Source organism: Mycena indigotica, assembly GCF_014461135.1.
Source record: "Mycena indigotica strain 171206Taipei chromosome Unknown Mind.scaff0002, whole genome shotgun sequence".
NCBI lineage: Eukaryota > Fungi > Basidiomycota > Agaricomycetes > Agaricales > Mycenaceae > Mycena > Mycena indigotica.
Window position 1 is genome coordinate 5778231 of NW_023503001.1, and position 136444 is coordinate 5914674.

At 49.9% G+C, this 136444-nt stretch overlaps 32 protein-coding genes across 32 annotated transcripts; 16 read left to right on the forward strand and 16 right to left on the reverse strand.

Annotated features, from left to right (window-relative positions):
* Positions 1–5716: 5716 nt before the first annotated feature.
* Positions 5717–7332, forward strand: MIND_00283000 (uncharacterized protein; the record flags this gene model as incomplete). Its single annotated transcript, XM_037359699.1, has 2 exons — positions 5717–5733; positions 5787–7332. Exons 1-2 carry the CDS (start codon positions 5726–5728, stop codon positions 7330–7332), a joined length of 1554 nt encoding a protein of 517 aa, XP_037224794.1. The 5' UTR covers positions 5717–5725.
* A 318-nt stretch (positions 7333–7650) lies between these two features.
* MIND_00283100 (Indoleamine 2,3-dioxygenase) lies at positions 7651–9076 on the forward strand (the record flags this gene model as incomplete). The annotated part of the gene is made up of 3 exons (XM_037359700.1): positions 7651–7974; positions 8023–8526; positions 8573–9076. Exons 1-3 carry the CDS (start codon positions 7669–7671, stop codon positions 9074–9076), a joined length of 1314 nt encoding a protein of 437 aa, XP_037224795.1. The 5' UTR covers positions 7651–7668.
* Positions 9077–9118: 42 nt separating this feature from the next.
* MIND_00283200 (uncharacterized protein) lies at positions 9119–10150 on the reverse strand (the record flags this gene model as incomplete). The annotated part of the gene is made up of 1 exon (XM_037359701.1): positions 9119–10150. One exon carries the CDS (start codon positions 10148–10150, stop codon positions 9119–9121), a length of 1032 nt encoding a protein of 343 aa, XP_037224796.1.
* A 2560-nt stretch (positions 10151–12710) lies between these two features.
* On the forward strand, positions 12711–14063 carry MIND_00283400 (F-box domain-containing protein; the record flags this gene model as incomplete). The annotated part of the gene is made up of 2 exons (XM_037359702.1): positions 12711–12718; positions 12767–14063. 2 exons carry the CDS (start codon positions 12711–12713, stop codon positions 14061–14063), a joined length of 1305 nt encoding a protein of 434 aa, XP_037224797.1.
* Positions 14064–16212: 2149 nt separating this feature from the next.
* MIND_00283500 (uncharacterized protein) lies at positions 16213–17408 on the forward strand (the record flags this gene model as incomplete). The annotated part of the gene is made up of 3 exons (XM_037359703.1): positions 16213–16507; positions 16554–17075; positions 17122–17408. 3 exons carry the CDS (start codon positions 16213–16215, stop codon positions 17406–17408), a joined length of 1104 nt encoding a protein of 367 aa, XP_037224798.1.
* A 112-nt stretch (positions 17409–17520) lies between these two features.
* MIND_00283600 (FAD/NAD(P)-binding domain-containing protein) lies at positions 17521–19084 on the reverse strand (the record flags this gene model as incomplete). The annotated part of the gene is made up of 7 exons (XM_037359704.1): positions 17521–17618; positions 17666–18055; positions 18114–18363; positions 18411–18608; positions 18661–18744; positions 18799–18924; positions 18980–19084. 7 exons carry the CDS (start codon positions 19082–19084, stop codon positions 17521–17523), a joined length of 1251 nt encoding a protein of 416 aa, XP_037224799.1.
* A 942-nt stretch (positions 19085–20026) lies between these two features.
* On the reverse strand, positions 20027–21507 carry MIND_00283700 (FAD-binding-3 domain-containing protein; the record flags this gene model as incomplete). Its single annotated transcript, XM_037359705.1, has 6 exons — positions 20027–20514; positions 20564–20813; positions 20862–21059; positions 21104–21187; positions 21234–21359; positions 21403–21507. The coding sequence occupies 6 exons, from the start codon at positions 21505–21507 to the stop codon at positions 20027–20029; spliced, it is 1251 nt and encodes a 416-aa protein (XP_037224800.1).
* A 7298-nt stretch (positions 21508–28805) lies between these two features.
* On the reverse strand, positions 28806–30331 carry MIND_00283900 (FAD/NAD(P)-binding domain-containing protein; the record flags this gene model as incomplete). Its single annotated transcript, XM_037359706.1, has 7 exons — positions 28806–28900; positions 28949–29338; positions 29388–29637; positions 29686–29883; positions 29928–30011; positions 30058–30183; positions 30227–30331. The coding sequence occupies 7 exons, from the start codon at positions 30329–30331 to the stop codon at positions 28806–28808; spliced, it is 1248 nt and encodes a 415-aa protein (XP_037224801.1).
* A 7067-nt stretch (positions 30332–37398) lies between these two features.
* MIND_00284000 (FAD-binding-3 domain-containing protein) lies at positions 37399–38976 on the reverse strand (the record flags this gene model as incomplete). Its single annotated transcript, XM_037359707.1, has 7 exons — positions 37399–37538; positions 37594–37983; positions 38033–38282; positions 38331–38528; positions 38573–38656; positions 38703–38828; positions 38872–38976. The coding sequence occupies 7 exons, from the start codon at positions 38974–38976 to the stop codon at positions 37399–37401; spliced, it is 1293 nt and encodes a 430-aa protein (XP_037224802.1).
* Positions 38977–46044: 7068 nt separating this feature from the next.
* MIND_00284100 (FAD-binding-3 domain-containing protein) lies at positions 46045–47623 on the reverse strand (the record flags this gene model as incomplete). Its single annotated transcript, XM_037359708.1, has 8 exons — positions 46045–46184; positions 46240–46356; positions 46397–46630; positions 46680–46929; positions 46978–47175; positions 47220–47303; positions 47350–47475; positions 47519–47623. The coding sequence occupies 8 exons, from the start codon at positions 47621–47623 to the stop codon at positions 46045–46047; spliced, it is 1254 nt and encodes a 417-aa protein (XP_037224803.1).
* A 6931-nt stretch (positions 47624–54554) lies between these two features.
* MIND_00284200 (FAD-binding-3 domain-containing protein) lies at positions 54555–56129 on the reverse strand (the record flags this gene model as incomplete). The annotated part of the gene is made up of 7 exons (XM_037359709.1): positions 54555–54694; positions 54750–55139; positions 55186–55435; positions 55484–55681; positions 55726–55809; positions 55856–55981; positions 56025–56129. The coding sequence occupies 7 exons, from the start codon at positions 56127–56129 to the stop codon at positions 54555–54557; spliced, it is 1293 nt and encodes a 430-aa protein (XP_037224804.1).
* A 6582-nt stretch (positions 56130–62711) lies between these two features.
* On the reverse strand, positions 62712–64288 carry MIND_00284400 (FAD-binding-3 domain-containing protein; the record flags this gene model as incomplete). The annotated part of the gene is made up of 7 exons (XM_037359710.1): positions 62712–62851; positions 62907–63296; positions 63343–63592; positions 63641–63838; positions 63883–63966; positions 64015–64140; positions 64184–64288. The coding sequence occupies 7 exons, from the start codon at positions 64286–64288 to the stop codon at positions 62712–62714; spliced, it is 1293 nt and encodes a 430-aa protein (XP_037224805.1).
* A 668-nt stretch (positions 64289–64956) lies between these two features.
* On the reverse strand, positions 64957–68334 carry MIND_00284500 (Amine oxidase catalytic domain-containing protein; the record flags this gene model as incomplete). The annotated part of the gene is made up of 17 exons (XM_037359711.1): positions 67910–68334; positions 67764–67863; positions 67594–67715; positions 67153–67548; positions 66810–67108; positions 66530–66765; positions 66287–66473; positions 66212–66236; positions 65928–66166; positions 65837–65880; positions 65658–65787; positions 65584–65611; positions 65458–65534; positions 65377–65407; positions 65170–65329; positions 65047–65122; positions 64957–64997 (listed from the first exon to the last, which is right to left on the reverse strand). The coding sequence occupies exons 1-17, from the start codon at positions 68254–68256 to the stop codon at positions 64957–64959; spliced, it is 2538 nt and encodes an 845-aa protein (XP_037224806.1). The 5' UTR covers positions 68257–68334.
* Positions 68335–68501: 167 nt separating this feature from the next.
* On the forward strand, positions 68502–69500 carry MIND_00284600 (F-box domain-containing protein; the record flags this gene model as incomplete). Its single annotated transcript, XM_037359712.1, has 1 exon — positions 68502–69500. The coding sequence occupies exon 1, from the start codon at positions 68514–68516 to the stop codon at positions 69498–69500; it is 987 nt and encodes a 328-aa protein (XP_037224807.1). The 5' UTR covers positions 68502–68513.
* A 768-nt stretch (positions 69501–70268) lies between these two features.
* Positions 70269–73317, forward strand: MIND_00284700 (uncharacterized protein; the record flags this gene model as incomplete). Its single annotated transcript, XM_037359713.1, has 15 exons — positions 70269–70464; positions 70508–70548; positions 70595–70786; positions 70839–71172; positions 71226–71279; positions 71329–71382; positions 71427–71690; positions 71736–72239; positions 72291–72498; positions 72554–72565; positions 72616–72717; positions 72765–72963; positions 73010–73056; positions 73107–73235; positions 73287–73317. The coding sequence occupies exons 1-15, from the start codon at positions 70359–70361 to the stop codon at positions 73315–73317; spliced, it is 2277 nt and encodes a 758-aa protein (XP_037224808.1). The 5' UTR covers positions 70269–70358.
* A 151-nt stretch (positions 73318–73468) lies between these two features.
* On the forward strand, positions 73469–75015 carry MIND_00284800 (DUF2415 domain-containing protein; the record flags this gene model as incomplete). The annotated part of the gene is made up of 3 exons (XM_037359714.1): positions 73469–73617; positions 73662–74125; positions 74171–75015. 3 exons carry the CDS (start codon positions 73469–73471, stop codon positions 75013–75015), a joined length of 1458 nt encoding a protein of 485 aa, XP_037224809.1.
* Positions 75016–76627: 1612 nt separating this feature from the next.
* Positions 76628–80552, forward strand: MIND_00284900 (uncharacterized protein; the record flags this gene model as incomplete). The annotated part of the gene is made up of 19 exons (XM_037359715.1): positions 76628–76733; positions 76784–76818; positions 76871–77062; positions 77114–77459; positions 77513–77533; positions 77584–77931; positions 77980–78489; positions 78544–78745; positions 78793–78864; positions 78916–78960; positions 79008–79058; positions 79110–79136; positions 79187–79695; positions 79746–79926; positions 79973–79993; positions 80045–80201; positions 80252–80283; positions 80329–80469; positions 80522–80552. 19 exons carry the CDS (start codon positions 76628–76630, stop codon positions 80550–80552), a joined length of 3027 nt encoding a protein of 1008 aa, XP_037224810.1.
* Positions 80553–81008: 456 nt separating this feature from the next.
* MIND_00285000 (Zn(2)-C6 fungal-type domain-containing protein) lies at positions 81009–81598 on the reverse strand (the record flags this gene model as incomplete). The annotated part of the gene is made up of 2 exons (XM_037359716.1): positions 81009–81485; positions 81539–81598. 2 exons carry the CDS (start codon positions 81596–81598, stop codon positions 81009–81011), a joined length of 537 nt encoding a protein of 178 aa, XP_037224811.1.
* A 2317-nt stretch (positions 81599–83915) lies between these two features.
* On the reverse strand, positions 83916–85038 carry MIND_00285100 (Proline racemase; the record flags this gene model as incomplete). The annotated part of the gene is made up of 4 exons (XM_037359717.1): positions 83916–83956; positions 84010–84137; positions 84189–84313; positions 84364–85038. 4 exons carry the CDS (start codon positions 85036–85038, stop codon positions 83916–83918), a joined length of 969 nt encoding a protein of 322 aa, XP_037224812.1.
* A 146-nt stretch (positions 85039–85184) lies between these two features.
* Positions 85185–86220, forward strand: MIND_00285200 (Ubiquinone biosynthesis protein COQ4, mitochondrial; the record flags this gene model as incomplete). Its single annotated transcript, XM_037359718.1, has 3 exons — positions 85185–85461; positions 85512–85738; positions 85786–86220. Exons 1-3 carry the CDS (start codon positions 85248–85250, stop codon positions 86218–86220), a joined length of 876 nt encoding a protein of 291 aa, XP_037224813.1. The 5' UTR covers positions 85185–85247.
* Positions 86221–88203: 1983 nt separating this feature from the next.
* MIND_00285300 (CDP-diacylglycerol--glycerol-3-phosphate 3-phosphatidyltransferase) lies at positions 88204–90011 on the forward strand (the record flags this gene model as incomplete). The annotated part of the gene is made up of 7 exons (XM_037359719.1): positions 88204–88416; positions 88466–88537; positions 88582–88856; positions 88909–89180; positions 89230–89477; positions 89527–89686; positions 89740–90011. Exons 1-7 carry the CDS (start codon positions 88216–88218, stop codon positions 90009–90011), a joined length of 1500 nt encoding a protein of 499 aa, XP_037224814.1. The 5' UTR covers positions 88204–88215.
* A 227-nt stretch (positions 90012–90238) lies between these two features.
* On the reverse strand, positions 90239–91233 carry MIND_00285400 (uncharacterized protein; the record flags this gene model as incomplete). Its single annotated transcript, XM_037359720.1, has 5 exons — positions 90239–90371; positions 90422–90770; positions 90817–91003; positions 91051–91131; positions 91183–91233. The coding sequence occupies 5 exons, from the start codon at positions 91231–91233 to the stop codon at positions 90239–90241; spliced, it is 801 nt and encodes a 266-aa protein (XP_037224815.1).
* Positions 91234–91405: 172 nt separating this feature from the next.
* Positions 91406–92444, reverse strand: MIND_00285500 (DUF1768 domain-containing protein; the record flags this gene model as incomplete). Its single annotated transcript, XM_037359721.1, has 4 exons — positions 91406–91510; positions 91557–91643; positions 91690–91821; positions 91869–92444. The coding sequence occupies 4 exons, from the start codon at positions 92442–92444 to the stop codon at positions 91406–91408; spliced, it is 900 nt and encodes a 299-aa protein (XP_037224816.1).
* Positions 92445–93850: 1406 nt separating this feature from the next.
* Positions 93851–95061, reverse strand: MIND_00285700 (uncharacterized protein; the record flags this gene model as incomplete). Its single annotated transcript, XM_037359722.1, has 6 exons — positions 93851–94052; positions 94097–94267; positions 94328–94442; positions 94492–94640; positions 94686–94861; positions 94915–95061. The coding sequence occupies 6 exons, from the start codon at positions 95059–95061 to the stop codon at positions 93851–93853; spliced, it is 960 nt and encodes a 319-aa protein (XP_037224817.1).
* A 134-nt stretch (positions 95062–95195) lies between these two features.
* Positions 95196–96999, forward strand: MIND_00285800 (PARP catalytic domain-containing protein; the record flags this gene model as incomplete). The annotated part of the gene is made up of 9 exons (XM_037359723.1): positions 95196–95528; positions 95575–95712; positions 95764–95878; positions 95927–96014; positions 96060–96205; positions 96258–96372; positions 96426–96671; positions 96717–96852; positions 96901–96999. 9 exons carry the CDS (start codon positions 95196–95198, stop codon positions 96997–96999), a joined length of 1416 nt encoding a protein of 471 aa, XP_037224818.1.
* Positions 97000–97475: 476 nt separating this feature from the next.
* Positions 97476–98870, reverse strand: MIND_00285900 (uncharacterized protein; the record flags this gene model as incomplete). The annotated part of the gene is made up of 4 exons (XM_037359724.1): positions 97476–97769; positions 97824–97839; positions 97885–98293; positions 98348–98870. The coding sequence occupies 4 exons, from the start codon at positions 98868–98870 to the stop codon at positions 97476–97478; spliced, it is 1242 nt and encodes a 413-aa protein (XP_037224819.1).
* A 23-nt stretch (positions 98871–98893) lies between these two features.
* Positions 98894–100530, forward strand: MIND_00286000 (uncharacterized protein; the record flags this gene model as incomplete). Its single annotated transcript, XM_037359725.1, has 3 exons — positions 98894–98901; positions 98951–99435; positions 99470–100530. 3 exons carry the CDS (start codon positions 98894–98896, stop codon positions 100528–100530), a joined length of 1554 nt encoding a protein of 517 aa, XP_037224820.1.
* Positions 100531–101326: 796 nt separating this feature from the next.
* MIND_00286100 (FAD/NAD(P)-binding domain-containing protein) lies at positions 101327–102855 on the forward strand (the record flags this gene model as incomplete). The annotated part of the gene is made up of 7 exons (XM_037359726.1): positions 101327–101428; positions 101480–101605; positions 101651–101734; positions 101785–101982; positions 102030–102279; positions 102326–102715; positions 102761–102855. 7 exons carry the CDS (start codon positions 101327–101329, stop codon positions 102853–102855), a joined length of 1245 nt encoding a protein of 414 aa, XP_037224821.1.
* Positions 102856–103266: 411 nt separating this feature from the next.
* On the forward strand, positions 103267–107017 carry MIND_00286200 (FAD/NAD(P)-binding domain-containing protein; the record flags this gene model as incomplete). The annotated part of the gene is made up of 10 exons (XM_037359727.1): positions 103267–103362; positions 103416–103541; positions 103595–103678; positions 103733–103930; positions 103982–104231; positions 104281–104670; positions 104725–104840; positions 105084–106391; positions 106453–106567; positions 106617–107017. The coding sequence occupies 10 exons, from the start codon at positions 103267–103269 to the stop codon at positions 107015–107017; spliced, it is 3084 nt and encodes a 1027-aa protein (XP_037224822.1).
* Positions 107018–107285: 268 nt separating this feature from the next.
* MIND_00286300 (uncharacterized protein) lies at positions 107286–108087 on the reverse strand (the record flags this gene model as incomplete). The annotated part of the gene is made up of 2 exons (XM_037359728.1): positions 107286–108009; positions 108068–108087. 2 exons carry the CDS (start codon positions 108085–108087, stop codon positions 107286–107288), a joined length of 744 nt encoding a protein of 247 aa, XP_037224823.1.
* A 642-nt stretch (positions 108088–108729) lies between these two features.
* MIND_00286400 (uncharacterized protein) lies at positions 108730–111506 on the forward strand (the record flags this gene model as incomplete). The annotated part of the gene is made up of 4 exons (XM_037359729.1): positions 108730–108732; positions 108780–109379; positions 109432–109962; positions 110016–111506. 4 exons carry the CDS (start codon positions 108730–108732, stop codon positions 111504–111506), a joined length of 2625 nt encoding a protein of 874 aa, XP_037224824.1.
* A 16312-nt stretch (positions 111507–127818) lies between these two features.
* Positions 127819–131008, forward strand: MIND_00286500 (CxC2 domain-containing protein; the record flags this gene model as incomplete). Its single annotated transcript, XM_037359730.1, has 7 exons — positions 127819–129032; positions 129089–129251; positions 129298–129446; positions 129491–129888; positions 129934–130107; positions 130152–130284; positions 130330–131008. Exons 1-7 carry the CDS (start codon positions 128857–128859, stop codon positions 131006–131008), a joined length of 1872 nt encoding a protein of 623 aa, XP_037224825.1. The 5' UTR covers positions 127819–128856.
* Between the last annotated feature and the right edge of the window lie 5436 nt (positions 131009–136444).

Below are 136444 nucleotides of genomic sequence, written 5' to 3' on the forward strand. Positions count from 1 at the left end.
ATGTCAATCGTCATATCCACAAGCCTTCTTGCCGCTGTCGCATACGCTACTGCGGAGATGCACTCGCGCTATTCTTCAAGGAAGGTGTACTTGGACCAATCAAACCTGTCATCGATCTGAGCACTGTTCGTCAAGCCATACACGAGTAGGTCACCATATACCTCTATACCTAACTTACGAGTAATAGTTGCTCGACGCCTATCTCGCGTTTCCCAAGGGTCACGACTTTGCCAGTTGCTGGTCGGTATTGAGTTGTACTATTTACGGCCCGAATTACCCCTCTCGCTACTTTTCATGTACATATGCACAGCTTGTTACACCTATTCTTTCTATAACCTCATCATGCCCCCCACCATCGACCAGATTATATCTTCTCGCGATTTTTTCTTGGGTCCTGCAGAACCCACCCATACTGGGTCTGAATATAGGCCTTACATGCATCAGGATCAAGGTGGAGAATGTGTCTTACAGGCGACGTTAGTGGGCGTTGTGCGTGATATTTTCCTTACCCCAACTGCTACTGTGAGTCATCATGTATTACTAATATCATCGTCTCGTGATCATTGCTTTTCGCTTAGAAACTTGTCCTCGAACGGCCAGCAACTTCATCTCCCCGCTTGCGAGAGCTCTACGCAGGCACGATAGATGGCCTGATGCATTTGTCGGGAAACGAAGATCGATGCGAAAGGGTATGTCGCACCTAGCTTTGTTTGTTTTGTTTTGTTTTTTTTTTTTTTTCATTGGGGTGCTAGATCGTCGATTCTGCAATCAACTGGGCACAAGACGAGGCAGGCAGTGACGCACGAAGGCCGCATATTCGTAACTCTTGACGTTCAGACTCAACAGGTGAGCATCGATCGCACAAAACCTACAAATGAATAACCTCTTCAATACAGGCTGCACTTGATGTATACGGGGTCTCACATCCTATTGATTCAACTATAGCATCCGAATTGCCTGTTATCAGCGAGCAGCCAGCTGTGTTGCAACCTGGGGCGATCGTGTCTTGTGACGTGTTCCTGGGTCGGGACGAAACCAAAGTGGTCAGTGGCGTTGTGGGTACTGCTCTGTGGCGCGTCGTGAGTGGTTTCGCGACCTATCGATTGAGCTAATCTATATCTCTTACAGGAATGGATGATACTTGCTACTCATGTAACTCGCCTATACCGCTCAGCAACGTAGGATCGTCAGGACATAGCGATCAAGCTAACTGCCCTTGTATTCAATTTCAAATTCATGATCTATTGTTTTACTTCAGGCTAAGTTTTTTTAAGATTCGAGTCGGTATCGCTCTGGCACTTTGCCTGCCATGTCCGTTTCGCGCGAGTCTCTACTGGCATCGCCTGATTATATGGCGACGCCCAATTTCATTCAATCACACTACTGGTCTCGTAAACCGGGCATCAATAGTTGGATTCGTCGAAGTGAAGAACTGAACCGTACCTTGAAGGTAGTGGGTATGGTGAGCGACGACCGACTGGCCATGACGGGGATTGGTAGCTGGGTCTCTGACTGGGGAGGATTGGAGAAGGCTAGATTTCAACTTACTTTGGAGGAACCCGGTATGTCTATATGTTTCTTTTCATGTTGCGCTGATTTCAAGTAGAAGGATCGATTTATGTTCAAGATTGGCTTACGAGCAAAGACGTCGCTCGTGAAGTTCAGCGCTTGAAAACTCCTGACACCTCGAAACACGCTCACTGGACTGTGGTTGAAAAAAAGAGGGTAATCGATTCACTTTACGCTTCAGTCGCCACCTTTTCCCTAAGAAGAAGATTTCGTCTCAAGGTAAGAGTATTGCTGAAGCTCTTCACATTGTTCATGTATTACAGATAGCAACGATGCAGCCAAATGGCCGGTGCCACTGCATCACGAAGCGGCGTTCAAGAAAGGCGCTGAAGTATATGGTTTCCATTGTCCAGTCGTAAAGGACGCTGAAGGCAACATTCTGCGGGACGAATCACTCCTCGATGCAATCAACAGCCTACCTGGATGCACCGTTCTGGTGGAATTCCATCTCGTGCATCGTGTGATGAAGGGCGAAAAAGAAGGAGTCAGTTCATTCAACGGTAAATGATTCTAAACAAACAGGAATACTCTAATATGTTGTAGCCCTCATCCAAAGCGTACAAGTTCTCCATGAACCTGGACAAGCACCTTCAGCACCAAGCTCTCAAACCGCTCCGATAATCACTGCTTCTCATATGGCACCCTTTACTGTTGTGCCAGCCGCATTGACCGCTCCTCCCATGCCATCGACATCAAATTCCAGTTCTATGATCCCAGATGTCACTAATCGCCTACAACGACCCAGCGATGAGGCGATAGCGTCACCGACCACATCGCGCACAATGTCTACGCCGCCGACCAATATTGTTCCTCCATCGTTGACGTCTCGTCAGCCACTTGCGGATATGCCGCCTCCGATGGTGTACAAACCAAATCCACGTTTGGCGACGCAGAGCTATTTGGAGAGACCTTCTTCTCCTATAACTCCGAGGCAACCCGAGCGCAAGACCATACCGTCGTTTATGGCGTTGAACGATTCCACGACTCCCATCCGGTCACCTTTCCTCTTCACTCCGCCAACAGGTCCTGCTAGAACTGCAACACCATTCCAGATCTCAACCTCTTTTTATACTGGCTCTGACACAACGCTTAACCCTTCCTGGTTATCCCCTAGCCCTGTCGCCAATGCTCGACCTGTTCGACAAGAGGGACAATTCACGCCAACGGAACATTTCTCGAGTGATTATGGTCCTAGCGGATACTCTTATGGCGAGTAATTTGTCTATTGAACTGCATTAGGTTAATGTATCATAGGAAACTTTGCACCTGTAACAGACGATGGGACGAGACGGCCCCGTTTTATCTGAAAAAGGTTGGGTACTATTGCGTAAACGAACTATCGCTCAACTTTTCTCAGCAAAAGGAAAACGTCGCGCACATAGCCCATTGGAGGGCGCTTCTGGCAGCAAGAACCAGAAAACTTGATTTATGGTCCTTTCTCTTGGTCGTTACTGGCGCTATCCCCCGTGCGACTGTACTGATTTTACATTTCGTGTAATTGTACTTGTACAAATTGTGTTGAAATACTGTCCAGAATACTATTCGATGTCCTCGAACCATTCAGCTAGGTTGAGCGAACCACTTGCAATAGTTTTTGCAAAACGGCGTTCAATGCCCCCAATCCTGTACTGGTTGACATTGCCGTGAGCTACTGCCGATATCTGGTTGAACACGCTCCGAAACGCGAGCAATATGGATCGAATCCTATTGTGGTAGTGAGTAGTTACTTTGACAAACAATGTCATGACCACCTTTTGACTTCGGCAGAATGTGGAGCCCACTCGAAGCGGAGGGGCATCATATAGAAAACCAGGCAAGGGGCAGAATCATGAGAATCACTGGGATACGGACCCAATTCAGTCGTGGGCTTCAAAATTACATCCTCGATGCCGATGGCCCTTGTAGCTCGCGTGAGGATACGGCGTGCGTGAAGGAAAAACGACCAAGGGAGAATCATAGGGATGCAGAGGGGGTGTTCGGGATTTGCAATGACTATCCCCATATCCCGCGAAACAAGTACATGCCGTGGTGCAAATTGCACACCATATGAAGAACCACTGTCGAAAAAAGGGAATGGGCGGAGGGTTGTTTCAAATGTACGACGGTGATATGTCGCCCGATCGATACGCGCTACTTGTGGTGCTGGGCGATAGAACAGATGGTAGTTCATGATCTAGCGGGACGTTGACCTTGCTGTATAATTGGACGAGCACTACTCACACCATCGGGATGTCGTTCGACTGCATATAACCTGCAAGATATATTACGGACATTGTGGGTAAAAACTCAGCACGTACCGTTGTTCGGCCTTGATGACCGCTGATAAAAAACAACTGTACTTGACGATCATGTAGGCCGAGTCCAAGTAGGACACCGCGAGGAAAGGTGGTTCGAAGAGGTACCAGCTATTGATGCGTAGTGTTTGATCCTGTTGCCGATTTAAAACTTCCGCAAATTTCGCTCGCGTGTGCGATAGCATTGAGCCCAGATAATGTCTGAATTTGACCCTATTACTCGCGGTATTCTGGCTACCGCGAAAGAACTGGGACAACTGCTGGTCGGTGAAATATAACCCCAGACCCTTTTAATGATAAGTAGATATATGCTGTTGGGTGTCATAATTACCTGGATGGCCAACGACACGAGCGGGGTTTCAAACTCATCGGTTGTAAAACTCTCGCGAGATCGCCGAACCATGTTCTCGTTAAATCGATTAGCAGATACTAAAACAATTAGTTGATCATTCCTAGATAGCGTCAAGACTAACATTCAATTGCTCTGGCGGTACGAGGAAGCATGATAAAAGTCGAGTTGTTCCAAGCCAATGCTAGCGCGTCGATTTCTTGCTTGAATATCCAATGCATGACGGTTGGAAATGGATGAAGAATAATGTCAACACGAGGATACGATTCGCTGACGAGGGACATGTAGTGTATTCCCCTCCAAACCCAAGTTTCGAATACATTGCTCTTGTAGCATCGATAAACCCGCTCGATACGTTCTTCAATCGACTGTGCGTGGTGGTAGACAAGGATGAGAGTGATTCTATCTTCGCTCCACTCAGAAACCCAACGCGGTCCCGGTATATCAGTCCCGACGAGAGCTTGAAAGACTGCTGAACCGACGGCCCATAGTCCACTCCAATTGAGACCTTCGAGAACACCTTGGGTGACAGACTTGAAAGTTTTTGCGAAATACGGGACTCGTTCTTGGAATGCGGCGCGACTTCGGACGGAAATCATCCAGAATCATGTAGGAGGCAGGGAGGTTCGTAGTAACAAAACTGACATAGTCTGTGTCGTCGTTACGCTGTGGCCAAATGTCGACAAAATCTTTGAATGAGAGCAGGCACAATTGCAACACAGTATACCCGGCTTTTGCGATAAGTGATTCGTTTGCTACAATCCTGTAATAGGTTTAGCAATAATGTACATAGACTACTGCACCGACGCACCAGTCATCCAATGCTTCTGGGCAACAGCGACGAACAGTGGAGTATTTAGCCCATATTCGTAAATGCACAGGGAGTGTGTCCCATAGCGCCAATTCTTGAGAAAGAGAAACTCGTTGCCACGCTAGCTGAACGAGTGTCGGTACAGGATCGTCAAGACTGGGATCTGCTTCCTCTTGTACTGCATTGACAGCATCAAAGGATTGCTGCTGTGTAGCGTTGCCCAATCTGCATACAATGAGGCAAAAGAAAGTAATAACCAACACACGTACCAAGGTAGCGCCAGGCATATCGCCGAATGTTGTCTGAGTCGTTGGACATGAAGTGGAAAATAACAGTAAAGGTCGTCGTTTGGAACAAATATCGATAATGTAGGATGTCTGAGTGCGCGCCTTGTCTTTCCATGGTCTTTGGTCATGACAAACATGTCGTTTGATCATTTATGGCACGTGCCTACGTATGAGGGCGTACGCTTACTAACCTAATTACCAAAGCAAGGTTGAGGCGCCGCGCAGCCGGCGACACCTAGTACTTATACGTGGCTATTGTTGCTCCATATAATTTTTTCAGAATGTATTTAGTGGGAATTTCAAATGCCATGCTTGTGACTAAATATGTACTACTTTGGATTGAATTTTTGTCGGAAACTGGCGTTTGATCCGATCAGTCCGTTTGTTTTTGTTCTTGTCCTAAACTTCCACGACGATGATCAAGTGAGTGGAAAATCACTTGAACTCCGTTGATTTCTCTTATTTTTTGCTTCAAGATGTTCGGGAAACTGCCCCTCTCACTGTGTCGCGTCGATATCCTATGAAAATCCGGCCATTCCACACCCTAACCTTGTCCATGATAACGACGCGGTACCCACCGATGCTCAAGTGGATGAGATACGGAGCGCAATAGCACTTGCCACTCAGACACTCGCTTCAATCGATCAGGCAATTTCAACCCTTCTGCGAGAGGTCGCTGAACTACATGACAAACGCCGCGAGACCGAGTTATTCATTGCTTCGCAGAGTGCAGTTATCGCAGGCGTCCGGCGTTTGTCCAACGAGCTGCTACTAGAGATCTTCTCATACTGCGCCAACCCAGTTTATCCTCCCTTCCACAAGTATAACCCCATCTCCAAAATCCTGCAAGTGTCGGGTCGTTGGCGAGCTGTCGCTCTCGGATTCCCTTGTTTATGGCAAAACATCAACTTAACCGGTGGACTTCGTCTTCGGGAAGAGCATCTACTTCGGCACATCTCTCTTCAGATCGAGCGCACCGGTCAGACACCGCTTTCTGTCCTCCTTCGAGCCTCCCAAACGACCAGTCTCGACTTACTCGGCGTGGTGATGGCTGAGGCTGCTCGCTGGCGGCAAGCGGACATCCATCTATATCCATTCCACCTACAGCATATATTTTCCGACCCGATACCAGTGTTTGGCATGCTCACCAAACTCTTGCTCGTTATCAACAGAGATCTTGAAGGTTTCTTGGGCATGGAGCCGGAAGGGTTTTTGGGTCGGTTCCCTGCGCTGGTAGAGCTATCACTCAAACTGGGGTTTCGCACAGTACCACCCGCATTTCACGGTGTATGGGGGCGGCTCCTCCAATGCAAACTGGAGGAGTGTCGCAGCAGAGACGTTTTGCACATTTTGCCGCTATTTTCGCAAGGTTGCCGACTCATCATGAAGGCTTGCGGGGAGGCAGACTTTACGGGAGGAGACCGGGACGAACCTTCTGGGCTTATTTGTCGCATCTCTGCACTGTCAATCGTCGCACCTCATTCTAAAGATGTGTTCTTCGGGGAATTGTTGAATTTGATCTTGGTGGCGCCGCACCTTCGGGAACTTTGTCTGCCTGCGACACAGAATCTGGTGCCATCGACTATTTCGTTTCTCGCACGTTCGGGCTGCGCTCTCTCCCACCTCCGCCTCCAAACACCTGACCAGCACGTTCCGAGTGCTGCCATCCTAATAAACTTCCTCAAGTGTTCAGAACTGCAAGACTTGCTGTACATTGACCTCGTTTTGCACAAAGAGCGGGATGCGGACTCGATATTCGACTTGTTCCTCCAGCCAGAGGTCCTCGCCCGACTGGAGACATTGACAATTCGCGAAACGGACGTTGGTTTTGTCTGGATAACGGAGCTCCATCAAGCGCGACAATCGGTTTTGCGCAAACTTGGTGTGCCGTATGGGACGATGGTTCCGAAGCCCCCTTTAGCCGGACTCGACGTCCATGTCTATCGCCAGCTAGGTTCGGATGAGAACCTCATTCCAGTAGCCCATGCTCCGCCTCGTGTTCTCATGCGGGGCGAAACCTGATGAATAAGTAAAGGTTTACTTTTCGTTACACAGGTAGTCACTTCGATCCCTTGTTTATACAGGTAATGGTCGGTGATTGTGAATTTGGATGGATTTGGATGTTGAAATTCAAAAGAAAACGACAATACGCTGTGCAGTAATAGCAGCCATCGAGATGCTCGGGGAGGCCAAACCAAACGGATAAAATATAGGATCGAATATGATCGGAACCAGCCGAGTAACGACACTGCCTTCGGGTCTCGGCCCGGATGGGTTTCCGTCTCACAAATCATATTGCACCATCCAAAACATGTAAAAATCGATTGAGTTGCCCGACACTGTTCTCTCTTCTCCCCCATGGACGCTACCTTCCCGGAAATTCCGCCCGACCATTTCTTATCCCTTTCCCGGCTTGATGGGCTGCTGGGCATCGCGGAGAGTACTTACGACACTTCCACCCTTGCTGCCCATGATTTCGATGTCGATAACCGGACGGGGTTTATGCCACCACAACCTCCACCCGCACGATTACCGGAGGCGTTTGAACATTGGGAGGAGGTGCTCGACGAGGCCATCAAGAGTGGCTTGCAGCTTGGCGACAAGCCAGGAATAACCCTAGCAGAAACAGAGTGCTCTGAGAAATGGCGGAGGAGTGTCCGACACGTATGACTATCCAAACCTCCCATCATACCCGGCTGACGGGCTTTCGAGCTCCCCATCCTACCCATAGCCGACCTCATTCGCTCGGAAACGAATCTTCGCCGGGCCCACCTCGTTCTCGCATGGGTCATGCACTTTTACATCCATTCGCTGCCCAGCGACATGCCAATCATTGTACCCGCGGCAATAACCGTCCCCCTCTTCAAAATATGCACTCAGTTGCAGCTCCCGCCTGTCCTGACCTACTCAGACACGGTCCTGTATAACTGGCGACTGAAAACTCCGTCAAACAGGGTCACACCCGCTCTAGACAACCTCGTCAGCAACACCCTCTTTACGGGCACAAATGACGAGCAGGAGTTTTACCTCACTTCAGCTCGGATGGAGCTACGCGGGGTCGAAGCATTGGACTTGATGCGGTCGACCATGGACGAGGCTTTTATTGGCGACACGATTGCCATTCGCCGTATAACGGCTTACCTTCAGCGCCTTGCTGTTGTCATTGACGAAATAAAGGCACTCTTCGCTGGAGTCCGCGACGGCTGCGACCCCTGGGTATTCTACAATGTCATTCGACCCTGGTTTCGCGGCGCTGACTCAGATCCTGGCAAGCGACGATGGGAGTTTGAAGGGCTCGACAGCGACCCAAACTGGGTTTATCCGACAGAACTCTCTGGCCCCAGCGCGGGCCAGAGCTCCCCTTATCCATGCATTAGACGTGTTTCTTGGTGTGCACGAGTTTTCGCATGCGCCAGATGGTGGCTCGCGACAGCCATTCCTCGAGCGAATGCAACTCTACATGCCCCGTCACCATCGCAACTTCCTTGACCACCTCACCGTCAATCCGCGGCCGTTGCGCGCCATCGTTATGGGTGCTGAGAGCAACGAGGAGCTGGTTACCGCCTACAACCTTGCTGTGCAGGCGCTCAAGCGATTCCGCGACTACCACATCACAATAGTCACGGCGTATATCATCCAACCCGCCAGGAAAGCATTGGTGCGTCCCGAGCCGTCGCAGGAGCCATTGAAGGGGACTGGTGGGACAGATTTGGCTAGATTTCTGAAGTCCGTTAGGGATCAAACGGCGGCAGCTAAGATCGAATAGAGTTCTAAGGGTTTATAAACACAGAATGTATCTTATCACTTATTAGATGATTTCCAGGTTCTTACTCCATTCACCGAGGAATTGCGTGTCCCAAAACTGGACATCGAATCCCGGAATCGGTGGTTGTGGGATGGTTGTGTTAATTGGGACGAGGAGTTTCTGCAATTGCGGCGCTCGTGCTTTATGGACAGCGAGAATCCAAGCGAGGTTGACACCCGCACCACGGATGGCGAGCGAGTTGAGACGTGGTAGAGCCTTGGAATCTGCTCGCTTCAAGGCGTCAAGAAGACGAGTCGAATTTCGGTCCTTGTGCAACCACAGTTCCAAACGGCGGATATTGCCAAGCTCTGGCCAGTCGACCAGCTCGGCCAGCGTCTGGGAGTGCGGATCGGTTTGGTCAGAAATGTGGAGGTGAAGATGAGATAATGTAGGAGATCGGTTTAAGAAACCCGGGATGGACAAGAGAGAGCGGTGTGAGACTGGTAGCCACAGCTTCCTGGCATTCGGAAGCTGGAGAATGGTTGACAGCAGTGAAAGGAAGTGTGCCTGACGCGAACCAATCGTCACAATTGACACAACAGAGGCGCGGCAGACCGTGACGATGGACGACAAGGTGTCGGCCTGGCAGTCTTGCCCACAGGACGTTAGGCCAACCCTGCAGTTGCTTGACAGAAGAGCTAAGACCTTCAGAACATCACGGCTGCGACATTGTGTTAGGTTGCATTCTTCCAACCGTGGCCAGAGCAGGTCGAATGCTGAAGGCACCTGCGTTTCGTCCGTCTGTAGGGTAAATGCAACTAGCAACGGAAACGCCTGCACTACTTCTTCCGGCGCGACGTGTCTGAATAGGCTCGTTCGCCGATCGTCAATGGAGAGCTCGAGTCGTGCCAGCATGTCGCAGCGAGGAAGTGGGCTAGGAAACAAATTTTGTGCAAGATCCCCCATAAAGTTTATGTCGATTTCAGCCTGGCGCCATCGGCCAGCAGCTGCGGCGACTTGAGTGAGTAAAGCCGGGCTGAGCGCGCCAGAATGCTTCAGTAAAATCGATAGCGGGGCCTGGCGAGATCGCTCCATCTGCAGAGTTAATAGCTGCTCCAGTCCCTGCCCCCCGCCGCAAACCTAGACCACTTCTCAGTATTATATTGGACCACAAACACGGGTCGGCGATCGCCACAGCACGCCAACGGGAAGAAACCTGCAGGATCTTGGATAGCAGGTTGTATCGGTGAAAGGGAGGGTAGACTTTGCTGATACAATGAGAGAACACTTCGGCCAGCAGTTCGTTCGAGAGAAATCGGACCCCAGAGATGATCGTCTTTTGTGAAGCGACGGACGACTCCAGTTCTGAGCGTTGTACCCGTAAAGATTCTATCCTTTCGTAAAGCGAGCGTATTTCCTCATCGACGGCGGCAATAGCGGTTGTAGCATCCGCAATGCACCTCTTGATTTCGCGTGTTTGGACTTCATTTGGAATGGTGTCATTATTTTGGAGAAATTCGGGGTGCGGAATTGGGACGACATGGGACGGAGAGGAGGGACAATGAACAGTACACTGAATGGAGCATGTGCTATGCATTGAAGAAGAGTCGTTATTCCACAAGCGAACATACGGCTATGTAGGCATGCTCACTTCAACATTGTTGCGGTTTGGACCAAAAACGGTTTTGACACCTGTCATTGTATTTAGTTGTGTTTGTAGCGGCACATGCGTCAATGCTCGAATATTTCGCTCCGACTCAGGCTCTCCACCTCCAATTCCCTTTGTCTCTCGCATCGAGCCATCTGACATACGCAACACAACAACCAGCAGCAAGGAGCAACACGCCGTCATATACTACGACTTTCTCGAATCTTGCCTTCAACGCTGGCGTCGCGGCATGCATTCTGCTCCCATTTCCACGGCTATGGGTGCCTAGTATCAGTCCCGCGATTGGCGCACCAAGCAGCGAGCCCAATCCTCGAATGAAATAAATGGCGCCGTTGACCCGCGCGTAATTTTCGACACCGTAGATTTCGGTTATGGTCGTGGGGATGAGGGCGTTGTAGCCTCCAGCGTAAATGCCATAAATGACAACGAAGGCGATGAACCTGGGACGAGCGGCATCGTACCAGAGCGCGAATACTGCAAGAGAAGAGAGGAATGCCTGGAAAAAAAGAATTAGCGATAGCTGGAGCCAACGTGTTATTTGACTTGCGCTTGAGACGAGTGTGTTTTGGCGTCCAACTTTGTCCGCAAGGATGCCCATCGCAATACGAGAGACGCTGTTGACAGCGCTGTTTACTGCCACCAGCAAACTGCCCGTCGAACGAGAAGAGGAAAGGACGGATATGGAGTATAGTGGCAGATAGTACACGGGGATGACATTTCCCGCCGCTTGAAGGAGCGCTCCGAGAGCCTGTCATGGTTGAGAAAAGAAGGGGGTCTATTCAAGAAGATTACCTGATAAACGAATGTCCCCCGTCCAACAAGCGCCATGTTTAACCTGGTTCGCGTGTTGGAAGTGCGTTCAAATGAACCTCGTCGACGGACAACGGCGGCAACAGGCAAGCCGATGGCCATGTTCAATCCAGCAAGAATGCGCAGGGTGATATGGATACCGTATCTCTGCAGCAACAACTGGATGACCGGTGCAAGAACAAGCCCACCGACACCAGAACCAGCCAAAACGACCCCCATCGCGAAGCCGCGGTGACGGTCGAAGTATGTTGGTGCCACGCTGATGATGGTGAAATAGTAGAACGAAGAGCCTACACCATAGAGAATGGATTGCGTCAGAAAAAGCTGCCACAGGGTGGAGCTGTAACTGGAGAGCAAGAGGCCGAGACTCATCACAGCTACCCCCATCGCCGAGATAATGTTCAGGTTCTTGGTCCGTCCCATGATTGGGTTGACGAAAATGCCTCCACTCCAAGTTAATCCACTCCCGATTGTCCCGACGAGAGAAACAATGGCATCGTTCCCTCGTGCCGATGAGATGTTGGTTTCTTCAGAAGTGTAAAAGTCCTTTAGGTAAAGCACTTATTCCATTTGAAGGCCTCGATTAACTTAACAATGCTTACCTGGAAGATACCAAAACATGTGTTGATTCCGATAACTTGGAATGTCATGAAGAAGCCTGCAAGGAGGAGAAGAGCTTGGTAGCGGCGCGTTGGCGGTGATTCCTCCGGTTCAGGTCGAATTTGAGGAGGAGGGGGATACAACGACATGAGGGCAATTCGGAAGTATTCGGAGTCGGCGGACCAAGGTCAACGCGACTGGTCAGGTGTCGTATCAATTGCGCAAGAGTGTAAAGTGATGCATTCTTTCCCAACAGGAGCAGGAGGGCAGTAAGAGCGACTTTAAGGCGGGTTTGGGTCAGTGGTTGAAGGGAAAATGGCCAAAGGTCACGTGCCGAAAGCCAGTTGTCTCTGGAACCACACCAAAGTTTAAATTTGGTACAGACATGGAGAACCGCGACTCTACCAATGCTTTCAGTCAACCCACTTTCGACATCCAACGAGTATGAATGCATACAACAACTCGGTACGGTCGAACTCTGCCCAAACTGGACACCACAATAAAAATGCCGATTGCGGTCTTCTTGTGAAGTCAGATAGTAGAGAGGAGTAAATCTGAGCTTGTCTTTGGGACACCATGAAGAGGTAAGTGGCATCTACATATCCTTATTCACGCGTTGAAGCCACCCTCAGCGACTCCTGCGCTAATGCTCTGAAAAAGATACCGGCGGAGCTGCTCTATGACTCGGAAATCTTCGCTTACGCCTGCGAGGATTATACGTGGAGCATTTATCGGACCGCCAACGGTATAACTGAGTTGGCTGCGGTGTGCAAACGATGGAGGGCAGTTCTACTTGACGCGCCACTGCTTTGGAGCAAAATTGACATGAACATGAGATTTCGAAAGCCCGAAATCGAACAATTGGTTGACCTACACCTCCAACGGTCTCAGGAGGCCCCTATTCAAGCAAATCTGTCTTTTTCTTCGGACGAGCCTTGGTCATACCGCGTTCTACACTCCTTTCTGGCCCAAGCACGCCGTCTGCGGGTTTTAGCCATACATGACCACTCCATAAGCAATCCACGCTATATCCAGACTCTGCTCAGTTTCCGAAACGGATTCCCGATGCTCAGAAGACTCGGGATACATTACCACCGGCTTACGCGCGTTAAAGATGCGGAGATTGATTCTTTCTTTGACAAACTTCCGGTCCTGAAGGACTTGACACTGAATCTGTACTCCAACCGCATGCTCTTGTCTGCCACTCGTGTGTTCAGACAACTTGATCGGTGCGAGCTGGCGGAATGTTGGCTGCGCGATATTCTCCTCGTCCTCCCTTATTTCAATGTGCAAACCCATTTGAAGCTGTCATCCTGTCGCAGACGCAGAGACGACATCCATCCAACAGGGATCGTAACTTCCGTTTCGGAGCTTTGGGTGACGGAATGCACCTACACCTTCACCGACTTGCTGTTGGAGAATATAATCACTCCCAATCTGCAACATCTCAAATTATCATCGCACTCCCATCCACGTCATTTTCTCGCGGTCGAACACCTCCTGCAACGCTCGTCATGCTGCCTCACCCACCTCACCGTCGCAGCTGAGCTTTTCCCACCAAAAGATGCAGTATCAGACTTCGGCGCGAACATCCTCTACCTTTTGGGATCAAGTATGTGCACGTCTATAACTGACCTTGACGTCGACGTAGGGAGTCATGGAGACGCATTGGAGAGCTTGCTCGCGAAGCTGGGTGATAACTCGGAATATATTCCCAGGCTTCACACCTTAACACTTAGGTCGGCTTGGAGCGTCCCGATGAAATTGCTTGAAGCTACGATTCTGAAGGCCCATTGTCAGCGCAAGGGGCGTTGGATGCGACTTGTGGTGAATAATTTGAGCATACTCTCGAAGCAAATGGACAACATCCAGAACTTAAAGGATAATGGCTTAAAGATTAGCACTATATCTCGCTCAAGTACCTGCTAGCATGTTATTATCTGACTTGTAAGAGTGGAGCATAACTGCATAAGTACTTAGCACTGACTCGTCAAAACATTCTTGTCTCTCTACACAGGCCCTGCGTCACACAAGTACTTAAGAAGCAAGCTAACTTTTCGCAAGAGCGCCCAGTTTCCGCTCTTTGCGGGTAATGGCAATCTGAAATTAGACGACGCAATTCTGGAGAAGCTGAATAATTACGTCATATCATTCATTTCTCAACCACAACCATCGACTTGAACGAGACCTTTCAGTTTGTCCCAGTCATGCTCAGCCGGTCTTTTCCATGTTTCAAGTCGCTTCCGCAAATGCGCAGCTTCACAAGCAGTTACTTAAGTCTGTGCGTCAACTGTTATGTAAATGCCAGCGAATGGTGGTACTGCGGTCCTTGAGGCAGAAATAGTGCCAGTGCTCAACAACGTATACCCGCTCCGCAACTCCCAGGAGTATGGCAAGTCTTCTGATACACTCCCGTCCTTAATTGCTCACCTGAATGTCAGCCTTTATGACCTTACTTGGCGCCCACTATGGCGAAGTCGACAGACTCTGTGGCCATGAGCATCATCATCGACGATGTGAATATCAAGTCAAGCAACTTTCATCAGGGAATTTGCGCGATCATGGTCAACGTTGACCAGCGCTTACCAACATCACCAGCGCGGCCATGCTGGTGACCCACTTGGCCAACGCCAAGTGAGTGCTTACCAGGGCGACTCACTTTCGCCATCGTTGGCCAAGTTGTCACCAGCTGGCGGATTTTGAGCCAAACTGCACTGGTTACACAGTATTCAATTGCCTCGGAAACAATGCAATATAATGAAGATGGAGGAGACAATGGATAAATTGAATAAAAAAGTACAGAATGAGATAATGCAACTGTAATCATGGCGCAGGATGCGAACCCCATCCAATGGTAGCACCCATAAGATTCATGTAGTAGTGATCCATACACAATTCTGGGCAGCAGCATTAGGAACGGAAAGTAAGGAACAGCCTGACACCCACCGATACACAACCAATGTCAATCCCTTCCGGAATTCCCCCTCCCAATCACCCTCCGCGCCAACTCGCAAGCATCAATCGTACTCGGATGAGGCGATGATAGAGCTTGTGGCATGTTGATGAGTAACCCTTGACCTGTTTGCGAGGTTTGAGCGCTAGCTTGCGGGTGGTTTGAAGGAGTCAGGGCAGATTGAGGCCTGTAGGGGGGTACTTGAGAGCTTGAAGACGACGCTTGAGCTTGTGAGAGGCTTGAGCTTGAGGGAGGCTTGGCATGTAGTCTTGATGAAGGTCCGGGGCGTTCGCTCAAAGAGAGGGGGGTTGGGGGGGAAGAGGGGAAGAGGGCGAAGAGGATGAAGGCAGGAAACAACCCATGACGCGTGTGACGACCCGATCAGATTGTCAACAGATCAGTAATCATCACGCCATCGATGCACGTGCTGATACTTTGGACTTAGAATTTGCCGTTCCTCACGTTGAAAGCAACGGCGGATGTAACCCGACTTGACCCCGACTCAAGATTGTTCAAGTGCAGTATACTTGTAAGTGGATGAAGGCGACACATGTTACAGAGCAGTAATAGCTGATATTATTAATAGTGTGGGCCCCGCTCTGGGCAGCCTGGCGGGATCCTTGACCAGTGCCGGCCAGCAGTCGACCAGGCTTTTGCCAGCATGGCACCGAGTTCATGAGACAGACGGCGTATGATCAGCGATTGCCAAGCCGTCGCCGAGCTGATCTCAGCTGATCAGCGGCACCAACGGACATCAGGGTCGTGCAAATTTCCTGATGTTCCAGGCGGGTTCCACACGCAGCCTTCATCCTTTCCGTCTCGATATAATAACACCTTGCTGGCTATTGCGTATATGCACAACAATGGACCCAACCGAGATCCTCGTACTTAGTGCATTTTGCAGGAACCTCAATTTCCCTGTATGGCGTAACACCTCCGACGCTTCCTTATTTGAACGGGACAAACTTCAATCAAACGATCTTGCTAGGCGACTCGACTCGTTCTGGCTCGGACACCAGTAATGTCAAAACCTATACGCCTTACACATACCCCTCTCCTGCGACATTGGGCCTGATAGTCGCCTCCGGAAACGCGACGACATCAGGTCCGGTCTCTCTTGGACTGATGAATTTTCTGGGCTTGGCGATAGACTACATTGTCGTTCAAGTTGGAGAGTTCACCAACATCGAAGGAGAGACGGCTTTAGTTGATGATACGAGCGGGGAGATTCAATGGAGTGGAGGGTGGGCTGTCAAGCGCGATTACCAGCTTCGAGGCAACTGCTCCCTCCCTACATTCCCTTACTCCCCCAACAACACAAGACCCGATACTCCGAAATTTCTGACGACATTTTTTCCCCATGGCAACTCCACGCACTCAAGTGCCAAAGCTGGAGATTCATTCCAGTTTCTCTTCTCTGGTTTGTTGTGCAACTTTATGAGGATGCTCACTAAATCCCTCTCCAGGCACCTCCGTTGCTGTCTATGGTGTGTCTCCCGGCAGTACCGCCACGGACGACTGGGAGCTGAACATGACGTTCGATATTGATGGCAACAAGGCCAACCAATCGTACACTGCGAGCTTGCAAAATGGTGTTGTCGCTCCGCATTTTGAGTACTTCTCGGCTACTCTCTCGCAAGGGAGCCACACATTGACTGCGACCATTGTCAATGCTGCAGGGAATGTCCTGCCGTCTGCCCAAATTGACTACATCACCTATGCTCCGGATTTTGGGACCCCTCATGACCGACCAATGTTCCCCGTCCCTTCCTCCAGCTTCTCCGCATCATCGACGGCATCAAATGTACCGTCATCTTCTTCAACAATGAGTGGAAAGAAGGTCGCGGGAGGTGTAATTGGAGGTGGCGTTGTGGCTGGGATCATTGGACTGGTCGGTCTTGTAGCTGTTGCCTGGTTATTGCGGTCAAGGATGAACAAGAAACACGCGGCGCAACAAGAACAAATCGAAAGAGAGGCCCGTTTGGTTGGTGAGACCCAATGCGATGTGCCTTTATGATACTGACTGTGTCCTAGCCCCCGAGCCGTTCTTGGCTCCGAGTAGCCCGATGAGCAGAAGAGAAAAAACCCTGTCTTCGAATCCGCCGCTATCTGGTGCCGGTGGTATCTCTGTCGCGGGTTCATCGGCATCTCAAGCTCCAACAATGCGCGAGGGGTTTGGGGAGGCCTCTGGCTCTGTGGATGAACGAGTGAGACAGCTGCAGATCGAGATGGAAGGTCTTCGACATCAAGTACATAGCCGCGGCTCGTTTCCCTCGACAGCACCACCAGCTTACACAGATAGCGGACCAGTAGAAGATTAAGTTGCACAGTTGAAACCATCGAGAACAAGTTTCGGTAGCCATACAATATACATTAACCATTTTTTTGAAGAAGCATACACTACAGAACCAGGTTTTAATTGTGCCCAAGATACTAAACTGGACTGGCTCTGGGACCAAAATGTGTATCGAAGTAGTCCTGACTCGCCTTGATCGCGTCAAAGTCGGTCAAATATGCCCGGAAGTCTGCGTCTAGAAGAATGAGTTTCAAGCAGCCTAAGAAATCATCCATAACTTACTTTTTGTGAACTGGACACGGTTCTCCGGGTCAGCCTGCGCGACAGACTGTTGGTTGACCCAGTCGCCGCGCTCTTTACGAAGGGTTTCGAATGCGGCCAGTCTTTCTGGCACTTGCGCTGGAGTTGTACCCGAGGGGAAGAGGATGCCGAGGCAGCCGGCTTCTTCGATGGCCATAGCGGCGCCCTGCGCAAGCAAAGGCAATGTAGCATGTGCAGCATCTCCCATGATGACTGTGCGTCCTTTGACCCAGGTCTGAAGAAGCGGCATGGCCCGAAGTTGCCATCGGATGATTGGAGTAGTGAGCGGAAGGTCAAATAAGCGAAGGAATTTTGCGTGGAATGCAGGGTATCGCTCTAAAACAGCTTCCTTCGACACGGGTTGAGCTATGGCTGTGGCATCATTAGCAAACCGTCGTTTTAACCGAAGACCAGGAAGAAAGCGGCGCACGTGACTTTGGGTCCCGTTCTGGATCAGTGTGGAATGCGACAAAGTTCACGAGCGTCTTGTCCCGAACACCGTAGATTATATACTCCGAAAGTTGAGAGCCCTCTAATCGGACATTATTCAGATTATTGATGGCCCAGTTATCTTCCGGATGCTCCTCGATTTTTGACGCATCGAATAGGCAGCGATAACACGCCCACCCAGTCGGTACTGCCTGGACGTCTTGACCTATCACACTTGTTCGGACAATTGACTATCAAAACCCTTAAGAACATGATAAACAAACCACAGCAGACTCACATGGACGCCGTCAGCCCCGATGACAACATCTGAGGCCACTGTTTGACCACCTGAAAGAGTGATACTTGCGGCGTTTGCATCACAGCTGACGACCTTATTCCCGAGATGCAGTCTCGCAGGAGGGCCATTCAAACGACCTTCCTCGGTGGCAAGTCGACGAAGCTCGGCATGAAGGTCGCTTCGATGACAAGATAAGTTCTTGGCAAGCATCAACTAATGTGGAACGTGATGTAATGGATTATAAGCATACCTCGATGCCTTCGTTCTTGAGGGCTTCCCAGTTTCGTGTTGGGTGTTGATTGGACTCCGCTGTCTCAGCATTGTGAATCGTCATCTACGTTGAAACCGCTGGATCAATCAGGATTGGAGGTCTGGTCAAACCACAAACCCAATCGAAAACGCTGCCTTTGAGATTCTCCCGCTTGAAACCGAGAAACTTGAGAACACGGACAGCGTTTGTTTGCATTCCAACTCCGGCACCGATTTCAGTCTTGATTTCGGACGACTCATAGACCTTGTTTGGGTATTTAATTCGAGAATAACTGCCTGGGCCGCGTATGAACACTCACATCAACAATGTGGCCAGCTTTTCTCAGCGCCGCCGCGACTGCCAGACCTCCAATCCCGGCACCGACGACGATGACATTCAAAGGTCGGACTTCGGTGCTTGCCATTGATGCGAGGGAAGGAGCTCACAGACACCACATGTTTGCGTGCTTTTATACGGTTACCGAATAATTCGAAGTTGCGATCGTGAGAGAGGCGACCAAAAGTCAATGATGAGTTTGGTGTTTTTCTCCTTCCCCGCTTCCAATTGCTGTTAGACAAACTCAGAGCAATATAGCAGCACGCACCATAGAGTCGGCCATAGCTTTCCGCGAGCGGTAACTGCGCATATCACTGGTATATCGCGTCGACTTCTTCTATCGGGATTGATGAAGGGCGGTCTAACCAAGCAGCTTCGAACTTGGTAAGCAGCGACAGCTTGTGTGAATAACATGTAACTCGCTCCAAGTAGCACAAAGTATGCAGCTCAGACTGGCACTGGTGCGCTAGAGGGGGGAGATGCTGAGCCATTGGCTGCCGGTTGAGTGCCAGGCCGCCTCAAGGCTGCTTGCATTGGGGAGAGTAATTGTGGTTGGATGAGATACTTGGGAGAGGCCATTCTACCGAGGATAATCGGTTAATTGACGCATATGCGCTTTGCTGAAGCCTGAGAGTCTGGCTGAGACCGTTTTTCCATTTCTAATGATCTCTCTGTCAACATGCTACTCATTAGACATGCACAGAGCAAGGGCTAGCGCATTTACAATGATACCAGTTGACGATAGCAGTCACTGGCAAGACCTTGCTCGTTGCTGTCAACATTTTCGTTTGCTCGAGGTGGTTGATGTGACAGGATGTGACCAACGTCGGCAACTATTCCCTGTCAAACCATAGGATTCCAATCCTCGAGCTCTAGTCGACACAACTACTAGTACCACACGTATATTCTGGAAAAGCCTCCAGGGCTCTACATTTCGATCTATTTCGATTGACTCATCCTCGGGAAATCTTTTTCGAAAGCGGCGCACTACCGAACCTGGCCAGCTCCAAAATGCTTCGTGAAATATTCCTCACTTGTCTTCATCGTGTCGTAGTCCCACAAATACGCCCGGAAGTCCGAGTCTAGGAGCATAAATCAAAACCGCATCAGGGAACCGTCGCAACTTACTTTTCGTGAACTTGACGCGGTACTCCGGGTCTGCCTGGGCAACGGACTGCACATTGACAAACTCGCCGCGTTCTTTGCGCAGGTCTTGGAATGCGGCGAGTCGGGCGGGTACTTGGTCTGGAGTTGTGCCCGCGGGGAAGAGAACCCGCAGACAACCAGCTTCTTCAAGCGCCAACCCAGCCCCTTGTCCCAGCAGCGGCAGCGTCGCGTGAGCTGCATCACCGATGATGGCAGCCCGGCCCTTGATCCAAGTGGGGAGGAGCGGCAAGGCGCGAAGCTCCCATCGAAGAACGGGAGTCGCAAGAGGAAGGTCGAATAGATGGCGGAATTTCTCGTGGAACGTCGGGTATCTTGCCCAAATCTCTTCCTTGGTTGCAGGTTGCGCGATAGCTAAGTTTATCAGTGAAGAAACAAAAATAATAGATGAAAAAAACCTCACGTCTTTTGGTATCCCGCCCCTCGTGGCTATCGAACGCAACAAAGTTGATCAGCGTGCTGCCACGAACGCCGTAGACGATGTGCTCGGCGAGCTGAGAGCCTTCTTGTCGGATGGTATTCATATTCTTAAGAACCCAGTCGAATTCCGGGTGATCATTGATGTTGGATGCATCGAACATGCAGCGGTAACACGCCCATCCAGTCGGTTCTGCTTGGACCTCTTTCCCCAAGACGCTTGTCCGGACGATGGACTGGCGCAATTGTGAGAAGACGATGACTTAGTAAACACACACACTCACATGGATACCATCGGCCCCGATGACAAGATCTGAGGTCACCGTTTCACCGTTGGCAAGGGTGATAGTTGCAGCCTCTGGGTCACAACTGACGACTTTGTTACCGAAGTGCAATTTTGCAGGCGGCCCATCGGCAGCATCTTTCTCGGTAGCAAGTCGAAGAAGCTCGGCATGAAGGTCGCCGCGATGACATGAGAAATTCTGCCCGAGCGTCGATCACTAGAAAACGACAACAAACACCATACCTCGAGGCCCTCTTTTCTAAGGGAATCCCAGTTGCGCGTTGGGAATTTCTTGAACTTTGCTGTTTCGGCATTATGGATTGTCATCTACTGAGGTTATTGCGTGGCTCGAGAGACGGGAAGGGCAACTGACCCCATCGAAAATCCCGCCTTTCAGATTTTCTCGTTTGTAACCCAGAGATTTGAGCACACGGACGGCATTGCTTTGCATTCCAACTCCGGCGCCGATTTCTGTTTTGACTTCGAAGCTTTCGTATACCTTGTTTGCGTGAGTAAGGACTCAGGAATTCAATAACGCTCACGTTGATAACATGTCCACACTTTCTCAGCGCGGCTGCGACCGCCAGTCCACCGATACCAGCGCCAACGACGGTTACGTTCAAAGGTCTTGCTCCTGTGCCTGTCATAGAAAATAAGAGCTAGTTGGCCAGGTTGCCAGATGTTGGCGCGTCTTTATACGAGAATTCGAAGACGCGAGTCGGATGAGAGAGACCAAGGATGAGTGGTGCGTGCGGCGGAGGTGGACGTGGACGTGGACATGGAGGAGGAGGAGGAGGAGCTGGAGCCGGCGAAGGCAGACGCGGACGTGGACGTGGAGGCGAAGGTGTCCTTCGACGGCTTGGAGGTGGAGCTTCGGTCTTGGCGCCACGTCGCCGGATGACAAGTCCACGCGGTCACGTGTTTTTACTTTTAATTTGGACTTGCGCGATTTTATACATTTTGGCATGGTTTTGGCTGGAGTGAGTTTGAGATGTACCTGAAAACGCGTCAATTAAGCTTAACAAACGCGTGCTCCAGGAAGAGAACACCATTCTGCACTTTCTACAGTGCTGGGCCAGGGTTTCCCCTCCCGAAGGTAAGGGCAGTAGCGGCAACAAAAAAAAAAGTGATGGGGGGAATGACAGCTGGACACTCACTTCTGGAGGAAGAGCCAAAGTAGTCTCTGGTGTGCATATTGGGTGAACCAACACTGTGAGCTGAAGCCGCAACAGCCTGGGTCTGTTACAGTCAAGAGCAACATTTGGCCATGGGTCAACCAACAGTAGACAAAAGCTTTGGGGTAGTCAGACAAAGGCTAGACAGGCCAGGAAGCATTAGCACTCACCAATGGCCATAGTGACGACGAGGGAAAAGAGGAAGAGACAGAATATGTGTGACCACTTGGCGTCACCTCCTCTCGGAATATTTGATCGGACCTTGCACATTACGGCCTAGACTGTTTCATCTCAGTCGTGAGTTCAACTCCCGCATCTGCATTTTCTTGTCCTGGCAGAGAGTTATATATTATACTCTAGTTCTCAAGTCCATGCTTGCTGTGACTTCTGCAATGTTATGAAAAGTGGGTAAAATTGATATCTATGACAATTCTAAGTCAAAGTCTGGTGTTTGGAGTGGGATGAGATATCTGTTAGAATAGCAATTGTCAAGAATATGAAAAGTTGGTAAAAAATGAATTATTGATTATAGAACTGAGGTTTTGACTCTATATGTGAAGATCAATACCCAAATCAGGAGTGGCTGTGTTTTGATTAAGACGGCGGCATTACATGACATGTCCAACAAAGTCATGGTTTAGCTTGCGACCTTATCCTCTCCTATTATTGAAATTATAGTATAGGTCAATTCAGTGGAGATCTGAAATTGGTCACCAATAAAAAGTGGGTAAAAATGAATTCATATCCCAAAAGAGTAACTTTTGATCCAATGAGCAAGGTTTGGCTAGGAATACTTCCCAGAAAGGTAATTTTTGAAAAATAAAAAGTGTATAAAATCAATTGTCATTGGAAAATAGATCAAATCAAGATTTTGGCAAGGATCACTTTCCAGAATAGTAATTTTTAGAAAATAAAAAGTGTGTAAATTTGTTCATGCTGACAAATATAGCTCGATGTGCTAGTCAAATGCAGACTTGGCTATAAGTAAAAAGAATCAATTTCTTGATATGTAGAGCAGAATTTGGCTTAGGTTGCTTCAAATCAGAAGTGACTATGTTTTGATTGGGATGGCGGCATCACATGACATGTCCAACAAGGTCACAGTCTAGCTTCACAGCCTTATCCTCTCTTATTGTTGACATCATAATTCAGCTCAGATCTAGAATTGGTCAATGAAAAGTGGGTAAAAATCAATTCTCATCCAAAAATAGTAACTTTTAATCCAATGAGTCAGATTTGGTAATTTTTGGAAAATAAAAAGTGCATAAAGATCAATTCTCATCATAAAATAGATCAGATCAAGATTTCGGCTGGGATCACTTCCCAGAATAGTAATTTTCTCAAAACAAGAAGTGGGTAAATTTACTATGTGGCTGCTAGCCAATAAATAAAAGTAGGTGAAAATCAATTCCTTAACATTTCCTGATGAGCAGAACTACTTCCCAGAACGGTAATTTTTGGAAAAATAAAAAGTGCCCAAAAATCAATTCTCACCGCAAAATACATCAAATCAAGATTTTGGTTAGGATCACTTCCCAGAATGGTAAAGTAAAAAGTGTGTAAATTTGTTCAGGCTGACAAATATGGCTTCAAGTTCATGCGCTAACAGTAGGTCAAAAATCAATTTCTTGATATGATAAGCAGAATTTGGCTTGGGTTAGAAGCAGACTTGGCTATTAATAAAAAGTGGGTAGAATCAAATAAAGTTTTCAACTAGCCAAAAGTAGAATAAGCCCAATAAAAAGTAGGCAAAAATCAAATAAAAAAGTCTGTTGGTCAAAGTCTGAGGCTGGGAAATCTAAATTTACTCTCAAAACCGATTCATGGGTAAAAACAACTTATAAGGTTTTGTTCAGGCAGACAAATATGGCTTGATATGCTAGCCAAGCCAAAGGCAGACTTGGCTACAAATAAAAGTAGGTAAAAATCAATTCCTTGACATTTCTGGAACTGGCACTGGTAATTGTCAGCAAAAAGTGAGTAAAATCACATTTGCACTGCTGAAAGTAGACTTGGAGCCCAATAAAAATAGGTAAAAAATCAAATCAAATGGTTTGGTGGGGTGTAAGATGGAAGGTCGCAGGCTATTGCAAAATAAGAGGCAGCGTGCTAGGCATGTCAGACTACCTAGCTGCCTCTCATTATTAAAACAGCTTTCAGTGAATTTCCCTTCCCTTTAGTAGATCTCATATCGCTCCATCATAATATGCTGAGTCATAGCTAATGCATCATCCATTAGCTCCTTGTGAAGATTGACTTTTTAAGCGCAACTGCCTGGCCAAGGTGCAGCACAGCCAGTGCCTACTAGTAGCTAGGGACTTTTTAATACTTTTTATCCAGAAAATCATGTCCAGAGGTATTGTGCAAGGGTTTGAGGTCTGGAAAAACTGGAAATCAGGAAGTTTTTGGCCTGGTGATCGCAAATAGTGGCTATGCTATTTGCAATCAATGGGTCATGTGATCATCTGGCTCTGATTGAGTACCTTGGCAATGGGCTGGTTTATGGTCAATAGATAGACCAGTGATGTACTGCTGATAGGCATACAGAAAAGTTGTGACATTGTGCCAAAAAATTGTATAACAAAATATATTGCAGGAAAGAATTCATAATAAAAAAGTGGCAAGTCCCTCCATTTGCAACAACAAATAAGGGTTAAAGAAAAGACTATCAGTATCCAAAGGTAGTGCTGACTAAGCCAGATCAGACAGGTAACAAAGATGATAATTTTTCTCTCTAAATGTAGCCTGTAAATTCTCCAGTATAGGGGCTTGTTGATAGTAATGGTTCAGGTTTTCTACCAGAGGTCTAGTACCAATAAGTATATAGTATAGTCAGATATTGTAGCTCAGGTATCCTTAATTCACCAACCAGAAAGTGTATGGCAACACTATCAAAAGCTTTGTTTTTAAAAAAAAGTCTAAAGGAAATGATTAGATTCCCACAAAGTCGGCAGTCCATGACATTGACAGTTGGGCAGGTGTCAGAGGAAAAAGAAACGGAGAACACGGGCTCCGGCAGCCGGTCACGTGACTTTATCGCAGGCAAACGCCTGCAACCAAAAAGGGAAATTTTGAATTCCAATGCTGTTCCATAGCTAAAAGTGCTCCGATTTGGCTCAAATTTCAGGATGACGTGATTACGTAATCACTCTGTCGACCTAGACTTTCATTGGTAGGGAAAGTGGCCCCGAAATATGTGATCTTTTGAACCTGCGTTGTTTCGCTTATTCCTGGCATTCTGGGCCAGGCAATGGGCCGATCTCCTCCAGAGTCTCAGCATTTTGCGTGACAACATTTCCAATCCACTTCGCCGCTTCCGATTCCCCAATACTTCGCTTCCTCCGCCGAAATTTCATTTAACTCCCCCAAAGTTCTGTGTTTTCAACGGCAAAGTCGCACCATCTGAGCATGAAACATGCTGGGCATCACGGCAGATCACCCCTGATGTCATTCGCTTGAAGACTCGGGCGCTCCGCTGTCTGAGTATGTCGTATTTCCATTCCAACTCCCCACTTTTATTTCTCAAACTTTGGTGTATTGTAGCGCGTTCTGAGGTCTAGAATGTATCTAAACATGTAATAGTATCATCCTCCGTGTTGTCTTACTAGCTAGTCGCCCAATACATGCCTAGCAAGCTATCTAATTCCCACCAAACCGGAATCCACGCCATTTCCGGCAGTGGCGAGATCGCCCAGGTCCCGCTGTCAGTGATGCGCGTATCCGGTGGGCGATCGCTTTCACTCGCCTACGCCGAGCGCCGACGGGCACTGGGTATAAAACCCAGGCCCAATTCGACAGTCCCATCATTCCCTTCTTCTCCTCTCTCCCACCTTTCTCCTCCTCCAAGTCGACATCCTCCCTGTCCTGCCACTATGACTCGTCGTTGTCGGCAGGTGAGTTGCTGCTCCGCCTCATTTGGGCTATTGATTGACCAGTTCCAGCCCCGGCATCTTGATCCTCAGGCTCTTCCTGTCTTGCTGGCCAGCTCTGCCGCGCTCGGGATCCAGAGGCAACAACCGCGTCGAGTGGAATGATTGGTGAGTGCCGATGTTGCCGTTGTTGTGTCTGTGCTAAATGTTCCAGTTTGCAAATTCCGACATGCTTGCCGAATCTGAGGCTGGTGGCCGTTGCAGACAGCGCGTGAAAGGCAGCGTTAGTTGACATATCTCCGTCATTGGGGAGGCTAACCGCAAGTCCACCATCTTCATCCATCCACCACTCTCTTGCCGCGGCTGTCGTCGCCATCGAACTCGACGCTATTTCGATTGGGGTGGGTTGCGTTGAAGGCAGTAGGTTGATGGTGGTGGAGTTGGCGGGACGAGTGAGCACGTTGTCGCTGTCGTTGCTGGGCCGCAGGGGTGAGTATTCACTCAAAACTATAGACAATCCGATACTTACCTCATTCCAGCCAACTTATCTCGCGCTCACTGTTTCACCCCTCGCCCACGTCGTCACGATTGAAGTCGGCGCCATTTCAATTAGAGTCGGCCGCGTTGAAGTCTTGGGCTGGCCGTTGTCATCCATAGCCCCCAAGGTTGTTAAGACAGCGCGGAAGGAGTGAGCGCAGAGAGAAAGATTTGTAGGTCGCCTTGGTGAGTTGCTGGTCCGTGTTACGTGGGACATTGGCTGAGTAGTCCTAGCCCCTTGAGGACGTGTTGCTAAGGCCGACAAAGGGCGGTCTGCAAGTCGTGTTCGGCCAGAGAGACATTGTTGTTGGCGTAGGCGGCAGAGGTAGGTCGGGTTCATTCGTCGTCTTTGTCTTGCTCAGTGGTGTTGGCGCCAGCATCGAAGTCGACATAAAGCCTGAAGAACAGTTAGCGTGCGTGGTCCTATTGCACGTCGCTGCCACTGTCCTTGCACTGACTTGCCCAGTCTGCGCCGGCCTGCCGTCCGAGAAAGAAGGGATTCCGGCCTTTCTGCGCCAGCCGGTGTTTGTGACGGACAGGGAGCCGCTGTTTGTAGTTGCGCCAGACAGAAACGGTGAGTTTGTCCTGGGTTTGCTCGGCATCTTGCTCATTCGTCGCGTTGATCAGTTTGAGATTGTTGCCGCGGTCGGCCAGCGCGACCAGTTTGAAGTTGTCGACCGGGATAAAGGGCAGCGTTGCGGGAAGTCGTGGGTGAGTCGTTATACTGCTGTGCCGTCTCTGCGCTCATTTGCCCAGTTTGCGCCGACTTGCCGTTCGGAGGGAAGATGATGTCGGACTTGGGCGGATCCGCGTTGCCCGTCGTGGTAGCGGTTGGCAGGCCATGTAGAAACTGCGTTTTGAAGCAAGTTTTGAAGTCGATGCCATGCGCTAAGTCTGTGTTGCTGGGGACATCGCGGTTGAAAGTGCCAAGCCCAGGAGTATCGTTGTTTGTTGCCGTCTTGATGGTTGTGCCGAGGGTTTGTCGCCGCAGAGTCATGTGCTATCGCTCGTCGAGCAGAACGCGCCAAGTTGCAAGTGGTGGTCAAGGTTGGAGATCGACGCGTGATTGATCGGCGATTGGCGGGCCGTGTCACGCACGTGCACACTGACAACTTTGCGCATTCCTTCATGTGGCTCAAGCGGGAGTCGCATTCTGGTATAGATTTCAACTTCTATTGCTTCAATAGCTAACTATTTTGCCAGTGCAACTTTGCCAAAGTCCATGAGCTCGTTTTGCTGTCTTTGACTGCGTTGGTTTGGTTGGCACTGACTGTGGTGTTGGGAGCAGTGCTGTGGGTCGCGCGACGACTGGCCCGCGAAGACTGCATGCGCTGGCGGCTAGGTACCTTTGTTTCGTCTCTGTTAAGGCAGACCTAATGCTCAGTCTTCGTCTAGCTTTATGCAAGTCCATGCCGAGAGATTTACTTGGCGACAAGTGGCCGTGGTCAGTACTTGGACGCGGAAAAGGACGCTTTTACGAGAGAGGTACACTCTTGTTGTTCGTCTCGTGAGGAAGCTGATGTCGCTGTAGAGTGGACTGGAATTGCCTCGTTTAAAGGGCTTTTGTTGAAGTGGAGGTCTGCGAGATTGGGATGGCCGTTTGCCGAGTGCTGGGAACTGTACTCAGGTAAGCTCCTTGTTCCCGTTTTTTGTCCCATGATGCTAATATGACAGCACAGTTGTTGTCGATCTAATTAACTTCGACTTGCGTCGAGATTGACGCTGTGCGCGTGCAACAAGTTAGTCGCGGCCCATCCCAAAGTCCCCAACTCGATGCAACGACTTTCCCGCTGTTGCGGGTACGGCCAGGGTCACGGTCTCGGCCTGCCGAATGCTTGGGGTTCATTGGCGACGCGTTTGTACCTTCAGCATGCTGCTCTTTCCTCCTCCAAGTCCGTTCCGACATTGGTAATTCCGGGCTGCGCATAACAGCAGTCAATACCGCGCAACGACTGGTCCGTGCAACGGCTTGCATTTGCGAGCGCGACTTGAAGACGACGGTGAGTATATTGAATGCTGTTTCATAATGATACTAATGTTGCTCTTGCGGCTCAGTTCACGCGAGTCCTGACCGACACAAATGTCCCGCTCGACTTGTGATTAGTCCGGGGAGACAACCTTTAGAACTCGACAAGCATGTAGTTGCTTGCGCGCTAATTGAAGTGGTGGAAAAGGTAGAACTGGATGGTCTTGCTTGCAACCCCTGGAGCTTTACTGTCCTTTATGAGTAGTAAGCTTTCTGTGTTTGTTTCACAATGATACTCGTAGTTGAGGGCGTATTGCCTGTTTTATGGCTCAAGTCGGGGCTCGATGGTGGACGGGGCGGTGACCAGTCGTATTTTTCGCAGATAGCTTTACATGTCTCTACCGAACCTGGCCAGCTCCAAAATGCTTTGTGAAATACTCCTCGCTAGTTTTCATCGTGTCATAGTCCCATAGATACGCGCGGAAGTCGGAGTCTATGGTGCATAAATCAAAAACCGCATCAGGGAACCGTCGCAACTTACTTTTCGTGAACTTGACGCGGTACTCCGGGTCTGCCTGGGCAACGGACTGCACATTGACAAACTCGCCGCGTTCTTTGCGCAGGTCTTGGAATGCGGCGAGTCGGGCGGGTACTTGGTCTGGAGTTGTGCCCGCGGGGAAGAGAACCCGCAGACAACCAGCTTCTTCAAGCGCCAGCCCAGCCCCTTGTCCCAGCAGCGGCAGCGTCGCGTGAGCTGCATCGCCAATGATGGCAGCCCGGCCCTTGATCCAAGTGGGGAGGAGCGGCAAGGCGCGAAGCTCCCATCGAAGAACGGGAGTCGCAAGAGGAAGGTCGAATAGATGGCGGAATTTCTCGTGGAACGTCGGGTATCTTGCCCAAATCTCTTCCTTGGTTGCAGGTTGCGCGATAGCTAAGTTTATCAGTGAAGAAACAAAAATAATAGATGAAAAAAACCTCACGTCTTTTGGTATCCCGCCCCTCGTGGCTATCGAACGCAACAAAGTTGATCAGCGTGCTGCCACGAACGCCGTAGACGATGTGCTCGGCGAGCTGAGAGCCTTCTTGTCGGATGGTATTCATATTCTTAAGAACCCAGTCGAATTCCGGGTGATCATTGATGTTGGATGCATCGAACATGCAGCGGTAACACGCCCATCCAGTCGGTTCTGCTTGGACCTCTTTCCCCAAGACGCTTGTCCGGACGATGGACTGGCGCAATTGTGAGAAGACGATGACTTAGTAAACACACACACTCACATGGATACCATCGGCCCCGATGACAAGATCTGAGGTCACCGTTTCACCGTTGGCAAGGGTGATAGTTGCAGCCTCTGGGTCACAACTGACGACTTTGTTACCGAAGTGCAATTTTGCAGGCGGCCCATCGGCAGCATCTTTCTCGGTAGCAAGTCGAAGAAGCTCGGCATGAAGGTCGCCGCGATGACATGAGAAATTCTGCCCGAGCGTCGATCACTAGAAAACGACAACAAACACCATACCTCGAGGCCCTCTTTTCTAAGGGAATCCCAGTTGCGCGTTGGGAATTTCTTGAACTTTGCTGTTTCGGCATTATGGATTGTCATCTACTGAGGTTATTGCGTGGCTCGAGAGACGGGAAGGGCAACTGACCCCATCGAAAATCCCGCCTTTCAGATTTTCTCGTTTGTAACCCAGAGATTTGAGCACACGGACGGCATTGCTTTGCATTCCAACTCCGGCGCCGATTTCTGTTTTGACTTCGAAGCTTTCGTATACCTTGTTTGCGTGAGTAAGGACTCAGGAATTCAATAACGCTCACGTTGATAACATGTCCACACTTTCTCAGCGCGGCTGCGACCGCCAGTCCACCAATACCAGCGCCAACGACGGTTACGTTCAAAGGTCTTGCTCCTGTGCCTGTCATAGAAAAGAAGAGCTAGTTGGCCAGGTTGCCAGATGTTGGCGCGTCTTTATACGAGAATTCGAAGACGCGAGTCGGATCTGTGTCGTGAGAGAGACCAAGGATGAGTAGGAGTTCATTTGATAATATTTTCCTTTCTTCCCCAGATTACTGCTAAGGGCCAAATTATGCACGCAAAACTTCCTGTGAACGACGCTGCCCAATTTCACTGCTCTCTGGTCCAGATTTTGCGCTGGCGCTTGCTATATCTGTAAGGATAGTGGCCGCCGCGCCGGCGGCGACGCGCACTGGTCAACTTCTTTGGCGTCAACTTTTTTTTCCATCGGGACAAAGCAGGGTCTGGGTCTTGACTGAATTTTCGGCAGAGCATTCGTAGCCACACCGGCGGCATCGCACCAGCTGTGTCAGCGTCGCTCTTCTGCCGGAATCGACCAGGAATCGATGGAGGGTGGGGCAAAGCATGGTAACTAATAGATGGTCGCGGTCCGGTTGAGCGGTGGGTCACGTGCGTTACCCAGAAATGGCAGTTTTTTTATGAGAGTCCGACCCGCAACGGAACAGCCGGACTGATCGCATTGGTATCAAGAGTTCAGTGCGCCAAGGCTGAGGCTTAAGCGGATTCAAATTCTCTGATTACAAAATGCTACGAACAACTACAAGCTTACAAGGCTGAGGCTGCGAAAATGGCATGGTAGCCCTCCGCTAGACAGGGAATGAATTAGCTATCTTTTGAGAGTTGTTTGAGAGAGTGGTCCTCACCCTGTTGACGCATCTGATGCACTCTTGAAATGCTACTTATGAACAATCTTACAAGTCTGAGGCTGCGAAAATGGCATGGTAGCCCTCCGCTAGACAGGGAATAAATTAGCTATCTCGTCCGCAGTCCAGTCGAAACCCGGCTCGGGGACGCCAACAACGATAGCATGCAGTGCATGCGGCGGAGGAGCCGGCATAGACGTGGACGCGCAGGCGCAGATCCGGCGCAGCTTCGGCCTTGGCGCCACGTCGACAAGTCCACGCGGTCACGTGCGTCGCGTTTAATTTTGGACTTGCGCGATTTTACACATTTTGACATGGTTTTGGCTGGAGTAAATGTGAGATGTACCTGAAAACACGTCAATTAAGCTTAACAAACGCGTCCGCCGGGTACCCATGCCCATTCCAGAGTTTCTTCAACTCTGGGCCAGGGTCTCCCCTCCCGAAGGTAGACGCAGCAACGGCAACAAAAAAAAAAAGGGTGATGGGACTCACCATAGCCAATTGGTACCACCTGCGACAGTGCTTCCTGGTTGTCAGACAACAGCTGCGGTAGCAGAGGCAGCAGCCCTTACAGCGACTCGGACACTGTGCTGGAAGAGTCATGTCAACCAACACAGCGCTGAAGCACCTAAGGCCTTGGAATGATCAGACAACAGCTGCAACACAGGGAAAGCAAGCAATAGCACTCACCACCAACATAGTAGTGACCAGGACAACCACAACGACGAGGGAAAAGAGGAAGAGAGAAAATATGTGTGACCACTTGGCGTCACCTCTCTCGGAATATTTGATCAGACCTGGTTCTCTTATGTTATGGCCGAGAGTCTAGACTGTTTCATCTCAGTCGTGAGTTCAACTCCAGTAGCTCTCCGATGGAGGCAGAAAGTTCAACTTTCCTGATTAGTGATCTAGGCAAATAAATATTCTAAGCTTTGCAGTGGGGGGGTCTGGTTTGAAGAGATTATTGGAACTGTTATATAATCCTTCCAGAAATGGTAATTCCATGCCTGATGTGACTTTCGTGATTCTGAAAAGTAAGTAAAAATAATGTTTGTGGCAGTTAGGTCACAGGACTAGAATGGCAATTGTCAGGAATATAAAAAAGTGGGTAAAAATGATATCTTGCTTGCCAATCCAAAGCTTTATCTCAGATATAACACAGCCACTCCCAATTAAACTAGTGGTCTGTGTTTTGATTAACATTATTAAGATGTTGGCATCACATGATATATCTAGTAAAGTCACATGTTGGCTCTCTACTTGGAGTCTTAGACTTTCTCTCATTAGTGAAGTCATTCAATTGTTTGATAAAAAGTGGGTAAAAATCAATTCTCATCCCAAAATAAGTGGGATTTGGCTAGAATCACTTCCCAGAATGGCTATTTTCGGAAAAACAAAAAGTGGGTAAAAATCATTTCTTAACTAGTATAGTAAGTGATTTAGCTGGGATTACTTCCCAGAATGGTAGTTTCGGGAAAAATAATAAGTGGGTAAAAATCATTTCTTAACTAGTATAGTAAGTGATTTGGCTGAGATCTTCCAGAATGGTAATTTCGGAAAAATAAAAAGTTGGCAAAAAATCTTGTCCAGGCTGACAAATATGACTTTATGTTCTAGCCAAATGGTTAAGTAGGTCAAAACCAATTCCTTTACATTGCTACACCTGTCATGTTTGTGTGGAACATTATCAAATGGAAAAATAAAAAAGTAGGTAAAAATGAATTTGGACTGAAAGAAGATATTATAGCAGTCTGTCAGCTCAATATAATAGTTACTAGGTCACAATAAAAAGTATATAAAAATGCAATAAAAGATTAAATTCAATATTTCTGCCAATACCTGCTTGCTAGCCATGTTCAACTCAATATACAGATGGCAGAGAGGAAAACAAAAAGTGGGTAAAAACAGTTTTTACAGTATTCAAAGTGGAATCAAGTTATTCTACTATAAACATAAATCTACTGAGACTAGAAAGTACAAAAATAGAAAGTAAGTGAAAATGAATTAAAATTATTCTGTAATAACAGTTGGCAGAAATCATGGCAGCTCATTCTGATGCCATCACAGGCAAGACCAAACACCTGTTCGATTTATTAGAATTGATTGTCAACTTTGACAATAATAAAAAGTAGGTAAAAATGCAATAGAAAATCATTTAGCTCAGCAGCAATGAGTAGACATGTTTGATGACTACAGAAAAAAAATCATTTGTAGCCTACAAAAAGTTCAATTTATTACTTAGAATATTTAAATATCAGTCATAGAGAAGGAAAAACAAAAGGATGTTATACACAGGTTTAAGGAGTATGATAACATACATATCAGAGATATGAAGGATTTTAAAACAAGCACTATATACTAGCAAAAGCATGAGTTTTTCTTACAACATCAATTTCATTATAACTCGAAATTTCTAGGTCAGATCCTATCAGGCAAGTGTCAGATCAAAGATTACATGTACTACTTCCTCTGATTCCATTTTCTCGGTCAGGGCTCTCACCCTCGGCTAGAATGGCTGTAGAAATGTTTTGAAAGATATATCTTAAATATCTTCCTTATTGCTGAACACTCACCTGTGTAGCTTGGTCACACAAGTCCTCTGATGCTATACAATGTGCTGTGTGATTTTCAGGACTGTACTCCCAGGCATTGGTGCTCTGGACCTTGCACAAGCTTTGACACAGCTCATCAGATTGTCCTTGATCTGACATTGGTGGCTATGCTAATGTCAGTTCTCACGTTTTTGAATTCTGCTCTCCCGCTTCTCCTGGTAGACCATTCACTTCTAAGAGGTGAAGAACTATAATGGCTTTCATATTCACAAAGAATCTCGGTGTGATGTACACTAGTACCCCCAAAAATCTTGGGATTATTCAAAAAGTGCTCAATACCAGAACTGTTCTAGAAGGGTGGCAGGAGGGGACTATTTGCAGGTGTTCCTGGATATCCTTTCCATATAGAAGTTGAATAACATGTCTAAGAATATGTCTAATAGTCAAAATAATGGCAATAACAATTAGTAGGAAATATTGGATTGGACTGTGAGTATTCATATGCAACAGTGCCTACCAGGAGCAGTCACGTGACTAGCTGATAGGCTGGAAATGGCAATATAGGATTGAGCAATTTGAGTTCTGCCAGAGTTTTACTCAAGTTTTACTTATAGGAGAAGCTAATAAATTTAGTGATGAGGAGCCAAAGTAGATTGAAAATGAAGTGCTGGGCTGTGGTCACGTGACTGCATCACCTACGACCCAAAATGGAAATTTTGGACTTGTGTGAATCCAGGTTTTCCTGAAATAGTTCAAAGACAACTAGGATTTTGCGAGATTTTCAAGTTGAATGACACCCAGGGCACAATTCACAGTGAAAGCCCAAGTTAGAGTCTTAAAACTGGGTTGCGGCGGGCGGTCACGTGACCTTATCGCATGCTACCGCTGGCAACCTAAAATGGAAATTTAAGATGTGCCCCGCGTTCTATAGCTAAAAATGCTCCGATTCGGCTGAAAATCGAGGATTACGTGCTTACGTAAGCCTTCTGTCGAACAATACTTTCAGCTGAAGCAACAGGAAGCACCAAATATATGATATTTTCGAGGTATGTTGTTGGTACAATTCCTGGAATTCTGAGCCAAGGAGTCGGCCGATTACCTTCGGACTTGGAGCCTGGAACGTGATTGCGCGTATCAGGGAGCTGGTCATCTCCGATCCTCCGGAGAGCGGTCTAGTCCCTGGTAATTTCATTCACCTCGCAGAATTCCCCCGTTTTCAACGGGGAACTTGCGTGGTTTGAGCATTGAACGGCCTGGGCATGACGGCACCATCATCCCATGTGTCACTCGCTTGCAGCTTGGGCGCTCCGCTGTCTGGGTATGTCGTATTTCTAGTCCCACTCCCCACTTGTATTTCGCAAACTTTGGTGTCTTGCAGCGTGTTTTAAGATCCAGAATGCATCAGAACATGCAGTAGTATGATAATAGATGTTCTTATACAAGCTATACATGGCTGGAAAGTTATCTAAATCCCACCAAACCGGAATCCATGCCATTTCCGGCAGTGGCGAGATCGCCCAGGTCCGCTGTCAGCCATGCCAAGTGATTCCTGACATATCGTAAATCACTTCCGCCGAGCGCCGACGGGCACTGGGTATAAAACCCAGGTCCAAATCGCCTAACCCATCATTCCTCTTCCTTCTCTTTCCCTTTCTCCCACTTCTCTCCCATCTCTGGCCTCCCTCGTCATCGTCGCCAATGTCGTGCTCGTCAGTGCTGTCCTCGACGAAGACCCTCGGCTATTGCGTTGCATAGGTAAGTTTTCTGCCTCATCGTTGGAGGGTGCTTACCATGAGTGTGGTGACCTCGCGCTCGGCCTACGATTTCGAACATCTTGATCGCTGTTGGGACTCTTGCAAGTTGCCGCTCCGGGTTACGTGGGGTGTTGACTGACCGGCCTGCCCGCGGCATTGGAGTCGCGTTAGTTGAACAGGCTCACAAAGGTCAGTCGGCATCTTGATCCTCTTCTCGTCTCGCTGATGAATCCCGCTGGCCAGCTCAGCCGCGCTCGGGATCCAGGGGCGACAACGTACTTCGCGTCGAGCAGGTGGAGTAATTGGTGAGTGCCGTTGTTGTGTCTGTGCTGGATTTCCCAGTTTGCGCCAAGTTGCGCAAATTGCCGAATCCAAGGCTGGTGGTCGTTGCAGACAGCGCGTCCATTATTGGGGAGGTTCTTGCTGCGGCTGTCATCGCCATCGAACTCAGCACTATTTCGATCGCGTTGAGGGCAGTCCGTTGATGGTGGTGGAGTTGGCGGGAAGAGCGAGCACACTGTCGGTGTCATTGCCGGGCAAGGGTATCGGGCCGCGGGAGCTTGTCCTTGGTGAGTATCAACTCAAATCTGTAGACAAACCAATGCTTACCTCGTTCCAGCCAATCTGGTGCTCATGGTCTCCATTACTTTCCCCTCGCCCACATTGGAGTCGTCGCCATTTCGATTGGGTCGGCCACATTGTTAAGAGCGCGCGGAATGAGTGAGCACAAGGGGAAGGATTTGAGCCGCGTTGTTGAGGCCGACAAAGCCTCTATCGTCAACTTGATTATCGGCAAGGCCGGCGTTGCGACGGGCAGCAAAGGTGCGTCGGTTTATTATCCTCGGCATCTTGTTCATTCATCGCGTTGGTCAGTTTGGGCGTTATTGCCGCGGTCTTCAAGTCGTAGTCAGCCAGAGAGAGATTGGACGGCAGAGGGTAAGCCGGCTTTACTGGTCGTCGTCGTCTTGCCAAGTCGCGTTGTCGCCAGCATTGTTGACAAAAAGCTTTTGGTGGTGAACCTTGAGTGTGAGGCTGTCGGAACGCCTTCGGCGCAACAAAGGCAGCATTGCAGGCGAGTTGTGACGTTGCTGTCGCTGACCTTGCGCTCACTTGCCCAGTCTGCGCCGACCTGCCGTCTGCTTCCGGTCCGTGGGGGTTGTCGCAACCCGCAATTCAAGTTGGCGCGTTGGCTGGGAGAACGACATGGGCGGTCGGCGCGTGTGACCAGTTTGAAGTTGTCGACGGGGTCTTTGGCAGCGTTGCGGGAAGCTATGGGAGTTTCCGCCGAGTTGCCGTTCGGAGGTCGGACGTGGGGGTACATCCGGGTCCCACGTGTGGTGGTGGTTGGCAAGGCCATGTAGATTTTGAAGTGGATGCCGCGCGGCCGCGTTTTGCTGGGGACATCGCTGTTGAAAGTACCAAGAGGAGTCACAGCAGGGTAGAGTTACTGGTTGTTGCTGTCTTGATGCTCGTGCCAAGGGTATGTCTCCGCAGAGCCATGTGCTATCGCTCGTCGTTGGTCCCAAGCAGAACACAGTTGTAAGTGGTGGTCAAGGTTGGAGATCGACGCGTGATCGATCGGCGATTGGCGGGCCGTGTCACGCACGTGCACGCTGAAAACTTTGCGCATTCCTTCAAGCGGGAGTCGCGTTCTGGTATATATTTCATCTTCTATTGCTTCAATAGCTAACTATTTTGGCAGCGCAACCAACTCTACTGTAGTCCGTGAGCTCGTTTTGCTGTCTGTGACTCTGTTGGTTGGCACTGACTGTGGTTTTGGGAGCAGTGCTATGGGTCGCGCGACGACTGGCTCACAAAACGGCTTATGACTGCATGCACTGGCAGCTAGGTACCTCTGTTTCGTCTCTGTTAAGGCAGAGCTAATGCTCCACACAGTCTTTGTCCCTTTCAGCTTCTCGCAAGAGTCGCTGGAAGCTTGGTGACAAGTGGCCAAACTAGTCTTGCGTGGTGACGCTGACATACCTTGCGCGAGAAAAGGACGTGTTTACGAGAGAGTTGCCTTGGTTGGAGGGCTTTTGTTGAAGTGGAGGGATGCGAGAAGAGATTCAAGTTGGAATGGCCGTTTGCGAGCACTAGGAACTGGACCCGGGTAAGCTCTTTTTGCGCGTTGTTCGTCCCATGATGCTAATAAAACAGTTGTTTGTCGATCTAATCAACTTGATTCTGTGCGCGTGCTTACTTTTCGTGAACTTGACGCGGTACTCCGGGTCTGCCTGGGCAACGGACTGCACATTGACAAACTCCCCGCGTTCTTTGCGCAGGTCTTGGAATGCGGCGAGTCGGGCGGGTACTTGGTCTGGAGTTGTGCCCGCGGGGAAGAGAACCCGCAGACAACCAGCTTCTTCAAGCGCCAGCCCAGCCCCTTGTCCCAGCAGCGGCAGCGTCGCGTGAGCCGCATCACCGATGATGGCAGCCCGGCCCTTGATCCAAGTGGGGAGGAGCGGCAAGGCGCGAAGCTCCCATCGAAGAACGGGAGTCGCAAGAGGAAGGTCGAATAGATGGCGGAATTTCTCGTGGAACGTCGGGTATCTTGCCCAAATCTCTTCCTTGGTTGCAGGTTGCGCGATAGCTAAGTTTATCAGTGAAGAAACAAAAATAATAGATGAAAAAAACCTCACGTCTTTTGGTATCCCGCCCCTCGTGGCTATCGAACGCAACAAAGTTGATCAGCGTGCTGCCACGAACGCCGTAGACGATGTGCTCGGCGAGCTGAGAGCCTTCTTGTCGGATGGTATTCATATTCTTAAGAACCCAGTCGAATTCCGGGTGATCATTGATGTTGGATGCATCGAACATGCAGCGGTAACACGCCCATCCAGTCGGTTCTGCTTGGACCTCTTTCCCCAAGACGCTTGTCCGGACGATGGACTGGCGCAATTGTGAGAAGACGATGACTTAGTAAACACACACACTCACATGGATACCATCGGCCCCGATGACAAGATCTGAGGTCACCGTTTCACCGTTGGCAAGGGTGATAGTTGCAGCCTCTGGGTCACAACTGACGACTTTGTTACCGAAGTGCAATTTTGCAGGCGGCCCATCGGCAGCATCTTTCTCGGTAGCAAGTCGAAGAAGCTCGGCATGAAGGTCGCCGCGATGACATGAGAAATTCTGCCCGAGCGTCGATCACTAGAAAACGACAACAAACACCATACCTCGAGGCCCTCTTTTCTAAGGGAATCCCAGTTGCGCGTTGGGAATTTCTTGAACTTTGCTGTTTCGGCATTATGGATTGTCATCTACTGAGGTTATTGCGTGGCTCGAGAGACGGGAAGGGCAACTGACCCCATCGAAAATCCCGCCTTTCAGATTTTCTCGTTTGTAACCCAGAGATTTGAGCACACGGACGGCATTGCTTTGCATTCCAACTCCGGCGCCGATTTCTGTTTTGACTTCGAAGCTTTCGTATACCTTGTTTGCGTGAGTAAGGACTCAGGAATTCAATAACGCTCACGTTGATAACATGTCCACACTTTCTCAGCGCGGCTGCGACCGCCAGTCCACCAATACCAGCGCCAACGACGGTTACGTTCAAAGGTCTTGCTCCTGTGCCTGTCATAGAAAAGAAGAGCTAGTTGGCCAGGTTGCCAGATGTTGGCGCGTCTTTATACGAGAATTCGAAGACGCGAGTCGGATCTGTGTCGTGAGAGAGACCAAGGATGAGTAGGAGTTCATTTGATAATATTTTCCTTTCTTCCCCAGATTACTGCTAAGGGCCAAATTATGCACGCAAAACTTCCTGTGAACGACGCTGCCCAATTTCACTGCTCTCTGGTCCAGATTTTGCGCTGGCGCTTGCTATATCTGTAAGGATAGTGGCCGCCGCGCCGGCGGCGACGCGCACTGGTCAACTTCTTTGGCGTCAACTTTTTTTTCCATCGGGACAAAGCAGGGTCTGGGTCTTGACTGAATTTTCGGCAGAGCATTCGTAGCCACACCGGCGGCATCGCACCAGCTGTGTCAGCGTCGCTCTTCTGCCGGAATCGACCAGGAATCGATGGAGGGTGGGGCAAAGCATGGTAACTAATAGATGGTCGCGGTCCGGTTGAGCGGTGGGTCACGTGCGTTACCCAGAAATGGCAGTTTTTTTATGAGAGTCCGACCCGCAACGGAACAGCCGGACTGATCGCATTGGTATCAAGAGTTCAGTGCGCCAAGGCTGAGGCTTAAGCGGATTCAAATTCTCTGATTACAAAATGCTACGAACAACTACAAGCTTACAAGGCTGAGGCTGCGAAAATGGCATGGTAGCCCTCCGCTAGACAGGGAATGAATTAGCTATCTTTTGAGAGTTGTTTGAGAGAGTGGTCCTCACCCTGTTGACGCATCTGATGCACTCTTGAAATGCTACTTATGAACAATCTTACAAGTCTGAGGCTGCGAAAATGGCATGGTAGCCCTCCGCTAGACAGGGAATAAATTAGCTATCTCGTCCGCAGTCCAGTCGAAACCCGGCTCGGGGGACGCCAACAACGATAGCATGCAGTGCATGCGGCGGAGGAGCCGGCATAGACGTGGACGCGCAGGCGCAGATCCGGCGCAGCTTCGGCCTTGGCGCCACGTCGACAAGTCCACGCGGTCACGTGCGTCGCGTTTAATTTTGGACTTGCGCGATTTTACACATTTTGACATGGTTTTGGCTGGAGTAAATGTGAGATGTACCTGAAAACACGTCAATTAAGCTTAACAAACGCGTCCGCCGGGTACCCATGCCCATTCCAGAGTTTCTTCAACTCTGGGCCAGGGTCTCCCCTCCCGAAGGTAGACGCAGCAACGGCAACAAAAAAAAAAAGGGTGATGGGACTCACCATAGCCAATTGGTACCACCTGCGACAGTGCTTCCTGGTTGTCAGACAACAGCTGCGGTAGCAGAGGCAGCAGCCCTTACAGCGACTCGGACACTGTGCTGGAAGAGTCATGTCAACCAACACAGCGCTGAAGCACCTAAGGCCTTGGAATGATCAGACAACAGCTGCAACACAGGGAAAGCAAGCAATAGCACTCACCACCAACATAGTAGTGACCAGGACAACCACAACGACGAGGGAAAAGAGGAAGAGAGAAAATATGTGTGACCACTTGGCGTCACCTCTCTCGGAATATTTGATCAGACCTGGTTCTCTTATGTTATGGCCGAGAGTCTAGACTGTTTCATCTCAGTCGTGAGTTCAACTCCAGTAGCTCTCCGATGGAGGCAGAAAGTTCAACTTTCCTGATTAGTGATCTAGGCAAATAAATATTCTAAGCTTTGCAGTGGGGGGGTCTGGTTTGAAGAGATTATTGGAACTGTTATATAATCCTTCCAGAAATGGTAATTCCATGCCTGATGTGACTTTCGTGATTCTGAAAAGTAAGTAAAAATAATGTTTGTGGCAGTTAGGTCACAGGACTAGAATGGCAATTGTCAGGAATATAAAAAAGTGGGTAAAAATGATATCTTGCTTGCCAATCCAAAGCTTTATCTCAGATATAACACAGCCACTCCCAATTAAACTAGTGGTCTGTGTTTTGATTAACATTATTAAGATGTTGGCATCACATGATATATCTAGTAAAGTCACATGTTGGCTCTCTACTTGGAGTCTTAGACTTTCTCTCATTAGTGAAGTCATTCAATTGTTTGATAAAAAGTGGGTAAAAATCAATTCTCATCCCAAAATAAGTGGGATTTGGCTAGAATCACTTCCCAGAATGGCTATTTTCGGAAAAACAAAAAGTGGGTAAAAATCATTTCTTAACTAGTATAGTAAGTGATTTAGCTGGGATTACTTCCCAGAATGGTAGTTTCGGGAAAAATAATAAGTGGGTAAAAATCATTTCTTAACTAGTATAGTAAGTGATTTGGCTGAGATCTTCCAGAATGGTAATTTCGGAAAAATAAAAAGTTGGCAAAAAATCTTGTCCAGGCTGACAAATATGACTTTATGTTCTAGCCAAATGGTTAAGTAGGTCAAAACCAATTCCTTTACATTGCTACACCTGTCATGTTTGTGTGGAACATTATCAAATGGAAAAATAAAAAAGTAGGTAAAAATGAATTTGGACTGAAAGAAGATATTATAGCAGTCTGTCAGCTCAATATAATAGTTACTAGGTCACAATAAAAAGTATATAAAAATGCAATAAAAGATTAAATTCAATATTTCTGCCAATACCTGCTTGCTAGCCATGTTCAACTCAATATACAGATGGCAGAGAGGAAAACAAAAAGTGGGTAAAAACAGTTTTTACAGTATTCAAAGTGGAATCAAGTTATTCTACTATAAACATAAATCTACTGAGACTAGAAAGTACAAAAATAGAAAGTAAGTGAAAATGAATTAAAATTATTCTGTAATAACAGTTGGCAGAAATCATGGCAGCTCATTCTGATGCCATCACAGGCAAGACCAAACACCTGTTCGATTTATTAGAATTGATTGTCAACTTTGACAATAATAAAAAGTAGGTAAAAATGCAATAGAAAATCATTTAGCTCAGCAGCAATGAGTAGACATGTTTGATGACTACAGAAAAAAAATCATTTGTAGCCTACAAAAAGTTCAATTTATTACTTAGAATATTTAAATATCAGTCATAGAGAAGGAAAAACAAAAGGATGTTATACACAGGTTTAAGGAGTATGATAACATACATATCAGAGATATGAAGGATTTTAAAACAAGCACTATATACTAGCAAAAGCATGAGTTTTTCTTACAACATCAATTTCATTATAACTCGAAATTTCTAGGTCAGATCCTATCAGGCAAGTGTCAGATCAAAGATTACATGTACTACTTCCTCTGATTCCATTTTCTCGGTCAGGGCTCTCACCCTCGGCTAGAATGGCTGTAGAAATGTTTTGAAAGATATATCTTAAATATCTTCCTTATTGCTGAACACTCACCTGTGTAGCTTGGTCACACAAGTCCTCTGATGCTATACAATGTGCTGTGTGATTTTCAGGACTGTACTCCCAGGCATTGGTGCTCTGGACCTTGCACAAGCTTTGACACAGCTCATCAGATTGTCCTTGATCTGACATTGGTGGCTATGCTAATGTCAGTTCTCACGTTTTTGAATTCTGCTCTCCCGCTTCTCCTGGTAGACCATTCACTTCTAAGAGGTGAAGAACTATAATGGCTTTCATATTCACAAAGAATCTCGGTGTGATGTACACTAGTACCCCCAAAAATCTTGGGATTATTCAAAAAGTGCTCAATACCAGAACTGTTCTAGAAGGGTGGCAGGAGGGGACTATTTGCAGGTGTTCCTGGATATCCTTTCCATATAGAAGTTGAATAACATGTCTAAGAATATGTCTAATAGTCAAAATAATGGCAATAACAATTAGTAGGAAATATTGGATTGGACTGTGAGTATTCATATGCAACAGTGCCTACCAGGAGCAGTCACGTGACTAGCTGATAGGCTGGAAATGGCAATATAGGATTGAGCAATTTGAGTTCTGCCAGAGTTTTACTCAAGTTTTACTTATAGGAGAAGCTAATAAATTTAGTGATGAGGAGCCAAAGTAGATTGAAAATGAAGTGCTGGGCTGTGGTCACGTGACTGCATCACCTACGACCCAAAATGGAAATTTTGGACTTGTGTGAATCCAGGTTTTCCTGAAATAGTTCAAAGACAACTAGGATTTTGCGAGATTTTCAAGTTGAATGACACCCAGGGCACAATTCACAGTGAAAGCCCAAGTTAGAGTCTTAAAACTGGGTTGCGGCGGGCGGTCACGTGACCTTATCGCATGCTACCGCTGGCAACCTAAAATGGAAATTTAAGATGTGCCCCGCGTTCTATAGCTAAAAATGCTCCGATTCGGCTGAAAATCGAGGATTACGTGCTTACGTAAGCCTTCTGTCGAACAATACTTTCAGCTGAAGCAACAGGAAGCACCAAATATATGATATTTTCGAGGTATGTTGTTGGTACAATTCCTGGAATTCTGAGCCAAGGAGTCGGCCGATTACCTTCGGACTTGGAGCCTGGAACGTGATTGCGCGTATCAGGGAGCTGGTCATCTCCGATCCTCCGGAGAGCGGTCTAGTCCCTGGTAATTTCATTCACCTCGCAGAATTCCCCCGTTTTCAACGGGGAACTTGCGTGGTTTGAGCATTGAACGGCCTGGGCATGACGGCACCATCATCCCATGTGTCACTCGCTTGCAGCTTGGGCGCTCCGCTGTCTGGGTATGTCGTATTTCTAGTCCCACTCCCCACTTGTATTTCGCAAACTTTGGTGTCTTGCAGCGTGTTTTAAGATCCAGAATGCATCAGAACATGCAGTAGTATGATAATAGATGTTCTTATACAAGCTATACATGGCTGGAAAGTTATCTAAATCCCACTAAACCGGAATCCATGCCATTTCCGGCAGTGGCGAGATCGCCCAGGTCCGCTGTCAGCCATGCCAAGTGATTCCTGACATATCGTAAATCACTTCCGCCGAGCGCCGACGGGCACTGGGTATAAAACCCAGGTCCAAATCGCCTAACCCATCATTCCTCTTCCTTCTCTTTCCCTTTCTCCCACTTCTCTCCCATCTCTGGCCTCCCTCGTCATCGTCGCCAATGTCGTGCTCGTCAGTGCTGTCCTCGACGAAGACCCTCGGCTATTGCGTTGCATAGGTAAGTTTTCTGCCTCATCGTTGGAGGGTGCTTACCATGAGTGTGGTGACCTCGCGCTCGGCCTACGATTTCGAACATCTTGATCGCTGTTGGGACTCTTGCAAGTTGCCGCTCCGGGTTACGTGGGGTGTTGACTGACCGGCCTGCCCGCGGCATTGGAGTCGCGTTAGTTGAACAGGCTCACAAAGGTCAGTCGGCATCTTGATCCTCTTCTCGTCTCGCTGATGAATCCCGCTGGCCAGCTCAGCCGCGCTCGGGATCCAGGGGCGACAACGTACTTCGCGTCGAGCAGGTGGAGTAATTGGTGAGTGCCGTTGTTGTGTCTGTGCTGGATTTCCCAGTTTGCGCCAAGTTGCGCAAATTGCCGAATCCAAGGCTGGTGGTCGTTGCAGACAGCGCGTCCATTATTGGGGAGGTTCTTGCTGCGGCTGTCATCGCCATCGAACTCAGCACTATTTCGATCGCGTTGAGGGCAGTCCGTTGATGGTGGTGGAGTTGGCGGGAAGAGCGAGCACACTGTCGGTGTCATTGCCGGGCAAGGGTATCGGGCCGCGGGAGCTTGTCCTTGGTGAGTATCAACTCAAATCTGTAGACAAACCAATGCTTACCTCGTTCCAGCCAATCTGGTGCTCATGGTCTCCATTACTTTCCCCTCGCCCACATTGGAGTCGTCGCCATTTCGATTGGGTCGGCCACATTGTTAAGAGCGCGCGGAATGAGTGAGCACAAGGGGAAGGATTTGAGCCGCGTTGTTGAGGCCGACAAAGCCTCTATCGTCAACTTGATTATCGGCAAGGCCGGCGTTGCGACGGGCAGCAAAGGTGCGTCGGTTTATTATCCTCGGCATCTTGTTCATTCATCGCGTTGGTCAGTTTGGGCGTTATTGCCGCGGTCTTCAAGTCGTAGTCAGCCAGAGAGAGATTGGACGGCAGAGGGTAAGCCGGCTTTACTGGTCGTCGTCGTCTTGCCAAGTCGCGTTGTCGCCAGCATTGTTGACAAAAAGCTTTTGGTGGTGAACCTTGAGTGTGAGGCTGTCGGAACGCCTTCGGCGCAACAAAGGCAGCATTGCAGGCGAGTTGTGACGTTGCTGTCGCTGACCTTGCGCTCACTTGCCCAGTCTGCGCCGACCTGCCGTCTGCTTCCGGTCCGTGGGGGTTGTCGCAACCCGCAATTCAAGTTGGCGCGTTGGCTGGGAGAACGACATGGGCGGTCGGCGCGTGTGACCAGTTTGAAGTTGTCGACGGGGTCTTTGGCAGCGTTGCGGGAAGCTATGGGAGTTTCCGCCGAGTTGCCGTTCGGAGGTCGGACGTGGGGGTACATCCGGGTCCCACGTGTGGTGGTGGTTGGCAAGGCCATGTAGATTTTGAAGTGGATGCCGCGCGGCCGCGTTTTGCTGGGGACATCGCTGTTGAAAGTACCAAGAGGAGTCACAGCAGGGTAGAGTTACTGGTTGTTGCTGTCTTGATGCTCGTGCCAAGGGTATGTCTCCGCAGAGCCATGTGCTATCGCTCGTCGTTGGTCCCAAGCAGAACACAGTTGTAAGTGGTGGTCAAGGTTGGAGATCGACGCGTGATCGATCGGCGATTGGCGGGCCGTGTCACGCACGTGCACGCTGAAAACTTTGCGCATTCCTTCAAGCGGGAGTCGCGTTCTGGTATATATTTCATCTTCTATTGCTTCAATAGCTAACTATTTTGGCAGCGCAACCAACTCTACTGTAGTCCGTGAGCTCGTTTTGCTGTCTGTGACTCTGTTGGTTGGCACTGACTGTGGTTTTGGGAGCAGTGCTATGGGTCGCGCGACGACTGGCTCACAAAACGGCTTATGACTGCATGCACTGGCAGCTAGGTACCTCTGTTTCGTCTCTGTTAAGGCAGAGCTAATGCTCCACACAGTCTTTGTCCCTTTCAGCTTCTCGCAAGAGTCGCTGGAAGCTTGGTGACAAGTGGCCAAACTAGTCTTGCGTGGTGACGCTGACATACCTTGCGCGAGAAAAGGACGTGTTTACGAGAGAGTTGCCTTGGTTGGAGGGCTTTTGTTGAAGTGGAGGGATGCGAGAAGAGATTCAAGTTGGAATGGCCGTTTGCGAGCACTAGGAACTGGACCCGGGTAAGCTCTTTTTGCGCGTTGTTCGTCCCATGATGCTAATAAAACAGTTGTTTGTCGATCTAATCAACTTGATTCTGTGCGCGTGCTTACTTTTCGTGAACTTGACGCGGTACTCCGGGTCTGCCTGGGCAACGGACTGCACATTGACAAACTCCCCGCGTTCTTTGCGCAGGTCTTGGAATGCGGCGAGTCGGGCGGGTACTTGGTCTGGAGTTGTGCCCGCGGGGGAAGAGAACCCGCAGACAACCAGCTTCTTCAAGCGCCAGCCCAGCCCCTTGTCCCAGCAGCGGCAGCGTCGCGTGAGCCGCATCACCGATGATGGCAGCCCGGCCCTTGATCCAAGTGGGGAGGAGCGGCAAGGCGCGAAGCTCCCATCGAAGAACGGGAGTCGCAAGAGGAAGGTCGAATAGATGGCGGAATTTCTCGTGGAACGTCGGGTATCTTGCCCAAATCTCTTCCTTGGTTGCAGGTTGCGCGATAGCTAAGTTTATCAGTGAAGAAACAAAAATAATAGATGAAAAAAACCTCACGTCTTTTGGTATCCCGCCCCTCGTGGCTATCGAACGCAACAAAGTTGATCAGCGTGCTGCCACGAACGCCGTAGACGATGTGCTCGGCGAGCTGAGAGCCTTCTTGTCGGATGGTATTCATATTCTTAAGAACCCAGTCGAATTCCGGGTGATCATTGATGTTGGATGCATCGAACATGCAGCGGTAACACGCCCATCCAGTCGGTTCTGCTTGGACCTCTTTCCCCAAGACGCTTGTCCGGACGATGGACTGGCGCAATTGTGAGAAGACGATGACTTAGTAAACACACACACTCACATGGATACCATCGGCCCCGATGACAAGATCTGAGGTCACCGTTTCACCGTTGGCAAGGGTGATAGTTGCAGCCTCTGGGTCACAACTGACGACTTTGTTACCGAAGTGCAATTTTGCAGGCGGCCCATCGGCAGCATCTTTCTCGGTAGCAAGTCGAAGAAGCTCGGCATGAAGGTCGCCGCGATGACATGAGAAATTCTGCCCGAGCGTCGATCACTAGAAAACGACAACAAACACCATACCTCGAGGCCCTCTTTTCTAAGGGAATCCCAGTTGCGCGTTGGGAATTTCTTGAACTTTGCTGTTTCGGCATTATGGATTGTCATCTACTGAGGTTATTGCGTGGCTCGAGAGACGGGAAGGGCAACTGACCCCATCGAAAATCCCGCCTTTCAGATTTTCTCGTTTGTAACCCAGAGATTTGAGCACACGGACGGCATTGCTTTGCATTCCAACTCCGGCGCCGATTTCTGTTTTGACTTCGAAGCTTTCGTATACCTTGTTTGCGTGAGTAAGGACTCAGGAATTCAATAACGCTCACGTTGATAACATGTCCACACTTTCTCAGCGCGGCTGCGACCGCCAGTCCACCGATACCAGCGCCAACGACGGTTACGTTCAAAGGTCTTGCTCCTGTGCCTGTCATAGAAAATAAGAGCTAGTTGGCCAGGTTGCCAGATGTTGGCGCGTCTTTATACGAGAATTCGAAGACGCGAGTCGGATCTGTGTCGTGAGAGAGACCAAGGATGAGTAGGAGTTCATTTGATAAGATTTTCCTTTCTTCCCCAGATGACTGCTAAGGGTTAAATTATGCACGCAAAACTTCCTGTGAACGACGCTGCCCAATTTCACTGCTCTCTGGTCCAGATTTTGCGCTGGCGCTTGCTATATCTGTAAGGATAGTGGCCGCCGCGCCGGCGGCGACGCGCACTGGTCAACTTCTTTGGCGTCAACTTTTTTTTCCATCGGGACAAAGCAGGGTCTGGGTCTTGACTGAATTTTCGGCAGAGCATTCGTAGCCACACCGGCGGCATCGCACCAGCTGTGTCAGCGTCGCTCTTCTGCCGGAATCGACCAGGAATCGATGGAGGGTGGGGCAAACAAGGGGCAAAGCATGGCAACCAGATGGTCGCGGTCCGGTTGAGCGGCGGGTCACGTGCGTTACCCAGAAATGGCAGTTTTACTCCGCCGATCCATGAGAGTCCGACCCGCAACGGAACAGCCGGACTGATCGCATTGGTATCAAGAGTTCAGTGCGCCAAGGCTGGGGCTTAAGCAGATTCAAATTCTCTGATTACAAAATGCTACGAACAACTACAAGCTTACAAGTCTGAGGCTGCGAAAATGGCATGGTAGCCCTCCGCTAGACAGGGAATAAATTAGCTATCTCGTCCGCAGTCCAGTCGAAACCCGGCTCGGGGACGCCAACAACGATAGCATGCAGTGCATGCGGCGGAGGAGCCGGCATAGACGTGGACGCGCAGGCGCAGATCCGGCGCAGCTTCGGCCTTGGCGCCACGTCGACAAGTCCACGCGGTCACGTGCGTCGCGTTTAATTTTGGACTTGCGCGATTTTACACATTTTGACATGGTTTTGGCTGGAGTAAATGTGAGATGTACCTGAAAACACGTCAATTAAGCTTAACAAACGCGTCCGCCGGGTACCCATGCCCATTCCAGAGTTTCTTCAACTCTGGGCCAGGGTCTCCCCTCCCGAAGGTAGACGCAGCAACGGCAACAAAAAAAAAAAGGGTGATGGGACTCACCATAGCCAATTGGTACCACCTGAGACAGTGCTTCCTGGTTGTCAGTGCGGTAGCAGAGGCAGCAGCCCTTACAGCGACTCGGACACTGTGCTGGAAGAGTCATGTCAACCAACACAGCGCTGAAGCACCCAAGGTGTTGGAATGATCAGACAACAGCTGCAACACAGGGAAAGCAAGCAATAGCACTCACCACCAACATAGTAGTGACCAGGACAACCACAACGACGAGGGAAAAGAGGAAGAGAGAAAATATGTGTGACCACTTGGCGTCACCTCTCTCGGAATATTTGATCGGACCTGGTTCTCTTATGTTATGGCCGAGAGTCTAGACTGTTTCATCTCAGTCGTGAGTTCAACTCCAGTAGCTCTCCGATGGAGGCAGAAAGTTCAACTTTCCTGATTAGTGATCTAGGCAAATAAATATTCTAAGCTTTGCAGTGGGGGGGTCTGGTTTGAAGAGATTATTGGAACTGTTATATAATCCTTCCAGAAATGGTAATTCCATGCCTGATGTGACTTTCGTGATTCTGAAAAGTAAGTAAAAATAATGTTTGTGGCAGTTAGGTCACAGGACTAGAATGGCAATTGTCAGGAATATAAAAAAGTGGGTAAAAATGATATCTTGCTTGCCAAACCAAAGCTTTATCTCAGATATAACACAGCCACTCCCAATTAAACTAGTGGTCTGTGTTTTGATTAACATTATTAAGATGTTGGCATCACATGATATATCTAGTAAAGTCACATGTTGGCTCTCTACTTGGAGTCTTAGACTTTCTCTCATTAGTGAAGTCATTCAATTGTTTGATAAAAAGTGGGTAAAAATCAATTCTCATCCCAAAATAAGTGGGATTTGGCTAGAATCACTTCCCAGAATGGCTATTTTCGGAAAAACAAAAAGTGGGTAAAAATCATTTCTTAACTAGTATAGTAAGTGATTTAGCTGGGATTACTTCCCAGAATGGTAGTTTCGGGAAAAATAATAAGTGGGTAAAAATCATTTCTTAACTAGTATAGTAAGTGATTTGGCTGAGATCTTCCAGAATGGTAATTTCGGAAAAATAAAAAGTTGGCAAAAAATCTTGTCCAGGCTGACAAATATGACTTTATGTTCTAGCCAAATGGTTAAGTAGGTCAAAACCAATTCCTTAACATTGCTACACCTGTCATGTTTGTGTGGAACATTATCAAATGGAAAAATAAAAAAGTAGGTAAAAATGAATTTGGACTGAAAGAAGATATTATAGCAGTCTGTCAGCTCAATATAATAGTTACTAGGTCACAATAAAAAGTATATAAAAATGCAATAAAAGATTAAATTCAATATTTCTGCCAATACCTGCTTGCTAGCCATGTTCAACTCAATATACAGATGGCAGAGAGGAAAACAAAAAGTGGGTAAAAACAGTTTTTACAGTATTCAAAGTGGAATCAAGTTATTCTACTATAAACATAAATCTACTGAGACTAGAAAGTACAAAAATAGAAAGTAAGTGAAAATGAATTAAAATTATTCTGTAATAACAGTTGGCAGAAATCATGGCAGCTCATTCTGATGCCATCACAGGCAAGACCAAACACCTGTTCGATTTATTAGAATTGATTGTCAACTTTGACAATAATAAAAAGTAGGTAAAAATGCAATAGAAAATCATTTAGCTCAGCAGCAATCAGTAGACATGTTTGATGACTACAGAAAAAAAATCATTTGTAGCCTACAAAAAGTTCAATTTATTACTTAGAATATTTAAATATCAGTCATAGAGAAGGAAAAACAAAAGGATGTTATACACAGGTTTAAGGAGTATGATAACATACATATCAGAGATATGAAGGATTTTAAAACAAGCACTATATACTAGCAAAAGCATGAGTTTTTCTTACAACATCAATTTCATTATAACTCGAAATTTCTAGGTCAGATCCTATCAGGCAAGTGTCAGATCAAAGATTACATGTACTACTTCCTCTGATTCCATTTTCTCGGTCAGGGCTCTCACCCTCGGCTAGAATGGCTGTAGAAATGTTTTGAAAGATATATCTTAAATATCTTCCTTATTGCTGAACACTCACCTGTGTAGCTTGGTCACACAAGTCCTCTGATGCTATACAATGTGCTGTGTGATTTTCAGGACTGTACTCCCAGGCATTGGTGCTCTGGACCTTGCACAAGCTTTGACACAGCTCATCAGATTGTCCTTGATCTGACATTGGTGGCTATGCTAATGTCAGTTCTCACATTTTTGAATTCTGCTCTCCCGCTTCTCCTGGTAGACCATTCACTTCTAAGAGGTGAAGAACTATAATGGCTTTCATATTCACAAAGAATCTCGGTGTGATGTACACTAGTACCCCCAAAAATCTTGGGATTATTCAAAAAGTGCTCAATACCAGAACTGTTCTAGAAGGGTGGCAGGAGGGGACTATTTGCAGGTGTTCCTGGATATCCTTTCCATATAGAAGTTGAATAACATGTCTAAGAATATGTCTAATAGTCAAAATAATGGCAATAACAATTAGTAGGAAATATTGGATTGGACTGTGAGTATTCATATGCAACAGTGCCTACCAGGAGCAGTCACGTGACTAGCTGATAGGCTGGAAATGGCAATATAGGATTGAGCAATTTGAGTTCTGCCAGAGTTTTACTCAAGTTTTACTTATAGGAGAAGCTAATAAATTTAGTGATGAGGAGCCAAAGTAGATTGAAAATGAAGTGCTGGGCTGTGGTCACGTGACTGCATCACCTACGACCCAAAATGGAAATTTTGGACTTGTGTGAATCCAGGTTTTCCTGAAATAGTTCAAAGACAACTAGGATTTTGCGAGATTTTCAAGTTGAATGACACCCAGGGCACAATTCACAGTGAAAGCCCAAGTTAGAGTCTTAAAACTGGGTTGCGGCGGGCGGTCACGTGACCTTATCGCATGCTACCGCTGGCAACCTAAAATGGAAATTTAAGATGTGCCCCGCGTTCTATAGCTAAAAATGCTCCGATTCGGCTGAAAATCGAGGATTACGTGCTTACGTAAGCCTCCTGTCGAACCATACTTTCAGCTGAAGCAACAGGAAGCACCAAATATATGATATTTTCGAGGTATGTTGTTGGTACAATTCCTGGAATTCTGAGCCAAGGAGTCGGCCGATTACCTTCGGACTTGGAGCCTGGAACGTGATTGCGCGTATCAGGGACCTGGTCATCTCCGATCCCCCGGAGAGCGGTCTAGTCCATGGTAATTTCATTTGCCTCGCAGAATTCCCCCGTTTTCAACGGGGAACTTGCGTGGTTTGAGCATCGAACGGCCTGGGCATGACGGCACCATCATCCCATGTGTCACTCGCTTGCAGCTTGGGCGCTCCGCTGTCTGGGTATGTCGTGTTTCTAGTCCCACTCCCCACTTGTATTTCGCAAACCTTGGTGTCTTGTAGCGTGTTTTAAGATCCAGAATGCATCAAAACATGCAGTAGTATGATAATAGATGTTCTTATACAAGCTATACATGGCTGGAAAGTTATCTAAATCCCACCAAACCGGAATCCATGCCATTTCCGGCAGTGGCGAGATCGCCCAGGTCCGCTGTCAGCCATGCCAAGTGATTCCTGACATATCGTAAATCACTTCCGCCGAGCGCCGACGGGCACTGGGTATAAAACCCAGGTCCAAATCGCCTAACCCATCATTCCTCTTCCTTCTCTTTCCCTTTCTCCCACTTCTCTCCCATCTCTGGCCTCCCTCGTCATCGTCGCCAATGTCGTGCTCGTCAGTGCTGTCCTCGACGAAGACCCTCGGCTATTGCGTTGCATAGGTAAGTTTTCTGCCTCATCGTTGGAGGGTGCTTACCATGAGTGTGGTGACCTCGCGCTCGGCCTACGATTTCGAACATCTTGATCGCTGTTGGGACTCTTGCAAGTTGCCGCTCCGGGTTACGTGGGGTGTTGACTGACCGGCCTGCCCGCGGCATTGGAGTCGCGTTAGTTGAACAGGCTCACAAAGGTCAGTCGGCATCTTGATCCTCTTCTCGTCTCGCTGATGAATCCCGCTGGCCAGCTCAGCCGCGCTCGGGATCCAGGGGCGACAACGTACTTCGCGTCGAGCAGGTGGAGTAATTGGTGAGTGCCGTTGTTGTGTCTGTGCTGGATTTCCCAGTTTGCGCCAAGTTGCGCAAATTGCCGAATCCAAGGCTGGTGGTCGTTGCAGACAGCGCGTCCATTATTGGGGAGGTTCTTGCTGCGGCTGTCATCGCCATCGAACTCAGCACTATTTCGATCGCGTTGAGGGCAGTCCGTTGATGGTGGTGGAGTTGGCGGGAAGAGCGAGCACACTGTCGGTGTCATTGCCGGGCAAGGGTATCGGGCCGCGGGAGCTTGTCCTTGGTGAGTATCAACTCAAATCTGTAGACAAACCAATGCTTACCTCGTTCCAGCCAATCTGGTGCTCATGGTCTCCATTACTTTCCCCTCGCCCACATTGGAGTCGTCGCCATTTCGATTGGGTCGGCCACATTGTTAAGAGCGCGCGGAATGAGTGAGCACAAGGGGAAGGATTTGAGCCGCGTTGTTGAGGCCGACAAAGCCTCTATCGTCAACTTGATTATCGGCAAGGCCGGCGTTGCGACGGGCAGCAAAGGTGCGTCGGTTTATTATCCTCGGCATCTTGTTCATTCATCGCGTTGGTCAGTTTGGGCGTTATTGCCGCGGTCTTCAAGTCGTAGTCAGCCAGAGAGAGATTGGACGGCAGAGGGTAAGCCGGCTTTACTGGTCGTCGTCGTCTTGCCAAGTCGCGTTGTCGCCAGCATTGTTGACAAAAAGCTTTTGGTGGTGAACCTTGAGTGTGAGGCTGTCGGAACGCCTTCGGCGCAACAAAGGCAGCATTGCAGGCGAGTTGTGACGTTGCTGTCGCTGACCTTGCGCTCACTTGCCCAGTCTGCGCCGACCTGCCGTCTGCTTCCGGTCCGTGGTGGTTGTCGCAACCCGCAATTCAAGTTGGCGCGTTGGCTGGGAGAACGACATGGGCGGTCGGCGCGTGTGACCAGTTTGAAGTTGTCGACGGGGTCTTTGGCAGCGTTGCGGGAAGCTATGGGAGTTTCCGCCGAGTTGCCGTTCGGAGGTCGGACGTGGGGGTACATCCGGGTCCCACGTATGGTGGTGGTTAGCAAGGCTATGTAGATTTTGAAGTCGATGCCGCGCGACCGTGTTTTGCTGGGGACATCGCCGTTGAAAGTACCAAGGGGAGTCACAGCAGGGTAGAGTTACTGGTTGTTGGTGTCTTGATGCTCGCGCCAAGGGTATGTCGCCGCAGAGCCATGTCGTCGTTGGTCCCAAGCAGAACACAGTTGCAAGTGGTGGTCAAGGTCGGAGATCGACGCGTGATCGATCGGCGATTGGCGGGCCGTGTCACGCACGTGCACGCTGAAAACTTTGCGCATTCCTTCATGTGGCTCAAGCGGGAGTCGCGTTCTGGTATATATTTCAACTTCTATTGCTTCAATAGCTAACTATTTTGGCAGCGCAACCAACTCTACTGTAGTCCGTGAGCTCGTTTTGCTGTCTGTGACTCTGTTGGTTGGCACTGACTGTGGTTTTGGGAGCAGTGCTATGGGTCGCGCGACGACTGGCTCACAAAACGGCTTATGACTGCATGCACTGGCAGCTAGGTACCTCTGTTTCGTCTCTGTTAAGGCAGAGCTAATGCTCCACACAGTCTTTGTCCCTTTCAGCTTCTCGCAAGAGTCGCTGGAAGCTTGGTGACAAGTGGCCAAACTAGTCTTGCGTGGTGACGCTGACATACCTTGCGCGAGAAAAGGACGTGTTTACGAGAGAGTTGCCTTGGTTGGAGGGCTTTTGTTGAAGTGGAGGGATGCGAGAAGAGATTCAAGTTGGAATGGCCGTTTGCGAGCACTAGGAACTGGACCCGGGTAAGCTCTTTTTGCGCGTTGTTCGTCCCATGATGCTAATAAAACAGTTGTTTGTCGATCTAATCAACTTGATTCTGTGCGCGTGCTTACTTTTCGTGAACTTGACGCGGTACTCCGGGTCTGCCTGGGCAACGGACTGCACATTGACAAACTCGCCGCGTTCTTTGCGCAGGTCTTGGAATGCGGCGAGTCGGGCGGGTACTTGGTCTGGAGTTGTGCCCGCGGGGAAGAGAACCCGCAGACAACCAGCTTCTTCAAGCGCCAGCCCAGCCCCTTGTCCCAGCAGCGGCAGCGTCGCGTGAGCTGCATCGCCAATGATGGCAGCCCGGCCCTTGATCCAAGTGGGGAGGAGCGGCAAGGCGCGAAGCTCCCATCGAAGAACGGGAGTCGCAAGAGGAAGGTCGAATAGATGGCGGAATTTCTCGTGGAACGTCGGGTATCTTGCCCAAATCTCTTCCTTGGTTGCAGGTTGCGCGATAGCTAAGTTTATCAGCGAAGTAAAAATAATAGATGAAAAAAACCTCACGTCTTTTGGTATCCCGCCCCTCGTGGCTATCGAACGCAACAAAGTTGATCAGCGTGCTGCCACGAACGCCGTAGACGATGTGCTCGGCGAGCTGAGAGCCTTCTTGTCGGATGGTATTCATATTCTTAAGAACCCAGTCGAATTCCGGGTGATCATTGATGTTGGATGCATCGAACATGCAGCGGTAACACGCCCATCCAGTCGGTTCTGCTTGGACCTCTTTCCCCAAGACGCTTGTCCGGACGATGGACTGGCGCAATTGTGAGAAGACGATGACTTAGTAAACACACACACTCACATGGATACCATCGGCCCCGATGACAAGATCTGAGGTCACCGTTTCACCGTTGGCAAGGGTGATAGTTGCAGCCTCTGGGTCACAACTGACGACTTTGTTACCGAAGTGCAATTTTGCAGGCGGCCCATCGGCAGCATCTTTCTCGGTAGCAAGTCGAAGAAGCTCGGCATGAAGGTCGCCGCGATGACATGAGAAATTCTGCCCGAGCGTCGATCACTAGAAAACGACAACAAACACCATACCTCGAGGCCCTCTTTTCTAAGTGAATCCCAGTTGCGCGTTGGGAATTTCTTGAACTTTGCTGTTTCGGCATTATGGATTGTCATCTACTGAGGTTATTGCGTGGCTCGAGAGACGGGAAGGGCAACTGACCCCATCGAAAATCCCGCCTTTCAGATTTTCTCGTTTGTAACCCAGAGATTTGAGCACACGGACGGCATTGCTTTGCATTCCAACTCCGGCGCCGATTTCTGTTTTGACTTCGAAGCTTTCGTATACCTTGTTTGCGTGAGTAAGGACTCAGGAATTCAATAACGCTCACGTTGATAACATGTCCACACTTTCTCAGCGCGGCTGCGACCGCCAGTCCACCGATACCAGCGCCAACGACGGTTACGTTCAAAGGTCTTGCTCCTGTGCCTGTCATAGAAAATAAGAGCTAGTTGGCCAGGTTGCCAGATGTTGGCGCGTCTTTATACGAGAATTCGAAGACGCGAGTCGGATCTGTGTCGTGAGAGAGACCAAGGATGAGTAGGAGTTCATTTGATAAGATTTTCCTTTCTTCCCCAGATGACTGCTAAGGGTTAAATTATGCACGCAAAACTTCCTGTGAACGACGCTGCCCAATTTCACTGCTCTCTGGTCCAGATTTTGCGCTGGCGCTTGCTATATCTGTAAGGATAGTGGCGCCGCCGCGCCGGCGGCGACGCGCACTGGTCAACTTCTTTGGCGTCAACTTTTTTTTCCATCGGGACAAAGCAGGGTCTGGGTCTTGACTGAATTTTCGGCAGAGCATTCGTAGCCACACCGGCGGCATCGCACCAGCTGTGTCAGCGTCGCTCTTCTGCCGGAATCGACCAGGAATCGATGGAGGGTGGGGCAAACAAGGGGCAAAGCATGGCAACCAGATGGTCGCGGTCCGGTTGAGCGGCGGGTCACGTGCGTTACCCAGAAATGGCAGTTTTACTCCGCCGATCCATGAGAGTCCGACCCGCAACGGAACAGCCGGACTGATCGCATTGGTATCAAGAGTTCAGTGCGCCAAGGCTGGGGCTTAAGCAGATTCAAATTCTCTGATTACAAAATGCTACGAACAACTACAAGCTTACAAGTCTGAGGCTGCGAAAATGGCATGGTAGCCCTCCGCTAGACAGGGAATAAATTAGCTATCTCGTCCGCAGTCCAGTCGAAACCCGGCTCGGGGACGCCAACAACGATAGCATGCAGTGCATGCGGCGGAGGAGCCGGCATAGACGTGGACGCGCAGGCGCAGATCCGGCGCAGCTTCGGCCTTGGCGCCACGTCGACAAGTCCACGCGGTCACGTGCGTCGCGTTTAATTTTGGACTTGCGCGATTTTACACATTTTGACATGGTTTTGGCTGGAGTAAATGTGAGATGTACCTGAAAACACGTCAATTAAGCTTAACAAACGCGTCCGCCGGGTACCCATGCCCATTCCAGAGTTTCTTCAACTCTGGGCCAGGGTCTCCCCTCCCGAAGGTAGACGCAGCAACGGCAACAAAAAAAAAAAGGGTGATGGGACTCACCATAGCCAATTGGTACCACCTGAGACAGTGCTTCCTGGTTGTCAGACAACAGCTGCGGTAGCAGAGGCAGCAGCCCTTACAGCGACTCGGACACTGTGCTGGAAGAGTCATGTCAACCAACACAGCGCTGAAGCACCTAAGGCCTTGGAATGATCAGACAACAGCTGCAACACAGGGAAAGCAAGCAATAGCACTCACCACCAACATAGTAGTGACCAGGACAACCACAACGACGAGGGAAAAGAGGAAGAGAGAAAATATGTGTGACCACTTGGCGTCACCTCTCTCGGAATATTTGATCGGACCTGGTTCTCTTATGTTATGGCCGAGAGTCTAGACTGTTTCATCTCAGTCGTGAGTTCAACTCCAGTAGCTCTCCGATGGAGGCAGAAAGTTCAACTTTCCTGATTAGTGATCTAGGCAAATAAATATTCTAAGCTTTGCAGTGGGGGGGTCTGGTTTGAAGAGATTATTGGAACTGTTATATAATCCTTCCAGAAATGGTAATTCCATGCCTGATGTGACTTTCGTGATTCTGAAAAGTAAGTAAAAATAATGTTTGTGGCAGTTAGGTCACAGGACTAGAATGGCAATTGTCAGGAATATAAAAAAGTGGGTAAAAATGATATCTTGCTTGCCAAACCAAAGCTTTATCTCAGATATAACACAGCCACTCCCAATTAAACTAGTGGTCTGTGTTTTGATTAACATTATTAAGATGTTGGCATCACATGATATATCTAGTAAAGTCACATGTTGGCTCTCTACTTGGAGTCTTAGACTTTCTCTCATTAGTGAAGTCATTCAATTGTTTGATAAAAAGTGGGTAAAAATCAATTCTCATCCCAAAATAAGTGGGATTTGGCTAGAATCACTTCCCAGAATGGCTATTTTCGGAAAAACAAAAAGTGGGTAAAAATCATTTCTTAACTAGTATAGTAAGTGATTTAGCTGGGATTACTTCCCAGAATGGTAGTTTCGGGAAAAATAATAAGTGGGTAAAAATCATTTCTTAACTAGTATAGTAAGTGATTTGGCTGAGATCTTCCAGAATGGTAATTTCGGAAAAATAAAAAGTTGGCAAAAAATCTTGTCCAGGCTGACAAATATGACTTTATGTTCTAGCCAAATGGTTAAGTAGGTCAAAACCAATTCCTTAACATTGCTACACCTGTCATGTTTGTGTGGAACATTATCAAATGGAAAAATAAAAAGTAGGTAAAAATGAATTTGGACTGAAAGAAGATATTATAGCAGTCTGTCAGCTCAATATAGTTACTAGGTCACAATAAAAAGTATATAAAAATGCAATAAAAGATTAAATTCAATATTTCTGCCAATACCTGCTTGCTAGCCATGTTCAACTCAATATACAGATGGCAGAGAGGAAAACAAAAAGTGGGTAAAAACAGTTTTTACAGTATTCAAAGTGGAATCAAGTTATTCTACTATAAACATAAATCTACTGAGACTAGAAAGTACAAAAATAGAAAGTAAGTGAAAATGAATTAAAATTATTCTGTAATAACAGTTGGCAGAAATCATGGCAGCTCATTCTGATGCCATCACAGGCAAGACCAAACACCTGTTCGATTTATTAGAATTGATTGTCAACTTTGACAATAATAAAAAGTAGGTAAAAATGCAATAGAAAATCATTTAGCTCAGCAGCAATCAGTAGACATGTTTGATGACTACAGAAAAAAAATCATTTGTAGCCTACAAAAAGTTCAATTTATTACTTAGAATATTTAAATATCAGTCATAGAGAAGGAAAAACAAAAGGATGTTATACACAGGTTTAAGGAGTATGATAACATACATATCAGAGATATGAAGGATTTCAAAACAAGCACTATATACTAGCAAAAGCATGAGTTTTTCTTACAACATCAATTTCATTATAACTCGAAATTTCAAGGTCAGATCCTATCAGGCAAGTGTCAGATCAAAGATTACATGTACTACTTCCTCTGATTCCATTTTCTCGGTCAGGGCTCTCACCCTCGGCTAGAATGGCTGTAGAAATGTTTTGAAAGATATATCTTAAATATCTTCCTTATTGCTGAACACTCACCTGTGTAGCTTGGTCACACAAGTCCTCTGATGCTATACAATGTGCTGTGTGATTTTCAGGACTGTACTCCCAGGCATTGGTGCTCTGGACCTTGCACAAGCTTTGACACAGCTCATCAGATTGTCCTTGATCTGACATTGGTGGCTATGCTAATGTCAGTTCTCACGTTTTTGAATTCTGCTCTCCCGCTTCTCCTGGTAGACCATTCACTTCTAAGAGGTGAAGAACTATAATGGCTTTCATATTCACAAAGAATCTCGGTGTGATGTACACTAGTACCCCCAAAAATCTTGGGATTATTCAAAAAGTGCTCAATACCAGAACTGTTCTAGAAGGGTGGCAGGAGGGGACTATTTGCAGGTGTTCCTGGATATCCTTTCCATATAGAAGTTGAATAACATGTCTAAGAATATGTCTAATAGTCAAAATAATGGCAATAACAATTAGTAGGAAATATTGCATTGGACTGTGAGTATTCATGTGCAACAGTGCCTACCAGGAGCAGTCACATGACTAGCTGATAGGCTGGAAATGGCTGAGCAATTTGAGTTCTGCCAGAGTTTTACTCAAGTTTTACTTATAGGAGAAGCTAATAAATTTAGTGATGAGCAGCCAAAGTAGATGGAAAATCAAGTGCTGGGCTGTGGTCATGTGATTGCATCACCTAAGACCCAAAATGGAAATTTTAGACTTGTGTGAATCCAAGTTTTCCTGAAATAATTCAAAGACAATGAGAATTTTGTGAGGTTTTCAAGTTGGATGACACCCAGGGCATAATTCACAGTGAAAGCCCAAGTTAGAGTCTTGAAACTGCGTTGCGGCGGGCGGTCACGTGACCTTATCGCATGCTACCGCTGGCAACCTAAAATGGAAATTTAAGATGTGCCCCGCGTTCTATAGCTAAAAATGCTCTGATTCGGCTGAAAATCGAGGATCAAGTGCTTACGTAAGCCTTCTGTCGAACAATACTTTCAACTGAAGCAACAGGAAGCACCAAATATATGATATTTTCGAGGTATGTTGTTGGTACAATTCCTGGAATTCTGAGCCACACAGTCGGCCGATTACCTTCGGACTTGGAGCCTGGATCGTAATTGCGCGTATCAGCGACCTGGTCATCTCCGATCCTCCGGAGAGCGGTCTAGTCCCTGGTAATTTCATTCACCTCGCAGAATTCCCCCGTTTTCAACGGGGAACTTGCGTGGTTTGAGCATCGAACGGCCTGGGCATGACGGCACTATCATCCCATGTGTCACTCGCTTGCAGCTTGGGCGCTCCGCTGTCTGGGTATGTCGTATTTCTAGTCCCACTCCCCACTTGTATTTCACAAACCTTGGTGTCTTGCAGCGTGTTTTAAGATCCAGAATGCATCAAAACATGCAGTAGTATAATAATAGATGTGCTTGCACAAGCTGGTTGTCTAATACATGGCTGGAAAGCTATCTAAATCCCACCAAACCGGAATCCACGCCATTTCCGGCAGTGGCGAGATTGCCCAGGTCCCGCTGTCAGTGATGCGTGTATCCGGTGGGCGATCGCCTTCACTCGCCTACGCCGAGCGCCGACGGGCACTGGGTATAAAGCCCAGCCCCAATTCTCCAGTTCCATCATTCCCCTTTCCTTCCTTTCTCCCACTCTTCTCCCCCTCCAGCTCAACTGTGACGATGTTGCTGTCGTCGTAAGGTGAGTGGGCTTGTTGAATTTCTTGTCACCTTGCTGAGGCGCCGTGTTCGCCAGTTCGCGCCGTTCTTGCCGCACTCTTCCGGATGAAGTCGCAGTCGATAGTGGCTTGTAAGTCATCTCATGATTTATGGGCGCAATCTCACCTTTACCCGACAGGCTCCTCGCGGCTGACCGCGCTTGTCGTTGTTGCCAAACTTGCGGGCTGCAGCCGCGCGTAGCGCGGGAAGGCGTTGTGGTGGTGGTCGTCCTTCACGAGCTGCTCAACCGTGAGTGGTATTTCAAGTCGCAGAGCTTGAAGCTCACCGTTCTTGCAGACATTGTCGCCTCGATATCCAACAGCGACGGGGGTTTTGATGCTGCGACTGCAACGTGGCAAGTCAACGCCGGTGGATCCCCTCCCAGGACAACGCTGTCGTCCGTTGTCGTTAACCCGAATGACGACGAGCTCAAGTTGTCCGTGGACAGGAGGACTCGGCTGCTTGTTTGATTGTCGGCCAGGCGTTGTCTGTTGTTGTGAGAGACAGCGAAGGTGAGTCGTGTTGATTGTCTCGGCATCTTGCTCAACAGTGCCTGCCACAGTCTTCAGGACATCCTCAGCCGAGCCTGGGGCTCGTCGGAGGCGCAAATCTGTCGTCATTACTATGTGAGTTGCCGCTATCTTTCCTTCAGACGTTGCCTGACTTGTTCCAGCTAATCGCGAGCTGATGCTCGTGATGGACAATGTCGGGCTGCAAAGGTGAGTTGGGCCTTGATTATTCTCGCCATCTTGCTCATTCGTCGGGTTATTCAATTCGGGCGTTGTTGCCGCGGTCTTCAAGTCGTGGTCGGCCAGAGACATTGGTGGCATGGACGACCGAGGTAAGTCGGGGGTTTACTTGTGACCAAGCGCATCCAACGCGTTGTCCTTGCGCTCACTTTCCCAGTCTGCGCCGACAAAGAAGGATTTCCGGCCCGTTGTGGTTGTTGTTGCGGCATGTAGATTTGTCGTCATTGTTCACGTAGACCTTGAAGCCAGTGGTTGGGAGGCAGCGCGCGCGCGGCCGTTTGACTTGGCGTCTACTAGTAGTTTTGGCAGTTGGGGACTTTGCGCAGAGGGAGAGGAGAGTCATTCGCCGAGATCGTTGTCATGGTTGGTGAGCTGCCATATGTCGCTTTCTTGATGCCCTGTGCTGAGCAGTCGTTGCCGGAGAAAGAAAGCAAGCTGCTGTCGCTCGTCGTTGGAACGCATTGTTGTAAGTGGTGGTCAAGGTTGGAGATCGACGCGTGATCGATCGGCGATTGGCGGACCGTGTCACGCACGTGCACGCTGAAAACTTTGCGCATTCCTTCAAGCGGGAGTCGCGTTCTGGTATATATTTCAACTTCTATTGCTTCAATAGCTAACTATTTTGGCAGCGCAACCAACTCTACTGTAGTCCGTGAGCTCGTTTTGCTGTCTGTGACTCTGTTGGTTGGCACTGACTGTGGTTTTGGGAGCAGTGCTATGGGTCGCGCGACGACTGGCTCACAAAACGGCTTATGACTGCATGCACTGGCAGCTAGGTACCTCTGTTTCGTCTCTGTTAAGGCAGAGCTAATGCTCCACACAGTCTTTGTCTCGCTTTCAGCTTCTCGCAAGAGTCGCTGGAAGCTTGGTGACAAGTGGCCAAACTAGTCTTGCGTGGTGACGCTGACATACCTTGCGCGAGAAAAGGACGTGTTTACGAGAGAGTTGCCTTGGTTGGAGGGCTTTTGTTGAAGTGGAGGGATGCGAGAAGAGATTCAAGTTGGAATGGCCGTTTGCGAGCACTAGGAACTGGACCCGGGTAAGCTCTTTTTGCGCGTTGTTCGTCCCATGATGCTAATAAAACAGTTGTTTGTCGATCTAATCAACTTGATTCTGTGCGCGTGCTTACTTTTCGTGAACTTGACGCGGTACTCCGGGTCTGCCTGGGCAACGGACTGCACATTGACAAACTCGCCGCGTTCTTTGCGCAGGTCTTGGAATGCGGCGAGTCGGGCGGGTACTTGGTCTGGAGTTGTGCCCGCGGGGAAGAGAACCCGCAGACAACCAGCTTCTTCAAGCGCCAACCCCGCCCCTTGTCCCAGCAGCGGTAGCGTCGCGTGAGCTGCATCGCCAATGATGGCAGCCCGTCCCTTGATCCAAGTGGGGAGGAGCGGCAAGGCGCGAAGCTCCCATCGAAGAACGGGAGTCGCAAGAGGAAGGTCGAATAGATGGCGGAATTTCTCGTGGAACGTCGGGTATCTTGCCCAAATCTCTTCCTTGGTTGCAGGTTGCGCGATAGCTAAGTTTATCAGCGAAGTAAAAATAATAGATGAAAAAAACCTCACGTCTTTTGGTATCCCGCCCCTCGTGGCTATCGAACGCAACAAAGTTGATCAGCGTGCTGCCACGAACGCCGTAGACGATGTGCTCGGCGAGCTGAGAGCCTTCTTGTCGGATGGTATTCATATTCTTAAGAACCCAGTCGAATTCCGGGTGATCATTGATGTTGGATGCATCGAACATGCAGCGGTAACACGCCCATCCAGTCGGTTCTGCTTGGACCTCTTTCCCCAAGACGCTTGTCCGGACGATGGACTGGCGCAATTGTGAGAAGACGATGACTTAGTAAACACACCCACTCACATGGATACCATCGGCCCCGATGACAAGATCTGAGGTCACCGTTTCACCGTTGGCAAGGGTGATAGTTGCAGCCTCTGGGTCACAACTGACGACTTTGTTACCGAAGTGCAATTTTGCAGGCGGCCCATCGGCAGCATCTTTCTCGGTAGCAAGTCGAAGAAGCTCGGCATGAAGGTCGCCGCGATGACATGAGAAATTCTGCCCGAGCGTCGATCACTAGAAAACGACAACAAACACCATACCTCGAGGCCTTCTTTTCTAAGGGAATCCCAGTTGCGCGTTGGGAATTTCTTGAACTTTGCTGTTTCGGCATTATGGATTGTCATCTACTGAGGTTATTGTGTGGCTCGAGAGTGACTGGAAGGGCAACTGACCCCATCGAAAATCCCGCCTTTCAGATTTTCCCGTTTGTAGCCCAGAGATTTGAGGACACGGACGGCATTGCTTTGCATTCCAACTCCGGCGCCGATTTCCGTTTTGACTTCGAAGCTTTCGTATACCTTGTTTGCGTGAGTAAGGACTCAGGAATTGAATAACGCTCACGTTGATAACATGTCCACACTTTCTCAGCGCGGCTGCGACCGCCAGTCCACCAATACCAGCGCCAACGACGGTTACGTTCAAAGGTCTTGCTCCTGTGCCTGTCATAGAAAAGAAGAGCTAGTTGGCCAGGTTGCCAGATGTTGGCGCGTCTTTATACGAGAATTCGAAGACGCGAGTCGGATCTGTGTCGTGAGAGAGACCAAGGATGAGTAGGAGTTCATTTGATAATATTTTCCTTTCTTCCCCAGATTACTGCTAAGGGCCAAATTATGCACGCAAAACTTCCTGTGAACAACGCTGCCCAATTTCATTGAACCAGCGCGCTCTCTGGTCCAGATTTTGCGCTGGCGCTTGCTATATCTGAAAGGGTAGTGGCCGCCGCGCCGGCGGCGACGCGCACTGGTCAACTTCTTGGGCGTCAACTTTTTTTTCCATCGGGACAAAGCAGGGTCTGGGTCTTGACTGAATTTTCGGCAGAGCATTCGTAGCCACACCGGCGGCATCGCACCAGTTGTGTCAGCGTCGCTCTTCTGCCGGAATCGACCAGGAATCGATGGAGGGTGGGGCAAAGCATGGTAACTAATAGATGGTCGCGGTCCGGTTGAGCGGTGGGTCACGTGCGTTACCCAGAAATGGCAGTTTTTTTATGAGAGTCCGACCCGCAACGGAACAGCCGGACTGATCGCATTGGTATCAAGAGTTCAGTGCGCCAAGGCTGAGGCTTAAGCAGATTCAAATTCTCTGATTACAAAATGCTACGAACAACTACAAGCTTACAAGTCTGAGGCTGCGAAAATGGCATGGTAGCCCTCCGCTAGACAGGGAATGAATTAGCTATTTCTTTTGAGAGGGGTGGTCCTCACCCTGTTGACGCATCTGATGCACTCTTGCCGCTGTCCCCGGCGTCCCGTCGTCTTCAAACGTGAAAAGGCCAGGGTACTTTGACCGAATTAGCATGGCGGCAAGTCCGATTCGGAGTTACCCACCTCAAACTTCTTCACCGGTGGTGGGATACAATACGCGCTCTCCACACCGTTCTCGTCCGCGGTCCAGTCGAAACCCGGCTCGGGGACGCCAACGACGATAGCATTCATACTCTCCATAGCCGGGTCGAAGTCGTTGAAGTTGAACGGCGTAAGAAGCACACTGGAGACGAAATTAAGCTTGCGTGATGGAGGAAACGGTCTCCTTACGATGATGTAGCGACATTGGTAAGCGTCATAGCTGCTAAAATGTTATTTTCTTTCGGATGATCCATGCTGTTTGACACTCACGCGAGTCCTCCGCGCGAGGGATGTGGTGCATGCCAAGATTGACCCAAGCCGTGATGTCCTCTTGCTCTATTGATTCACTAGTGGCCTAAGTCAGATATTAGGACGACGAAGTATAGACAGACAAACCCATCGAAGAACGAGTAATAGTTCACAGCTGATGAACGAGTCAAATGAGTAATAGGAGGTCGCACAGTACCCACGGGGATCGCCGGGGAGATTGAGGTTCCACATTGACGAAGAATACAGCTCAGTCTCCTTCCTCTTCGAGACGCCAACGTGGTGTTTAGCAAAGTTCATGTTCTTCTCTGTGCGTTTGCTGTTCAGGTTTGTCTATCGATATCGCTTAGCTTCAGACCGGAAATCAAGCTGGAGGATTTACGAGATGGATTGGAGACATTCCAGGGTGGATTGCGTAGCCACGCGCTAGAAAAGTTCAGCACCATGATCCGTTATCTTGTCGAACAACACACGATTTCCCCACTTGTTGGATTCTTCCTGGTTTAAGATAACGTATAGGCCCTCGAGGTTCTTGGGGTAGTCTAGTAATGCTTCGTCTTCGGTTTTAACAATCTTTCGGACGAGTCTCTGTTGGCTGACATCCTGACCCCAGTCATCATTGAACCACGGTTGTTGAACAACCTCATTTTCCAGCGAAATCTTCATCAGTGAGTTACGGGTCCCGGCAATGTCAAAGTCTAGTTTATAGTTTCTATATTGGTTCAGCAGAGACAAAAACATGGCAAAATGAACAGACATGACGTGATCGTGCAAGGATCCCACTGCAAAAGGTGCGCATGAGTAAAACGGTCATAGAGTGGCTGGGACTGACTATATGTGTCTCGGATCTTGGTCCCATATGGGTGCTCTGCGTCGTCCCACCAAGCCCCTTGCAGATAACCACTAGCAGAGATCCGGACCTCGATTGTTCCATCCAGTTGGAAAGTGTAGTCGAAGAGGTAGTCGTAGTTTCCGACGGTGCTAATAGTGCGAACAACGAGCTCGTATCCTTTGATTGCCTACACAGACGGACAGTCAGCATGGAACCAAGACGGCATCGAGACTAAAGACTAACACCCATCTCTTGCTTCAGATACCCAGTATGCCTACTCAGTGGTTTGCCCGAGTCTCGTTCAAAGACGCAGATGGCATCTCGTCGAAGGAGAGTTCCCGACTCGGTATGTGTGATGCCGGGGAGAAGATGTCCTTCGTGCGGGCAATCATATCCAGCGATGATTGAACGTGTTGAGGTTCCCATACCAAAACCACCATCGAGAAAAACGGTACTGCCTTGATGGGGGTCGCTTCCAGCTGTAGACTATGAGAAACCAAGACGGCGGGAAAGCAAAACTGACAATATACCGCCAAGGCTTCTTGGGGGGAAATCTCATACAAAATTCTCTCTCCGCGGAACCGCACATCCCAGAGACTGAGCCCCATGTCACGGGCAAAGCTAAGATAAAACGCCCAACCCATCCAACTAACCCAGTGGTTTGCTTCATCGACGCGAAATCGTGGGCCATTGAATGAGACTTGACGAGGACCTGCCCGCTCGTCGAGATCTCTGGGAGTACCTCTTCTACCACGGGCGGCCCAGCCTTCTTCTTCAGCGGTGGGAATTTCGGGTCGCTTTGAACGTTTGAGTGTGCCATTGCTGAAAGTGTTGAGACAAGCCTGGCGAAATTGACCAAAACATACTTGTACGCCTCTAGGAACTCCGCGACACTCGAAAAGACTTGACGATTGTAGACCATCGAGATGAGGTACCAGTCTTTAGGGTCTTGTGAAGTAAAGTCGACATAAAAGTACATGTCGAGGGAAAAAAGATATGACCCAGGGACATTCTTCTTCACCTGCAACCACATACGACGAAAAGAGCCATCGTATGAGAAAGGCGTTGTTCCGGCGAACACAAGACTCTCTTGGCTAACATTCGTAAAGTCAAAGCGATAACCACCAATAACGCCTCCAAGAAGGTCGATAGTCGCATTACGAAGAGGAGCCATAAAGTCAAGAGCGAATTTCTCAGTCAACGAGGCATTCTGGGCCCCAAGACGTGCGGTGAACGGAACTTCTGGCCGAGTGTAGATATGTCTATAGAGTATTCAGTCCCGTCCCGCCAATATAAATTGAACGAACGTCAGAGGTCTTAATGATATTCCGGCGGCGCTGAGAGTAAGTGATGAGATGGTGTCTGGGAGTGGCCCGAGAAGGTACTGCTTGATGGAAGGCGGAGATACAGCACCAAGAGTCATTACAATCTAGGTCCTTTGTTAGAATACCGAAGTTAGGCAGCACAGCACACAGACCTTCGCGAACCGTTGTGGTACAGTCCCGTTGTTGTCGAAATACGACAGGACGTCTGCCTTGTTGGGGGGGAAGTTCTCAATGAGAATGAGAGAGTTGTCCCTTGGGAATAGATTGGTTTTCGGTGCGAGCTTTGTAAATGACTCACAGGTCGGTAGCAGCGGGCCCGCTGACAAAGTTGAATCTGTTGCCCTCCTCGTCTCTATACTCAGCGAGCCATTCTCTGATGGCGACGACCTCGTGAATGTTAAAATTCTTCCAGACATTCCGATGAGGTGCATGACCAGGTAGCGGCGCGGTGTCGGCGCAGGCGCCAGGGAGAGTTGCGTGAAGCCCCGCAGTGAGTGGATGGAAAGACGTTTCGGTGGCGGGAGAGAAGATGAAGAGCAGAACTGCAGCGACAACGACGACGGCTCCAAATGCAAGGCGCCGTCGCGACCGCGACTGTCTATCTTGGGTTGAATAAGCCAATTGAAGGTCCAACTTGGTCGACATGGTGGTTCGGGAGGACCTCCGTATCGTGGAAGTATAAGGCTTTATCTTGTTTGCTATCAAGGGGCGTGGCTTGTCCGAAGTATTTGATAAGAGAGTTGGAGAATGATTGCCCCGGCCAAAAGGCTGGACGAAAAGGCAGTGAATGGACCTTCAGTGCTAGCTCCAGTTGGCATAATGGTGGTGGTGGGCGAGGTTTGGTCCAAAATCGCGGATGTGACTGGATGTTACGGTCACTTACGTCATCAGCAAATTTGCTCATGTCGGTTATCGTTCCTAACGAGATAACTGACACTCTGAGGCAGAATATACCCTCTATACCTCGGAGTCCATGTCCCGAACTCATCCATAACAACTCTGCTCCCTCGGAAGCCCAGACATCAACAATCCACCAAATTATCCAAACGACAGAAAGCCAAATCTTGTCGTTGGAGGACTACATTACGCGTCTTGAAGCAACCTTGGAACATTCTCGGGCGCGACGCGAAGAGCTCCTCATCTTCACGGATTTGCACCGTGGCGTCGTGTCCACATTTCGACGAATACCCAACGAAGTGCTCTGCGAAATATTCGAGCAGGTTCTCTCTCAAAGCGCTGGAGCGCCAATTTATCACCTCAGTGCGGTATGCCGTCACTGGCGGAACACTATTACTGGCGCCTCTTTGTTCTGGAAACGCATCGTACTTGACGGCCAATCGACTTTCCAGAAAAACATAGCCAACACATTTGAGCGACTATTCTCACAAATGCAACGATTCCCCCTGGCTCCGCTTCATGTCGTTATCGACCTTGAATACCGGGGATTCGACCCTGCCATGCTCCCCCTTCTCGACCTCCTCCTTGTTGATTCCACTCGATGGGAGGATGCCGACCTTGTGGTTGACACTGAACAGCTTGCACATATTGCCCAATCACGAGCGTCTTTCCCCAACCTCACCTCCCTCACCTTCAAAAGTTTAAAACATCTTCCTCAAAACGCCAGTCGATTCTTTGGATCTCTCACGGCGTTAACACAGTTGAAGCTTTCGACGCCTTACCCCATTTCCAGTGCTCTTGGAATACCTTGGGCCCAATTACAAGCCTGCACGCTTGGGAAACTGTCGGTGAAAGACCTGGCTCATATCATTCCCCGCCTCCCAGCGCACTCATCTGTGTCGCTTCGAGATGGCTTTTTCCTTGCGAGGGCCATTGCCAGGACTTGCATCATGCTCCATATCAGCACTTTCATTCGACCTCTGCGAGACTGATTTCATTCATCAGATCTTGAAAATTTTTACAAGCCCGTTACTCACTAAGCTGGCTATTCGTGAGGCTTGGGATGGTAGTGTCGAGCTACCAGACTTGCGCATTATACAGCAACACCTCTTGCGGTCTCAATGTGCTCTCAAATACCTTTCACTCATCGTGTCTAATGATGTTGGCGCCGAGAAACTTGTTGAGCTCTTCGAAAGCAACCCAGTGCGGGGCATCAGCGATCTCGAATGCCTCTTCCGAGTCACGGTGGCAGACTTGGGGCGAGATAAAGACCCAATATTTCCATTACTCGCCGAACATCCAACGCTTCTCCCCGCGTTGCGGACTATGGCAGTCCGTGGACGGTGGGATCTCTATAAGGATGTTGTACTGCAGCTATATGAAGCTCGGAAAGACACATGGCGCCAACTGTGGGTGGAACTGCCTGGCTCTCATGTGTCGCGCGATTTGGTGGCAGAGATACGGACTCGTGGGTTGGATGTGATTTTAAGCCAGAGGTTTAGGACTATTTGGTGATAGCTACAGTGCTTCGTATTATGTTTCGAGGATACGCCGATCAATCGTCACGTGATGCGGCACGGCTGCAAACGGCGCCGAATGGACAGCCAATTCAACCAGAACCATTCAACACCCACCTAATCGTTTCAACCAGGGCTATTTTCGTCTCTGACGACTCCGCAACCGCTGATTAGTACCAATGCTCCACCCGAATATAAACAAGATAGAGTCTCCCGCCCATTCATTTTTCTTCTCCCTCCGTCTTTTTCCTTCTTACCGGCAGGTCCATTCTTTTTGTTGGACCCCACAACGCCCTGGTCGGCATTTCGTTCCAATTACACACGAATTTTATTATGTTGTCTCCCGTTCTGGTTTCTCTCATCCCTCTGCTTGCCGCTACGAATGTTCTCGCGAAGAACGACTGGAGTGTGCCTTGTATTACCGGCTCGTGTTCTTATGGTGCGTCTCAGTACTTCCATATGAACCGCTTCTTATGACTTAGATCTTGACCCGAACGGCTCTTCTTCTGGTTCACTCAAGATTGTAAGGATTGATTTTTCTTCGTGGATGCCTCTCAACATCTCTACAGTGGGGAGGCGTAAATGCCATCACGGACGTTACTCAAGCCGCCGACTGGGAGATTCTCGACTGTGATTCCAACTCGGCTGCGCAAGATATTCGCCTCGTATGCAAGAACGACCCCAACGAAACCGACTCGAAATGTGGGCACTTGTACCAAAACATCGGTGCCGTGAACAAGATCGTCCGTCTCCCTGAAAGCGTGCGTGGTTCTCTATTCTAAACTCCTAGTTACTGAAACGCGCGGAGGGCAGTGCGGGCCTATGGCATTTGCCCGGATTGCCAACGCATGGGTTCCGGACGACCAATCTATTCCTGAATCAATACAAAAACGCATTATCCGCCGTAGCAACACCCCGCCGGTTGTGAAGGCACTTCGTATCGACACCAACTTCGATGCTGTTGATTGGAACAAAATCGGTGCAGTCAATCTTGCCATTCAGGGAGTGAATGTTCCGGGAATGGATATGTCAAACTTCAATACCGGCTCGCAAGCGCGGAGGTTCAATTCACGAAGGTCGGTCAAGTCTGGGCAAGTTGAGTTTACGGAGGCAGTCGCACGAGGATTTTTCAACGACCCGCTTGGCAGTATGTCGTTTCATCAAGCTCTCTCTCAATTCTGTGCTCAGACCGGTGACTAGCAATCAAGAACGGCGTAAACAATGCAGCTAATGATGTCAAGAGCGTTGCGAAAGGTATGCGACTGAATCCCCCAAACGCACAAAATGACGAGGTATCTTATAGCCGGTGAAGCTAAAGCCACCAGTGCAGCAACCTCTGCTGCTACCAAAGCTGCTGGTGCGTGTTTCCTTCACCCATATTCGGCTTTTAATCAGGATTAGCCAAGGCGGAAGATGCGGGCAAAAAGGCTGGAACGGTTGCGAAAGATGCAGCAACTAAAGCCAAAGACGCTGCAACAAAGGCTGCAACTAAAGCTAAAGATGCCGCGACAAAGGCTGCAACAAAGGCCAAAGATGCCGCGACCAAAGCTGCAACACAAGCTAAAGGTGTCGCAACAAAGGCTGCGTCCAAGGCCAAAGATGTCGCGACAAATGCTGCTTCCAAAGCTAAAGGTGCTGCGACCAAAGTCGAATCTGCTGCCAAATGTGTGTTCTCACTCTTCTTGTGAAGTGAGACTTACACTTATCCAGCTGTTGCGACAACACCCTTTTCTGCGAGCAAGTCAATCGATGCCCCTCCACTCAAATTCGACAAAAACGTCAATTTGGTCAACTCCGCGATCCAATGCTTCGGCAAATCGCTTTCGCTCAATGTCAACATGGACGCTAATGCCGATGTGAAGACTGTTCTGACCGTCACCGCTAGTGGCACCCTCACGAAGATTGCGTCGTTCAATGTCGTCGCTGTCATGAACGGAAAACTTGGGGGAACGATTGATATGACGGCGGACATCAGTGGCACCATAGACTCTGGTCTCATTCCTGTCTTTGAGATTGGCATCCCCGGGCTCGTTTTCCCCAAGATTCTCGAGATCGGTCCCACCTTCAAAGTCAATGCAGAGGTCAGCGGAACTATGGATGTCACCATGGACATGAACGTCGGTGTTGCCCTCGACCTGAACAACACAAGGATCGTGTTCCCGCCAAACAAGAAGGCTGCCCCACAAAGTAATATGTTCTCTCTCGGCGATGCTCGTGAGTTTACTCGTATATGCTGTGCTCTATTTGTTTTGATTATATCCCAAGCTTTGACTCTCAATGCTGCTCCGGACGTTCAAGCAACCGGCACCTTGACTGCACTGCTTAGTCCTCAACTTGACCTAGGCATCTCCGCATTCGGGGGTAAAGCAGAGGCGCAAGTTTTCCTTGCTGTCGACACTACCGCCGACTTGACGATGGCTCTTGACGGCTCAACAGCTGTACAGAAGGACAAGAATGGGGGCGCAGCTACCGAGTGCGTTATTCTCTGTTATAGCCCCGCCACAAGCTCACCGGTTACATTATCATAGAACAACTGATGGGTGCGTTTCCTATTTCCGCGACCTTTCAAAAAGATTGATGTTGATTCCAGAACTGAGGAAGCCGATGAGGAGACAGCTGACGCAGAGGAAGATGAGACTACTGAGGCTGATGAGGCGGTTGACGAGACAGACGAAACTGCTGAGGACCCGGAGTTGGTGCCTTCTTTCTTGTTCATTGTCCCACGTCTGATATTTTCAGTGCCGAAGCTCCAGCGGCGGAGGCGAGAAGCCTCGCCGGTCGCGCATCGACGACCACCGTTACTCCCCCCTCGATTGGTGGTTGTGTGAATGTTACAGCGAACGTCAATGTCAATGTTGGCGCTGATGGTTCTTTCTTCGGGCTCTTCAACCAACTCGCCAGTGTTCCCTTGTTCAACAAGGACTTCAAGATTTTCGATGTGCGTCTGGCTTCGAGTTCACGTTCTTTGATCTTAAATGGCGCAGAAATGCTTTGGCGACCAAGCAACGGCGACTGCCCCGGCTGATGCTACGTACGTAACCTTTTGTGGACTGTTCTTTGGGACACTGAAGATCCTTCCAGCGCTGCTCGACGCGATATTACTTCTCCCTTCGATAAGCGTACGTCGCTTGAGCGGCGCGTTAACCTGAGCTGTCCCATTGGCTCGCTTGGCAAATCAAGCATCACTAAGGGTACCATCCAGAGTAAACTGTGCGTCTCATGCTCTAACCTGGCTGCTCAAGACTGATGACCCTTTTCCAGCATCTCCTCCGTATCCAAGCTGCTCATATAAAGTCACCTAAGTAACCCATTGGATGGCCGATTGTGTATTACTACTACTTTATTCCCCGTACACTTGGTATGAAGTGGACCGAGGTACAGTTTGTAACGAGTTGGAGCAATAAGGAGAAAGCTTGAGTCTCCAGGACTAAAACACGTCACCGATGTTATGCCGGGATCCGGTCCGAGATGAACCTGTGACAAAACGCCAATCACCTTCGTCGTCACTGACGACGATGGCGAAAGACCCGCCTCTGCTGAGCTCACCAGCCCCATCTTCAACTATTCAAACAGACGTTACAATTAGCCATGTGTGCGTTACCGCAACTTTGGCCTCTTTCTACTCACTTCTTACAGACAACTACGTGACTTGATTGTTTGTCCTCGCGAGCAGGGCGTAGTCAACTATGTCCAAGACAAGTCCATAAAAGAAGTCAATGTGCGCAAACCGTCCGAGCCCCCACGTACTCTTGTAGAGCTCGCCTTTGTCCCCAATACCCTTTCTTCCCTGTCGATCCCTGACACCAACCAAACTTTACTTGCGGCGGGTGGACAAGATGCCGAAGTTCATTTATCATTGCTCAGGGACTCCAACAACCGCGTTGACTGGCAATTCAGCACACACCTGGACGGCTCTATAAACAACTCCATCTTGCTCACGTCCTTGAGCCTGACCGATTCCCCCGAGAGCAGCATCGAGCCACGCATGGCAGTCAGCAACAACGACCGCTGTGTCATGTTTTTCGATGTCCCTATTCGCGCGCGGCCTGCAGGCATCGCTCAAGTTGGTTCAGTTCACATGAACGTGCCAATTAACCATTGTGGGTGCAACAAAGCAGGTGCAACAGGTCACTGAATCTTTGCAGCCTCTATATCACCAGATGGGAGGACATTGCTTTCTGTTGGAGACTCCTCCAAAATATACCTCCATCGTCTCACCGGCGGTGGCTATGTTACGGCGACTTCAATCGCCACGCTCACTTTACCTCCGACTCCGCCAAATCCCAATGCTTCTCCTGCACTCGTCGCGTCCTTCTCGACCGCATTCTCCGCCGATGGCAGCAAATATGCTGTTGCCTCCCAAGAAGGTTTTGTGGCCATCTGGGATGTGAGGAGCACCCGTCCCCTCAAAGTGTTCCACACTGATAAGAGTCGCGGCGGCAATGCCAGCATGGCATGGGACCCACAAGACTGGAGCAACTGGAAGAGCCGAGGGCCTGGCTGGAGCACGAGAGCTGTCAAATTCGGCGGACGGCCAGAACGCGAGTTGATGATGTTTACTGAACACACATCGCTGGTCCATGTCGTCGATGCGCGGACTTTTGAGCGAGAGGAGATTATCGAGATGCCGCGGTTCGAGCCGATTACGAGGCCGATGTCTCCGGCCTCTGCAGTAGCAGCCCGATTCGCCAGTACGCTGGAAGAAACGTTCAGAGTTGCGATCGCCAGCGAGACAGACGGCGACGAGGATGTGCTTGTCATTCCGCCTTTGGGGGACCATGCTGTTGAGCAGGAGGTCCGGCGAGTGCTGCAGCAACACGGCATGCGGTCAAGGTCAAGGTCAGGCAGCGAGCTGGAAGCTGACCTCGCCGGAGCGTGTTTTGACCCGTCTGGCGCGAATATCTATGTCGCCAGCGACATGGGCATTGCTGAGTGGCAAGTCAGAGGGGCCGACAAGAGGTGGTGGAGTGGGGGAGCCTGGCAACGCTAGCTTTGGGTAACTTATCTTTTGTTGTTGTACTGCTACTAAGGACCAGTGTACTACCATACTATACCGTCTTGTATCGATATTTGTTGCTTTGAATTGTTGTTTTGAATCCTATCGCGACTAGAAAATAGGCTCTCAGTGGTAACAAGTTGGAGATGCCCAAGGCTCGCAGCGCTTGGTGAGAAGCAAACTCGGATGGATGTGACTACGTGTGACATGACGCGACTAACTACTGCGTGCAGTGCTGGCTCAGCAGCTGCAAAGTTCACTGACAAGATCAGCAAGGGTCTGGAGACACGGATCGCGCGATCGTCTAACAGAGGATTCTCGCCCCGGGCCCGCTCTTGTGCTCAATCACTCTGTGTCATGATTTGAAGAACAGCTTCCGCTGTTGGTAGCCTCTGGTCCTTGTGCTTGTCAATGTCGCTGGAGACTTTGTTTCGTCATTTGTCTGCCTGAGATGTGAACGCGCCGATGGTAAGTACTCGGGAGCGGTTTGGTCTTGGTGAGCGCTATAAAGCGTACCATTCGATCGAAACTTGACTCTGGAGATGCAACCAGGATGGACCGTTATAGTGGTCGGACTGAGCTGACACTCAACCTTGAGTCAATCTGCCTTGGAGGCCGACGGCGCCCGAGCTTGTCCTAAACGTACCAGTTGAAGAAGCAAATACTTCCGAGTAGAATCGATTACTCGAGACTGGGCAGTAAGTATTCAAGGTTCAAGTTATTGCGCTAACAATTTCCAGTTGAGCCAGCCCGCGAATACTAGTATGCCAATGTGAGAGTCGAGTCATTGTTTTCGGAAAAGAGTGAATCACACTGGTCCACATCATTTAAAGACATCGTAATGGAGGCGCAAGACGACGAGGCTCAGGCAAGATTCCGATGGTTGAGTGTGAGCAGGTAGGCCTACATCTCCGACAACTTGCGGGTCGCACTGCACAGAGCCTGAGATAATAACTTCTCGTTTTGTCAGATTACCGGATCAGATCTATCAGATGCCAACGAATTATCGGTCGATCGTCACGCGACGTCGTGGTCACGTCTTCCCTCCCAACAAACGACAGTGGCGATCCTGCGGTCCGCAACGCGGCACGCGCTGAGTTTGCTTGCCGAATCCCTCGATACCGTTACTCCTTTCCTCCGATCCCTTCCGTTTGACTTGGCATCAGTACTAAACGTGGCGGTGAAGGTCAGTGAAGCCGTCCACACATCCCAACATCTTCACTTCCCTTCCAGTCTCTCTGCTCATTTAGGCCCATATCGCTCGGCCTCAGAATGAATCCGATACTTATGAGCTATCCATGCAGCACATTAGGGTGCTGCAGTCCGATCTTGGACCTGGCCTGACAGTAGCGCAAGCCTCAAACATAGGCGACTGAATAAGCGGTGATCCAGCCTCACAACGGTTGATTTCGCCAAGCCCTTGATATATAAATCGAGGCGCCCCCACCCTGGCCCATTTTCTTCTTCTTCTTCTTCCCCCCTCCCCTTCATTTCCTTCGTTCGCGCTTGTGCGCCTTTTTTCGCCTTTTTCGAACGAACGAACGAACGAACGAACGCCCCGGTCGGCATTCATTCTTGAAGAAGAGAAAAAATCAAATTCACGACCATGCTGTCTACGGCTCTGGTTTCCTTAATCCCCTTGCTTGTGGCGTCTAGCGTCCAAGCTAAGAACGACTGGTCGGTCCCTTGTATCTCTGGGACTTGCTCTTATGGTGCGTGTGTTGCTTTCGTAACTTGGACGACAGGGGCTTATATCGTCCAGATCTTCCCGGCCAGGCATCCGGTACCTTGAAAGTTGTGCGTAATGATCACAAGTTAATTATAAGTTGTTTGTCTCAGACTATGACAGTGGGGAGGCATCGATGCTCTCACGGATATCACTCAGGCGGCTGACTGGGAGATCCTCGACTGCGACCCCAAAGCCGGTGCCCAGAACATCCGTCTCGTTTGCAAGAATGACCCAGAAGAGACAACATCCAAGTGTGGTCATTTGTACCAGAATATTGGTGCCGTCAACAAGCTTGTGCGACTTCCCGAAAGCGTCCGTCCTTTATTCTAGCACAGCCTCACGTTTCGTTGATGAGCTCAACAGTGTGGTCCTATGGCTTTTGCTCGTATCGCCAAGGCATGGGTTCCTGAGGATCAGTCGATTCCCGAGTCCATCCAGAAACGACTTGTCCGTCGCAGCGGCAACCCACCAATTGTCAAGGCCCTTCGCATCGACACCAACTTCGAAGAAGTACAATGGAGCAAAACTGGCATGGTCAACTTCGCTATTCAGGGTGCTAACGTTCCCGGTATCGACATGTCTTCGTTCAAGACTGGCTCGCAAGCGCGCAGGTCCACCGAACGCGCCTTCAAGCCTACACACGCTCCCTTCGCCCGTGGCCACCATCACCGTGAGATTGCACGAGGATTCTTCGACAACCCAATTGGCGGTATGTACTTTTTGAAGGAAGCACAGTTCGAGTTAAGCTAACGGAACGATTAGCTATCAAGGATGCAGCTGGAGGTTTGACCCATTATATGCTGTTTGATGGTTTCATTTGACACTTCTTTTAGCCATCGGAGACGCTGCTAAGAATGCTGCTGAGGAGGCTAAGAAGACCGCGGAAAGAATTGCTGACGAGACCAAGAAGGCTGCTGAAAAAGCTGCCGAGGAGACAAAGAAAGCTGCCGAAAAAGCTGCTGAGGAGGCCAAGAAGGTTGCGGAAGATGCTAAGAGGGTTGCGGAAGAGCAGGCCAAGAAGGTTGCCGAAGAGGCTAAGAAGGCTGCCGAAGACGCAAAGAAAGCTGCCGAGGCCGTGAAAGACGGAGCCACGAAGGCTGGTGATGCCGCTAAAACCGTCGCCACTCAGGTCGTCGGAGAGATCAAAGACGCGGCCGGTGTTGTGATCGACGCTGCCAAAGGTTTGTGCTTTCCGCGCATTTTATATCATTTTATTGACCAGTAGCTAGCTGTCGCGAACCAGACCATCACTCTCGACAAAGGCTTCGATCTCCCCGCGCTCACATTCAGCAAGCAAGTCAACCTGCTCAACTCCAACCTCCAATGCTTCGGCCAGTCGCTTGCGATCAACGTCAACTTGGACGCCAACGCAAACATGCAAGCCAAGCTCTCCGTTGTCGCAGAAGGAACCGTTATCCCTCCTGGCATCAAGCAATTCAGCGTTATCGCAGTCATGAAGGGTGGCCTTGGCGCAACTGTCGATATGACTGCGGATATTTCGGGTACCTTGGCCAGCCCTCTCATCTCCCTCTTCACCGTCGGTGTCCCTGGACTCGTTTTCCCCGGTTTCTTGGAAATCGGTCCCACCTTCACCGTTGATGCCCAACTCAGCGGTGTCGTTGACCTCACCATGGACATGCAAGTTGGTATGGCTGTCGACTTGAACGATGTCGTCATTGCTTTCCCTCCCGACGCAAAGAGGGCTCCCCAGGAAAACCAGCTCTCTCTTGGTGATGCTCGTGCGTATTTTTTCCTCGTATTCCCATCCGCGATATGCTTATTTGTCTTCATAGCTTTGAGCCTGAGCGCCACTCCCAACATTCAAGCGACGGGAACTATCACCGCCCTTGTCAGACCCGCTCTTAACCTCGGTATCTCCGCTCTCGGTGGTAAAGGCCAGGCAGAAGTCTTCTTGGCGCTCGATGCCACTGCCGACCTGACTCTCGACCTTGCCGCTTCTGCCGCCATCCAGAAAGACAAGAACGGCGGTGCTGCGTATGTCATCTTGGTGTCCGATTTTCTTTAGCTGACGTCGTTTGTAGTCCTCCTTCCATTGACGGTACTGGTATCAACAATGCCGCCGCCCCTGCTGGCGATGCTGCCGTAGAGGGAGAGTACGTGTTTGGTCCTTGCCTTCTGCTGTTGATACTCATAATTTGGCTTAGGGTCACCGAAGGGGAGACCGTCGAGGGAGAAGCGACTGAGGAGGAGTGAGTTCTCTTTCTTGGTCCAATTTCGGCGTGCTGAGACTTTTTAGGGTCACTGAAGGCGAGACTGTCGCTGGGGAGGAAGAAGTTACTGAAGAAGGGTATGTTTCCTTCACATTCTCCTCTTCATGATGTTGATTGGACGAAAACAGCACTGCCGAGGAGACCGTTGACGAAACGTTCGTGATTTGCTTGATATAACTGACGGGCAAGCTGACGAGTCTCAAAGTGGTGCCGAGGGTGTCGAGGGTGAGGCAACTGAAGCCGAAGTTCCCGACCCCGCTGCTATCAACAATGCGGCCGCTCCTAAAGCTGCTGATGCCCCCAAAGCGGATGCCCCCAAAGCGGACGCCCCCAAGGCTGATGCTGCGAAGGCCGCTGCCCCGGCACCATCTGCTGCCGCTCCGGCTGCCGGTAATTCAATTGCCGAGCTGATCGCCGCCCAAGAGAAGAAGAAGACCGTCACAGCCGACTGTGCCTCTGACGCCGACTGCCAACAAGGGTGCTGTGGCTTCACCACCGGCAAATGTGCTGGCCCAGCTGTTGCCCAAAGTAACGGCGCGGGAGGATGTGGTCGGGGAACTGCTGCGCCCAATTGCAACGTCGCGACTCTTCTTGGGTTCGGTGGAGGATGCATTGCCGGCTTCAAGAACACTGATACCAACGACCGCACTGTCCAGGCTGCTACCGCCTTCTCTGCCAAGATCAACAACATTCCTTTCACTCCCACTCTGGCTGGTATGTCTCGAGCCATTCTTTGTGCTTTATATTGAGGCTTCTCTTTCCAGCTGCACCCGCTCCGCCAGCTCCTGCGGCCCCGGCCCCTGCTGATGCTGCCGCGGCTGAAGGAACTGAGGAGGAGGAAGTCACTGAGGAGGAAGTTACCGAGGAGGAAGTTGCCGAGGGAGAAGTTACTGAGGAAGAAGTCACCGAGGACCAGGCTGCTCTTGAAGCCCGACAAGACCCAGCGTTAGTGCTTTCTCTCCGTCTCATTCATCTTCTAACTCTCTCCAAGACCTCCCGCTGACAATGCTGCGTAAGTGGTTTCATTCTCCAAGTAAACCCCGATTCTGACAAGTTCTAACAGTGCCCCTGCTGGCGACGCTCCGGCCGCCACCTTCGGCGGTTGTGTGAACATCGCGGCCAACCTCGACGTCAATGTTGGTGCTGACGGCTCCTTCTTCGGCCTCTTCAACAAGGTCATCAGCAAGTCGCTGTTCACCAAGAACTTCCAGCTCTTCCGCGTGAGTTGCATACTCCCGATTAACGATATCTTGCTTGACTTTTTAAACAGAAATGTTTCGGTGACCAAGCCGGCCAGGAGAAGTGAGTGGAGAACCATTTCTAGACTTGTCCTAACAGTTTCGGTAGTGCCGCACCACCGCCAGCCCGCCGCTCAATCAACATGTCGACGCTTGAGCGCCGCATCGACTTTGCCTGCCCCATCGGTGGCCTCCCCACCGGCATCCGCTCCAAGTCCGGCGTCACCAAGGGCACAGTCAAGGGCAAAGAGTATGTCCATCGTCTCAGTCCTGTAATGCTTTTGCTTATATGGTGTTTTCAGGGTCAAGTCAACGTCCAAGACAAACATCTAAGTCAGGGAATAGGACATCGTGTATTCTAGCTAATTATCATTATTTTTCTTTCTTCCTGCCCGAGCGGAGAACATTGTTGGGTTCCGAAAGGTATTAACTGGATATTCCCCCCTGCTCATTTCTGGTAATTAATGTAAGGAGATTCAAGACAATTGCCACTAGCAGCTATGTAGGGTTTAGAAGTTGTGAACCATGGGACTTGAGGCATTAGTGAATGTGGGGAAGGAATATTAATCATGGTTGTCAAATTTACTTGGTCTTCTGCGGAAATTCGACACAAACCAAGGCTTCAACTTGTTGAATGATGATTTGATTATAAGTTGTTACTGTAAGCTAAGTCTAGCAGCTCAAGTCCAGAAACTCTCCTTGTCTTCTACGCCGCGCAATTCTCCGGGGGTCTATCTCAAGTTTGCCAATAAGTAGTCCATTCGGCATTGACATTCGTGGCCGCTTTGCTTAATATCGATACTGGCCTCCGCTGGTGGGATAATAACCGCCTCCATAAGGCCCCTCATCTTCCCGCTCACTCGAGTTGAGATGGGCGTTTGAATAAGCCCTCAAATAGTAGTCGGGTGGCCCATCCGAGCCGGTGAGAGACAGATCGGGATACTGCCCCGCGGCATATCGTGGGTGACTGGCCTCAGGCGGCGGTCCCGTCTGCGGAAGACTTGGCGCTTGGACGGGAACGGGGAGGATTGGCCGGAAGCGGGAGCGGTCGACACCTGTGGTAGGGACGTAAGGCGACGTTGGCGCTGAGGCGGGCAATTGCGGAGAGACTGGGGTCGCTGGACTGTGAGTCGGTTGGTAGTTGTACGGCGTCGCTGGGGCGGAAGACGACGATGTTGGGTCTGGAATAGCCATATACTGGCAGTACAGTCCTTTTTTGAGGCAGCGAGCGCAGGGCGCCGATTGCTCTTGTGACGAGGGGACGCACTATATGTCATTCTGCCCTCAGTCGATGAGCGCAACCGGGAGCGACCTCTTACCTTGATCTTGTTTTGCCGACAAGTGAGACAAACCAATCTTGTTGCAGGTGTTGTCGACATGCTCGTAGACGGTCGAGTGCTCGGGAGTGTTCTACAGCCCAAGGAAGAGTCTCTGCCTTTTAAATCAGCCTACGAGAGCCCATTGCCTTGTTCTCGGCTTGTATCTAGCACCCAGCTAGCAGTCATGAAACCAAATTACACCGTCAGTCGGAGATTCAAAGTGCTACATGGCACAGATGGCAAGCGACGGTTCCGATTCCGTGAAGAGGGCAGCAAAAGGTCTACTTGGGAGCAAACCTATGCGCGTCGAGCTAAGATTTCGACACAGGCGTAAGAAGCAATGGCCTCATGACTGTCGACTGTATTCTGTCGGTGGCGGCTTTGTTTGCGATGATTTACGCACTGTGTGTGATTGGAGGTTCAAGCCGGCGACTGACGTTACTCGTTGTAGACAAGCAAATCACGGTTTCCGAGTCAAAGATCCAACTTGAGAGCGTTAAAGGTGCTTAACGAGAGATTTGAATGTCCTGGTAGACGCGGAAAGCGGCCTCATCTACGGGCGAAAGATCGATTCATGTCAATCAATGATTATCGTTTGAGCTTTGGCTGATGATTACTTATTGGCTGATAGTGAGTCGCCAGTGGCAGTCGACGAAAGATCCACCGGTGTTTTCAAATTGGATCCCACTGCTTTTGATAGAAAATCCGAAGGAGATGGCTCAATGTAGTAGTTTATTCTGGGACTGACATGTCTCGCCTTTCAGATCAAGCAAAAGACGGCGCAGTTTCTGTTCACTTGCTCGTCAGACTCGAAAGTCCAGGAAAATATATAGAGGAATACCGTTGAGTGTGACACTAGTCTATGTTTGAGTGCAAGACACTGACGCTTGCAGTCAGCTTACAGGTTATTGATATTCAGCAAAAGCGGGGAGAACTGCTTGCAAGTTGCAGATTCAGAATGAAGGTTTACTAGGGTGACATCCACAGTCACAACTCACACATGGTGCCACGTGAGTTTGCAGATTTGTCATAGTCTGTCAAGTCTATCTTCGCTGCTCAGGCCTAGGGAAGGCATTATTACCGTGTAACAACAACAACAACTTAGTAGCCTGCTACATCATAGAGCATCGCCGACGACTCGGATTCACCGTTGGCCAGATGAAAGAGTGCCAGTGACGCATAAGTAGTTTCGAGTGTGCAGATAACTGTCAATGATGATATGAACGGACCTAATTTAACTACTACGAGCGAAGATAGCAACATGGTGGAGTGGGTCGGGCGGACGGAGGTGGTGGCTCGGGGTAACGTATCGATGTATCACGTGCTACCACATCAATCCTACTACAGGTGCCCCCTTCTGAAATGGCGACGTCCTCGTCGCCTGCTGAACTCCAGTGCCCACAGAAACCCAACTATAAACCACTATACTGCTAAATCTGCTAAAATCTGCTGAGTTGGATGTGTGGGATGTCGAAACGGCAAGTGTGATGAATGTCGACCCAGAATGGCGCCATGTCGATGATCGATGGATGGTGGTCTCGAAAGCCCTTGTGAAGACTGTGATGGTGTCCCGAAAGGTGTTTGGATGTGCGGGAAGTAGATGGGGATGATGGTAGATAGACTGCGATGGCACTGCTACTCTGCTGGACTTGTACTTGGTGACACCTGGCAACAGTCGATGGCCAGATCGCTAGGGTAGGCGGATGGGAGACATGGGTATGGCCACCCATGGACCGAACGTGCAGAGCGGCGCACGAAGAACACTCTCGTCACCACATGGAGTGGGTCGGGCGGACGGAGGTGGTGGCTCGGGGTAACGTATCGATGTATCACGTGCTACCACATCAATCCTACTACAATGGTCAGCTCTAGTCCTAGGAACAGCTCACAGGCTACGACCGATACGACGTCGATCTGCTAAGTAGGGAGTCACTCAAGCTGACAGTTCCTCGAGTCACGGTGGTTCAGGTTTATATCTAAGTTAGCTAACGAGGACCTAAACAGAAATCGTCGGTCAATGTTGACTATATGTTGTAGACTACGCCATGGTGCAATTCGCGGCGAGCTGTCCATCTGCGCAAAAGCCAACATCGAGCGAAATGGGCCCGGGCTTTGTGTCTGGAATAGTAGGGAAAAGACTAAATATATAGTGGCACCACCAAACAGAACTCTTCAGTAAACTAGGCATGCATGTTCCCAATGCCAATGGTCTGTTTAGGATTGACCATATTTGTCAAGGTGTCCCTGTGAGAGAGAGCTACAATTATTGATCGAAAAGTTATGTAGAGATACAACTGGGTATGGTTCTATGTAGGTATATCGGTATGCGGAAGAATATGGATGATTCCAGGACACAAGCAGTTAAGCAGTCAACGGCTTAGTGGGAGGTAAATTTTGACAAAACCCGCTTGAATGTTTCTGGCAACGGACTTCAGGACTTGGTCATTGACTTGAGCAGGGGGACGACGAACCACGGACGGGGCTGGGCCGCGAAGTGAACATGTCTTGCACCATGAGTGCTTGGGGGCAGGTGCAGAGGTGGTCGGTAAGCTCGTAGCGTTTAGTAAAAAACGCCCCACAAGGCTCGCACTTCCAGCTTCTAGAAAAAGAATAAGTAATGGGGGCAAACAACCCGAGACGCAGAACAGACTTTTCATAGACGTTACGCATGTGCTGGTGAAAGACTAAAGCCTTGCTATTCTGAGCAAAATCGGAACGGCTGCAGCTGGCGTCCTCCCGCAGGCCAGTGCCACGCTCCCCGAAAGATTCCTTGCGCTAACGGCAAATGTGAGCGGCGGAGTTTCGATAAGAAGACAGTAACATACCACGGTGGCAAGCTGTTTGAGACTTTGTGAGCAGAAACGAGCACGAACAGCAAAGTTTAGTGGTGCAAACGATGGCTCTCGGGCAAAGGTTTCTTCCACTTCCTCTAGCATATCATATGAGTTGGTGTCGCTGCCAGCCTGCAGGGTGAGAGCCGAATCCAAACCGATCGGAAGACCAGCACGATAGCGGTTGGCAATGGATTGAGCTGGTGTGGGCCCTGAATTGGCTTCGCTTGGTTGCTGCGACGAGGGAAATGCCACCAGGGCATTTGCAGCCCAGAAGCTCGCATCATCGACCGACATGACCGAGTTGTCCATCGACAATACTGAGTCGTCTCCATCCTCTTGGCTTAAGGTGTCGAGCTGAATCTCTGCTTGGATTCGGGCAAAGTCCTCTGCATTCGGCAAGTACATGGCATAGCGCTTGACATGAGCCGGTACGTCCTCGTCAGGAAGTCCCAAAACCATCCCCTCTGTCGCACGAAAGGTGATGGCAGGCATTGGTGGGTAGGAGGCAAGAGATGGGCGAGGGTAGTGGTGAGGGAGGAAGACCAGCAGCTGGAACAGCTGTGACAGGACGTAGAGTCCTGGAGCGTATTTTATACGAGTGCATGGGCTACGCTTTGAATTTGCGCCGGACAAAGCAACGCGCGGAACGGTCACGAGCGCTGACATCAACGACCACGATAACGCTGCATTGTTCGCCCATTGGAGGCTTGGTTAGACGGTTGCGTGGGAAATATCGTCCTTTGACGATATCGCAGTGGTGGGCAAATGCAGAACCTGAAAATGTGACCGTTGATTATGTAACCCTCAGTCACAGCTCTCGACTTTATCTTTCCCGGACTCCGACAACTTCCGTTCCTACCGGCACTTTTCGCGTCATGAACCTGTTTCGGACGCGTATTCCATGTACCCCCATTACGAGAACAGCTCGGACAAGTATTTTAACAACATCCGGCGGCGCTCTGAATCATCGACGGTCAGCAAGTAGCAAAGCTGCGCTGTATCCTGGCCACATTCCTTTGAATTGGTTTGAAAATGGGGTCATGGCGGTTGGTTCCGCTTTCATGGCTCTAGCTGATCCTCGCAGAGGGGGTAAGTGCCACATCTTACCAGCCGACTGTTGGTCTGATGAGGCGAGAGAGACATGGTCGCTGCCCTGGGCGAAACTACTGCAGGCCCTTCACTGCCTCGCCTCAGAGATATCATGCTTGCTAGCCCTGAAGGCCGTCAAATTCTAAAGGACCGCCCCAGAATCAACTCGACCACTGTCAATATGGACCAGCTCGCTCAAATGCCAGAAGGTACATTCGGACGAGCATATACCACTTGGTTGGAGCGATGTGGCGTGACTCCGGATACTCGGGAGCCCGTTAGTGCTCTGTATTTTACTACAAAGCCAGCTTATATTCCCTCTAGGTGCATTATATCGACGATCCAGAGCTCGCTTACGTGATGCAGCGCTATCGCGAATGTCACGACTTCTACCACTGCATCGTCAATCTTCCGGTCAGCGTCGACGCCGAAATCGCAGTGAAGTATTTCGAATTTGTCAACCTTGGTCTCCCACTTGCCGCTCTGTCTGCATTATTCGGTCCTTTGCGCCTCAACTCCACGCAACTACAACGTCTAGTGAGCGAGCACATCCCTTGGGCATTGCGTTGTGGGGGTACGGCGCAAAGCCTGATCACGGTCTACTGGGAGAAGCGCTGGGAACAAAACATTGACGAGATGAAGAAGGAGTTGGGCTTGTGGGACGCTCCCCCCGTGAAATGGAGGAAGCCGCTCAAGGAAGCCAAGGCCGCTGCTGAAAAACGTCAGCAACAGAAAACCCATGTGGGGCCGGTAACATAAAGAAGCTTTGTTAATGACATGTTCATTTCCACTTCATTTCGGTCCCAAGAGTGCTTAATGTCATGCGAAATGAACTCCCCGCCTGGTGATTGCGGGGAGGCTGTCTACCAACATTAAAATGCAGCTCACGCTCGCAATATCCAAGCAAACATCCTAGTCATTTGTGGATGCACAAGACCCAGTAGTCTGGTAAGTGGACCTGAAGTCATAGTATTCTTCCAGATCATGTCAGAATGAACTTCCCAGCGTAAAGAAAGGGAAGTTATGAGGGATCGCGTATCCTTGTGGGGGAGCTCGCGCGATCGGAGGGTAATCAAGCACATGCTCATGGGAGTTCAAATTTGACGGTACTTAGACTCCGGTATCTATCATCGGCATGAAGTTTGCTACCGACGAATACTTTGCCAGATAGAAGAGTCTCGTATTTCGTGACCTGTTTTTTGGGGGGATTGAGGCAGCCAAGCGTCAAAGACTGAGGAAATCACTTGAAGGAAACTTCAAGAAGGTTGGGGAGAGAAGAGAAAGAAGGTGTTCGATATTGATGGCCCGGGACGTGTGCCTAAAAACCTGCTTATCGCATATCAGGAAGTTTGTGGTGGATCCTCTTTCACCAGCTTCATGATCACTCGCGGGAAACTGAAATTTAAGGTCAACCAATAGCAGGCATTGAGGACACGCTCTGGCAAGTATATCGTGTTATTTTTGGACTGGGGGGAAAGTGTGCTGTGGACCCATCACCTCATTCTCTTGGGAATCGATTATCGACGATGAGCCCGGAGAAATTGGGTGGGTGACGGATTCTAGAGGCCGTATAAAGATTGGTGTAAATGAACAGCGTCGGAGCTATTGGCTACGTTCCTCTTCTTCGTCTGAGTCAACCATACTCTCTGTAGAATCTTCCGTGACCGCCACTGGTCATTACAGTCAGCTGCGCATCCCTGCAGACCCAATGCCAACAAGCGAACATACCCAGTTGGTGGTCGTTATCATCATGATTGCACCTTTTGTTAATGGATGAACTCGAAAAGGGGGAGGCGTAGGCCGGTAAACGTCTTGGTCGTCCGTGTGCATCAGGCTTCGGGACTTCCAGCGAAAGCGTGTTCAGGACGGTGTCCAAGTCGTCAGCAGCCAACACCGGGCTGTTGGGGGGGCTGTGGGGACGCGACAGCGCTGTTGTCATACAAGTCATATAACGCCATGTCCTCAGCTTCCAGTCCGGTCAGACTACAAACAGTAATAGAGTTGAGAGTTAGCTTTGGAGGAAAGTCGCGAGCAAGGAAAACACCGACACATCTTCTGGAGGTTCTGACCCAGAATCCGAACATGAAACGTCCTCGTCAAACCTGAGGGAAGTATGAGCACAAGACAAAGTGAAGGAGAAACAACAGACGACTGTGGCCCCTCATCTTCATCTGAGTAGGAATATGAATGAATAAACTCGTCGAGCTGGTCGCTATGGTCGCTGTGGTCGTCCTGATCAAGAGCAACAATGGCCATTGTAGCGTCTTGTGGGTGCATGTCGGAAAGGGTGGGCTCCCACGGAGTCAAATTGGACGGGGTACCTTTTAAGCCTAGTCATTATTCACATCTTTCCCGAACCAGAATGCTTCGGCTTCGGGCCTCTGGGGTGATAGAGAAACTCCTGCTGCACGTGTCATGATGGCACCGAGTAGAGTTCGAGCGCTACATGGCATTCACTGCCCATATTAATCCGCTCGAAGAATCGCAAATGGGCGGTGGAAGACCATCATGCAATTCCAGGTAGATAGAGATGAAAATGTGGAAGCCATGGTTGAAATGACTGAATGCCGCCCAAGAGTGCGTACGCGTGGACATGGAGGGGACCTGTCTATTACTCATTTAAACACGAGTCCGGCGCCTTCCGCTAGTCTCTACGCAAACGGCCATGAAGGGGGGAGGAATCATGAGGGAGAAGCCAAATTGGGAGTGTGACACGCGTCATTTTGTGACATTCTGCTTCTCAAAATCTCCTTCATGTTGTCGCGTGCGGTGTTCCTTCGCGGACGCGTTCCTGCCTCCAAGTGCAGGAAGTTTTGGGTAAATAAACGAACCCATTCCAATCTTTACCCCAAACTTGGCGAATTCACGAGCAAATTGCGACATCCCAAATTCACCGTTGCCCCCACCGACATACGGGTTCTACTCAAGCCGACCGACTTTCATGAGCAGCTGAAGGTCAATACTTGCATATGGCATACTTCTCACTGCTATACCCCTTTCATAGGAAATGATTAACAACGCTCACCATCGCATCTTCATATCTTCCCTTTATCTAGGCTCAACCGAGTCCGACCTTGTGAGTTCGCAAGGCATTGGCTCAATGTTCTGACGGAAACCAAGGTACAACTTCTCACGAGCGCATTACAACGACGTCCAAACCTACGACTAGACATGCTATTTGATCTAAATCGTTCTACCCGCCCTGAGCCAAACTCGACAGCGAAACTTATCGCCCCTTTGGTTACACAGTATCCCGACCGCGTCAACGTGGCATTCTTCAGGAGCCCCAGCCTTCGTGGTCTGATGGCGAAACTTGTTCCTCCGCGATATAATGAAGGGTGGGGTACATGGCACGCGAAAATATATGGTGCCGACAATGAATTAATGATTAGTGGGTACTTACTGCTTAATTTATTGTTCATTTCACATTCTCAAGCATTCAACTAGTGCAAATCTGAACAAGTCATACTTTACGGATCGACAAGACCGGTACATCCATTTTTCCCATCAGCACCAGCTTGCACATTACTGCTTCGATTTTATCAAAGCCGTCTCGAATTTCTCATTCAAGCTCCTCCCTGCCACGATAAGGAACTCAGAAGAGCATTCTGTCCACACAAAGGAGTATAGCTTGCGTTGGCCGCTTCCAAACATGCACCCACATGAGATTCACGGGGTTGCGCAAGCTGCACTCGCGTCTCTGCAAGATTCATATCGTCGTAGGCTTGTCTTCACTTTCCCTTAGCACTTCATTAATATTGTCCATAGACATAACCTCCGAACCGCTTGATCCTCGAAAGATCGCATTGTTTCCGTTGATGCAGGCAGGGCAATTCAACATTCGCGAAGAAGAGGACACGCTCCAAATGCTTTTCGAGCATCTGAATGACTCGCCAACGACTTCTCGTCCACTTGTTGATCTCACCAGCGGATACTTCGGACTGTATGACCCATACCAGAAGCTAATACTTGAGAAGCCAAACGTTGACTGTCGCATCGTCGCAGCTAGTCCTCGGGTTAGTCCCACGCTCTGGTCCTCAAAACAATCTAAATTTGTCCTTGCAGGCTAATGGCTTCTATGGCTCTCGAGGTATCTCCGGTCGCATTCCAGAGGGCTACACGTTACTTGAACAGCGCTTCATGCAGGCTGTTTTGCATGCCAATCGACAGTTTGGCGTGCAGCTCAACCAATGGGAACGGGATGGCTGGACTTATCATGCGAAGGGTCAGCCTCTGAAAAACTCTGCTCGTCATAGTATCCGATCGTTCTCTTTCTAGGAATATGGGTCTCGGAGTCTGAAGAGTCTTTGCCTCTGATGACATTGTTTGGCTCTACGAACCTCAACTCGCGCTCGGCCCACATCGACACCGAGCTGTCGTTTTTGATGCTTGCGCCGGACGACGATTCGGAAGCGGTGTTGGCTCTGCGCCGTCAGCTGGCTGCCGAGCGGGACAACATCCTCGCGCATTCAAAGCCGTGGTCAGGCCACCATCGTCAGGTTAGACTGGGTACAAAAGCGTTGGTCTGGCTTGTCGGTGGGATGCTGTAGTTGATATACTATAATAACGACTTCGACCGAGTCCGTGGATACCTTTTCTAGTCAATCTTCCAGCTTAGAACGGGTCTGAACGACGCGGTCACGCAAGGCAACGTGATCCAAGCACGAGTTGTGACATGACGCGTCCGGATCCGAAAAGTGGAGACAATTGTCTTTGGCCACATAAATAGGCGTTACCAGAGATTAAGATATAATAATGGGATGCTGCTAGAACATCTCTACTGCGGAGTTTGAATGTTCTTATTCAACGCTTCTTCCCGGCATTCCCGACCACAAAAATAGTCAGTGTCGCTCTGGGGCAACGCGAGACACATAATACACGGTTCCACCAGGCCCTGAGTTACAGCTTCCCTGCGAAAACAGTCAGTTTTGTTCAACAATGTCTGACAACTAAGGCGTACTCGCGATGCTTCTTCGAGCAATACGCGCTTATGCTGCCAGAGGCGACATCCACATGGACAGGCTGGCCGCAACCGGGGATGAGACAGTCTGGAACGGCCAGAGGAGCACCGTTTGGTGCGGAGGGGGTTGAGAGGGAACTGGCGGCGGGCAGGATGACGGGCGCCGCTGCCGGTTTGGGTGCGAGACTTGCGCCATTGTTGACGAATGGGTTATTCTTTGGGGCTGGTGCAGCGCGCGGTGGCGCTGCGCTGGCCACAGGAGGCACGCTTTGCGGCTGGGCCTGTCCAATCACAGGGCCAACGGCGGTCATTAGGTTCTGGACCTGGGGAATGTGCTGCGCAACGAGCTCTGAATATCATTCAACAGGATTCAACAAAACGGAAGAAAGCCTCACTCGCGATCTGGAGGGGATCAATCGTTACCCCCCCGATAGAGGTCGTCCCGAAAGGTGTCGCGTTTGGAGCAGCTTTCTTCGTTGGCCGGTTGCCGGTAGCATTGCCAGTTCCTGCCTTGGTAGCAGCAGCCGCACAGTTCTTGCCGCAGTAGTCGAAGTTTTGGTACTTGGGCTTCTGGTGGCATTGCTGCAGGTGATCGTGAGGGTGTGGGTAGGTAGAGGATGACAACACACGTTGCAGAGCGTCGCAATCTGTGCTGCGCAAGTCTTGGAACAATACGCATGGCCACCGTGTTTCGGCTTTTGGTGACAGTACTGGCAAGAACTTGAAATTGAACAAAAGGAGATGCGTGAAACGATGCTTACGTCGCAGAGCTGGGTAGCAACAGCGGGGAGAGCAGTGGCAGGAGCAGCCATTAGAGTGCGAGATTGATGAAGGATAAGAAAGAGATGTAGAAGGGGGGACGTATTGTAGAGACAAGCATGTTAAATGGAATGGCATAAGTAAGCGAGAGAGGGTGGCGTATGGTATCCTCGATGCAAACACGTGTGTGTGGAAGACGAAGGCTGGAAACAAGGCGGAAACTGCTCAGTAACCCCGGAGCTTGGTCCGGAGCCTTTCCAATGCTTTCCCCAGCTCGTTCCGTCCTTTCCGGTCCGCACCGATACCCCAGAAGGCGTCCTTGTCACTGTCCTGGCCAAATGTCAGGATGTTATTAGTACCCAGTAAAAATCCTCACCTCAATCAATTCCGCGTCGTCAGTCGCAAGGAGCTCTTTCTTCAAGCTTTCGTGCTGAGTAAACTTGTGCCATAGTGCGATGTCCATCTGAAAAATGTTTCAGTTGGATATCAGGTAGGCAAGGGGGGATAACCATTTGGATGTTAACATCCTTCCAATCCGAGCGGACCTCGGGTGCAAATCGACGAGCTTCGGAAAAGGCGACACTGGGACGTTCTGAGCAAGTTCTGATGTGCTCAGCAAGCTTGGGACGGTGGGGCATGAACTATTTGCAATCAATTTTTATCCCGCAGACAAAAGCAAGCTCCGCACCTTGAAAGACTGGAAGAGATGTTCACTGGTGGGATACCGTTTATTGTCGTAGAAAACCGGATGGGCAGAGAAGTTGGTGAAGCCGTAGTGTGGGTCCGTCTTGTGGTAGAAAAGAATGCGGGTGCGCGTTGGGGTACGAGGCGATCCACCACTTCGACGAATAGGAGGAGAAATGACTGGCGACTTTGGGCTTAAAGCTACCGAATCTCTGGCACGGTATGCGGTGGCCCGCTTTGGTTGTTCGACAATTTCTGTCGGTGCTTTGGCCTCTAGTTCTGGATAAAACAACACTGGTCGTTCAGGCATTGAACGGGTCAAACGAATTCGGATGTCGCGCGATGGAGCCTGCTCAGCAATCGTTTCGCCAATGTCAAGCAGGTTGTTGAGTTGGGCGGTGTCCCACTGCGAGGGAAGAACATCGGTGGTGACATAAATGGACCGTCGCTGCTCAATGCGATAATGCATCGGCGAGGTAGCGTTGGGGGAAGTGGGTGATGGCTCCGGAGAGTCCCAGGGAGAGACCATGGTGGTTTTAGACGACGTTCTAGTGACGATTATGGGTGTTGGAGACTGCATATCGTAGATGAAGGGACTGAGAAAGACAGAGAGTGGGAGCGAGATTTAGGTGAGGGCGATATTTGGCTCAAAGGCCGCATGTATAAGCTATTTCCCCGGGAAGGTTCCGCAGAGACACAGCCTATGGGTGCTCAAAGACGAGATGAAAACGCGTGCATCGTCGAGCTCGTTGAAGACGCATGGAAATTGGGTTGATGGTCGCGTCACAGGTGTCACATCACCCAAGAACTTGCAGCAAACCTCGAGGAACTTTTCCGTTTGGGGGTGCGATAACACGTATGGCCGCAGCAGCTAAAAGCCACGACTTTGGTCTGTTGTTTCAATTGCCGCTCTGATGGGACTCAACACATTCACTAGTCTCTGGACCCACAAGAAGAAATCTACTCGCCTTGTCGCGCTGAGTCCCAATGATTCAACGTACCTACAACGTGAGCTTTTTCTCTTTCATCTATTCATTCATCCGTCATTAACGCTGCTCAGTTGAGAAATACTTTCAGGATAGCTGGACTCATCCTAAGAAGGCAAAGCCGCAGGTCCACGCTGTCTTCGAGATCGTCTTGACGGAGCAGAACATTATATCCTACCTCAGATACCGGTAAGTAAGTTGACTTTGCATTTTCCGCGTATTGAATTGCTTTCAAAGCGCATTGGTTGAGCTTTCACGGGTTTCGAGGCACGCTAATGAGCAGTTGCTCTTTCATGGCACAAGCCGCAGTTGCTTAATTGGAGACGAGAGCAAGCGAGGGGCACGTCTTTGTAATCTTCCAGAATGCCTACTTTGCGCGATTCTCCGCAACTCTTTCGATGTTTCCAAGTGTGGTAAGTGATTCATTGGTGGCCATTTCCCCTTCTTATTTGTTGCTGCAGGCAAACGCCATAAATTCAGGAGGCCAGTAGTTTCTTTCATTTCCCTTAAACCCACAACTTATGCTCTGAGCAGATTCGGAAGCGGAATTTACACGACGTCATGCTCTTCCAGTCAGTCGTCTTGTGTCCCTCCATTTCATTGCCTCACCATCCACAGAGGCGGACGACTATTTCAGTGGGGATGTCGAATCTCCATTTCGCGCACTTCTAGTCAATCGTGTCATTGTTGGGAACTCCTTTAATCGGCAGTGTAACGCTGAAGATCTCACGGAGCCACCCGCTGGTTACCACTCAGTTCGTTTATTACTTTGGGAGGTGTGACACAAGTGCTGACGAAAATTAGGTTGTCGGTGAACCCGGGAAAGATCTCAATTATGGGGAAACAGTCGTTTATACGAACGACGCTATCCGTCCTGCTTATCTCATCGTCTACGCAACGGATGTGCGGGCCGAGGTCCGCTCTGCCGACCTTAAATCGATCATTTCAGTTCTCTTCAAGACGCCCGTGGCTGCTTAATTTATCATACGTCTCCGCACTGTTACACACTATACATTATTATGAAGGCCGGAACTATCGCATCTGCACTCGGAAGAAACAACGACTCCTCATCCGGAACCTCGCTCTCCACCGACACACTCGCGTCACATGCAATCATCACTCTGTAAGGAGTGCTGGTTGCAGAAGTCGCATGGGCATCGGCCAGACTGGGGTTGTGGTAGGAATAAATACCCTCTCCAAACCTTCAATGTCATCAGCACGGCCACACACAATCGATGCCACAAACCTTCCAATATTGAACTTTTCGCCAAACGCGAACTCATTAAACGACGACTTGACGACGCGGCATATTCCACACGATTTGAAGTCGCATAGAACAGGACCTTTAGTGCCCATGTCGCAAATGCATTGCGCGCTATGGAACACGCGGATCTCTCGCGGAACACGTTGTTTCGAGCTGGTGGGGGAGAGGGAAATTTAATGGAAATGACGAAAGGGGTAACATCGGCGGACAAACCGGTATGCGTCGTGTCGAGCACGAATGTCGCGAGGCACGACTATCTGGAAGATCTTGTCGACTTTGGGGCGGACAGCGTTAAGTCCGTCCCATTCACTCATGAATTGGACACGAACTACAAATGGGCCGTTATAAGTCGACAAGCATGGAGGGAAAGACCTTACGGTCGTTGTAAGCCGCACTTGTGCTGGCGAGGTCCTTCAATCGGACCCCAGGAAATTTGCGATCACAAGCAAGGCAAAGATCACCACTAGCGCGAGGAAATTCATGGCAGGCATCGCAACCTTTGGCTTGTCCGAGAGCAACCGCTTGTCTGCGATCGTTAGAGAAAGCACAGCAAGCCTGATACATCACTCACTTGCCATGCTCGTCTGAGCAGAAATCCGAGAACGCGGCCTTCCCGGTGGCTCGGCAACCTCGCAAAGCGCAAGCTGACGGGCTCGGACCTTGCGCTGCCTTCTTTGCGCAGCTTCGACTGCAGTATGCATGGCGAGACCCCCCGGGCTCGATGAACTTGGGTTTCTGGCCACAGTACTGGTCGAGCAGGGTCAGCGATATATTCTCTTCAGGAACATGCTGTCGCATACATCGCACAAGTCGTTCTGAACGGGCGTAGGTGTCTTCTGGCGGGATCCCCAGTGCAAGAGAGAAGGCATGGTGAAGGAAGAGATGGGAGGAGGAAGAGTGCAACTTGCGGGCTCGATAACGTGCCCTCTACATGTTATGGACAACATGCCTTTGCCGCGTTGGAAGCGGCCCCATCGATTCCACCTATTTATGATGCCAACCCAGTTCAGCCGGTGTTCTGTCGACACTTTGCTCCACCACTATCCGTACGCCTCGAGCGTCTATCGACTTTTGCCCTTCTATGGCCTCGACCATCCCGCTGGCCTTTTCACTTCTCCATACCTTTGCGACGCAGTACCCTAGTGGGAAACAGTTGTGGACACCCCCTAGCGCGGCTAGTACCCAACAACCAGCAGCTTCTTCGACAACAGCGTCAACGACGACTGGAATGGGTTCTTCGACAACAACAACCAGTCAACCTCAGAGCGTGCCGGCCGCGCCTCCAGCGCCATCTGCTCCCATCAATGTCTCTACAAGTCCACCTCGTACTGCTGCGAGTGCTGCTGTCGCCGCAGTCGCTAATATTGGCACAAGTCCACCTGCATCCAGCAATATCAACGCTAATCTCTGTGATGTATGCTGACTCAATCAAAACGTGATCAATACTGACTCCTCTGCAGAACTGTCAAGTCCGACCCAAGTACTCCGATGGCAGTCGGATACATCCTTATTGTTCTAAAGGGTGTGCAAACCAGGCAAAATTGCCTGCTCAACCTCCCAGCTCCGGGAACAATCTCCCCAAGTCAGCGAATTGCGATGTGATTGGTCTTAAGTTTCCTAGTATTCCCATGCTCATGATACATTGTCAGTTTTGTGGTGTTCGGCCGAAACATTTCGATGGCAAGAGGACACATCCGTTTTGCAGTAAAGCCTGTTCCAAGAACGCGGCAGCGCAGAACCCCCAACTCAAGCCTAATGCGAAAGGTGTGTATTCATCCCGTGCTGGCGCAAAGCTAATGAGTAGTATGAAAGGCATGTGTCATGCACCTGGCTGCCAGAAACCCGCGCATACCAATGCTGATGGAAGTTCTGGGAGCTACTGCTCACTTGCCCACAAAACGTAGGCTTTTTGACCTGGTCGATGAGTTTTCTTATACCTCTCAAGGCTTGGCGAAACGATATGCCTGATGTGTAAACAAGCTGCGAAGCTTTCGCAGTCGCATTTCTGCAGCACGACTTGTGCTGATAACGCCGAGAAGAGCGGCCCGATGTTGCTGGAGGTTCCAGTTGGACACGCGACGTTTAAAAGCGGTCAGTCGCCTCGTTTACGCTCCGTTGGAATCATATTGATCTTTGGAGGCAGTCGCCGACCAGTTCAAGGCATCGTGGAGACACGCCAACAAGTATTGTCCCCCCGTGCGCCGCGTCTACAAGATTGTCTCCACGCAAACGTCAATGGCTAATTATAAGACTTACCAGTACGAGGTTCCTCTATCCCTAGGCCTGTGTGCATAACATAAGATTTTTCTAGAACAACCGTGGAGAGTGCTGGACACTTTGTCGCCAGCGGGCGCTCGCCAGGAAACGAGAATCGGCGCTGGCACGGAACAAAGCGAGAGTGCAATGTTGGGGACAAGGGGCAAGCGCAGCTGTGCCAGTCCACGAAGTGTTCTCTCTGCTGCATCATCAAGTCCTCGTTTGATATAAGCCTGTGGGGCACGAAGACAGGGTGGGGGAGGTTTGGGAAGGGCATCTACACGTCTTCGACATCATCCAAGTATGTGCATATGCCACGTGATCGCGTTTTACTGATGTCATGTAGGTCGAACGACTACTCACACAACGAGTGTTCCTCGAACCTCAAGGCGATTCTGCTCAACAAAGTCATAGTTGGTAGGGGGTGTAAGCTTACGCACGACAACGTTGCGTTGACTGCACCTCCGACTGGATATGATTCGGTAGGGCCTCGTTGGCTGAATCCTATAATCCTGACACATGCACCATAGGTCTTGGCGGAGAAGGGTGGTAGTTTGAACTACGACGAGCTCGTGGTTTACAGCAACGATGCGATTCGGCCGTCGTTCTTGGTTATGTATGAGCCGTAAATTATATAATCTTCGTGTAGAGTTTGTTTTTTCGTTCAGAGGAGGACAGATTTACATATTTATTTATTTGGTCGCCTTCTCGGTCACCAGTGATTTGATGAAAGGTGATTGCCTACAAGTTCTCTGGGAAGTCAAATCTGAGTTCCTGTGTAGCATAATTAGTTGAGCATGCACACTGAGCGAGCCGCAACTCACCAAGGCACTTATCAAATTACAAGTACCTGAAAATGATAATAGGGAGGAAGAGAAGAAGACTGGCGGATCACAATCCCAAAATGCCCCTGTCTCTAGAAAATGCTTATGTGTGCAAGGGTGGAAGTTTGACAAAAGACATATAAGGCTGGAAAACTATAGCCTTTTAAATGTTTGAGACCCTTACTACTTACATGCCTAGCAAAATTCCATGGGTCTTCAAATTCAATAAGCTCGATGACCCACCCGGAGAGAACGGTTACAAGGTCGTTACTTAGGTCAAATTACACCTCCATAATGTATATGGTCCACTGTAACATATCATCGCTGGTCTGCGGAACTGCAGGCCAATCCTTGCGGCGATATAGAGAGCGACGCGATGTGTAACCGCCAGGGTTGACCTCGACATAACGAAGAGTCCTAGTCTTCGATCCCCACATGACGCGATGGAGTGCTTCAGACCATGCTGACAATCTGGCATAAACGTGAGGGTGGAATGTCAGGGTGAATGCCTCGAGATGGGACGCTTGCCCCAAAGCAGACACCAAATCGTTCCAATGATTCGCGTTGTTGGGAATCTGACAAAGACCGTGTGTTAGTGTGTCTCATGAGTATAAAGCGAGACGCTTCACCATGCAAGCGAGCGGCCTGATAACGAGACATCGCACGTAAGGCATTTTTGCGGTGACAAACCGGACAAGCGCAGCTGCAAAGAGGAAGTGATCATGATGGTCGACTACCTCAAGTTGCGCAAAGGTTGGGAAGTCTCGCCGGCGCGCCGCAATCTCCCTAAGGACGTGCCATTCAGAAGGACGTTTTATGTTGTTCCCGACATGAAGCTTCATTTCTTCCAGACACAACGACCGATCCGCGAGATAAAGATTGTTAGGCGTGGTTTCGAGTCGTCGAAGCTTCGGAAAGCTGAGTCCTTTGATATCTTGTCTTACCGTAAGATACTCGAGGTCGCGCTGATGCCCCATGAAAGCTTGGAAAGCGTCGGAGTGTGCTGTGCGAGTATCGAAAAGTGTGTCCCGGAAACGAGTCAATCGAAACTTGGATCCCTGGAGAGTTTGCCAAAATATACACGCGACCTTTGTGTCGACTGGAAATTTAGTGTCAGCGCTGGAGGGCTCAGGGGTCAACTGAGACAGCTCACCTGATCCCCCGACCCAGGGTTTGTCTTGTCGACAAAACTCAAGTTGTTTGAGATTGATGCATAAGCAGAGTGTAGAGGCAAGCTGTATAGCATCTTTGGGACCTAAGTCATGCGGTAGGTGGAGTATAACGGTCTGAATATATACCGAAAGATTTGGGTTGCTAGCCAATGCTTGGATCCACAAATGAAGTTGCGAGAGGCCGCGCTGCGGGGCAGGTTGTCGATCTTTGCGGTCAACTATGGGTTTGAGCTCGAGAGAAGAGTATAAGTGTCTCCGGGCTTCGAGATAAACACCGCGCGAAACACGACAAAGAACAAGAAGAGTTGCGGGAGGAAGATGTGAGGCAAACAAGCCATAGATTTCGTTGGGGAGTGTAAGGGCCGGCCGGCCTGATAGGAAATAGAGCAGTCTGTTAATCAACCACATTGACGCTGACGTTGAATGTTGAGGAGTCGAGGACTCAGAATTGACAACAAGGAGGTGAGAATGCACCCTGACATCCGAGACATCCGAGTCACGCATTTTCGGATCTGTCTTCAACAACGATGGCCAGGTTGGTCGCGCTACCGAGTTGCTCCCTTCTATGCTGCATATCTTCACAGTAGTGCTGGGGAAGTCGTATTACCTGTTTCAGAGAGTCCAGTCCTGGAACTCTTGGACAACAACGTTGAACCGACCGCGGAGCAAATTGAGTTGGCTCGCTCGGCAATTCTCCGGGCAAAGTCTGCCCTGGAGAGTCTGGATATAACGTGTCAAGGCAATGCCGAAACACAGCGTCGTTTGTTGGGCGACTTCATCGCTTCGCATGAGCGAGTTCTTGCTCCAATTCGCCAGTTGCCGACAGAACTATGTCACGAAATTGCCTCTCATCTCTCCTCTCACTCTGAACGGGACAAACCTGACGAACTATGGGCGCTAGCTAGCAGCTGTCGTTGCTGGCGTGAAATTTTGAAGGATATACCGCGCCACATCGGTGCTGTCTGGTTTAGTAATTCATCATCCTCGTTAGAGATCCACAACACAATTCGATCGACTCTTGGCCAGGTCAATGCGACTGGAATAGCTGCCTTCACTTTTTTCACTCAGTGTTCGACTCGGCAACGATATACTCACGGAAACAGATATTATCTACCCTTTTCTCTCCAAGATTCTCCCCCACATCATCCAACGAGCAATATCCCTCCGTATGGACGTGTCCGGTGGCTTACTGGAACACATCAATTTCTTTGCGGCCGGCCAACCCTTCGTCAATGTCCGCCTCTTGTCATTATTCCCTCATCACATGCATATCAACTCGGGCTCTCCTGTTCTGGTCAATCTTTTGTTCTTGTTCCCCAGCGTCAATCATCTCCGCATTAACGTGCCTCATGGTATGAACCCCCATGTCCTCTGGAGTATCTTACCACAACTCCAAACTTGCGAAGTCTATCACAGTCGACTTGCGGATATTCTGCCATATGCCGCTGGCTCTGGCACACCATTAACGCTGACGCGCTTGGCATTTATCGAATGCGAGGGTGACTCCCCGAGGCCGAAGAGCTGTAACCTTGGTAGTCAACAACTTGTTTTCCAGGACTGCTATCCAAGCTTCATCTCAGACATCATGAAACTGGTCGTTCCCGCGCCGCTGCAGAAACTCGTTATTCAAATTCCTCACGATATTCAATCTGTCTCTAATAATCCCATCCATGCCGCCACATATCTTGCAGAGGCCGCAAGATACCTTGACCGCTTCTCGAACATCACAGAACTCACCATTTCGTTGCATATGCATGGGACTATCTCGGCAAAAGTAGTGATCGAGCGCACAATAGGAGGCCTGAAGACCGTCCTGGAAGCAGCGCATTCTTTAAACTGTCTCACCCATCTTCGCCTGGGACTCGCCCCCTTGAGTGTCCCTACACCAGTGCTGGAAATTCTCGCCGACGAGCGTCTCATGCCCCATATTCGCGTGCTCAGCCTCAGCGAGTGCAAATACTTCAAGGTTGCCACTCTCAGGGCAATCAATCGAGCCCGCAATCATCGCTTAGGGCAAGACCACAGGTTGGAAAAGCTGGTGGTAGATACGCTGCAGATGATCCAACCGCCAGAGTTGCTGACGGAGTTGAGGAACAGTGGGTTACAAGTGGTTGCTTCTGCGCCGAGTCAGCCTAGTAGTGTTGTTTTTGAGCCCGAGCGATGAAGCAGGTGTTTGTGTGCGCTCGACCAATAAATACACTCTCGATGCTCACAATACGAAGTTTGTGTGAATCAGACCCACGTGATCATCCGGCGTGACTCAACTCCTCCTCAAACTAACTAGAACTAACTTAGCTCAAACAGCGCTCAAACTAAGCAAGTCCGCAGAACGGCTGCACGTCAAGGACCTGACCGAGACGTCGTAGGGGCCTCCATTAGCTCCGATAGCCCCAGTGTGTCATCTCATCGACTATTTCGCCGTCTACAACTAAGCACTGTCAGTGTTTACAGATGAACGCCAACGGATACATGGAAAGACGCTCTCAGCAAAGCATAGACGCGTCAGACAACCGATTATCCTCGGCTGAATGCCCCCCTCGTATTAGATACGGTAATCAATTCGGTCGGCAGCTCAATCAGCAGTTCCATGTCATGGGCTCTTCAAGCTCGAGCGCAAAGTCCAGACACATAAACCTTGAGTGAGCCACTCATTCACACAAGTTGGCATTGCTTACCAACTTACAAGTTGCTTACTGTGCTTTGACCCACCTTTCATCCATTTCGATAGAAAAGAAGTTGACGCGATCTGGGCGGCTCGGCCGATGTAAGCTTATGGTGCGCGCTGTTTTCTTCGTATTGCTCAATTGTGCTAATGCCTAGCAGCAATTCAACCGGTGGAACAAGGAAAATCTTACCGAACTTGACCCTGGTTCTTGAATGCCTCTTCTCACGATCGCGACTTCGACTTCCATCGTATAAAGGCACGACAACATTCGGCAGCGAGCTCTTATTTCTAATCGATGACAACCGAAGTAGGCCCTTTAAGAGTTGCAATCGTTGGGGCTGGCATTGGGGGGCTTGCGGCTGCGGCTGCCCTACGAAAGGCGGGACATATCGTCGATGTGAGTGTTCATTGGTTGCGTTGAGGGGCATATTTGACGAAGAAACTGAAGGTATACGAGTCGTCTGAAATCAAGACTGAAATCGGCGCTGGGTTAGGGATGCAAACAAACGCCGTCCGTGTGCTCAAGTCCCTCGGATGCAAACGAGAGAACCTGAGAGGCGGTCTTTTCGATGGGGTCAGTAATTCGATATGACTCTTCGATCTCATTCATCTTCTGCAGATCACTATTCACAACGCCGAAACAGCGGAGTCCACAAAATTTCCAGCGCGAAACTGGGAGGCCCTTAAAAAGGAGGGCATCGAGGTACGTATGTCATATATTTCGTCTCTCTCTCTCTCTTCCATGCCATATAGAACTTTTCGTGTCATCGTAGTGACCTTCATTCTGAGCTCCGTCGACTTGCTACGGAGGAAGGTGCTGCAAGCGGCCCCCCTGCGAGATTACATCTCGGGAATAGAGTTGTCAGCTGTGATCCAGAGGCTGGAAGTCTCACACTCTCCAACGGCGAGACTGTGGCCTCAGATCTTGTTATCGGGGCTGACGGTGTCCATGTAAGCTTACTTTTCCTTCTTGATCATACTCTCAAAGTTCTGCATAGTCCATCGTCCGAACAAGCGTCCTCGGTCACGAGGTTCAGGCTGTACCAACTGGGTGGGCATGTTACCGCTGCCTATTCGATGGGTCGAAGATCAAGGAGTACCCGGAATTTGACTGGGTCATCAAGAATATGAACAGTGTGCGACAAGAAAACGCTCAGCTTTCGGAGTATATCGTCTACGGCATCCGTGACAACACCCTCATCAACTTTGCTGCGTTCGATACCGACCTAGAGCGAGACTCTAGTAAACGTGAAGATATTTCCCTTAGTATATCTTTTGTTCACCACATTTTTAGCCATAGCGCAACCCGTGTCGAAGGAGGCCGTTTTGGAAAGATACCCAACCTTCCACCAGAACTTCCGCCACCTCTTTGACCTTCCTCTTACCACCCCGATCATCCGATGGCAGCTGCGCGCTATGCCCCTTCTTCCCACCTGGGTGAATGGACGAACAGTCATCATAGGAGATGCTGCACACGCTACGATGCCATTGCTCGCGCAAGGGGCCGCCATGGCGATCGAGGAAGCTGGTTGTCTCGGAGTGCTTTTCCCTGTGGGGACGACTCCGGATCAAGTACCTGCCAGGCTGGCTGGATTCCAAGCACTTCGTAAAGAGCGTGGGGAGTTCGTCAATGTCCAGTCCGTTGCGCAGGCAGACCCGGAGAATCGCGGCAAGTTTACGAAAAGTAAGGAATACTTGTCTGTGGGGTATGTTTACTCATTCTTCTCAGACGCGGACTTCCGGGCTTATTTGTGGGACTATGACACGATTAAGACAAGCCAGGAATACTTCGACAATCATTTCGGAGCGGGTCAAGTCGAGTAGTGTGGAGTTTGCGAGTTAAGACGAAACCCTCTCACACTTGCAATAATATAATTATAACATTCAACTGCCAGCTTACGTCGGATCTTCTTCCGAGAGCAGTTGGGTAGTAATATTGTCGTAGCAAAAGGATTTCTTGACAGATCACGCATTCAATTAGAAACTGTACTTCTTGAAGTGGCCAGTGGGCCTCGACAACTTGCTACCACTTCTGATACTTCAAATGCGGAACACTGGCGCTCGTTCTTGTCCTTTTCACCCGCATCATCCGATTGATCGCGGCCGCTTATGTTATCACTTTCAACCACAATCCAACTTCGAGCACTCGAATTGGGCCGCTGCAGAATTTCTTGCCCATGTATAAAGCACTAGTAGCTTTCGACTCATGGGTAGGAAATTCTCAGCTCCCAGCCAATGACTACTCGGCCGCTGAACGTAACCATCGTCGGGGCTGGAATTGGCGGTCTCGCTGCTGCTGTTGCGCTCCGTAAATCCGGACATTGCGTGAAGGTATATTCTCTTCTTCTTTTGCTTAATGGGAAGCGCTGACTCGACTACTTCAGGTCTATGAGTCGTCTAAGATCAAGACAGAAATCGGCGCTGGTCTGGGCATGCAACCCAACGCCGTTCGTGTGCTCAACTCCCTTGGGGTCAAGCGAGAGAACTTGAAAGGGTGTAATATTCCATCTGTAAGAACCGCTTGGGCTTTCTCTCTATTTCTCGGTGCTCAACCATGCACCAGATCATAACTTACAGTGCCGCAACAGCAGAGCGCAGGGAGAATCCCGTACCGAAGCTTGCTGCTCTACAACAAGAAGGTGCCCAGGTGAGTATATCAAGTTATTCTCTACTAGTAACACCTCTGAAATGTTGCTTCAAGGGTCTCGCATGCCATCGAAGTGACCTTTACAACGAACTGCGTAGACTGGCGACGGGAGACGACGCTGTAAACGGCGCGCCAGTACAGCTTTACCTTGGCAGCAGAGTCCGGTCTTGTGATCCGGAAACCGCAACCATAACTCTCGAAAGCGGCGAAACCGTTCACGCAGACCTCCTCATTGGCGCTGACGGTGTACATGTAGGATGTTCTGTCTAAACCTTTTTTTCCGGTTCTCAACGTGATTTGCAGTCGACCATACGTACCAGCATCCTAGGTCGGGAAGTTCACGCACAACCCTCGGGATGGGTTTGTTATCGATGCCTGTTTGATCCGTCCAGCATTGCCGAATATCCAGAGCTCGACTGGTTTCAGAACAACTTCGTCAGCATCCGATCTGAAGTCGCGCAGCTCTCTGAACTCGTCGCATACCCCATTCGCGGCACTCAAGTCATCAATTTTGGAGGCTTTGATACAGACCAGGAGCCCACCGTTGATCAGCGTTAGTTTTTCTTCTTCATTTTAAGTCACAACTCATATTTTTATCTTAGCACTATCACAAATCGTCTCGAAAGAATCGGTCCTGAAAAGTTACACAGACTTCCATCCCAAGTTTCTTCGTCTGTTAGACCTTCCCATGCTGGCTCCAATTATTCGATGGCAACTCCGTGCTCTACCGCTCCTTCCTACGTGGATCAAGGGACGGACTGTTATTATTGGCGATGCCGCGCATGCAACACTTCCGCTGCTTGGCCAGGGGGCGGCCATGGCCATCGAAGAGGCTGGTTGCCTGGGAGTGCTGTTCTCAGGAGAGGTCGCGCAAGACCAAGTCGCCGCACGATTAGAGGCATTCTATACCCTCCGCAAGGACCGCGGCGAGTTTGTAAACGTCAATTCAGTCGCGCAAACGACACCTGCAAACCGCATCGAGTTTTTGAAACGTGAGTTTTGGGGCTTGACATCTATGTGCTTCAGTTGTGCTGAAAGCCTTCCAGGTGTCGACTTGCAGGAATATTTGACGACGTACGACACGATCAAAACAACTAAAGAGTACTTAGAAACTGCTTTTGGCAGAGGGGGGGCCTCTGACTTGGAAAAGACACTTGTTTTGGTCGGCGTGTAACAGAGTCTAACGGCGCAGATAGCAATGTATTTGGTCAGAGAGCTAGAAGATGCATCGATTTTGCGCGCATCACTTAGGGGGTGTCACACTTAGGGGCGTGACCACCACCACCACTTTTTTCATCTCAACTCGCACTAAGTTATGTTGAGATTTCTGAGCCCATGTCAAGATTAGTGACCTTGGTAAATACTACAGCACCATATGGCACATACTTAACTCAGTCGTTTACAGCTCAACACCATTCGCCCAATCCAAGTCTACGACCCTGAAAAAGCGCTTCAGCAGCTTGTGACCTTGGCTGACACAATAGAAGAGGCATCGTCCAATGATATCGGGCAGAATGCGCACAAAACCATAGAAATCATCGTCTTTCTTCTTCCTCTGAACAAGACCGGTGCCGAATCCTCGATATATGACCAGCAACAAACCCATGGCGCAGGGGCTGGACTTACCTGTCTTTTGTCCACCCTTCGCCGATGCCCCTACATAAACTTCACTCGAGTTTTGACCTCGCACTGGCCTTCGATATCTGCCTCTTGCCTCACTTACAGTCGCGCTGTCTTTCGGACGCATACCGTTGCCGAGCTCACGCCGGAGAGCATTGGTTCAGCTCCCCACGCTTTCACCACGCTCATCTCATTGGTATCTTTTTACTCGAAAAATGATCGTTTGCGCTCCTTGATAATGAAGTCGACACCAATTCTCGAGCTCATTGTGAGCCTGTGGCGACATGAGGCCCACGATTATACACTTGGCGGCCAACTTGCCAAAGGCTTAGGAGATTTATTCCCCGTCGACTGTCTCCCGAGCACCTCCCATATCTTCCAGCTGCATATTCTCGCTCTGGACGTCAGAACCATAGAGTCATTAGTAACGACACAATGCACACAATTTGACGCCAGCGCCGACGTGGCCATAATCCATCTGAAAAGGGCTATATCCACACTTGTCACGACCAACCATAGCGTCTCTGCATTGCAGAGCCTTTGCCTTAACCTCGAGACTGTTATGCTTCTCCACGATTTGAGACCGTTGAGGCCGTCCCTTGTCAAGCGCAACTTCGTTGGGCTCGTGACTGAGGCTCTATTGCAGCTAACTGCTCCATCGTCATGGAACCCCAAAACCTGCCAAATTGTTCTGGATGCGTTGCACTGCATATTCCGGTTCTTCAACAAATATTTGGCGAGTTTGGGAATTGCCAGCGTGATCGCCGCATTAGAACTAGGTTTACTGGTCGGGCTCGCTCATTGTAATGCCTGGCTAAACACCACCGGCGACTTCGACTCGAATGTGCTCCAAGAGTTTAGAGCCTTGCTTACTAGCCGGCTTCCGATATATATGGTCCATCTCCCGGTCTTGAGACACATCCACCAATCTTTGAAATCTCTCGGCAGCGACGCACTGTTACAGCTCCAGTCCTCAGACGCCTTTCCTCGCGGTTGTAACGCATGGTTACATTTCGTCGGGATTGCATGTGCCCGAATGCCGTTGGCCAACTCAAGCGATTTAGAGAGAAAGCAGCAGTGCCAATCTGCTAGTGTGAGTCGGTCCACTCCATTTTGTCTGTTCCATACTGTTGTTGCTCATTGGGCTGCTATAGTGTCATCTTCCGGTGAAATTCCGATGCGGGGGCTGCGTCGTAGCTGCATACTGTTCTTCGACATGTCAGCAGAAGGAATGGTCCATGCACCAAAAGCGTTGTCGAGGCGATCCGCGTAAGTGGACTGGGTGTACCTGCCAAGCGATGCCTAACTTGGATGACAGAAGCCGACCCGGTTGGAATAGATGACTCGGAGTTCACGCTCTGCGTCGTTAAACATTATCTGCGCCATCCTGCAGTCCTAATACAAATTTCCGAGGCTTGGATGCATCAAAAGCCACCGTTCTATGCCGGAGTTGATTATACTGTGCTCCCTTCCACGATGACATTTGTCCCACCAAAAACACTCCCAGGGAACGCCAGCGACAAAGATATGATTCTGTATGCCACAATTCCCATTGGTGGGCTGGACGACAACAAGGTGCTAGTATATTGGAGCAACCTCAACTCGGTTCTTCCCGTGGCCGACAGCAAAGCGAAACAGCTTGAAGCGGCCATCAGGATCATTCAAGAGGACATGATACCAGATTTCAAGTCCGTTGCGTTAGAAAATGGTCACCTGTAACAATACTTCAAGTTGTAATGATTCGAAACAAAAATTATGTACCCTTCCAAGTTGCCAAAGCGTTGCGAACGTCGTGACTCCCGTTCCTCAGAGCAACTCTAGTGCTTCTTTATCCCCCAGCTTCATTACGAGTATACCTAGCTCATAGTCATGCATTTATGAAGGTTGTAGAATAAGGAATACATTTAGCGGACCCAGTTACTCTATATGTAGCTTTTGCCGTCCAGAAGTCTGGTCACATTTGAGCAGAATCCCCACAAATACAATCTCAAGATTGTCTTGGCAGAGCTCGGTCCGGGTGTGTGGTCAGACGCTTCGGCCACTTGCAAATATGGACATAGAGCCAGTGGGTCAGTCCGTGTCGTCTGAGCTGCGGGCCCGGAGTCGGCAGGTCGCTGGCAGAATTTTGAGTGGCTTGGGGCTGAGCGAGGGAGCTTGAGTTTGAGCTTAGTTCGTGAGTTGGCCCCGCCGCAGCGACAGCAGGTGCAGCTGCGGTCTGGTACGAAGGAAGTGCTCCATGAGGTTCCGTTCTGGAAGCTTCTTCAGCATGGTTTCCACGGTGGCTGCTCGCGCTTGGTGGCCTGTGCGGAGATAGTGCTTGTGGGGCGATCGCATCCTCCCCGTGAGTTGGGGGACCATCGCCTGACGATATTGTGTCATGTCTTTGGGAGAAAATATACTCCCCGGTCTGCCAGTCGAATTCCTCCTCTTGTAGAGAGGGGGCGGCTAGACGCGCAAGCAAGTCCCCATTGATCATGTACTCAATGCCTCCAAAGCGGATAAGCGCCCGTTGGAAAGCGCGGATGAGTTCGACGTTGCCGTATTGCGAGTCGAGATGGCTAAATAGGATGTAGACTCTCCGGAGAGGTCGCTGCTCGCAGAGTAGTTCTGTTCTAACGCTGGAGCTGAAGTGCTGCACCGTGGAGAGAACCTCTTGTGTGATGTCGTCGATGCTCTCCGTTAATGCCGATGCGACGGTCGAACGAGGGTAACTGGCTATGAAGGTTTCTGAGAACCACCTGGAGTGTGGTAAGAGAGAGGATGCAAGACAATGAATCAAGGCCGCACATGGTGGTGAAAGAGCGAGCGGGAGTTTGGGGTGGGTTGTGAACAAAGACAAGCCACTGTAGACGCGGTAATATAACGGAAAACGTTGTTGAGGCCAGGCAACAGTGCCGACTGTGACAGCAGTTGAAGGCTATGAGCTCAAGTACTGTGAGTAGAGCAGAGTGATGAGCGCTTATGGAAGTGGGTGTCTTGCTGTGAACTGTGGACTCTGATGCTTATCTATTTTGGGTTCTTGTAGTGACAAGCGTGGTCGCTGGATATACCACAACCACAAAGACAATAGGCATCTTTCGATTCTTTATAAGTCGCTGGGAATAAGAATGAGATCCGACGGTTACTTTTCAAAGGCTCAGCGGAGTAGATCTTTATGTAGAGCAAGAGCAAATAAGTTCGCTTGCTCGGACAATCTTTTGGAAGGGGATGTGATGTAGTGTTGCTATCCCTGCTTGGTCCATATGCATGCTGAAGGTGAGATTACATGCCCCATTGTCTGGAATTCATGTATTGTTGTGGTTGTATGAGGACCACTCGGAATCCATTGTTGATGCGTAACGCACGTCACGTCACGCCTCCGTTTGGTCCCGACTCTGAGACATTTTATGGTCCATCCGCCAACTGCCTAAGCATCTTCCTTCACTCTCACCATGGTGCGTCGTTTCTCAACTAACAGCCTATGTCGCTGACCCCGCTGCAGTCCAACAAACTCTATGGCCGGAACCGCGACTCCGTTGCCGACCTCGAAACCGACTTGCATTCCATATTCGAACAACATCCCGACTCTTCTGTGGGCGATGATGGAACACCCATTATACCCGCCCACGCCCTCGTGGATGTTCTCAAAACATTCGCCGACTCCAATGGCGTAGAACTGCTTTCGCCTGAAGAGACCGAGCAACTGAAAGCTCTTCTCGCCACCAATCCAGACCTCGAGGTCACGCCGCAAATTACGCTAGCATTCATTGCCACCAGGACAAAGAACAGCCCGCCTCAGAGCCCGCCAATGACGGAGGACGAGCTGGATTCACCGCGGGGGAGACAGGACGACCGCAGCGTTGTAAATTCAGGGCGTGACTCGCGTTCTTCAAGCATCGATTCCGTTGGGACGTCGAGAAATCATAGTAGGCCACCGTCGAGAGGCGTGCCACAAACCCCCAACTCTACTGCATCCCCATTCGATACTTCGCGGCGTCAAAGGTCAACGCCGCTGGGAGGAAATGCACCCTCAAGTTGGGCGACGAAACGACCACCACATCACCGGAGGAAGAGCGATGCAGGAAGTAGGAGTGACTCTGAGGTACGCGGAATCACCTTCTTTGTCCCATTTCTACAAAGCTGACGTGTTACAGCAAGTATCAGCCAGCCCAAGCGCTTATGGGCGTCCAGCGGGTCGTATACGGGCACCTTCCAATCCCACATCTCCCTCAACCAACATGATGGACGATTTCGACAACCCCGGCTCCCCTCCACCTAATGGTCGTTTTTCGCGACCATCTTCTCGCCAACAGGGCCGTCGACCAACCCTCGACGAGGACTTGTACAATGATCTGGACCATACCTTCCGTCAAGGGCTGAACTCATTACCCATGCCCCGACCGACCGAAGACGACTCAGACAGCGATGATGAGGCCCGCATGGACATGGTTATGGACCGCTCAGCTGCGTCCAGCACTGTCAGCATGATGCCACAAGACCGAGTTGAAGCCCTCCAGCGGGTGAACGACGACCTCACCCGCAAGCTTATGGAGAACGAGCGGACTTTGCAAAACAAGCTGGCAGAACACGAGTCGATCCAGGAAGAACTCCAAAGTAAACTGGACGAGTTGTCCAACGAGCTCAGCGCGGCCAAGCGAGAGGAAAAGGAACTGCGAATCAAGGAGGTGTGTGCCTTATTACTCTGAGTTTCACCAGAAACTAAAGATTTATTCCGCAGCGTTCCAGCCATCATCAGATTCAAACCCTGGAGGCCGAAATCTCGAAAGTCAACCGGCAACTCGAAGCTTCCAAGGCTTCATATGCCAAGATGAACAAGCTGTATCAGGACCAATTGAGCATGGCTAACAAATATCGCGACGAAATTCGTGAACGCGACGCGAGCACCCGTGATCGCAACAACGAGTCTGAGGCGCTGAACCAAGACATCCGCAAACTCAAGGTTGACGCAGAGATCTACGAGACGCGGATTGCCCAACTCGAGGAAGAGTTGGCGGCGGCGCAACAAGCACACATCCAGCTTGACGAGCAAAAGCAAGAGAATATGCTGCTCAAAGAAACTATTGACCGAATGCGCTTTGACCTGGACGAAATGCGGAGCAATAACGCGAGTGCTGTCGCCGGTGGCTCGAGCGGTCATAGTAGCGCCGCAAACACGATCAGCAAGAGTCTTGGCGCTGAACTGCTCAAAATGAAAGGCGGGTGGAACGACGAGCCTGAAGAGGAGGCTGCAGATGTGCCTGCGAGTACAAGCTCGCCAAACGAAGACGACGAAGACACCGAGGGCGAAGATGTCATCCAGACTATCATCACACGCAAGAAGCGCAAAGTCCAGAGCAAGGCGATGGACAACCGGATGCAGAACATCCAGCGCCGCGAGTTCGAGGAGCGGAAAGAGTACTCGGATATGGCCACGCAGTATGACCTCGAGCAGTTTTATGTCTCGTGCAAAACGCAAACGGACGCCGAAGTCAAGATAATAACTGCGTCGCTCAGTACCCAGACCGATCCAGAACCTGTCGTGGAACCACCCCCGCCACGCAATACCGTCGAGATGGAGATCCAAACGGAAGCTGACCCGGAGGAGGATGTCAAGCCTGACGCGCCGCCAGCCTACAAAAAAGAGCTGTCGCCAGAAGAGCAGGAAGAGCATGACTGGCGGGTTACAGTCGCGACGCTCAAAAAGTACCATCCTGGGTCCCGTCTCGAAGAGGGTGTGCCTGACGGTATTTCTCTCGATGCGCTGGAAGACTGGCGAGCCCTGAAGGAGGAGCTGGGTGTCTCGTGTTTAGTCGTCGACAAGATCATCGAAAACTCGCCTCACACCGGCCTGCCACGTGCACCGTCTGATGCTGCTGGCGCCTCTCCACGGCGAAGAAGCGGTCGCTTCTACAACATCTACAACACCTACGTTTATGGTGGAAAGACCCCCCACCCGCAAAGCAACGCCAATCCGTTCCCTGTTATTCCCTCTGCGATGTTCTGGATCGGCGTCACCTCGATTGCGTTCTTGGCCGTTGGCCCGTCGCTGCTGATTCCCTACTACACCGTGCCTGGCGGGCCAACGATGCACGACCGCGCGGTGTGGAACAGCTTCAACACGATGAAGTATGCGGGCGAGGGCTTCACACACGAAACCGATGCGCTGTGGGGTTTATTGGGACGGGTAACGGGCGGCGCGGCGCGGATGGTGCGTGGCTGGCCGCAATAGATGGGTTTTTATGGTCTATGCCTATGTCCCATGCTCCTATGCCTCCTCCCCGCCATGCCTCCTCCCCATCTCAACCCCCCAACTCCGACCATAATACCCCTGCCACGAACTGATACCTCCACTCACCATTGACAGCACATACTTACACATTCCCTTACCCATTCACGTATATATTCATGACCAACCGATTCACGACCGTCTCCTTCCTGTTCATGACTTTTCCTTGCTCATTTATGTATTATTCCACTGTAGGTGTGTTCAAGAAAATGTATTTTGACTGTATTGGACTGTTTACCTACCTACCTACCTGGATATTTACGATTACGCGTACGATTCTAATAGACCATCTGGCCTGCGTGCTTCAGCCTGTAAAATGTTCAAGAATTGGAGTTGCAGTCTTTTTTTATGCAGTGAGCACTATTATTCTTTACTCAGAAGTCATCAGTGCTTATATACTGACTATAAATTGATGAGTAAGACTTCCTCTCTAAGGGGCGTGGGAACCCGCACATTAACTAAAAATGGGCACCCAATTTCTGACAAATCAGTGTTGCAGATCTGATGTCTGAATTACCAAATAAGGTAATTTTGACGTCACGTGCTCCACAATCAAGGCCTTTGATTCATCAGAAATTTTGGGCACTGATTTGGGCCCCAATCTGCTGTTTTGCTGCAAAACTCTGATGTGTTTGGTTTAGAAATGCTGTAAGATAAAGTAAATAAGGGTAATTATTTTATAAGGGCAGCAATTACTTTAAAGCTCTGCACAAGTGTCGATACCTGCAGATGTTTGCACAGGTACCTGCTGGAAAACATCTACAGGTTTAACATTTGTGGATACAGGTATCTGTTTCCCACGGATGCCGAGAGTATAGGTATATTGGCTTTGAAATAGGGTTGAGCACAGGTCCGGGTCCAGATCTTAGAGAGCTGATCCTGACCCTGATCCTGACCCTGACTAACCTTGACCCTTCTAGGTACAGGGCTAACCAGGTCTGGATTGACCCACGGGTTGCAGCCATGGAAGCAGAAGATGTATTTGGGACAATAATTTTGATATAACACACAGTTTGCTATATGATATTAGCTCCAATATACTGACCTATTTCATTCAATTCTGCCGGTCACAGTCACATCAGATTTTTTAGCCAAAATATTTTAGTAGGTCACAGGGCACAGCTGATTTCTTTGGTCCTAAAGTGTCCCAATAAGCTAGCTCGTCGCGCCCGGCCTTTGGAAGTAGTACATGTAGGTAGGTAGGGAATATGAATACGTAAATCTCCAAAGAGACGGGGAAGGCAAAAATTCATGTATGAGCGCATAAGCACATGATACATAGGTATCAATGTGCCAGGCTTGGCCGCAAGGCCACAATGAGACGCTCCGCCCCGAGAGTGCAATTTAGGCAACTCTAGGAAAAAGGAGACGCTCACCGAGAAGCTCCCAACCACAAGAGGGCAACTTAGGCAGCTCTGGGCAGGAGACAAAACTCGGGGCAGCCTGCGGCCAGCACGACGTACCACTGGGTGGGAACCAATGCCATAAGCGAGCACCCGGACCCCCCAAAGGAGCAGCGCTCCAAAGCGAAGCACGGCCAGCAAACGCGAAGCAGCGGCGGACACCCCACATGGAGCGCTGGGACAGAGAGGATGGGAAAGAGGGGGGAGGGTGAAAAAGGATGGATGGAAAGAGCAGGAAAGGAATGTTGGACTTTCAATCCGGCGGCATGAACAGCCACCCGGACCGTTCTCGGAAACAGCGCTTGTTCTCAGATTGCCATTCCCCTTCTGTTCATTCCACTTTGTACTTCATATGTACATGCCCTTCAACAGACTAGTTTAGACACTGTTGTAGTTTATATGTACTTAAGTAGCTACTTGTTCAATCTCAAATTGTCCTCTTTTCCCCTCCCATTTCCTCCCTGTTCAACAGGTTATGGGCCCCGCCCTCCTTGATTAAATCCCGAAATCTCACTTCTTTTGATCTCTTGTTCCCATCATGTCTACCGGCAAAACCAATGTCAACTCTTTGCTTGCCGCTGTCCCGAAGCTCGATGGCACCAACTACTATGACTGGAAGTTCGCGATGGGCTTGATCTTTGCGCCGCGCCGGCGCCAAGGTGTACTCCGCTGTCACCGACTCCATTCCCGCTGCCAGTGCTCAAGATGCTGACTGGAAGGCAGCCGCGGAGGAGGGTTTTGCGCTGATTGGGCTGGCTGTCCAACAAACCCAGTACATTCACATCCGCAGCGCCACCAACGGACCCGAGGCTTGGCAAGCTCTGGCCAAAGTCTACGAGAAAAACAGCCGCGCGACGCGTATCATGCTGAAGCGCCAGCTGTACGGGCTATCGCCATGACCCGGCCCGACCAATGCAGGATTACATCACTGACATCACGACACTCGCGGCTCGGCTTTTGGCCCTGGGCTCCAACACCACACTTTCCGACGACGACACCATCGATGTCCTGATCTTCAACCTTCACGACTCGTACTCCGGCATCGCGTCATCGCTTACTGCATCGACTGGCACACTTGCTCTCGCTGATGTCACCTCAGCACTGCTGGATGAAGAAGCTCGGAAGGCTGCTGAGAAGCCTACTAGTCACGAGCTCTCGGATCACGACCCCGAGAATGTCGCTTTGCGCGCCGAATTCACCTGCTTCAACTGCGGGAAGCCCGGTCACATGGCTCGGAACTGCCGCTCCCCCCAAGAACGACGCTGGTGCGGTTCTATTTGATGACGAAGAAATTGGCGGTGTATGGTAGATGGATTCCGGGGGAGTACCCTGATGACAAGTTGGATGTATTTGTGATGGGTTCCTCGGCATGGGTGATCGAGATGGCTTTCCGGGGGAGTTCCCTGATGACTGGTTGATGTGATACCTGATGGACCTGATAAGTGTTTCTTTTCTTTTATCTTTATTCTTTGATATGCCTGGGATTCGGGGAGTGTTGGACTTTCAATCCGGCGGCATGAACAGCCACCCCGGACCGTTCTCGGAAACAGCGCTTGTTCTCAGATTGCCATTCCCCTTCTGTTCATTCCACTTTGTACTTCATATGTACATGCCCTTCAACAGACTAGTTTAGACACTGTTGTAGTTTATATGTACTTAAGTAGCTACTTGTTCAATCTCAAATTGTCCTCTTTTCCCCTCCCATTTCCTCCCTGTTCAACAAGGAAGGGAGGTGGCAAAAGAGAGAGGGGAAAAAGAGAGAAAGGAGTGAAAAAGGAAGAATATAAAGAGCAGAAGGGAAGGAGGTTGACAGGAACATACCCTGTCCCTCAGGGAAGGCTCAGGGACAGCCAAAGATAGTTCTCCACCCAAGGGAAAGCCCTAACTAATGCTTGAGGTCAGAGCACGTCCTAGAGGTGAATTCCAGCCACAAAGGCTGGTATGCTTGAAGGGAGGACATAAGGGAAGAGAATGGAAGGCAGGAGAGAGTGGTAGAGTGAGAAGGGAACGCACAAAAAAGTCTTGAAGCCACACAATATGGTGGTGTCGAGCAAGCGCTGAAATGATGTCAGCCGCTAAAGGATGATGTCAGTGTCGGCTTTGGCCGAGCGCTCCCACGCTAGCTTATCTAACGCTACGGTGGCTCGTGCCTTGCCCTGCTAGCTGGCAATTAGATAGATTTTTAAAATTTCTGCACCTGTAGCGCGCTGCATTTCCTAATCGGGTGATAGGTCACACAAAATTTGGCCTGCCACCGAATTGAACATTTTGGCAAAATAGTCATAGTTCACAAGCCTGCTGAATTGATCAAAATGGGTCAGTAGTATATACTTATAGCCTATTTCTTGAGATTTCAAGTATATTTAATACAGTTTTCTTATATGTCACATATCACATGAGTGACTTGAGTGGCATGTAATTTTTTTTTGTCTCTTAAAGACTTACAAAAATCATATTTAGATAGGGTCCCTGGTAGGGAGTTATTAAATTACAACAGCTTTTTGGACCCTCCAGGTTGACCCTGAAAGGGTCCAAGTTTGGCTGGGTTCAGAAATTGGTGTACCCTGACCCTAACCCTGATAGACCCTACCCTGAAACCCTGTGGATTGACCCTGACCATGCTCTACCCTACTTTGGAAGATCATAATCTTTATTATCTTATATATGTTTCAGTCACTACAGTCTTCTTGTGTCCTGTAGTGTCCATAACAGTGTATTACTTGATACTACAATGCTTGTAAACTACTGTAAAACCATGTGAGAGGTGAATTTGTGCACCATAAATCTCTTTTCTGTATCCTTTATGTCCTCCAGATATGATGGTGACAGAGTATGATGCCCACGGTATTTCTTGTTTGCCCAGGCAGCTTCTGTGCCATTGAGCCCATGCAAATATGCATCTGCAAAGCGTGACGAGTGTGTGGCAAAACGGGCGCATTGACTCGATTGGCACCAATAGCTTCAAGCAGGTTGCTCCAGAGATCTGCTTCCTTTGTCGATGGCGGAAACATGCAATAAATCCGCTTTGCATAGCCCCGGTGATAAGCTGCATTTTGGAACACACATAGAAAACCACTGTTTTTGTTTGTTTCATGGGTACAGCGCACGTCTAGGAACTGGCATGAGTCCCGAATGGCCAGTTAGGGAGATATCTGCAAGGAGGCGGTTCGACTCGACCATTGTTGATAGCAACTGGCCGTTCAGAACGACTCTTACAACAACCAAAAACAATAGCAGAGCCCAACCAATATAGAGGATCCATCCAATCCTATATATATACCAAAAGGGAGTGTAAACCAAAAGGCATATTCGGTCTGGCACGCGCTGGGACTCAAACTCAGAACGCTCCGATGAAGGTTCAACCAGGCTTTGAACGGATCAGTCCCTGACAGTATTGGAACGCGGTTTCGGAACTTACGCAAGGGCAAGGACATGTGGAGGTGCGGTTAAACGGGAAACATGACTCAGTGGAAACGAGGGCTTGGCTGCAGATCGCGGCGACCTTAACCCGTAACCGTCCAACCGAACAACTCGACAATAGATTGTGATTATCTCGTTAGAGGAGTTGCCTAACAGTGTCTGGCGGTTAGCCTCAAGTTATGGGTATCGATGGAAAGCTAGGAAGTGGAGCAACATGACGATAACAATAACGGTTAGCGGACCGTTCACAAAAACGCATAGACGGTCGCAACAAAGGAGGATTTACAAAAGTCATTGACACCAAACACGCGCTACCGGTCATCTAGACCTGGATTTTCGACTCTGGGCCTTATGGCGAAACAATACCTTACAAATTATGCACATGGACCATCATTCTGTTGTGGCAATTTACCTGATCTTATCATTTTCTGTTTTAGTATTTATATCTCTGTCCTGTATTTGAGCGATTCATGGATTGCCCCGCGTTACTAGGTGCATCTGGGGATCTAGCTTGTCAACATCATCCTGCTAGCTCTTTCATTCAAGTAAAAAGGCGTTGTGATCAAAGAGTTGAGGGTTCCGGTTGCCATATAAAAGAGTTTCGGTTGGCGTACACTTGGTTTCGGTTGGCGGTCGAGAGTTTAAGGCAGTTAGTTCCTGACTTGAGACGACTCCTTAGGTTTAAGGCAGTTAGTTCCTGATCCAAACGAGTATAAACAGTTCTGGGCATCGTATTGGCGCTTTCCTATTGCGGGTTTTCGTCGATAGTACGCTTAAGGACAACCACAGAATGAATCTTTAACAAGATTTCATTCGATCTACCCTACAACCTTGCACACCCGTGTACAGGCTCTGTTCCCAGGGTTCTGCACTCGTATTAGGAGACGGTTATTGGTGGTTGTTGGACGTTTGGAACGGTGTTATACGGTTATCGCTCAGACAGAACGACTATTTGTTGTTTTGTTGTTGGGTTTTAGTTGTGTAGTGTCGGTCTCATCTCCGGTCTCCCCCACCCGTCATCCACCCTCATCATCTGGAGCCCACCGCAAGGGGTGATCAAGTGTTATATTGCAAAGAACTCTGTTTTGTGCAAAACAGCTGTGACAAGAAAGAAGACAAGCAAGCGCCCACACGCTTGGATCAAAGTACAAAATTCCACCAAAAGGGAAACAGAAAGATCTCACTGATTCTCAACCAAACGACTTCCCTGGATTGTTAAGAGGCGTTAGGAAACTACAACCAACACCACTTTTCGTTCTCAAATTAACGAAGAAACCAACACCGAGAACCACGCTCAACTCACAAGGAGCTCGGAACAGAGAGGCACCACAAAAATCGACGAAACCTCAAGCATCCTCGTCGCGGAAACCGATTCAAGCATCGAACAAAAAGTGCTTACTAACAAAACCAGCAACAAAGCGCAAAACAAATGAAAGGAACACTACAGTCGAAGAAGAACAACAATTGTCGACGCCATCTTCATCTTTAATGGATCTATCTGAAGGCGAATTCAATACAAATCGGGTTAACGAACAACCGATTGAACAAAAACAACAACATGGGGGATAACGGAAACGTGAATAACGGAGGACTTGGGGGTGCTACTGCACGTTTTAAAGTACCGGAAACCCGGGATTCGGGTCGCCCGAGCTTCGATGGGAAGACTTCCGGCAAGTTGGAGAAATTCCTAGACGAGTGCGATCGCATTATCGACCAGGCGGGTATTACTGAAGCGGCGCAAAAGAAGGAGACGGTGTTGCAGTATTTGGATACGCGACATGTGAAGGAAGCGTGGAAGAACTTGACGCCATACGGAGGAGGAACGTACGAAGAGTGGAAAACGGCGATAAAGTCGATGTATCCAGAGTTGGATGAGGTGAACGAAGGGTTGAGGAGGCGTTTGAGAGAGATTTGCGTAGAAGCCAAAGGGGGCGAGTCGAGAGGATTTGGGGTTGGTTATTCGTTTTTGTGCGTTCTTCGTACCCAGCTGGAATACATAGTTCAATGCACAACAAATGGGCAACAGCCCACAGATGTAATGCACAACACTTGGGCAATAGCCCAGACATCTACAGGGGGGCTCACAGGCCATCACTATTGATGGCTCCGGCACCTGGACCATCAACAATGATGGCCTCGGGTCCCATCAATTGGTTTTCAGCACCCTTTTCCATATATTAATTAATTAAATTGACACATCAGTCACGCTTTTCGCGCCTGCCCGACGCGCTTGGGCGCCGCCGCCCCTACCCAACACGCTTTTCTTCTTTTCCTCCTGCTTCTTCTTTCCCTTCTTTGTCGCGGCCCCCTTCTGCGTTGTAGCTGACGTCGATACGTCTTCATTGGCGCCGACGATCCCCGCAGCCCCTCCAAGTGATTGGACATCTGTGGTGGTCGTCCCGGTCTTCAATTTCCATCTAGCGCACGGTGAGTCAGGAGGATTCTAAGCACTATCGCCACTTACTTTGTCATCTCCTCCAAAGCCCAAGTGACATCCTCCACAGCTTCCTTCCACTCCTTTGTCGCCCCCGCACACTCCTTTTCGCGCTCGGCCCACCAGACGAGACATATGACGACGTTCAGCATGCCGTTTTTCCCAGGCACATCCAACGACGACCAATCGGCGTTGTCATCGGCACTGTCTCTTGACAGATCTTTCCCTCGCCACTCAGGACAGATGTCCACCCACCACTCCTTCCACTTCCTCCCAAACTCGACTGGGTCGGGAATCTTGGGCTTCCAGCCAAGGCGACGGCCACGACCGACCCAAGCATGGATTGCTTCGGGTCGCTTTTTAGTGGGAAGCGATTCAAGCTGACTGAGGTGAGTTTTTACCTGTGGCTTGAAGGCGAGCACTTACGGATACCACAAAGCCACACGCTCTTTCCCATTCCAACCACCTGTTAGCCAACGGTGGCCACACTTGGTCCTCGAAAGAAAGAGCAAGGTGGTCTTTGCGAGCCTGGAGCGCCCACGCTCCATCGCTCGTCACTACCTCCTTCGAAACCTTGGCCTTCGTTACCACGCGCTTCTTTGGTGGTGGGCCCTCCTGCGCTGGTTCGTCGTCTTCGGGTTCAGAGAAATCGCTGTCGCTGCCTGAACTGTCGGAGTCTGCCACATCCACCTGGGCTTTCCTCTTGCGTTTTGACTGCGTCATGGGGGGACCTCGGTCAGCTCCAGCCCAGGAGTTGGATCCCAAACCCAATCCTTCCAGCCACGCGCGATTTCGCAAGATGTTCTCTTCCCGCTGGTTCTCGAACTCGGAGTTAAACCAGTTCAGCCCAATTTCGCGGTCCCTCTCGGCCTCCGACAACTTCAGCAAGTATGCGCGATAGAGTGGCCCTGGTGGATTCTTGAATCGAGAGAGGGGGTCTTGCTCGGGGTCTGGGTCTGGGCCCTCTTCGTCTGCGGGATTCTCTTCGTCAGCAGCGCCAACCGCTGTCTCCTTCTCAACGACTACATCGTCTGCGACGATCTTGGTCTTTTTCGACTTCGAAGCTTTGCCTTCGTCGACTGCTTTGCGTTTCTTCTTCGCTTTCGACTGGGATTCGACTGGAGCTTCGACAACTGCCTTAGACGACGTCGTCGCAGCCTCTTCTGGGACAGAGACATCTGCCAAAGAAGTCAGCCCTTGGACGGACAGCATCTCCGTTAACTTGCATTTTTTGGCCACGTATCTCGAAAACAAGCGGATAGACTCCGCATACGATGCAGGGTCTATCTGAGCAAAGTCACCGGTATCGTCTTCTTCGTCTCGCGAATGTAGGCTAAAATTCTTTTCAGTGATCTTCTTTTCCAACCTTTCGATGCGACTCTACCTTTCGACAACCACATTCATCCCTCCATTCAACTCCTCGACCGTACCAAAATATAGCGCAACTTGGCAATTGGTGTACTGTCCAATCATGTCGAGCAAAGGCTGAACGACGTGAGGCAATCGTTCTCTCGCGCTGTTAATATGATGAGTAACCCAATCTGCTAGCGCACAACAGCAAGATCATACGTCGCTCTGTCCTCTGGCTCCATCGAGACGAGACCTTCGCTCGCTTCCTCATACGCCGCGACCGCCTCGCGATGGGCTTCATCAGCCTCTTCCTTCACACGAGCTTGGAGCTCCTCGCTTTCTTTGGCCAGCAAAAGCGCTGCGACGTCGCCGCGAAGCTTCAGCTTGTCCTTACTGGGAGCGTCTTGATGTCCAGCCGTGACAATGGCTTCTTGTACCTTGGCCTTGAAATCTTCATGGCCCATATAGAATTGGGCGTCTGTTGGTCGTCGAGGGACAGCTCCCTTCAGGGCACGAAGCTTTTTCAAGACCTTGTCCCAAGGATTCTTCCCCTTCTTGACGCTTTTCTGTCGCGAAAACCACCACTTAATTTGCTGCCAACACATACAAGTCAGCAACACGTCGGACACGAAAAGGAGGATGTACCGCTTCAACGTCGTGCTCTACCAACTGCTTCTTCTCCCTCTCAGCGTCGTCAACAGGTGGTTTCGCGAGCGCTTCAAGCTCTTTTTGCGTCGGTCGGCACTTCCTGGGCGAGGTCAGAGCGCCAGGGTGATAACAGCCAGAAACCAGGAAAGATGACATCCCAAATGCTTTTTCCCGATCCTCGACGCGGTTTTTGCCCCTTCGCGTTGCGCTCAATATACTCGGCGACAAAACCTTCCAGATATTCCTTCCGCTTCCCATGGAAATTGCCGGTGTTCCCTGGCTTTTTCTTCACCTCGAGCGAGCGCTTTTTGCCGGGCATCGATGCGGGACGGTTGGGTGGTGGAGCGGGAGACGATGTTGGTGGGGGAGGAGAAGGGATAAACAAAGTATGTAAAAGAGCGCGCTACCTGCGCATCTGGCGTTACTAACCCTTCCTCAGTGCTTCGAGCCTTCTTGTTGTTCTTTTCGGTAGCCAAATCGAAGTCTTTTGCGCCGCTGAAGCTATATTCTTTCCAAGAAAACAACCAAGAATAAGTACTACCAAAAAAGCTCAATAACCATGATCCCTTCGTCTATACCGTCCCCTCCTGGCGTCAACGGGACAAAGGGGAGGTTGTAGGCCCAGGCAATAACGCGGCGCTCGTCATTAGAGCCGCACAATCGCGAGTAGCGGCCCCAGACGTCTTGATGAGCCAGAGCTTCCCACCTAAACCGGCTTAGAAGCTTCTAAACCAAAGCTTGGAAGCTTACCAAGACTTCGCGATCGCGCCGCTCTGCTCGACGGTCCAGAATTTCGGCGCCATAGAGGAATTTATCGCCTGACGTGGAACGATCAAGGGTACCCGAGTGCGGCGCTGGGGATGGGGCAGGTGGTGGGGACAGAGGAGGGGAAGAGCATTCAAACGTCTGGCTCGACGAGCCATCACACTCGCCATCGCTTTTGACCTCGGGCTCGCCATTTTCGCCGAGCAGACTTGCAGCGACTTCCTCCAGTCGTTGGACCAGTCGAGCAGTTCGGCCGTGATGCAAAGGCACTGGCGCTTTTAGTTCGTCCGTCGACATCTTCGCAAGAGAAGAGATGACAGAGGAATGGGGGAACAGCGGAGCGTGCTCTTGGTCGGCAAGCGAAGGAACTTCGCCAATGGTGAACATAATGGCGGGATCGAATGGCGCGTGCAGCGGATGTTCGTGGCCACACCACGATGCCCAAACTTGCAGAGCCTCCGACCAAGTTTCACGAACTCTCCAGACCTCCCGATAATTAGCATTCGCAGCGCGTGCGCCGCATCTACGGCAATTTTCAAAAGAGAGCAGAAACTCCAAGTGAGCCGACTTACACGCTGGTGTAGACGCCTGGCCGACTTCCCTTCAGCACCACGAGCAAGAAGCCCTTCGACAATGGAGATTCACGAAGATATTCGAGTCCAGGCTCTGGGTAGAATGGAGGCTGGCAGAGGAGATAGTTTCGGACAGGTTGAGCTTGTGGGGGCATGTCTGGCGGAGACGCGTGTCTGGAGGGGCGATGACGGTGCGAATCAAATCCAGCCAGACCAGCATTTCAGAAGCTCGATTACCTAAGTCAGATTTACCCAAAGGAAGATCTCAAGATTTGATTGCTGCTATAAACGACATACAAAAAAAAATTATACAAAGTCCCAAGACTGTCAGCACGCCTACGACCACGAGAGGGTACCACGCATGGGCGGATCGCTCGACGCAAACCAGGCCGCAACAACGTCCTTGGTGGAGCGAAAGTAGAGGTCGCCGTCAGGCAAACGGCTAAACTCCTTGAGCTGTCTACAAATAGTCAAAATCCGAGGCCTCAAGTCATCGCAGCGGACTTACTGAACCAGGATGGCCTCGATTGCTGGCAAATCCGTTTTTTGCACGTCCACCAAAGGAAGGTCCGCATTCGCCACATCCGCATTCTCCACAAGCGAATGTTTGACAACGACGACGTTTCCGCGGCAAGTCGGAAGAGGCGAACGGGTCTTCTTGAGGAGGAGTTTGATAGTCATATTCTCGCGCCGTTGTCGGTCGTCCGTCGTGTGGGGGCAGTCGAATAGGAGGGTGAATTTGTGGTTGGGGTCGGAAGGGTGCTGGTGAGCCGTTTTGGGGCAGCGCTTGCAAGGGACTGGGCTGACTTCGAAGAAGTCAATCGACAGGGCCGACGCTCGCAGGGTATGCGAGAACGGGTCCAGCAGCAAGTCGGGGAAGGCCGCAAACCCCCCCGAGGCAGGGGTACAACGCCATTTGGACCGTTTTAGGTGGTGGCCTTGCTGTCAAAGGCACACCCGTCAAGCACTACGACACAGTGAGTATGGAGCGATACGTGATGAAAGCATATGCTAACCCGACGGTAGGTTGGCTCAGGACCCCCATTTGACGATGACGAGAACTCGGAGGACGATGAGCTCGATGAGGACGAGGACAAGGACAAGGAAGAGGCATGGGCTTCGACAGACATGAGGGATGCGAACAAGGTGTGGATTGCCTGCGTAATCAGGCGTGACGACTTCGCCGCTCTAGTCGCAAATCCGCTTTAATCGCCCAAGAAACTCGTGCCACCACTCGCCTTCGCTTTCTCCTTCTAACCATGGACTTCGCTCCCTCGACTCCCAAGAAACCCAAGTCTATCCGCGCCGTACCCGCCAAGCCCCAAAAGCCCCCCTCGCATGGCTCCGCACGTAAAACGACCGCCTCGTTCCCCTGCTCGTACTGACATTCAGTCTAGACACCTCAGTCTCGCCAACAAAACCTCCCTCGAAAAAAGCGGGCCAGCCACAGGCAAGGCCGAAGCCTAGGGCGCTATCGCCAGAAGGTGCGGTGCCAAAGTTACTATCTGACCTGTTCTAAGTTTGTTTTAGAAAAGCTCAGACTTCGGCAGCGTCGCTTGGACATGGAGCGCGATGAGCGCCGTTCAAGATTCCTCCAAAAGGCCTCCCTCCAGTTGCGGATCGAAAAGCTCAATGCCACTATCGACGCAGTACGGTTCACAGCCGACGAGTTTGGCATTGACCAGCAAGAATATGTGCGACGTGGCCGCTACCATCAAGTGATTGCGCGGGCTTTCCAGGCTGCCTTGTCTCAGCTTGAGGACCTTGGCCTCGATCGCGAGGCGACCGAACTTATGGAGCGCTTCAAGGAGCAGGAAATCAAGTATCAAAGCGCAGAGGTTGGTGCGCGTCGTGCTCAGACAGCGTGGTGGGCTTTGTGGCATGTGGAGATGAGATTTCGTCGTGAAATAGGGAAGCTCCGGTCCGAGCTTGAGTGCATGGCGTTGTAAATGTAAAATTATCGTTTGTCTGTCTTGTCGAAACCTTCTTGATTATTTCTTGATATTTCTGGATGCTTTTTAAGTGGCTATGCAACGATGCGCTTGACCGTTCAGACAGTGTTCGTGTGGTCTTGGTCCGCTTTAGAGTCAGTGAGCAGACTGCAAGGCATACTGAATAGGATTGGAGAACAAGGATGTCAAAGATGTAGTCACGGCAAGCTATAATGAGGTCCGTCACCTGTTACCCAAAATCTGGGATTCAGTAGTTTTTTTATTGTCGCACCAGCATTACGAGTTTGACAAAAGTGAATAGAGCATTTTAAAGGCCCAAGGGGCCCCGTATGTTGTATAAAAATTTAGAAGAATCGAGAATTTATTCATTTTTTTGGGAGCATTCGAGATTTTGGAACTAGGGCAGGCGGCACATGGCAATTCCACAACTGGGCCTGACATTTACGAGCGACCTATGTCAATATTGAAACAGCAGCTGGGCACAAATTTAAATATTGGTGGGTCGGGGCAGATGCCCAGAACCCAAATACATCTTAATTTGACCACAGAAACTTGTAACTATTTCAAACGACCAAAATCTCTGATTCCGAGATCTATTAGGCGGCGACCACTTCCCGTGTCACATCACATCAGGTGATCGTGTCTACCCTTCTTCACGCACTCATCTGCAATGCCACGACCGTTGAAGTATAACACAGACGAAGAAAGACGGGAGGCCGCTAGGGCTTACAGCCGAAAATACGAGCAGAGCTCAAGGTGTGCTCTTCGCCCCGTTTGTAGGCCATGATTTGACCATAGCCAGAGCACAAACTGTACGACAAGCATACCGCCACAAGAAACGCGGAAGAAAGCAGATCCCACTCAGCCTCGAGCACACCCCATTGCTGCCTGCCGCTCTGCTGGATCAAGCCTGTTTCTTCTGGCCTAACGATCACCCACTCTTTCGTCGCGCCTTGGCGGGCAAAGTCAAGGGTCTTTTCCCTTACGACCTACCTCCACCATACTTTCCTACCGATTTCGAAGAGGCCCCCAATCGTGAATTCAAGAACATCGAGGAATTGGAGATCGCTATTCACGGCCTCAAGCTTCGACAGGAGCGCGAGATGGACGAGGAATGGCAGGAATGGCTGAAAGCTTGGACGCGAAAAGAGGCTATCAAGCAATGGGAGGGAGAACTCTCGCAAGCTGTGGAGAGTTGGGCGAGGCTCAAACAGCTGAACGACTCCTTGAAGGATCAGGAAGGATGGGACTCGCGAATCCATCATTGCGCCATGGCTACCCTGCACATGAGATGGCAGGCCAGACGTTGTGCACGACTCCGGGGGCTTGTATTTCTTGAGTGATGTAAACTATCTCTGGCAAATTCCACCATCTTCGTCTTTCCTCAAAAACTTGGTGCCGCCCGCCTTGATTCCGATTCGGATTTAGGCCGCTGTTAAGCTCGGGAGGGGCTATTCGGTTGCTTCTGGCTTCGCTTCCTGACCGCGCTTCCTAGCTCCTACTCGGGACTTCACGCACTTGTCTTTCACGCCATTCTCCTCTTCGACGACGGCCATTGAACTCTACAATGGAGTCGAACAGTCAACAAAACACTAGGGATGGCCTGGCCAAAGGCGAAGAATTCGACAATGAGTACGTAGCTCTTGGCCCCCGACTATGCGTGTTCTGACATTATCACTCTTACCGTTCAGAGACTTCAAACTGCTTCAAACGATGTCCGAGTCTGGAGCAGAAACAAGCACGGCAAGTTACCTCGAGAACACCACACGAGCTTCAATGACTTGTTATTCCAGATCCATGTGCTTGTTTTGCACCTTGACGGTAGCATCGAGCGGCTTCCCATTCCGTCATCGCCGGATACTATTACGGCGCTGCTGCCATCTTTCGAAACTCTGTGGAAGACTGGCGACGTGCTGTGGGATGAATGGCTAGATGTCAAGGCCAGTATAAGCAAGGACAAGTACACCATTTCCATTCTGGAATCGGGCCGTAGTCCTACGGACAGCAAAAGCCTTGCGCTGGACGACGACTGGCTTGATATTCAGCATAATGTCGCTGTCGCCAAACTCCGCTGGCAAGAACCGGCATGCATCAGCCCTGCAAGCGGCAATGTCATTGTCGTTCAGCACGAGAACCCGGATGTGGCTGAACTTGAAGCGAACGTCCTAGCGACCGTGTCTAAATGCCGCCCTTTCGATTTACAAGAAGAAGATGTTGCGGAGGTCTTGACGATGGTCCAATAGTGAGTCGACCTTGCCTTCACCGGCTCTCAGGCTTTGAAACTGACCTATCTCTCAGCTTCTATTATGGCGCCGAACCCGTAGAATCTTGATGTACTCACACGAGTTAAATTGAAACCAGCGACAAGTTTATTTTTTTTTGGCAGATGCGAGTACAAGACAGTAGAGTACGTAGATCATGTAGCAAACATGGTAGAGTAGATCTCGATACGAGTAGCAAACGACAGCAAATAACGACAACAGATCGACATAGCAAGGCAGCGCGACATAACAGCAAGACAGCAAAACGCACACAGGACACAAACAAGGTCCGACATAAGCAGCAAGACTGCGACAGCAAAACGCACACAGGACACAAGCAAGGTCCGACATAAGCTCCAACGAGAGCCGTTCCAATATAATTTGACGAGGCTGATCCTGGCAGTATCTAAAATTGCTCGTTAGATAGGTAGACGTTACAGAATAGAACATGCACTCACTGGCGTAGGAGAATTCGGATGGTTGGGATATCTTCAGGCGTCATGTCTAGCACGCGCAGGTCCAATAAACGGTCGCTCTCGAAGCCACTAATATCGAGCAACGAGTGCTTGATGATGACAACTGACCCAAGGAATGGGGTTTCGCCGTCGCAGAGTTTTTGGATGCCTTGATTCGGATAGTGGTCCAAATCCTCGGGATTGAGAGTGCGATTGCCGTTATTGTCGTCGCTCTCGTCCTCGTCGTTGCTGGCAACATTGGCGTATACACTGGCGCTATCGCTTGCATCCACGCTTTTGACACTCGCGTTATCGTTTGCATCCACGCTTTCAAGTTTGACACTGGCGTTGTCGGCAGCACTCTTGGCAGCACTGGTAGAGTCCGAATCACAGGCGTGCGGGCAGCTCACCACCACTGAAAACGCTTGGCCGGGATAGCCCTCAGGTTGAAAGCGTTTCCAGCCGCCTTTGGCGCAGGCGAAACATGCCAACGGTGAGTGCAGCCATGCCTTTCCGATTTCGTCAGCTACAGTGTCCACAGATATGTCGCTCGGAGTTGGGGGGAGGTCGTAATAGGGAACAGCCAGAAGTAGTGGAACCATCTTGAGCTTCGCGTCATTCCTCATCGGGTGGAAAACCAGATGACGGTAGTACAGTGGCTGATGAATGATGAGATCTGCCGCTTGATAGAGCGATCGGAGATACGTACGAAGCGGGAATCGCTGTCTGGACCGCGAGTGATGAGACGGAGAAACTTCGCCGACGTTGGAGTAGACCGCCCGGCATAGTGTGCGTGGTATTGGCGTGGTAGGAGGAAGAAAAAATGTGAGTCAGCCTGTCACACGCATAACACTATGCAGGCTTGTCACTTGGATCACGATGACGAATGATGGTTACGGAATCAGCACGAGCACGCGGAATGTCACCTTGTTTGGTCACGCCGCCGGCTCTTCTCGCTTCCTCTTCGCTTCAGTTCTCCCTTCGCTTCAGACTCCATGGCGTCCTCTCACAATGACAACACTCGCAAACGCAAAGCAGCAGCCTTCGCGCGCCATCACACGACTCCCATTGAAGAGTTAGTCGGAGCCCCCCCAAATGCTCTGCTGTCCACAAGTGTCCACCGCGTTACCAGCGATAACCGACGCGTCCGCACTGAGACGGTGTTGGTGGAGCCTTCTTCTCCAGTAAAGCGTGCTCGTCGGGAACATTTCGAGCGGCAGAGACCAATCCTTTTCCCTGGCGACGAGCCGGAGCGATATGAAATGGGTTTGGAGGAAGACGAGAGTAGCGTGCAAGACGACAATGCCAATCTCCGCCAAACTCGCCCTGCAGTGAGTCTTCGATTCTTGGGGCCGAGTCTGGTCTAACGCCATTCCAGGACAAGGCCATGCAAGAATGGGCTACCGAATATCGAGACAATTATCTTCGCGCAATGCTCTGGCGAGACGGGCGAGGCCTCGAACACGACTCAAGCTGCTCGAGCTGTAAGCAGCCTAATTCTGTCTTGTACCGCTGCCAGTCTTGCCGCGGCGGGGCCATGCTCTGTCAAGTCTGCTGTGTCAAGGCGCATCAAACTAATCCTACCCATTTTGTTGAGGTAATATGATCGATAAACTGGAACGAAGCGTGGAACTTACTATATCCTTTAGAAATGGACTGGTATATACTTCGTCAGAACAACTCTTCGAGACCTAGGACTTCGGATTCAGTTCGGCCACAACTTCCACGAACAGTGTCCACTTATTTGAACGGGCCGTTCTGACTTCGTTGTTCTCGGGGACAACGGTATCCAAGAGGTCGCAGTCGATTTCTGTGGCTGCTTGAGCAGCGACCCTGACCATATCCAACTCTTGAAAGCTGGTTGGTATCCCGCGACCAGCCATTCTCCTCGAACCTGTGCGACATTCGTGTGCCTTGATAGATTCCATTACCTCTCTTTGCATGGCAAGACGACTGCTTACGACTACTACTCGACACTGGAGTCGCTGACGGATGGGACTGGGGTCAAGCCTCCTGATCGATATGCGATCTTTATGCGCATGGCCCGCCAGTATCGGCACCTGTTACTCCTCAAGAGAATGGGACGCTCTTATGATCGCTATGGAGTTCTCGGTACCGCTCCCGGAGAACTTGCAATTTGCTGTCCCGCTTGTCCTCGGCCTGGAGTCAACTTGCCTGAGGGATGGGAGAACGCTTCGCCCGAGGATAAGTGCGTTATGTTCTTGCTGGGAGTCGTCCGAACGATTGACTGACAGTCTCTTGCAGATGTCTGCATGTCATGTTCATCGCCATAGATGCCTGTTTTCGCTTAAAACGTCGAGCCATCTCCAATGAGTTGCGCGATCCTGGTCTTGGGACCGGTTGGGCTTATATGCTTGAATGGCATCCCTATCGAGAACATCTCCTGACTGTGACGGACCAGCAAGAGGTTTGAACGTCCTTGAATCGGGAGAACCAGCTGATTTTAACTCCAGATGAGCACTTGCAGTGGCCTTGCCGCCCTCGACCACGCAAATTCAAAGTTTTCTCGAGGATATAGTGTCACGGGTGTAGGCATGGGTGTTTGTGCACGACACGAGTTTGTGCTCCCGAATGGTGTCGGAGATCTACAGGCTGGTGAACGGTATGTGTGATATTCTAATCGGATGTGGACTAATATTTTGATAGTTACAGTAACATGGACTATATATTCGGCTCCTTCATGCGCCATATCCACCCTGCTCTCCTGAAAATCATCTCCTACGACATCGTCTGTCAATGGATGAAGAAGTTGCGCGAACGATTGGCGAAGTTACCGTCACTCGTACGATTATCACTCGTTCTTGCGATGGTTCGTTTCGCCATCCCCAAAATGCATATCAATGGCCATTTGGTTCTGTGTCAGATCCTTTTTTCGTTGCTCTTGATTCTGGGCTCGGGAATGACCGATGGGGAGGGTGTGGAGCGCCCTTGGAGTATGATTGGAGGAATCGCAGCTAGCACCAGGGTATGTGGACCCGGAGCTCGCTGGGATCAACTAGATGACCATTGGTCATTCTGGAATTGGATAAAACTCCTTCGACTGGGTGAGCTCGCTTTCCTTTATGAACTCTCTGACTTACTGCGTTTAGCGGGTCTTTTACGACGTCGAACGGACAAAGCAGCAGAGGAGTTGCTGAAACAAGAGCGGGACTTCGAGCTCTTGACTTTGGGCAATGTCGATCGCGTTCCCGCTTGGAAGGCGCAGGTCGAAGAGTTTGAAGCCGACAACTCCAAGCCTAATCCCTACGAGTCAAGATCCGAGGGTAAGCCTAGACTAACTTATGACTTGATCGCTCATCTTGTATAGGTTTAACCGAAGCTGCCGTTCGCAAGATGTATGAGGAGGAGGAGGCTGCTCAAGAGAAAGCGGGGGCCATCCCCATCCACGATGTCTCACCCACGGAGTTCATCGTTGCATTGTTGGATGCAGAATCGGACCAGTCAGTGTTTATCTGGCTCAAACAGCTATATTAATGAAAGTGTAGGCGGCGCATTCGTGGTTTGGTCGATCTGAAAAGGACGAGAGGATCGGCCGGGGGAGTCAGTCTTCGCCGTCAACGTCGAAAGCTTAACCGCACTATCAAGCGGCTGCGACTTCTACAAACGACTTACATGCCGGCAGCGCTGCGAACTTTCGAATCTCTGAAAATCTCGCAGGAAACGCTTGCTGAGCGCGTTCCCCTTCTCCCCCCTTCTGCTTTATCTCCTGCTGAACGCGCGAATGGTGGTTGTCGAGACGGATTGATCGAGATTGAAAAGGGTTTGCGAGATGCGCAGTGTCGCTCTTCGTTAACCTGCCTTCAACTCCAACTCCATGTGAAGTCAAGATTGCTTACTTATAAGCGAAACAATTCGCGTGCCCAAGCAATGAACACGCGCTCGCGGACTCTCGTCGACCAAAACGAGCGCAAAATACTTCTATACTCAGAGAAGTATCAAGCTGCGTGGCGAGCATTGGTGGCTATTGAAGGGGATGCCAGGCTAATAGGATGGCGGAAACTGGAAAAGGCTGATATTCGGTGCATCGAGGACGCGGAGCAAGTGGCAAGAGATAATCAAAGACGCGCCAAAGCGGAACGCGCTCAGAAAGCACGAGACGCAGAGCTGCAACGGGCCGGGCTCCCAGCTTTGCCTGTCAATGGACAGCGAAGAGTTGGAGGATAACGAGGATGAGGATTTGATAGAAGGGACGTCAGTCCAGAGGATCAACCGGCGAGATGCTGCCTTGCAAGCGAATGCATTCTTCAAGCACGGGGAGAGCCGACGGCAAGTCTCGTGGATCTGGAGCAACGTATCTAACACATCGGAGGGTGTGGAGGAAGGTACGCCTCCGTAACGCCTTTTACTCTGTTCTGATGCTCGATATCTATAGCTCTGCGAATCGAGTGGGCCAAGTCTTACGCTAGACTGCGTCGTTGGAGAGAAGAGGTGCGCATCCTCGACGCCGAATCGGACCGCCTGCAGCTGTCCTTCGCTTTTGAGGAAAATGTGTGGGTGGAGCGAGGGAAGCAGGTTGATATCGCTGTGCTTGGGGTGGAAGCGGCGGAGGGCGCTGATAAGCCGCATTCTGGAACACACATAGGAAACCACTATTTTTGTTCGTTTCATGGTTACAGCGCACGTCTAGGAACTGGCATGAGTCCCGAATGGCCAGTTAGGGAGATATCTGCGAAGAGGCGTTTGATTCGACCGTTGTTGATAGCAACTGGCCGTTCAGAACGACTCTTACAACAACCAAAAACAACAGCAGAGCCCAACCAACATAGAGGATCCATCCAATCCTATATATATACCAAAAGGGGAGTGTAAACTAAAAGGCATATTCGGTCTGGCACGCGCTGGGACTCGAACTCAGAACGCTCCGACGAAGGTTCAACCAGGCTTGAACGGATCAGTCCCTGACAGCATTGGAACGGTTTCGGAACTTACGCAAGGATAAGGACATGTGGAGGTGCGGTTAAACGGGAGGCATGACTCAGTGGAAACGAGGGCTTGGCTGCAGATCGCGGCGACCTTAACCCGCAACCGTTCAACCGAACAACTCGACAACAGATTGCGATTATCTCGTTAAGAGATTTGCCTAACGGTGTCTGGCGGTTAACCTCAAGTCATGGATATCGATGGAAAGCTAGGAAGTGGAGCAACACGACGATAACAACAACGGTTAGCGGACCGTTCACAAAAACGCATAGACGGTCGCAATAAAGGAGGATTTACAAAGGTCATTGACACCAAACACGCGCTACCGGTCATCTAGACCTGGATTTTCGACTCTGGGCCTTATGGCGAAACGATACCTTACAAATTATGCACATGGACCATCATTCTGTTGTGGCGATTTACCTGATCTTATCATTTTCTGTTTTAGTATTTATATCTCTGTCCTGTATTTGAGCGATTCACGGATTGCCCCGCGTTACTAGGTGCATCTGGGGATCTAGCTTGTCAATATCATCCTGCTAGCTCTTTCATTCAAGTAAAAAGGCGTTGTGATCGAAGAGTTGAGGGTTCCGGTTGCCGTATAAAAGAGTTCCGGTTGGCGTACACTTGGTTTCGGTTGGCGGTCGAGAGTTTAAGGCAGTTAGTTCCTGACTTGAGACGACTCTTTGGGTTTAAGGCAGTTAGTTCCTGATCCAAACGAGTATAAACGGTTCTGGGCATCGTATTGGCGCTTTCCTATTGCTGGATTTCGTCGATAGTACGCTTAAGGACGACCACAAAACAAATCTTTAACAAGATTTCATTCGATCTACCCTACAACCTTGCACACCCGTGTACAGGCTCTGTTCCCAGGGTTCTGCACTCGTATTAGGAGACGGTTATTGGTGGTTGTTGGACGTTTGGAACGGTGTTATACGGTTATCGCTCAGACAGAACGACTATTAGTTGTTTTGTTGTTGAGTTTTAGTTGTGTAGTGCCGGTCTCATCTCCGGTCTCCCCACCCGTCATCCACCCTCATCATCTGGAGCCCACCGCGAGGGGTGATCGAGTGTTATATTGCAAAGAACTCTGTTTAGTGCAAAAACAGCTGTGACAAGAAAGAAGACAAGCAAGCGCCCACACGCTTGGATCAAAGTACAAAATTCCACCAAAAGGGAAACAGAAAGATCTCACTGATTCCCAACCAAACGACTTCCCTGGATTGTTAAGAGGCGTTGGAGAACTGCGACCAACACCACTTTTCGTTCCCAAATTAACGAAGAAACCAACACCGAGAACCACGCTCAACTCACAAGGAGCTCGGAACAGAGAAGCACCACAAAAATCGACGAAACCTCAAGCAGCTTGTCAAGGAAACCGATTCAAGCATCGAGCAAAAAGCGCTTACCAACAAAACCAGCTACAAAGCGCAAAACAACCGAAAGGAACACTACAGTCGAAGAAGAACAGCAATCGTCGACACCATCTTCACCTTTAACGGACCTATCTGAAGGTGAACACAACACAAATCGGATTAACGAACAACCGATTGAACAAAACAACAACATGGGGGATAACGGAAACGTAAATAATGGAGGTCTGGGAGGAGCGGCTGCGCGTTTTAAAGTACCGGAAACCTGGGATTCGGGTCGTCCGAGTTTCGATGGGAAGACTCCTGGCAAGTTGGAGAAATTCCTAGACGAATGCGATCGCATTATCGACCAGGCAAGTATTACTGAAGCGGCGGAAAAGAAGGAGACGGTGTTGCGGTATTTGGATACTCGATATGTGAAGGAAGCGTGGAAGAACTTGACGCCATATGGAGGAGGAACGTTCGAAGAGTGGAAAACGGCGATAAAGTCGATGTATCCAGAGTTGGATGAGGTGAACGAAGGGTCGAGGAGGCGTTTGAGAGAGATTTGCGCGGAAGCCAAGGGGGCGAGTCGAGAGGATTTGGGGTTGGTTACTCGTTTTTGTGCGTTCTTCGTACCAGAAGCAGAGAAACTACTCCTGCCTCCCTCGTTGGTCACGAACAAAGAGTTGGTGTCCTTGATCTTGAATACGTTGCGTAGCGATTTCGCGTCAGCAGTCGAAGCGGCGCTGAACCAGCCAAATATCGCGAATATTCTAGGGCCAAACGCAAATGCAAATCAGAACGCAGCAAACACTCGTAGAGGGGATCGTTGGAGCTACAAGGAGGTTCTCAAGGTGGTGGCATGGCTTGCGAACAACTGGTCGGGCAGAGAAGCGGATGCGGTATCGGGATGATGCTAAACCATCGATCTCGATGTCGAATCTCAGTGGAGGACCGTTAACCTCGGATACGAGGGTCAAGTCGGAGTTTAGAGACCAAATGGAGAGTTTTGCGCTGGAAATAAATCGTTAAAGGACGTCATGGCCGTGGGATAAGCAGTTGATTGAGACTATGAAGCAGATGCATGTAGCAACTGAATCTAGATCGAAGGAAACAGCGACTCACCAGCACCAAGGGCAGCCTCAACGAGAATATCGCCAGGGTGGAGAGCGAAACTATGGTGGAATGCAAGGAAATGAACAGTGTCATTTCTGCGAAGAGACTGGGCATATGGTGCGGGATTGTCCGAAAAAGAGGGCGTTATTGGACCAAGGAAAGATCGTTATGGAGAATGGGGTTTTGCGATTACCTGGTGGATATTATATCCCCAAGTATCCTGAGAACGTGTCACGTTATCAACGAGTGTTGGATTGGTATAGCAAGGGAGGAGGAGCTGGAACGACTGGGGAACGCAAGTGAACTATCAATCGTCGTTTTTCAACGAGTATACTCCGAACGAGCAATACAATCTCTTGTATGACACAAGCGAAGACGAAATCCGTTCGTTACGGGCCCAGATGGCGGCTATGGCGAAGCAAGTGCAAGCCAATAGCCTGTCGACTGGTGGCCAACAGCAGCGTTTTTCAAGTCCTCAAGCACCAGTGCAGACCTATCCACAGATCCTTCAACGGGAACCCATGGTGCAAAACGGAAGTGGTGGAAGAACACAGCAGCGAATGGGGGAGAGTGGAGTTGGGAACGAAGCTTATCCTTCCTTCATTCAAGCGCCCGTTCAACCGGGCTTGCCCGGCAGGGGATTCGAACTTTCAACAGTTCTTGACGATGTATAACATGGTCCAGGCAATGCAGAATTCGCCGGGGTCGGGTTCGCAATCGGGAGGACAGTCGATGGAGTCGCAGTACGCGAACACACGTTCGCAGAAAGACAACTCGGCTGGCGGAAACCAAAATTTTTAGATAGTTCGAGGATGGAGACCGGAAGCAAACGAAAGAAGGCTTCCGAGGCAACGAAGTCTCTTGAGAACCGATCTAAAGTTGCGAAGGAAACGTCAAAACGGAGGCAGGACCGAAGAGAACTGGAGGAGGAGTCGAATTCGGATAGTGGAGAAGAAACAGAACCCGAAGTGTTGGAAAAAGAGGATGTGCCGAAGAAGAGACGAAAGGCGCGTTTCAGAGGAGAAGACTCGGAAGATGAGAAATTGGAATACGCAGCGAGGATGGCTCCTCATTCGGAATCTCCAGGGCGAAACGGGGAAACGCAAGAACGGGCGAGGAACGGGCGTATAAATTGGCTACCAAGTTCGATGACCCAAATATTATTAAGCGTATTGTTGAGAAAACGGAGAGTACAGTCGCACACGATATTACCGTGGGCGATTTGATCTCGCTTTCGCCAGAATATGCCAAAGCTATGAGGAAGTCAACGAATCGAACGAGGCAACCGATAAAGCCAGTGTTACTTAACGGAAAACTTGACGAAGGATCGGAATATCCATTCATGGAGGACGAGGGTGTCGAAGCTCGACTCCAAAATGATGCTGTGGATATAGATGAACTACCAATGGTTGATTCGTTCTATATCTCGACTGAGGAAGATCGTCAATACGGGATAAAGGAAGGGTGTTATGTTAGCACCGACCCTTATCTGCAGTATGTCGCTTCGTTATCCCCAGGAGAACCGCCTAAACAAGTGTTTTCGGGAAAGGACTCTGCGTCGTTACGAGTTGTATGGCCGTTAATCGCAGCAAGGGAACATGTGGAATGCGTTATAGACAGTGGCTCTCAGATAGTCTCGATGGCGTTATCGGTAGCTGAGCGGTTGGGAATCCCTTGGGATCCAGATCTGCAAATCTACATGCAGAGCGCGAACGGGCAACTGAAGAAGTCGGCTGGATTAGCGCGGAACGTTTGTTTCTTGTTTGGGGACATACCCGTGTATCTGCAAGTCCACGTTATCGACCAAGTAGCGTATGAGGTGTTGTTGGGACGACCGTTCGACATCGTTACCGAGTCAAAATTGGAAAACTTTGGAAATGGGAATCAAATGCTCACCATTCGCGACCCTAACAAGGAGCGACGATGTGTCATTCCAACCCAAGCGCGGGGAACGTTTTCATCGACAACCAATTCGAAGAGGATTGAGAATGCGCAGAAAGAATCGCCAGGGCAAAAGGAGAACCGAGACCATCGAGTTAAAGTCGAAGCGGAGTCGGATTTTCAGAGCTCGTCCAGGAACTAGTGGAGGACTGGGGAGGCGAGGAACTGTGTATTAGGGTAGGAGTGGACGAGTCTGGAGAGTTGAGAGTGGAAGGGTATATGGAACCTGAGGATGGGCGTTGTTTCTCGGATGATGAATTACGAATGG